General features: G+C 39.3%; 1 protein-coding gene across 2 annotated transcripts; it reads left to right on the top strand.

Annotated features, from left to right (window-relative positions):
• Positions 1-7485: 7485 nt before the first annotated feature.
• On the top strand, positions 7486-109892 carry CSNK1G1 (casein kinase 1 gamma 1; the record flags this gene model as incomplete). Of its 2 annotated transcripts, XM_079699564.1 has the most annotated exons (12): positions 7486-7815; positions 39947-39987; positions 45991-46060; positions 76461-76612; positions 78551-78785; positions 83707-83792; positions 85694-85778; positions 86048-86196; positions 86848-86952; positions 96339-96449; positions 103896-104002; positions 109838-109892. In XM_079699564.1, exons 1-12 carry the CDS (start codon positions 7635-7637, stop codon positions 109890-109892), a joined length of 1377 nt encoding a protein of 458 aa, XP_079555690.1. In that variant the 5' UTR covers positions 7486-7634. The 2 variants fall into 2 exon arrangements, with proteins under 2 accessions (XP_079555690.1, XP_079555691.1); XM_079699565.1 differs by lacking the exon at positions 96339-96449.
• Positions 109893-110190: the final 298 nt, after the last annotated feature.

Raw genomic sequence — 110190 nt, 5'->3', positions numbered from 1 at the left:
GTATATTTCAAAGTTGCTAAGAGAGTAGATCCTAAAAGTTCTGATTTAAAAGGAAAAAATTGAATCTCTCTGGTGATGGATGTTAACTTATTCTGGTGATCGTTTCATAATAAATACCTGTATCCAATCATTATGTTGTATTCCTTAAACATACAATATTACATATCAGTAGTATAGCAGTAAAATTGGAAAACATAATTATCAGATGGGAATAGATTGAGCAGTGAGGATTGGAATAGTAAGAATGGGAGAAATTAAGAATTAGAATTTGTGGGAAAAGGAAAGATTAATAACACCAGAACTGAGACACTTCTTTGGGAAAGACCTCCAGTGTTCTTTTTACCTGCTGCAAGTAATAAATCCTTCCTTCTCCCGAAAACACACACACACACAACCCCAAACCAGAATCTGTAAACATTTTTCTTCCCTTTAGTAATAGCACTCCCATAATGTATTTTGGCTAAGATAAATAGATTCTGATCATTTGTTAGGTTAATTAAAGTGAGGTTCTTATTGTGTCCTTTTTAAAAAAGTTAAAATGAGTATGAGCATTTTGTTTGTACTTAAATTGTATAAAAATTGTCCTGTAATTTTTTTTTTTTTTTTTTTTTGCGGTATGCGGGCCTCTCACTGTTGTGGCCTCTCCCGTTGCGGAGCACAGGCTCTGGATGCGCAGGCTCAGCGGCCATGGCTCACGGGCCCAGCCGCTCCGCGGTATGTGGGATCTTCCCGGACCGGGGCACGAACCCGTGTCCCCTGCATCGGCAGGCGGACTCTCAACCATTGCACCACCAGGGAAGCCGTGTCCTGTATTTTTTGTTAGTTTTTTTTAGCACACATGCAAGCACATTCACATGTGCAGATATCATTTTTGCTGAATGTTTACTGAATACTTTCTTTGGGTGTGATACTACCCTTGAAATTTATCCTATGTTCTAAATGTCAAATTAGGCTTTGATCTCATTCTTTGAGGAGCTCACAGTGGGAATTTCAGCTATTGTTGCAGACACTGTTTGTTGGCAACTCAACATGAGGGGAATTTTGCTGGGGGTTCTACAAAGAATTTTCTCCTTTACCAAAAAAGAGATGCATGATGAGAAGGTCTTGCTATTGCCCTTTCATTTCTGTTTTTCACTGGTATGGGAAGTGATACCTGAAGCTGAAACTTGTGACCAGGAGGCTGCAAGCATTAGGACCAAGGCCAGCATGTAGTAATGAAGGGATAGTAGAAGAGAGAGTCTGGTCACTGTGGAGACTCTTTTTTAAACATACCCTTACCATATGATCCAGCAGTCCTACATCCATAAAGAATTTCATTATAAGTTATATCAGAAGAGAGAGATTTATAAGCTTGACAGTCTCTTGTCGTGACTATCAACAAAGGCTGAGTGTGTTTTGACTTTAAAATTTAAATATTTATGTTCCTCATTTTGGACAATGCCAGTATATGAGAATCTGAAATTAAAAACTGTAAATCACTGATTTATTTTCACTTAGCAGACAGATTCACAGCTGTAATCATTTAACATTTTTTTTTTTTTTTGGGCTGCATTGGGTCTTCATTGCTGTACACAGGCTTCCTCTAGTTGCAGTGAGCGGGGGCTACTCTTCATTGCAGTGCACGGGCTTCTCATTGCAGTGTCTTCTCTTGTTGCGGAGCACGGGCTCTAGGTGCGCGGGCTTCAGTAGTTGTGGCTCGTTGGCTCTAAAGCGCGGGATCAGTAGTTGTGGCGCACGGGCTTAGTTGCTCCGCAGCATGTGGGATCCTCCTGGACCAGGGCTTGAACCCACATCCCTTGCATTGGCAGGCAGATTCTTAACCGCTGTGCCACCAGGGAAGTCTTAAATATTTTTTTGATGATTGTATAATATGACTTAATTTTTTTTAGTCTTCACGCAACTTCTCAAAATACTTTTACATAAAACAATAAATTCACTTTAGTAATTTCATTTATAATGGAAAACCACGCCTCTCTCTCCCACAAAGCAGCCATTGCTGCCTTACAGAGAGTGACTTTGGGCCAGAGGAACTCTTGGTTTTGACCTAATTTTTTTATGTGTTGGCTCAGGGTGGTAGATATTGGAAACGTAAATTTCTCCCGTTTTAGGGTGTTCCCTGATGGTCTAGTGGTTAGGATTTGGCACTCACTGCCGTGGCCCAGGTTCTAATCCCTGGTCAGGGAACTGAGATCCTGCAAGCCACGTGGCGTGGCAAAAATGAAAAAAAAGGGCTTCCCTGGTGGTGCAGTGGTTGAGAGTCCGCCTGCCAGTGCAGGGGACGCGGGTTTGTGCCCCGGTCCAGGAGGATCCCACATACCGCGGAGCGGCTGGGCCCGTGAGCCATGGCCGCTGAGCCTGCACGTCCGGAGCCTGTGCTTCGCAGCAGGAGAGGCCACAACAGTGGGAGGCCCGCGTACTGCAAAAAAAAAAAAAAAAAAAAAAGATATATATAAAATAAATTTCTCCTGTTTCTATGTGATGGAATGCTATGAGATATCTTCTAGGACGGTCTAGGCAGGAAAACTTTTCATTGACCACTGCTAAAGATAGCCATATTCTTCAACTCTAACAGTAAACCAGGCAGATTTGGCATCAGTTCCCCATCTACAATTTGATGAATTGGATTTCTTGATTTTACTATTAGCAGTAATTCTTTAATCTGCTAGAGAGCTCTTAAAATTTCCCAATTAGGAAAGCCATATGTATAAATCTGTTTTTATTCACTAAGTAGAACCTGATTGATAGACTGATGGCTGCTGGGAAGGGTAAAACTGGTTCCTAAAACTTTTGATTGCAAAGAATATGTGGAGTGCCATACTGTATTTATTTATTTATTTTTAATATTTATTTATTTTGGCTGCCCTGGGTCTTAGTTGTGGCATGTGGGATCTTCGTTGCGGTATGTGGGATCTTTAGTTCTGGCATGCAGACTTCTTAGTTGTGGCATGTGGACTCTTAGTTGCGGCATGCAGGATCTTCAGTTGTGACATGCGGACTTCTTAGTTGCAGCATGGAGCTCTTAATTGTGGCATGCATGCAGGATCTAGTTCTCCGACCAAGGACCGAACCTGGGCCCCCTGCATTAGGTGCGTGGAGTGTTACCCACTGGACCACCAGGGAAGCCCCTGTCATTTTTTTTTTTTTTTTTTTTTTTTTGCGGTATGCGGGCCTCTCACTGTTGTGGCCTCTCCCGCTGCGGAGCACAGGCTCCGGATGCACAGGCCCAGCGGCCATGGCTCACGGGCCCAGCCGCTCCGCGGCATGTGGGATCCTGGGAGCAGCATGTGGGATCCTCCCGGACTGGGGCACGAACCCGCGTCCCCTGCATCGGCAGGCAGACTCTCAACCACTGCGCCACCAGGGAAGCCCCCTGTCATATTTTAAAAATACCTTTTCTCTAATTCAGGCATGCCTAAAGTGGTAGAAACTACTAGAATTAGGCTTTTTAAGAAACTTGCTGGTATGACTCTAAAAATTCAAATGCATATGCATTGTAACATTAACATGTTTAATGAGATCCAAGTGATTGCTGAATAGTTTATTTGTCAGAAAAACAAACATCTACTTATTGCATTTATATAATTTCTCTCCTTTCTCCTTCTACTGTTAAAAAAAAGAGGAGAAACAATATAAACATATAGTTTATCTTTTACTGCTGTCCTTAGAAGCCATTTTTTAAAAATAAGGTTAAAGTATAACATAATTATTACCTTGGGTGTTCCATTTGACCTGGTTCTTGAGCTAACTTTTTCATATGTTATTTGCTAGTAACTGTAAATAAACCATTTAATATCCTTGTGAAATGGAAATTCTAACTAGCCTATGTCTTAACACTAATGAATTTAAATGAAATAATACCAGCTTCTTGCTAGATGAATTCTAGGAGTTCTTAGGGTTAATTAGGGTTCTCCTTACTTTTACATATTATTTTGTATAAATATTAGGTTATGTTGCTAGGAATCTGTCTTCTATTATTCAAGATCATAATTATTACTCAGTATTTATCAAGTACCAATTATATGCAAGAAACTAAAAGAGATGTGACAAGATCCCTAACTTCAAGGGCTTATAATCAAATTGAATATTAGAATACATATCAATATAATCTGATATATGGTAGGTTACAAATGGTGGTATAGACAGTGGTGCTCCAAGCATTAATGATGAATTGGTTATAAAAGGTTTCACAAAGGATGTAAGATATGAGTCAGGCCTTAAATAAGACAGAAGACTTAAGAGACCATTCTAGGTATAAGAGCTAAGGGTGGATGTTCCTTTGCTTTATGTAGTACTTTAATACATGAATTTAAATAGGGAGTTGATATTGAAGGGACTCAAGTGACAAGCTAAAGAGTTTGTAATTGGGAAGTAGGTAATAGTTTTGAGCAGCAAGTGGTGTTAAAGAAATAGGATTTTAAAAAATTTAATCATTCAATTTGATTTCTCTAATGAGAGGTGCCACATAAAGTAGTATTGAATATTTTTCATCTTTCATAGTTACAGGTTAAGTTGTGCTAATGTCTCATGAATAGATTATAACATTGATAAGTGTGTTTGCCATGTTAATGGGAGGTAAAATGATTGTTCTAATCTACAAGCAGATGTTTAAAAAAAAAAGAAACACCCTTTTCCCAGCTGAATACGGTTGTTGGCTTTCTGCAGTTTTCTAACCTGGCAAGTACTACTGTATGTTTTTTGAATACATACATGCAAGTATACATGGATATGAGGGCTGTGAGTGATTACTGAACCTAATGTTACATGAGTCTAAGTGCAATGGAGAAAGCTAATGACAAACATTTTAAAAATAATCTCCATTTGTTAGGAAAGAAGTGAACACAATGAAAAATGTGAAGAGCAATAGATGAAGTAGTACAGTTTTTCAAATCTTATAAATGAGACTATTGTACTAATGATAACTGATGAAACTTTAGGAGTTAGTTCAATGCTCAAAATTGTCTGGATAGGCTAAGACACCCTTTACCTGTTCTCAAAAAAATGTATGATATAAAGGAAGAAAGTGTAGCCTAACAGTTTATCATCTGTAGACACACGACCACCTGTTAAGGTGGACTATCTAAATAAAACATCTTAAATTTTATTTCTCTCTCTCTCTCTCTTTTTTTTTTGTGTGTGGGGGGGTGTGCACTGCATGTATTGTGGAATCTTAGTTCCCTGACCAGGAATTGAACCCGCACCCTTGGCAGTGAAAGTGTGGAGTCCCAACCACTGGACAGCCAGGGAATTCCCTATTTCTCTTTCTTTACTCATATTGTTTGAGGGACTTTGGGTAGACAACAAAGATAATTGAAGGATATTAGATGAAATTATAATAAGAGAAAGAGTGAGGAGAAATATACATTCATAATGTTATTCATGTAGGAAATCCAGTAATTACTGACCTATTCTTACCACCCTGATTTTTTACTTTAACAGAGTATACATTTTGAATGTAGATGTATAATTTCCTGAATTCAGGGAAATGTATTTTATTTTTTTTATTTATTTTTAAATAAATTTATTTATTTATTTTTGGCTGTGTTGGGTCTTCGTTTCTGTGTGAGGGCTTTCTCCAGTTGTAGCGAGCGGAGGCAACTCTTCATCGCGGTGCGCGGGCCTCTCACTGTCACAGCCTCTCCCGTCGTGGAGCACAGGCTCCAGACGCGCAGGCTCAGTAGTTGTGGCTCACGGGCTTAGTTGCTCCGCGGCCTGTGGGATCTTCCCAGACCAGGGCTCAAACCCATGTCCCCTGCATTGGCAGGCAGATTCTTAAACACTGCACCACTAGGGAAGCCCACAGGGAAATGTATTTTAATGATGATTAGCTTTACAGAAGCCTAAAGTCATTATGCAGTTTTAATAATGCAAAGAAAGCAGACAGAAAAGATGAAAATAAACAGTTAACTACTATAATGAAGTAAACAGAGTATGTTCTTGGATTATGTGCCCATTTGTACATTCAGCTCACACGTATGTGCCTGTTCCTGTACTAGGGAATTAAAGGTGTCTGTAAGAAGCTTACAATCTAGACATATTTGCTTTCTTGTATACATGCAATAATAACCAAGCAGTTCTAATTCTCTTCTTCCTTAAAATTTTAAGGGAAATCTTCAGTGAAAGTGAAACAAAAGTATGTGTTTAGTCTGTGATTGGTGGTAACAGAATATTTTTTTTTTTTTTTTTTTTTTTTTTTTTGCGGTATGCGGGCCTCTCTGTTGCGGCCTCTCCCGTTGCGGAGCACAGGCTCCGGACGCGCAGGCCCAGCGGCCATGGCTCACGGGCCCAGCCGCTCCGCGGCATGTGGGATCCTCCCAGACCGGGGCACGAACCCGTGTCCCCTGCATCGGCAGGCGGACTCTCAACCACTGCGCCACCAGGGAAGCCCCCAGAATATTTTTTTGTTAAGGATACTCACCTAGATTATCAAAACTAGCATCAAAATTATCTCATTGTAAACTTTGTCTTGGGCTTAGTCTTAAATTGAGAAACTGGGGAATTCTGGTAGGGATGAGTTTTTTTTTTTTTTTTTTTTTTTGCGGTACACGGGCCTCTCACTGTCGTGGCCTCTTCCGTTGCGGACCGGACGCGCAGGCTCAGCGGCCATGGCCCACGGGCCCAGCCGCTCCGCGGCATGTGGGATCCTCCCAGACCCGGGCACGAACCCGTGTCCCCTGCATCGGCAGGCGGACTCTCAACCACTGCGCCACCAGGGAAGCCCAGGGATGAGTTTTGATTAAGATTTTTTGTTCTTCAGATTTATTCTCACTTTGGGGTTGTGCAAAGGACCTGCTTCAGGCACTCTGTCATTGTGTATTCAGCCCACAGTGAAAACTAGACCAAAAGTTGAGCTTTCCAAACCTTTAGTCTAGGACTACTTTGTACCACTAGGGTTTTGGAAACGCCTTCATAAAAGTAGTCTTTGTCAATCCGTAACTTGTTTTGGATTTCGTGATTGCTGTCAGTGCTTGATAAATGGTGGGGATGGAGGAGGGGGACAGTGAGTAGTGAGTAGCTTATTTCTGATAGGTTCTGTCCAAATTAAGGGGAAGAGCTTTTAATTGCCCTCAGTTTATTTAACTTGGCTGAACCCCACCATATCTTTGTTAGCCAGTGATGAAAAAGCCAACAAATAGCTTTCTTTTGAGTCATATATACAACACTAGAAGAAAGCATTTTATGTTAAAGGGTTCTGTGTTCCGTTAGCTGCCCTGGTCTGTAGCCTACTGAGCCTATGTTACCAGATGAATTACTAGTCCAGATGGCTAAACTGTTGGAGGATGTAAAACCAAAAGCCATTTCAGGAAGCTGTCCACTTTGTTCAGTTTTGGATAGAGTCCATTCTAATTAGTGGTAACTCTCTTAATTTGTTTTAAAATATAATTTTTAACTGTATGCTTTCTTGATTTTTTACCTAGGTTACACAATATCCTCCTATGCTTGAGACCTACAGACTACGTGTCCTACCAGAACTAATCAATGGTTTTTCATCTCCTGGAGATAAATTAGAAACATAAACATGGTGCCAAAGGAACTCCTTACCTTACTCTAACTCCAGTTTATTCGGACGTACTTTTATATTGAAGAGAGGTATACAAATTAAGGATACCTGTGCAGAGACTCTGTCGTGTAGGATCATGGACCATCCTAGTAGGGAAAAGGATGAAAGACAACGGACAACTAAACCCATGGCACAAAGGAGTGGACACTGTTCCCGACCATCTGGCTCCTCAACATCCTCTGGGGTTCTTATGGTGGGACCCAACTTCAGGGTTGGCAAGAAGATAGGGTGTGGGAACTTCGGAGAGCTCAGATTAGGTAAGAACTTGGTTATATTATTGGTTTAGACTAACAGGAACAACAGCAGCTATAATAAGCTTTGGTGCATTTCAAGACCAGCAGTTTATAATCTTATGAGAAGTTCTTGTAGTGAGGACCTATTGTTAAAAGAACTGAAGAATTTGTGAAGGAGACTATAGTCATTATCAGGTGTAATTGTTATCCAAGGTTCATCCCTCTTTGTGTGTGATAGGATTTTAGATTTTCCACCAGTTTTGAGATTTTGTGATGTAGGGAGATCTGCATACAGATACCAGTAAAATGAAGATTCTGATTTGGTTGGTTGGAGAGTAGAGCCCTGTATACTGTCTTTTTAACAAACTCCCAGTTGATTAAGATGCTGTTGGTCCTTGAACCACACTTTGAGAAGGGATTAAGGCCTTGTTTTAATTCAGAATCTACCCTTAGTAAGGGAAGAGTCAGTACGTACTCAGTAATACCCATACTTAGTCTGCAAGGAGATACATCAGTATTTAGAGAGGTTTTCCAACTGATACCATGTTTTCATTCCTTCACGGAAATCCCAACATCAGGATTGAGCTAGAACTCCAGGGAGAAACTGCAATTTTTATTTCCCAACCAAGGAAAGGATTTTTTTATTTCAGGTATTAGTTTATGAGTGAGATGATGAATAATGATAACATCAACCAGTTTGAAGACGTGAAATTGGGAAGAAGGTACATTGGGTATTTAGAAACTTTTTATGGCCCTCCCTAGGTGAATGGGGAAGAGAAAATGAAGGATCTTGTGAATATGTGAAGTTGGTCATCAACTTGCACATTGTGACAAGGTCCTTTTTTAAGCTAAAGTGTTTTCTTATTTTTCATAGCTGTTGAGACTGTATAGTATTATGAAGACCCATTGTAAGAGGCTTTGCCCTTTGAGGAAATGGGAGCGTGGGAGCATAAGATGATTATTTTTGATTGCCTCTGCTACTTCTGATGATTTTTCCAAAGGAGATCGAAAAAATCTTACCTCTCATCCCCCCATAGAGAGATTCAGGGAAACATCACTGTACTAGCCAGAGATCACTGGGTGCAGAATTGAATCTAGGGATGCTGAGAATGAATTTATTTTTACCACTAGAAGGCTGGGAGCCTGGAATTTTAAGACCTGACTAGGATAATGAAAGGCTTTTATATTTAGTGATGTGTTCATGTTCAGGTTAGCAAAGCCAGCAGATGCTACTGAAAATAGGAGTAAGATGTGTAATTTCACACTGCTTGAGTTCCTACCAACTACTGAGTTGCTTTAGTAGCTAGTTTTGTGACTATACATTTATATAATGGATTGACTTTGCTCTAACGTCACAGTAGTACTTGAATTAAATAGATTATGACATAAACATCCACAAAATTACTGAGAGGCAGTTTATAATGCATATGAATTCATGCTTTCTCAAAACATCATAAAATTGTTTAATTTCTATAAAGATGAAGAAAAATCCTGGTCAATGAAAACTGCAAATGTATTTTATTTAATTACTTAAGTCTAGATTTGTATTATATGATCTTTACGTTTACACAGGAATGGAAAAATCTATTCAGGTAGAAGGATAGCTCATGTATATTTTCAGAGTGGTAAAGTGTTGTGTTTTATTTCCTCTAACGAATCTAGGGTGATTATGATGGGTCCCATTTTGACTTGCATTGTAGTCAATAGAAAGAACTTTTCTCTCTTTTCAAGTGGTTTTATTCTTGTGTGCTGATGAGGTTTTCATTAGCCCTGGGACTGTTATTGTTAGGACATTGTATCTAGGAGTACTTTTTATCAACAGAAACCAGAAAAGTAACTTTCAGAATCATTTGATGTCTCCTGACAATAGGGTGTGCTGTATACCCCATTCCATTGTCCTCTTGCTATGGTATTAGTAAGTAGAAGATTGTGCAGACAACAGAAGGTGAAAACTGGAAAATTCCAAACTCAAGGCAGGAGCAGATAGGCCTCCACCCAGGCTACCATTACAATGCTGTGCTTTCTTCTCCAAACTCATTTCTTTCCCTAGCTACCTGTCTCTTCTGTCCCTCAAATAGCCAAGTGCATTTGTGCCTCAGAGCTTTTACACCTACAATTCCTTTTGCTTGAAGAATTCTTTCTTCAAACTTTTGCTTCGCTGGTTGCTTCTCATCCCTTGGGCCTCAACTTTCATGTTACTGTCTCAGAGAAACCTTCTGTGACTTCTTTCCCACCTCCATTTAAAATAGCACATTACTCCCCTAACCACATTCTGTCTCATCAAACTGCTTTGTTTTATTCATCGCATTGATCACTGTCTGACATTATTTTATATATTTGTTTACCTGTTAATTGTCTCTCCTTACTCCAATATAAGCCCCTTGGAGGGCAGGGATTCTATCTGTATTATTTGCTGATGTTATTTGTGGGATGGATGGATAGATAGCCAGATGAGTAGGAAGGAAGGAAGGGGGGAGAAAAAAAATACATGGGCTCCTTTGGGTTCCTGGTATGTGGGGGTCGTGGTAGGTAGTGGCATTACTGCTTCGATAGACTCCTGAATTCCAGACAGAGAGCCAAAAAAAAAGGGATGATTAGTGTATCTTGGCTCTATGTAAATCTGTTTCCACCTCATCATCCATTTAACAAACACTTCTTGAATATTTACTGTCTTGCTAGACTTGGGAAGGATACAAAGAATAACAGGATGTCCTTAAGAATCTCACAGTATCAGGTGGTGGGGAGATAAATTAGGAGTATGGGGTTGACAGATACACACCACTATGTATAAAATAGATAACCAACAAGGACCTACTGTATAGCACAGGGAACTGTAGTCAATATCTTGTAATAACCTATAAAGGAAAAGAATCTGAAAAATATATATGTGTATGTATAACTGAATCAGTTCGCTGTATACCTGAAACAAACACAATATTATAAATCAACTACAATTTTAAAAAAAAGAATCTCACAGTCTAATGACAGAAAAAGAAAAACAAATTACAACATAAAGTGATAAGTATTATAATAGACTGTATAAAAACTACACTGGCAGAGAAGGTTAATGAAGGTTTCACAGAGGAGCGTGGTTTGATTGAGAGGAGTACAGGACTTCACTGGTGAGCACAAGGAAGGACTCTCCAACAGCAGGATGCACAAACAATATGTGTTGTAAAATTGTTTAGCGTATTGTCAGAGCAGCAACTAGTTATACACGGCTGGGTTATGGGGTGTGAAGTGAAAGAAGAGTAATAGATGAGGCTATTAGATACGTTGGGAGCAGATTGTGAAGTGTTTGCTTGGTATTAAAGCATTTGGACTTTATTCTGTAGGCGGTGGAGTAGAATCATCAAGGGTTTTACAACAGAACAGTGACATTATCTGGTTTGTATTCTAGAAAGATAATTCCCAGTATAAGATTAGATCAGATAGTAAAGAGGTTGACATTGTGTGGATTTTTGTTCTAATTGTACTTGTCACATTGTGTCATGTTCCTCCATCTCTCTACCTCAAGATATGCTTGATGGTAGTAATTTGCTTTATTAATACTCTCATATTTATTCGTATTCTTAATTCCTTTTACTGTGTATGGCATATAATGGGTACCTAAGTAGTCCAGGTCAGAAGTGGCCAGGCCTGCCTTAGCTCTGAAAATGTCAGTGAGATGCAGAGGAAGGGATGAATTAGGGAGAAATTTCAAAGTAGACTATAGGCAGGATTTGGTTACCAGTTATTTTGCCAGCTTGGGAAGACCAAGTGAATGAGGAAACCTTTAACAGAGCTAAGAAACATGGGACTAGAGTAGGCGATGGGGAAGGCAAGTAAGTTAGACTTTGAGAATATATTGACTTTGAGGATTGTGTAGCACATATGCAGAAATGTGACTCTGAGACTTAGAAAAATTAGACTAGAGATAGGGATTAAGAAATCATTACCATGTAGGTGTTAATGAGCATGCAATCATCGGTGATGATATGATGCTTGTAGAGCTTGTGTGAGTGAGGAGAGAAAGAGGGTGCATTTAAGGGATGCTGGAAGAGGAAGAGCCTCAAGAGTAGAGAAGTCGAAAAGTCAAGACAAGAGTTTCTAGAGGGGTGGGGTGTTAAGCACAGCCTGTGCCCTAAGGCTAAACAGGAGAAGCTGATTATTATAGCCTTTGGTCTTTTTTTTTTTTTTTTTTTGCGGTACGCGGGCCTCTCACTGTTGTGGCCTCTCCCGTTGCGGAGCACACGCTCCGGATGCGCAGCCTCAGCGGCCATGGCTCACGGGCCCAGCAGCTCCGCGGCATGTGGGATTTTCCTGGACCGGCAGGCGGACTCTCAACCACTGCGCCACCAGGGAAGCCCTAGCCTTTGGTCTTTTACTTCTGTTTATATATTTCTGAGATGATTCCTTTTTGTTCTTCATTTTTTTTTAATGAATACATGTATTTTGTAACCAGGGGAAAAATAGCAATAAACATATCCTTTAAAGGAATGCTTTTAAAAAGAAAACATGCTGTTGCCCAAAATGTTTAAAAAATTTTTCTTAAAAGTATCTCCAAAAATAATCACTAATTTTGTTTAATTAATTTAATTTTCCAGAATAAAAAATATGTATCAGGACATATTTTAGAAATGCAATCAAACTGTGCTGTAAACTTGCTTTTATCACTTAATACAGCATGAACTTCTATTGTTTCAGCTTAAATATAGATCATTTTTAATGTCTATATTTAGAAATTTATTAGCTAGTCTTAATACACATATAAATTATTTCTGTTTTTTAATTAAAAATAATACTATCTGAACATCCTTGTAGATACTTGTAATAAATACATCCTTGTAGTCCAAACTTGGTTGATTATTTTCTTAGGATAAATCCTGGAAGTGTACTTTCTGTTAAGTACAAAGATACATGTATACACAAAGATACATACATATTTGTGATTTTGTTACACATTGTCAATTTGCCCTCCAGAAAGATGGTTTTCCTTTACTTTCTGTGTGAGCCTGTGTGTGTGTGTGTGTGTGTGTGTGTTTCTCCTTCAAAAACCTTGAACATTATCGAGAATCTTTTCATCTATGCTAGTCTGATAAGGGGAAACTGGTATCTTGTTAAATGTGTATGTGTTCATGGGTGAAGTTAAACATCTTTACACATTTATTTATATTTCTTCTTTTAAGAGTTGCTTGTTTGTGGCCTTTGCATATTTTTCAATGGAAAGATTATTTCTGTGGAGTCTTACCTATGTATATTGCCTCAATAGAAAGGGGAATTTTGAAGATTTGAGAAAGGAAGATTGATGAAGGATGATCGTGGATAAAAGGTAGGAGGAGGGCTTCCCTGGTGGCGCAGTGGTTGAGAGTCCGCCTGCCGATGCAGGGGACACGGGTTTGTGCCCCGGTCCGGGAAGATCCCACATGCCGCGGAGCGGCTGGGCCCGTGAGCCATGGCCGCTGAGCCTGCACGTCCGGAGCCTGTGCTCCGCAACAGGAGAGGCCACAGCAGTGAGAGGCCCGCATACCGCAAAAAAAAAAAAAAGGTAGGAGGACACAATGGAGTGGAAACAGATCTGCAGGTTGTTTTTTATTAATTGTGAAGCATGGGGAATATTTTGAGGCCTTTTTTTTGTTTTGTTTTTAAGTTTTGAGTCTCCTGTTGAATCAGGCCTGGAAAGAATCATGTAAACATTAAGATAAAAATGATTCTATTCCTCCAGAATTTAGAAAATATGTATCCCTAGTCTACAAATAACAGCTTTTTTTCCTTCTTAGTTGCAAGAAAAGTAGATAGGTGATTTCATATCCTAATAGGTATGTGCCTATGTTTATGGGAGACCATTTAGACTAAACAGTCTTGCATATAAATTTTAATAATTTTTATACTGTCTTTGTGAAATAGTATCTTGTTAGAGAATGTTTTTACTTACACATAAGAAAATGGAGGCACAAAGAATTGACCTTTTTGTTCTATTCCATCTTTGGTATCTGGTGAAATATGTAAAAGTACATTAGAAGAGAAGGATGTTTCTGACAAAGGTAAATTGTCTAAGGGTATCAGCTTGTCCTGTGACACATTCCTCCCTTGCTTCTAAAATAAGACACTTATTTCTATGACTAAAGTAGAGTGTACATGACAACTTCTCTGCATATTGTTCTTTCAATATCTGAATTACTTAAGTATCACTAATGAACTTAAATTGGGACTTATAACTTCAGCTCTTACCAGCCAGTTCTGTTTCTGGCAGTTGTGATAATTAACAGTTTACAGTTGCATATTATATAAAGCAGTTGGTTTCATATTACATCCCACAAAGTCTTGGAGCCCTTGATTTCCTGCTTCAAGAGAATGGGAAAGGAAAAGTGAGCAGGCAGGACTCTCTCTTACCTTTATATTGAGTTTTCAGTAAGATTTTGTTTAAAAGGTGTGGGTCTGTTGTGTTAACATTTTTTGAAAAGCATTCATCTGAAAGAATATAGGCTTAAGATAAAATAAGATTTAAAAGTGTTTCTTCTCTAGTTGAAAGTGAAAGCATTGTAAAATCAAATGTTTACTTTTTTATTAATAATTTCATAGGAAATCTTAGCATTTTGAACAAATGAAACTCAATCTATATCAGCCAAAAATCAAGCCAGTCAGCAAAACAAAAAAACTGATACCAAGTTGGCCCTCCATATCCACAGGTTCTTCATCTCTGGGTTCAAGCAACCAGGGGTGGAAAATACTCTGGGGAAAAATAATCCCATAAAGTTCCAAAAAGCAAAACTTAAATTTGCCCTATTACAGGTGACTCTTCACATAGGATTTACATTGTATTTACAATTATTTACCTAGCATTTTACACTGTACTAGGTGTTATAAGTAATCTAGAGATCTAGATCTAGTATACAGAGGATGTTCCTAGGTTATATGCAAATAATACGCCATTTTGTAAAGGGACCTTGAGCATCCGCAGCCACAGACTTTGGTATCCATGGGGCTCCTGGAACCAGTCCTCCACAAAGAGTAAGAGGCTACTGTATTGTGCTTTTATAACGTTGTTAAAGTTTCCCTATAAATTTGCAAATGTTGGGGGTCTGTGGATGGAACAAACTAAAAACAAGTTTTAGAAGTCGTGTCATTACTTTCTGCCTCAAGTGGTTAAAAGTAAGAGCCCTGAGTCAGATTTCCTCCCCAAGTTTCATTTTTTTTTCTCCGTAAGGGTAATAATAATATCTATCTTACAGATTTGTTGTAGAGATAAAATTTAGATAATGCATATAATCACCTAAGACAGTGATTGACAGATAGTGAGCACTTGGTTTGTATACATAATACAAAACATTGTTTAAATTTTTGTTTTATTTTTTCCCAACTTGTATGAAGAAAAATTTCAAAATTGTACAAAAAACTAAAAAGGATAGGATGGTGAGGATCCATAATAACACCTAGATTTACCAGTTGTTAATATTTTGTCCCATGTACTTTACCTCTTTGGAGATATGTATGTGTGTACATTTGTTTATGTGTTGCAGTAAGTTGTAAGACTGATAAAACATATTTTTCTCCCCCTCAGAAGGGGATACTTAGGTTCCTGCTTCATAGATATGTAACGAATTATATCATTTGTTTTCTGCAGTATGTTGTGGAGGGATTCAATTTAAATTATGATCCCAGAAATAATGTATTTTAACTTTCTTGGAAAACTACAACTGAATATAAAGTTATTGTTCCTAATAGTATTGTAGTTTAAATTTCTTTTGGAATTGCATCCTGTTGGTTCTAACTCAAGCACAGTTTACTGAGGTTAAACAGCTTTAATAGATGTTAAGGAAGAATTCTTTTTGTCAGTAGCATAATCCACCAAAAAATGGTAGGCGCAAATAGCTTTAACCACATTCGCTGATGCACAGACTGTGTCATGTTAATACGGTAACTTTAGAAGTATCACAGATATGATAACTTGCAGGATTATGCATTGACATCTTGGCTAGTTAATTAGGAGAACTTAATAGTAAAGTTTTCAGGATTGCTAAACCAGCTTGGAATTGTTCAGCAGGAGTACAAAGCTAGGACGATTAAGGATTTAATTATGAAGAGAGTTCAGAATCAATATTTATGTGATGATCATGCATCCTAAGGAGAAAACTGTCTGAACTTATGGCCATACTTTTCCAGAAAATGGCAAAGCTCTTACCAAAGGACATGGAGCCCATCTTCCAAACTGTTGACATCTCTATTCTGCTTTTTTCCCACCTATTTTACTTGTTCTGTCTTCTTCCTTTTGTCGTTTCATTGGGCTTTTGGAAAGGAATAGAGTGAAATGCCTACATTTTCTCTGCCATGTTAAACCAGATGTCTCTATGTATCATATATTTTTATTCAGCAAGGCATTTATTTGACAGACTTTTGTGATAGTCTAGTAACACATTTAGAAATATGAGTTGGCTGAGAAGATAGTTGAGATTTGTAGTTGTTTTAACCACCTCACCAAAGAGAATTGGATCATTGTCATCACTGATGCTGAACAGTAGAGCTCTGTATTTTGATTCCGCTCAGTTCAACCGTGAGTTGGATGGAGATCTTTGAAGGACATAGTAATGAAATCCACACATAATACAATGCTTGAGGTGGGGCAGCTAATATAGTGACTGGTTAACAGAATCAAGATTCAACATTAAATTTTTTGAAAAAGCAGTGAGTCGAACAAAAGACCTGACCATGATTCAAGAATCCTACTCTACAATTTCAAGTCTGACAACTAGATTGGCAACACTTATATGAAAAAGATGGCTGTGAGTTTACTATGAGACAGGAGTGGGATTTACCCCCAAAAAGCTCATGGTAACTTAGACTGATTTAATAGATAAGACCTTTCTTAAGTTTTGGACCTCCAAGGAACTTCGGCATTGTCTAGTCCAAACTTCATCATTTTAAAAATGAAAGAAATTAGAAATTAAACAACTTAGTCAAGGTAAAATAAACTAGCTTGCCACAGATTTGGAACTAGAGCCCAGGTCTAGGACATCCCAGACAGATATTTCTATTATATATCATGTAGTTTCCCTACTTAGTGATTAAGTGTGCAGTTGAAATACTACATGCTGGGGGAAAAAAAGGTTTAAAAGGACATAAGAAGTAATTTTTAATTCCAAAGGTGATAATCATTTACATTCAGTGTAATTATACCTATTACCAAGAAAAGAAATATAAAGTATAAAATGATAGCCAATAATCATTTCTCTAAGTATCACTATCTAGTTTCTATGTTGAACCAACTTTAATCATCAGGGATTGTCTGGGAGGTAAGGAGGGAAAACGTTGGCTAATTGATTAATAATTAATTTTTTATTATTTTTAATTTTGCAAAGTATAGATTTTAAATTTAGAGGAAAATCAAAGTGGAGGAGATTATAAACACTGTTCTTTATTCTACCCTTAGCTTTTTATTTGACTAAGGTACAGTGGGAAATGAGGGTAGAGATGTGAGCAGTCTGTTCTTGACTAGCTGTGGGCCACGATACAGATTTGGACTTTGTCTTGTAGGCAGTTAAAAAAAAAAAAAAACACAAACAAAAAAAACCTTGGGGGCTTCCCTGGTGGCACAGTGGTTGAGAGTCCGCCTGCCGACGCAGGGGACGCGGGTTTGTGCCCTGGTCCGGGAGGATCCCACATGCCGCGGAGCGGCTGGGCCTGTGAGCCATGGCTGCTGAGCCTGTGCGTCCGGAGCCTGTGCTCCGTAAGGGGAGAGGCCACAACAGTGAGAGGCCTGTATACCGCAAAAAAAAAAAAAAAAAAAAACTTGGAAGGAATTGCATGTCATGTTTTCCACCCCCGTACCCCACCCCTCCGCAGAGATCATAAATTAATTAGAACTTCTGATCTCACTGCCCCTTCCCACAAAAGGTATCATTTTTTTGTATTGTTAAAAAACACAAAGCAGTCTTTTTTTATCTAGTGGTGCTGATATTAAAGGATAATAGGGGAGTTCTCCAGTTTGTCTGGATGATAGAAAGCTGAAACAGTAAATGCCTTGTGATTTAAGTAATTCTAAGTGTTTCTTTGATTAAAGGGCTCTTGTAGGTAGTGTAGGCTAATGTCTGTACTGTGAAACTAAAAGTTAAGATTTTTTTTTGAGATTGTCATGTTCCTTTTTCTACTTTATGTTATAAACTACTTCAGAGATAGATTAATCTAAATAATAATTAGATTGTTTGGTTTTGAGCACCCAGCGTATAGAGAAGTTAATGGTAATTCCAATTCATGAAGCTTGTTTTGTTTTTGTTTGTTTGGGTTTTGTTTTTGTAGACAGAATTGTAACATTACAGAAAATTAGAGCAGCTCTTTGTTTAGTTGTGTGTAAATGCATATATATCTATATATACATGCATATACATATATATGTACTTTGGTATAAACGAAGTTGGCTATGCTTTGAGATTTTGCCTTTTTTATTTACTAAATTCCTATATGTGACTTTTGTAATTATAAGTTTAATGGCTATTCTGTTTCTTCAAGTGGATTACCACAACCGTTACCATATAATTGGCCTTCGTTTTCTTCTAGCTTTTATTATTATTATAAGTAAATAACACAATAAACATGTTCATGAAGATAGGTTATTATTAGAACTATAACACATTATCCTTTCTAGCTTGCTAGATAAATTAGTTTTATATAGGGCAGAAAATTTACACATCAGTGATGAAAGTGTAATTATTTTTCTACAGTTTTATTATACTCTAAAATACTCATATTTCAGAATAGACAAGGCTAAATGTAGCATTTTTTCACAAAAATTTATGTAGAATATAACTCAACATTAATGTAAAGTAGAATTATAAATTACATTTGTTGAAATTTTTATCCATGTTATAGTAAAACTGTACATGGTATCATTTTTCTTAATAAGCTCCAGCTCTCTGCAACAAAGCTGAGGACTAGCAAACCAAAACAACAATAAAAATAAAAAATTTCTTAGCAGTCAAAATAGATATCTTAGGATCTGTGTACCCAGAAGTTCCTGTGCTTCAGACCTTCAGTCTTTTTCTTAAAGCCTTTGTGTTCTTATTTTATATGCATTTCTAACAAGCTTATTAGTTTTCTTAATCTTCCATAGAGTGCAAACACAGAAGGAAGAGGGAATTACATATATCAAGAAGTGATCACTGATAGACTGATAGCAAGGGAGGTAACAAAGTCACAGAGCAGAGCAGTCTGGGCAGAATAGCCTTATATACTGGATTAACCCCTAAGGGTGTTTGCTCAAGTGGGGTGATATAATTATTACTCAGCTTGAGTAGATTCATCAAGGAAAAAGAATCAGATATTCATGGAAACGCTTTTATTGAGGTGTAATTGACATATAACATTATATTAGTTTCAGGTGTACACTTAATGATTCATTATTTGTATATATTGCAAAATGATCACCACAGTAAGTCTAGTTAACATCCATCACCACACATATTTACAAAATTTGTTTTTCTTGTGATGAGAACTTATAAGATTTCCTCTCTTAGTAACTTTCAGATATGCAGTACAGTATTATTAACTTTAGTCATCATGCTGTACATAGCATCCCCTGTGACTTATTTATTTCGTAACTTCTAGTTTGTAAAAAAATGTAATGCTTCATGAATTTGCATGTCATCCTTGCACGGGGGTGGGGGGTATGCTAATTTCTATCAATTTTAGTAAATAGTATGCTGCCAGAGTGAACACCCGATATTCTCTTTATGAAACATGAAGCTTTACAAACATTTCCATTGTAAATGATTTTACTTTTTAACTTTAATTGAAAGAGTGTCACTTCACTTTTCTGAAAAATTTATTTATATAAGAGAGTTCCCTACTTGAGGTTTAAGAGATACTAATATTTTTCTAATTAAAAGACAGTATGGGGAATTCCCTGGCGGTCCAGTGGTTAGGAGTCCACACTTCCACTGCCAGGGGCCCAGGTTCGATCCCTAATCAGGGAACTAAGATCCCGCAACTGCACGGCTTGGCCAAAAAAAAAAAAGAAAAGAAAAGGCAGTATGCTTCTGAGAATGGATAATGAAAGAAGAAGTCTGAATAATTATTATACAAAAGTATCTGTGTTTAATCCAAAAATGAAATTAAGAAAGCAGTTCCATTTACAATAGTATCAAAAGAGAATAAATTTAACAAAATGACTGTAAAATTTATACCCTGAAAACTACAAAACATTTTGGAAAAGAATTAAAGAAGACCTAGATAAATAACAAGGTCCTACTGTATAGCACAGGGAACTATATTCAATATCCTGTGATAAACCATAATGGAAAAGAAAATTTTAAAAAGAATATATATATATATATATATATATATATATATATATATATATATATATATATATATAACTGAGTAACTTTGCTATACAGCAGAAATGAAACACAGCATTGTAAATTTAAAAAAAGGAAGAAGAAGAAGACCTAAATACCTGGGAAAACATTCACATTCAGGGATCAGACTTAATATTGTTAAGATGTAGTACTCCCCAAATTGATTTACAGATTCAACACAACCCCTGTTAGAATCCCAGCTGGCTTTTTTGCATAAATTGACAAGCTGATCCTGAAATTCATATGGAGTTGCAAGGGACCCAGAAGAACCAAAACAATATTGAAAAAGAAGAACAAAGTTGGATGACTCACACTTTTTTATTTTAAAACTTACTACAAAGCAACAGTAATCAAGACACTGTGGTACATTAGAATAGACATATAGGTCAATGGAATAGAATTGAGAATCCAGATATGAATCTATGGTCCATTGCTTTTCTACTAGTGTGCCAAGACTATTCAGTGGGGAGAGGATAATTTTTTCAACAGATGGTGCTAGGACAACTGGATGTTGACGTACAAAAGATTGAATTTGAACCTTTACCTCATACTATACAAAAGTTAACCCAAAATGTGTTGAAGAACTAAATGTAATAGCCCAAACTGTAAAACTCTTAGAAGAAAACATAAGGGTAAATCTTCAGGTCCTCAGATTTGGCAGTGGACTCTTAGATATGACACCAAAAGCACAAATAGCAAAAGAAAAAAATAGATAAATTGGATTTCATCATAATGAAATTTTTTGTGCTGCAAAGGACATCCTGAAAATAAGTAAAACAACAATCCATATAATGGGAGAAAATATTTACAAATCATATCTAATAAGGGACTAGTATTTCAAGTATATAAAAACTCTTAGAACTTAACAATAAAAAGACAAATAACCCGATTTTACTTTTATTCTTTTTTTTTTTTTTGACCACACCACGTGGTATGTGGGATCTTAGCTCCCCAACCAGGGATTGAACCTGTGCCCCCTGCAGTGGAAGCAAGGATTCTTAACCACTGAACCACCAAGGAAATCCCCAAATAACCCGATTTTAAAATGGGCAAAGGGTTTGAATAGACATTTCTCCAGAGATGACATAGGAATGGCCATTAAGCACATGAAATGATGCTCAACATCAGTAGTCATTGGGGAAATGCAAATCAAAATCACAGTGAGATCCCACATAATACCTACTAGGATGGCTGGAATCAAACAGATAATAAGTGTTGACTGGTGAGGATGTGCAGAAATTAGAGACCTCACATGCTGCTGAAGGGTATGTAAAATGGTACAGCCACTTTGGAAAACAGTTTTGCAGTTCCTCAGAAAGTTAAACATTAGAGTTACCATTTCTTCCTGCAATTCCACTCTTAGGCACATACCCAAGAGAAATGAAAACATTGTTCACACAAAAACCTATACGTGAATGTTCATAGCGGTATTGTTCATAGCTAAAAGGTGGAAATAAACCAAATGTCCACCACTTGATTAATAGATAAACAAAATGTGGTATTATTTGGCCATGAATGAACAAATGAATCCAGGAATAAAAATACATGCTATTGATGAACATTATGCTAAATGAGAGAAGCCAGTTAAAAAAGACCACATATTATGTGATTCCATTTGTACGAAACATCCATAATAGATGAATCTGTTGACTCACAGAAACTATTGAGACAGAAAGTAGATTCGTGGTTGCTTAAGGACTGGTGTTTGGAGGTGAGAGAGGGACAGGACGACTGGTGGGTGGGTAATAGCTAAAGAGTATGAGGTTTATTTTATTTTTTGGGGGGGTTTGAGGTGATAGAAATATTCTAAAATTGATTGATGTGACAGTTGCATGATTCTGAGAACATACTAAAACCCAGTGAACTGTACACTTTAAATGGGTAAATTGTATGCTATGTGAATTACATCTCAAAAGCCGTTACCAAAAAATGTACATAGGCTTAGTCAAAGTTAATATGCAGACTTACAAGTATGATTATGTAACTTCATGTTAGAATTGAGTAGTGTAATCACTTAGTATAGGTTGAAATGATTTTTCCCTCTTGTGAAACTATATTTAGAATTAAACTAGGGAAAGTTTCAAATCTCATCACATTTTGAACATTTTATTTTTCAATAAATTATTGATTAGAGATAAAACTGTTATTTCATTTGTGGTCAGTCTTAAGTTATACTTTGTAAATCATGACTTTGTATTATTATACATATCTGTTTCACTGCTTCATAATCACTTTAATAACCAAGAGAGATTTTTTCTTTCCTGCAAGGTTTTTAAGGTAATCTAAAGAAATGCAGTTTTCAATACAGATAGTGCTGCTTTGATGTTTATTCTTATTACCCACATGGAAAGATCTTTTGACTTTAAATGAGAATCTGATGGTTGTAAGTTAAGAACTTTTCAGTTCCAGCCCCTAAAGCAGCAAAAGATTTACTAAAAAATACTACATTGCCTAAATTCTACAAATTAGAGTTTAGCAAGTCCATTGAATTAAGCTTTCAGTTACTTATACTTTATTTGGAATTAAGTTAGTTTCTTCTCCTTCTTCTTAAGTACAAACCCATTTATGGTTATATCTTGATGTGGTCTCTCCAAAGACCATGTTCTCCCATTACAAATTGCGAGTGACCCTGCTCAAAATGACAATAGTTATTATTACTGACCAGGTAGGTCTTGCAATTTCTTATTTTCCTAGAAATGGCATTTGTGGGTCTGAAAGGGATGCCCAAATTCATTTTTTTAACAACATAAAATTTACCATCTTGACCATTTTTAAGTGTACAATTTAGTAGGGTTTAGTATATTCATATTGCTGTGAAACAGATCTCCAGAAATTTTTTTCATCTTCCCCAACTGAAACTCTATACACATTAAACAAAATCCCCTTTTCCCTCTCCCTACAGCCCCTGGTAACCACCATTCTACTTTCTGTTCTATGAATTTGACTACTTTAGATGCCTCATTAAAGTGGAATTATATAGTATTTGCCTTTTTGTGACTGGTTTATTTCTTTAGCATAATGTCTTCAGGGTTCAACAACATTGTAGCACATGACAGAATTTCTTTTTAAGGCTGAATAATATTCTGTTGTATGTATATGCCATCCATCCATTCTCCATTCATCCATTGATGAACATTTGGGTTGCTTCCACCTCTTGGCTATTGTGACTGAAATTAAGTTGGTAGCTTCTTAATGTTTAGCTTAAGATATTAAAGTTTTGTTGTGGAGGAAGAAACAGCAGTTCCAATGTAAGATTAAAAAATGAGGAAAGGTAATCCTGAATAGGGTGACTACCTTTTTGCCCTGGTTGTCCTTGGTGGCCAGTGAGAGTAGTTTATGATATCAGCTCAACTTATACTTCCCAAAGACTTCTTCCTGAGGAGGACTGTCTTTTATGTCCAAATATGCTACTAGATGGAATGCAAAGTGGATTTGACAATTTTGTTGTCCTTACTCAAAAAGAAAAGACTTGACCACACTGAGACCTTAATTTTTTTTTTTATTACTAACAACATGGTCCTCTTACATAGGAAGCCTTGTGCTTTCTTATTGTGGATCACTTCATTGGAGGCAGGTCACTTCTTCGTGCATTGTATGGATATACCACATTTTCTTTTATCTATTCATCAGATGATGGACATTTTAGTTACTTCTACATGTGAATACTCTATGACCCAGGGTATGTGCCCAGAAAAATGCATATCTACGTACACCAAAAAATTGTGTTCGAGGGCTTCCCTGGTGGCGCAGTGGTTGAGAGTCTGCCTGCCAATGCAGGGGACACGGGTTCGTGCCCCGGCCCGGGAGGATCCCACATGCCGTGGAGTGGCTAGGCCCGTGAGCCATGGCTGCTGAGCCTGCACGTCCGGAGCCTGTGTTCCGCAACGGGAGAGGCCACAACAGTGAGAGGCCCTCGTACCGCAAAAAAAAAAAAAAAAAAAAAAAAAAAAAAAAAAAAAAAAAAAAAAAACTGTTTGAGAATGTTCAAACCAAACATCTAAGTCATTACGCAGACTAATAAACATGAACTACCCCCCCCAATTTTTTTTTAAATGAAAAGAATGAGCTATTAATACATGCAACAAAATGGATAAACCTCAAACATAATGTTGGGCAAAAGAAGCCAGACACAAAAGAGTGGTTACTGTATATTTCCATTGATAGATGTTCAAAATAGGCAAAACTAATCTCTTGCAATTAAACAGAACAGGTAACTTTAGGTAGTGGTAAATGAGGATTACTGATTTGGAAGAGGCACAAGAAAGCCTATTGGAGAGCTGAAAATGTTCTCTCCCTGGATGGTTACATAGGTATATGTATGGATATGTAAAAATTCACTGAATTATACATTTTACATTTGTGCACTTTACTTCATGTTAATTATGCCCCAATTAAAAAGAAGAATAAAAAATTAAAAAAATTTTAAAAAGAAGAAATGTTAAAAAAAATTGAGGGGATATCATTTGTGCAAGAGGATTAAAATTTGGTTTTAGATGTTAACAGTATGTGTTAGTGACCCTCACACAGCTTTCCATTGTTCCTCAGGAGGAGCTACTTCACAATCACTGGCTCTAAACAAAGCTGAAAAATTATAGCCAGACTCCAGGAAATTGTCCAAATAATTAACAGTAAAGCAAGACTTAAAAAACAAACAAACAGTAAGTTAACATTGCTTTTAATGTAAGTACCTTCATTACAATGAGAAAGAAATGGACATAAGTGCATCACTGGGATTTGTGAAGTTTTCAGGTACTGTGGCTTCTCCAATTTGTACATTAGTTGAATGCCTAATTTTAAACGTGCATACTTTTCTACTCCTGCAACTTCATTAATATATTTCTTTCCTCTTAAAACTTGCATTATCATTTAGAATGGAGGTCATATTCTTCTTGGCAGGAAAATATTAATGAAATATTGGACCATTTTTGCCTGATGATCAGGTTCAAGTCATTGACAATCCATAGTTTTAGTTCTTCTAGAATCAATTGTTTTACCTTTAACTATGTTCATAATTATGCTTTTTCCACTTTCAACCCTTTTGCTTTTTCAAAGGACCATTTGGACTTTTCTTCCTGAATGGCTGAAATGTCGACTAGGTACTATAACTTTTTCAGTATCCGCAGATCTCCATTTGGTCTTTTAATTTTTCACATTTATGTGGCAGGTCTTCAAATAGCAAGTAATCCATCTGCTCTAAAGAATACTTCAAATCTATTAAAGATCTGTAATGAAATATTTACTGATGAAATAATATAACATCTGGGATTTGCTTCAAAATCATTTCGTTATTGAAATTGGGTGAGGTTACATCGGGGAATCATTGTATAAGTGAGATTTTGCATAATAAAATTTTTAAAAACTAAAGTACTTCGTTATTTTTCTGCTGTAGAGTATCATGCTTTCTGGAGTGATTCATTCCAGCTTTGTTTGTTTTTTTTCCCCCTCACCACTATAATGTAGAAAGTTTTACACACTTGCTTAAAGCATTGCCTCTGTAAGTACGTCATAGGTCACCCTCTTGAAATGGAGTACAGGTCCTTCTTTGGCCTCATTATCAATGACATCATCTACCCTCTTCTACCTCACTCTGCTCAGTCTCACTCCAGACTTCCAGCTGAAAATGAGGATTTTTCTAATAGATTCATCAGAATAGACTATTATGTTTAACAGTTTAGGAAAGTCATAGGAACTAGTTGTCACTGACCTAAGCTTTTCATCTCAAAATGAAATAATTGAAGTTGCTTTTCAGATGGTTTTGTATTAATGGCTTTTATTTTTTCACCATGACTCATACTAAAAACATACATATTATATTGTGATCTAGTGTATACAGAATTTAATATTTGTGTATGTCTGAAGCAGAAGTTTTATGAAGTAATACACCTTACTAAGTGTGATGTACTCTTAAATTTTATACTACTTTTCTTTAAAGAATGTGTTGGTCAGAACCCACTGAATTTATTTATTTCACACTCCACTAATCGATCGTGTTCTGCAGTTTAGAAAACATTTTAACGTTGTCGAAAACAGATATGTCTTATATATTAATAGTAAACATGCGCTATACCATTACCAGTGGTGTTAAGCAAGATTTAATAAGATTTTTTATAATAAACTACTTACTGGTTTTGATAAGTAATCCCTTCAAAAAACTTAGCACAAGAAGGAATTATCATTGCTGTTAACTACTAACCATTTGGGAAATCTTTCTGCATAGTGTACTAATAAACTAGTAGAATTAAGTTAGTAAAAATAAAAAAAGCCTCTGGCTTCTTTCTTTAAAGTTGTAGTGTTTATTATCTTCTTACCCTTGATCATGCTGCCTACTTAAGGAGTTGCTATCTGGATAGTGAAGGCCAGCCTCTTTGCCTTAAATAGACATGGTAAACAATCTGAGTTACATAGAAGTGGTTTCTTGGGTTTTGTTTGTGTTTTTTTTGAATTTTATTTTCTTTATTTTTTTATACAGCAGGTTCTTACTAGTTATCCATTTTATACATATTAGTGTATACATGTCAATCCCAATCTCCCAATTCATCCCACCACCACCACCACCACCCTTGCCTCCGCTTTCCCCCCTTGGTGTCCATACGTTTGTTCTCTTCATCTGTGTCTCAATTTCTGCCCTGCAAACTGATTCATCTGTACCATTTTTCTAGGTTCCACATATACACGTTAATATACGATATTTGTTTTTCTCTTTCTTTTTTTTTTTTTTTTTTGTGGTACGCGGGCCTCTCACTGTTGTGGCCTCTCCCGTTGCGGAGCACAGGCTCTGGATGCGCAGGCTCAGCGGCCATGGCTCACGGGCCCAGCCGCTCCGCGGCATATGGGATCCTCCCAGACCGGGGCATGAACCCGTATCTCCTGCATCAGCAGGCGGACTCTCAACCACTGCGCCACCAGGGAGGCCCTGTTTTTCTCTTTCTGACTTACTTCACTGTGTATGACAGTCTCTAGATTCATCCACGTCTCTACAAATGACCCAATTTCATTCCTCTTTATGGCTGAGTAATATTCCATTGTATATACGTACCACATCTTCTTTATCCATTCGTCTGTCAATGGGCATTTAGGTTGCTTCCATGACCTGGCTATTGTAAATAGTGCTACAATGAACATTGGGGTGCATGTGTCTTTTTGAATTATGGTTTTCTCTTGATATATGCCCAGTAGTGGGATTGCTGGGTCATATGGTAATTCTATTTTTAGTTTTTTAAGGAACCTCCATACTGTTCTCCATAGTGGCTGTATCAATTTACATTCCCACCAACAGTGCAAGAGGGTTCCCTTTTCTCCACACCCTCTCCAGCATTTGTTGTTTTTAGATTTTCTGATGATGCCCATTCTAACTGGTGTGAGGTGATACCTCATTGTAGTTTTGATTTGCATTTCTCTAATAATTAGTGATGTTAAGCGGATTTTCATGTACTTCTTGGCCATCTGTATGTCTTCTTTGGAGAAATGTCTATTTAGGTCTTCTGCCCATTTTTGGATTGGGTTGTTTGTTTTTTTAATATTGAGCTGCATGAGCTGTTTATATATTTTGGAGATTAATCCTTTGTCTGTTGATCCGTTTGCAAATATTTTCTCCCATTCTGAGGGTTGCCTCTCATCTTGTTTATGGTTTCCTTTGCTGTGCAAAATCTTTTAAGTTTCAGTAGGTCCCATTTGTTTATTTTTGTTTTTATTTCCATTACTCTAGGAGATGGATCAAAAAAGATCTTGCTGTGATTTGTGTCAAAGAGTGTTCTTCCTATGTTTTCCTCTAAGAGTTTTATAGTGTCTGGTCTTACATTTAGGTCTCTAATCCATTTTGAGTTTATTTTTGTGTATAGTATTAGGGGGTGTTCTAATTTCATTTTTTACATGTAGCTGTCCAATTTTCCCAGCACCACTTAGTGAAGAGCCTGTCTTTTCTCCATTGTATATCCTTGCCTCCTTTGTCATAGATTAGTTGACCATAGGTGTGTGGGTTTATCTCTGGGCTTTCTATCCTGTTCCATTGATCTGTATTTCTGTTTTTGTGCCAGTACCATATTGTCTTGATTACTGTAGCTTTGTAGTATAGTCTGAAGTCAGGGAGTCTGATTCCTCCAGCTCCGTTTTTTTCTCTCAAGACTGCTTTGGCTATTTGGGGTCTTTTGTTTCTCCATACAAATTTTAAGATTTTTTTGTTCTAGTTCTGTAAAAAAATGCCATTGGTAATTTGATAAGGATTGCATTGAAGCTGTAGATTGCTTTGGGTAGTATAGTCATTTTCACAATATTGATTCTTCCAATACAAGAACATGGTATATCTCTCCATCTGTTTGTATCATCTTTAATTTCTTTCATCAGTGTCTTACAGTTTTCTGCATATGGGTCTTTTGTCTCCCTAGGTAGGTTTATTCCTAGGTATTTTATTCTTTTTGTTGCAGTGGTAAATGGGAGTATTTCCTTAAGTTCTCTTTCAGATTTTTCATCATTAGTGTATAGGAATGCAGAGATTTCTGTGCATTAATGTTATATCCAGCAACTTTACCAAATTCATTGATTAGTTCTAGTAGTTTTCTGCTGGCATCTTTAGGATTCTCTATGTATAGTATCATGTCATCTGCAAACAGTGACAGTTTTACTTCTTTTCCAATTCGCATTCCTTTTTATTTCTATTTTCTTCTCTGATTGCTGTGGCTAGGACTTTCAAAACAATGTTGAATAATACTGGTGAGAGTGGCCATCCCTGTCTTGTTCCTGATCTTAGAGGAAATGCTTTCAGTTTTTACCATTGAGAATGATGTTTCCTGTGGGTTTGTCGTATATGGCCTTTATTATGTTGAGGTAGGTTCCCTCTATGCCCACTTTCTGGGGAGTTTTTATCATAAATGGGTGTTGAATTTTGTCAAAAGCTTTTTCTGCATCTATTGAGATGATCATATGGTTTTTATTCTTCAGCTTGTTAATATGGTGTATCACATTGATTGATTTGCATATATTGAAGAGTCCTTGCATCCCTGGGATAGATCCCACTTGATCATGGTGTATGATCCTTTTAATGTGTTGTTGGATTCTGTTTGCTAGTATTTTGTTGAGGGTTTTTGCATCTATATTCATCAGTGATATTGGTCTGTAATTTTCTTTTTTTGTGTATCTTTGTCTGGTTTTGGTATCAGGGTGATGGTGGCCTCATAGAATGAGTTTGGGAGTGTTCCTTCCTCTGCAATTTTTTGGAAGAGTTTGAGAAGGATGGGTGTTAGCTCTTCTCTAAATGTTTGATAGAATTCACCTGTGAAGCCATCTGGTCCTGGACTTTTGTTTGTTGGAAGATTTTTAATCACAGTATCAATTTCCTTACTTGTGATTGGTCTGTTCATATTTTCCATTTCTTCCTGGTTCAGTCTTGGAAGGTTATACCTTTCTATGAAGTTGTCCATTTCTTCCAGGTTGTCTGTTTTATTGGCATAGAGTTGCTTGTAATAGTCTCTTAGGATGCTTTGTATTTCTGTGGTGTCTGTTGTAACTTCTCCTTTTTCATTTCTAATTTTTTTCATTTGAGTCCTCTTCCTCTTTTTCTTGATGAGTCTGGCTAATGGTTTATCAATTTTGTCTATCTTCTCAAAGAACCAGCTTTTAGTTTTATTGATCTTTGCTATTATTTTCTTTGTTTCTATTTCATTTATTTCTGCTCTGATACTTATGATTTCTTTCCTTCTACTACCTTGGGTTTTGTTTATTCTTCTTTCTCTAGTTCCTTTAAGTGTAAGGTTAGATTGTTTATTTGAGATTTTTCTTATTTCTTGAGGTAGGCTTGTATTGCTATAAACTTCGCTCTTAGAATTGATTTTGCTGCATCCTATATGTTTTGGATTGTTGTGTTTTCGTTGTCATGTGTCTCTAGGTATTTTTTGATTTCTTCATTGATCTCTTGGTTATTTAGTAATGTATTGTTTAGTCTCCATGTGTTTGTGTTTTTTACGTTTTTTTCCCTGTAATTGATTTCTAATCTCATAGCGCTGTGGTCAGAAAAGATGCTTGATATGACTTCAATTTTCTTAAATTGACTGAGGCTTGATTTGTGACCCAAGGTGTGATCTATCCTGGAGAATGTTCTGTGCGCACTTGAGAAGAAAGTGTAATCTGCTGTTTTTGGATGGAATGTCCTATAAACATCAATTAAATCTATCTGGTCTATCATGTCATTTAAAGCTTGTGTTTCCTTACTAATATTCTGTTTGGATGATCTGTCCATTGGTGTAAGTGAGGTGTTAAAGTCCCCCACTATTATTGTGTTACTGTCGCTTTCCTCTTTTATAGCTGTTAGCAGTTGCCTTATATATTGAGGTGCTCCTGTGTTGGGTGCATATATATTTATAATTGTTATATCTTCTTGTTGGACTGATCCCTTGATCATTATGTAGTGTCCTTCCTTGTCTTTTGTAACATTCTTTATTTTATAGTATTTTATCTGATATGAGTATTGCTACTCCAGCTTTCTTTTGATTTCCATATGCATGGAATATCTTTTTCCATGCCCTCGCTTTCAGTCTGTATGTGTCCCTAGGTCTGAAGTGGGCCTCTTGTAGACAGTATATATATCGGTCTTGTTTTTGTATCGATTCAGCAAGCCTGTGTCTTTTGGTTGGAGAATTTAATCCATTCATGTTTAGGGTAATTATTGACATGGATGTTCCTAGTATCATTTTCTTAATTGTTTTGGGTTTGTTTTTGTAGGTCCTTTTCTTCTCTTGTGTTTCCCATTTAGAGAAGTTCCTTTAGCATTTGTTGTAGAACAGGTTTGGTGGTGCTGAATTCTCTTAGCTTTTGCTTGTCTGTAAAGCTTTTGATTTCTCCATCAAATCTGAATGAGATCCTTGCCGGGTAGAGTAATCTTGGTTGTAGGTTATTCCCTTTCATCACTTTAAATATATGTCATGCCACTCCCTTCTGGCTTGTAGGGTTTCTGATGAGAAATCAGCTGGTAACCTTATGGAAGTTCTCTTGTATGTTATTTGTCATTTTTCCCTTGTTGCTTTCAATAATTTTTCTTTGTCTTTAATTTTTGCCAATTTGATTACTATGTGTCTTGGTTTGTTTCTCCTTGGGTTTATCCTGTATGAGACTCTCTGTGTTTCCTGGACTTGGATGGCTATTTCCTTTCCCATGTTAGGGAAGTTTTCAATTATAATCTCTTCAAATATTTTCTTGGGTCCTTTCTCTCTTTCTTCTTCTGGGACCCGTATAATGCGAATGTTGTTGCGTTTAATGTTGTCCCAGAGGTCTCTTAGGCTGTCTTCATTTCTTTTCATTCTTTTTTCTTTATTCTGTTCTGCAGCAGTGAATTCCACCATTCTGTCTTCAGGTCACTTATCCGTTCTTCTGCCTCAGTTATTCTGCTATTGATTCCTTCTAGTGTATTTTTCGTTTCAGTTATTGTATTGTTCATCTCTGTTTGTTCTTTAATTCTTCTAGGTCTTTGTTAAACATTTCTTGCATCTTCTCGACCTTTGCCTCCATTCTTTTTCTGAGGTCCTGGATCATCTTCACTATCATTATTCTGAATTCTGTTTCTGGAAGGTTGCCTATCTCCATTTCATTTAGTTGTTTTTCTGGGGTTTTATCTTGTTCCTTCATCTGGTACATAGCCCTCTGCCTTTTCATCTTGTCTATCTTTCTGTGAATGTGGTTTTTGTTCCACAGGCTGGAGGATTGTAGTTCTTCTTGCTTCTGCTCTCTGCCCTCTGGTGGATGTGGCTATCTAAGAGGCTTGTGCAAGTTTCCTGATGGTAGGGACTGGTGGTGGGTAGAGCTGGCTGTTGCTCTGGTGGGCAGAGCTTAGTAAAACTTTTATCTGCTTGTCTGCTAATGGATGGGGCTGGTTTCCCTCCCTGTTGGTTGTTTGGCCTGAGGCGACCCAACACTGGAGACTACCCGGGCTCTTTGGCGGGGCTAATGGTGGACTCTGGGAGGGTTCACGCCAAGGAGTACTTCCCAGAACTTCTGCTGCCAATGTCCTTGTCCTTGTGGTGAGCCACAGCTGCCCCCTGCCTCTGCAGGAGACCCTCCAACACTAGCAGGTAGGTCTGGATCAGTCTCCTATGGGGTCACTGCTCCTTCCCCTGGGTCCCGATGCTCACACTGCTTTGTGTGTGCCCTCCAAGAGTGGAGTCTCTGTTTCCCCCAGTCCTCTCGAAGTCCTGCGATCAAATCCCGCTAGCCTTCAAAGTCTGATTCTCTAGGAATTCCTCCTCCTGTTGCCGGACCCCCAGGTTGGGAAGCCTGACGTGGGGCTCAGAACCTTTGCTCCAGTGGGTGGACTTCTGCAGTATAAGTGTTCTCCAGTTTGTGAGTCACCCACCCAGCAGTTATGGGATTTGATTTTATTGTGATTGCACCCTTCTACCGTCTCACTGTGGCTTCTCCTTTGTCTTTGGATGTAGGGTATCTTTTTTGGTGAGTTCCAGTATCTTCCTGTCAATGATTGTTCAGCAGTTAGTTATGATTCCAGTGATCTCACAAGAGGGAGTGAGAGCACGTCCTTCTGCTCCGCCATCTTGAACCATAGATCGGTTTCTTGTTTTAACTACTAATTGCCTCACATTCATTTGGCTGGATTTTTTTTTTTTTCTGACAAGTTCTAGGTAGTAATTTATAAATGTACTACTTTCACTTTACGGCAAGAAATCTGACAGCTGGAGATTAACTAAACTGGGAACCTGAGGCTTGTATGTTCCTTTATCAGTGTGACTCTGAGAACTGACACCTGCTGGTTCTTTGAAATAGTGCTTTGTCTGATGAAGCTTACCATAAATGTTGTCTCTGTAGGCGATTTACTGAAACAGGAAGTCTTCATGCAGTGAATTTTATGGGTAGCTTCACATCTAAGACTGCTGCTTCAGAAGGGCTGAGTTTGGATGTAAAGCTCCCAAAACTACTATGTAATGCAGTTTCTTTTACATTAACAATAAAAGAACCCATAGCCAGGAAGTGACCTTGGGAAGCATTGTGGATTTTGTACAGCAACTAAAAGCTTTGATTGCTTGGGATTATGCCACCTCATCAATGGTATTTTTCTGTTCAGTAAACTGCCTTTCTCACAATTATTGATATATCATTCATATATATATATATATAATTTTTTGTAAGATGAAGCAGTCATTCATTTTAAATGGGCAGGATTGTAACCTTCTATCTTTGTAATTAAATTCTTCCAGAGCAAAATTTCTGTGTATCACTGAGAATAGTGGCTTAGTGTTTGTCTAGCCTTCTACTTGGCTGTGTTTTGTATTGACCTCTTAGTCTTCTCTTTTTTTGGGCCACACTGCATGGCTTGTGGGATCTTAGTTCACTGACCAGGGATTGAACCCGGGCCACGACAGTGAAAGCGTGGAGTCCTAACCACTGGACCGCCAGGGAATTCCCCTGACCTCTTCAGTCTTAATGATGCCCCCTGGCAAAGGAATTCATTTGAATGATGCATAGCTCAGGAGAATTATCTAGTTACCTCCAGGGCCTCTTAGGAATAAGGATAATTGCTTTTTAAGAGGATGACATGTGTTCAGCTTGTTTTGAAATAAGCGGAGAAAGTAAGCAAACAAAAGCAAGCTAGCATTTTGTAATGTATTAACTATCATGTTTGGTGTTACATAAGCTGTGTCATTATGCTTCTGTGTTTATATTCTTTTATACAGGTACAAAATTGAAGCTGAGAGGCATTTCATAATTTCTCTGCTGCTTTTAGGTTTAGTGAGAACTTGGAGGAAGGCATCATGGTAGAGTGAAACGATCGTTGCCTACTCTCCTGGTTTTCTTTCTGTCCTCCTCTAATTAAGAGCATCAACTTTAACCCTTCTATTTTCCTTTTCCCTCATGTTTATATGTAATCCAAAGGTTGTTAGTTTTTTCTTCTAAATGCCTTGATTATAAATCCTATTTTTTAAAGTTATCTTCCAGGAATTATTGCATCATACCTGCCATGATAATAGAAGTCATAAAAATTAGATTTACCTAGGACATTGCAGTTTACAAAGTACTTTCACATATTCTAACTCATGTAATCCTCATAACCACACTGAAGTGGTAGATGTTATTCTTTAAATGTTCTACTATAAAAGCTTCCTGTTCATTTTCTTCATAGGTATTCTTGTCTCTTTTATTTTATACATTGAGACCAGATTAATTTATTTATTTATTTTTTTTTTTTTGCGGTACGCGGGCCTCTCACTGTTGTGGCCTCTCCCGTTGCAGAGCACAGGCTCCGAATGCACAGTCTCAGCAGCCATGGCTCACGGGCCCAGCCGCTCCGTGGCATGTGGGATCCTCCCGGACTGGGGCACGAACCTGTGTCCCCTGCATCGGCAGGCAGACTCTCTCTACCACTGCGCCACCAGGGAAGCCCCCAGATTAATATTTTTAAAATACAACTTTCACCACTATACATTTCCTCTTAGCACAAATATCTTTGGTGATTTCACAAGCTGAATAATGAAGTCAAAACTCCTGTATTCGCATTTAGGATTATCCATAATCTGATTCTAAACTAAATTTTTTTTTAATTGCCCTAAAACTTTCTCAGAAGAACCTTCTCTGTATATCAAGTCAATTTGGTTCACTTCAGCAAGCACCTGTTACCTACTATATATCAGATACTATGTTGGTTGTTAGGGATAAAAAGATGAGTGGAACATTCTTGTCCTTAGGAAATTCACTGCCTAGTGGAGGTAAAAAGATGCATGAATAACTAATTATAATATATGTGTAAGTTGATGAAACTGAGTGCTGCCTCAGTTTTATTTTATTTTTTTAAAGTAATTAATTTATTATTTTTGACTGTATTGGGTTTTCGTTTCTGCACGTGAGCTTTCTCTAGTTGCAGTGAGCGGGGGCAACTCTTCATTGTGGTGCGCGGGCTTCTCAGTAGTTGTGACACGTGGGCTCAGTAGTTGTGGCTTGTGGGCTCTAGAGCGCAGGCTCAGTAGTTGTGGTGCATGGGCTTAGTTGCTCCGTGGCATGTGGGATGTTCCTGGCCCAGGGCTCAAACCTGTGTCCCCTGCATTGGCAGGTGGATTCTTAACCACAGCACCACCAGGGGATGTCCACTGCCTCAGTTTTATAATGTATATTTAGAAAAGGGATTTTTTTTTTTTGTGGTATGCGGGCCTCTCACTGCTGTGGCCTCTCCCGTTGTGGAGCACAGGCTCCGGATGCACATGCCCAGCGGCCATGGCTCACGGGCCCAGCAGCTCCACAGCATGTGGGATCTTCCCGGACCGGGGCATGAACCCGTGTTCCCTGCATTGGCAGGCGGACTCTCAACCACTGCATCACCAGGGAAGCCCTAGAAAAGGGATTTTTTTTTAAAGGCATAAAAACCACCAGGAACCAAAAAAAGAGAGAGAGAGAGAGAGAAGATAAAAACAGGTGAGAAATTTTAACAAAATTCTGGAAGCTGGAAAGCAGTTAAATGGTAACTAATTTAGCAGTCCAGAGAAAGCGGAATGATTTAACGGGTAGGCCAGTTTGTAACGTAGAATACACCAGATATCAATAAGTTCAAGAATTGGAGACAGTAGGAGTTTCAAAAAGTTGGGATGCAGAAGGCGCTAAAAACAGGAAGATTAGTTGCAAGTATATACATATATATATATATGGAGCGATTGCATCGCTAAATTCCCTCCTTCCCTGGCATCGCCCGGCAGCTACTCTTTCCCACCTTCACAGGAGATGTAAAGGTCACACTGTTGAAGGTAAACTGAGCTGTGAAAACTGGGCTGCCCAGCTGAACACAGGGAAAATGAGGAACAGGTTCCCCTCTGATTGGTGAGGCCTCCTAGACTCTGGAGTAAGCAGATCCATAAGTGCCTGGGATTTCTTTGAACTCTTGTTTGGTTGGTTGTTTGGTTTTCCTCCAAAAGAAAACTATGCAGGATTTCTTTCTTTGTTTTTTGGCTGCGTTGGGTCCTTGTTGCTGTGTGTGGGCCTTCGCTGTGGTGCATGGGCCTCTCATTACAGTGGCGGTTGTGGAGCACAGGCTCTAGGTGCGCGGGCTTCAGCAGTTGTGGCACGTGGGCTCAGTAGTTGTGGCTTACAGGCCCAGTTGCTCCGTGGCACGTGGAATCCTCCCAGACCAGGGCTCGAACCCGTGCCCCCTGCATTGGCAGGCGCATTCTTAACCACTGAGCCACCAGGGAAGTCCCTGCACAATTTCTATAATAGAACAAGTTTTACTATAAAAAAAAAAAAGGATTCCCCCAAATCTTCCAAAAAAGTGAGGATTTAGGAAAAGTATTTACTTTGGAGTAAGAAGCTGGCTTTCAACGTTATTCATACTCTGTTCGTATGGATTTTTCTGGCTTTGTTTCACACCATTCTCCCCCATATGCTTTGTGCTCCTTTCATATTGGTCCACTCATACTTTATCACATTCTCTGCATTTTCTATCATTTCTCCACCTCAATGTTCAAATTAGTATTTTTATAAGAAATGCTCTTTATCCTTTCCTGTTCGTCCTCAGAGGCTCACCTCAAGTGCCATTTGTGCCCAAATGCTTTACCCTCCCTCATCTAAGTCATCTACTGACTTTTTCATATTTCTTTTTTTTTTTAACACTTATCACTTTATGTGATTTATTTATCAAACTTTGAGGCACCATGTTCAGGGTCTTGTGTGAGGATCTAGAATGCAGTCTCTGAAGGGTGAGAAGTGAGTGTTGCTCATCTTAGGTGTCTGATATTTGCATATGAGGGGTATTAAATACTCAAATACTTTCCCTTACCTCTGGTGTCTTATTTTTCTGGTTAATCTTTTATACCTCTTTACAAAGGAGGTATAGTTATTCTAAATCAGAGATCTGATCATGTCACTACCCTACTCAGAAACCTTTCATTTTAAGTTTTAAGATGGCATTAAAGACTTTCCTAATGTGGACTCACCCTTACTTTTCTAGTTTCTTTTGCTCCCCTAACCACTCCTTGCCCATCCCTACCCCTTCCTGATCTTCATGGTGCAACTTATGGTCTGTCTACCCCAAGACCATTGCCCATTCTCTTCCTAAACCGTCTGTTTTCTCATTTTTATTGTTTTGCTCATACAGTTTCTTCTCCCTGAGATGTCTTTTTCTCCCTTCTTCAACTGTTAAAATTCTACTCATTTTTTCACACCCTGTGGGGAGGTGGTGGGAGAAAGAAAGAAAAGTACATCCTTTCTGAGACTCCTGTGATTGCCTTCTCTCTTTTCTTGCTCACAGATCAGAATCCAGATTGATTACTAGGCTTACACTGATACCACCATCTCAATTCACTTTAAAAGTTGTAATCTATTTGAATTAAAGATCTGTTACTTTAAGCATATACTTCAAAAATTAATTTAATTCTTTAACAGTGAAGTCATATTGTAGTCTAAATGAGTAAGGGGTGAATTTCGGTGCCCCTACTTCCCTACCCCCCAGTAATTCTTACTGCTAAAACTCGGGGGGGTGTCGAATTCGGAAAGACATCCCCCTCCCCAAACACATTTACAGTTTTAAACTTGACCGTTTTCCTCTAAGCAGTAATACGTTTTTAGGGTCAGCCCTTTGCTAAAAGAAGTTTTAGATCACAATAACAGTGCTTATACAGTGCCCGGAAGGGCTTTCCTGAAAAATCTTTATGCAGCATCCTGTTTCACGTGGAAGAAGTCTGTGGCCAAGCTGGAGTTTTAATCTGCCTGGGAGCTGGCTGTTACTACCTCATCTTGTCCTCTCTCGGTTGTTGGTATCCTTTTCACAATTTCATCAAACATATTTTTTAAAATGATTTTGGTGGGAACATTAATCAGAAACACAAATTAACTTTTAGAACTTAATGCAATTAATATAGAGAGGGAAAAAATGGCTATTTTCTACTTTTGCTCCTTTAAAAAAGAAGTTATTCATCTTATAATGTCTTAGGGGTTTGTCTGGCAACCTGTGAATCCTCTCTATTAATGTTGTTTGCAGACAAAAGTTATTCCTAAATTAGTGTACTCTTCTTCACATAAAAGTACTGGGAAAACTGATAACAGTATTAAAAGTATAATGGTGTAATTTTAACTGTATTAAAAGTATAATGGCCATCTATTGTCTAGAGCTTGTTAAAAATAACCAATATTACAAGCAGCCTTTTGTTCCCAAAATGCAGGGTTTGTTTTTTTTTCATTATCAAAACAACCTATATTATATGAAAATTAGAAACAGTCATTTTTTTTTTTGCGGTACGTGGGCCTCTCACTGTTGTGGCCTCTCCCGTTGCGGAGCACAGGCTCCGCACGCGCAGGCCCAGTGGCCATGGCTCATGGGCCCAGCCGCTCCGCGGCATGTGGGATCCTCCTGGACCGGGGCACGAACCCACGTCCCCTGCATCGGCAGGCGGACGCCCAACCACTGCACCACCAGGGAAGCCCAGAAACAGTCATTTAATACCTTAATGTACCTCTTTCTGTATACTTTTCCATGCATATATATTCAGCTATGTACATATGTATATGTACGTTTATGTGTATATATAACCTTTACCTCCATGTATTATTTTAAAAGTAGTCATACTATACGTACTTATAATTTTTAATCAGTCAAGGTTTTGAGTGCCTGAGATGTGCAGAACATGGTCTTAAGCACCATAGGGCATTGATAGATCCATTAAATAAAATCGCTACTCTCAAGATATTTATAGTCCAGCTGAATAAGATAGGACAAATATATAAGAAGCAATGTGAAGTCCAGTGCAGTGGCTGAGCTATATGGTCTATACTAAGCACTCACAAGGAATTAAAATTAGCCTTCAAGGACCAATGGAGTTGAAGAGGTAAAGGTAGCTAAGTACCCAGCATGTAGTGTGGGCTCACTAACTGATGGTTGTTGCTCTTATACTCACCCCAAGTTCTGACTCTAGATGTCTAGTACAGAGGAATATTGATTCCATTTCTATAAGTAGAGAAGTTCAGAGGAAAAAGGTTACAACTGCAGGAAGAACTTTGAGTTAAGTGTTGTCTGGGTGGAGAGCTATTTCTGCATATAGGTGAAGATGTAGAGCTTGAGTTCTGGTGAAGAGTCAAAACAGCTTTGAGAATCATCTACTTAGAGACAGTAGATGAGTTTTCCAGAAGGAGCAGGCCAATAACTGGTTTTATTTCACACTGTCCTTTATGCCAACTAAAGTTGATACTAAATACCATGACAAAAAATAAAAAAACCTTACTTGTCAGTGAGTTAGAAAAATGAGGGTTTGTGTTTTTTGTGCCAAGAGTTAAAATCTCTCTATCTTTGTAATTCTGGCATTTCTTCTTCTTGGGTTGCCTCATAGCTCAATAGTTGGGAAATATTAAATAACAAAATGTGTGTGTGACAGACAAAGAGATTTGTTTTCTTTCTTTTTTAAAAAAATATTTATTTATTTATTTATTTGGCTGCACCAGGTCTTAGTTGTGGCATGTGGGATCTTTGTTGCCACAAGTGGGCTCTTAGTTGTGGCATGCAGACTTCCTAGTTGAGGTATGCATGCAGGATCAAATTCTCTGACCAGGGATGGAACCCTGGCTCCCTGCATTGGGAGCTTGGAGTCTTAACTACTGGACCACCAGGGAAGTCCCCGAGATTTGTTTTCCTTAAAATAAAAGATTCTCATGTCTAACTTAAAATTTCAAATTCTCAAGCTGTTTTTGTTCTTGTCTTGCTGGGTCTCATTATCTCTGTTTGGCTTTTCACTTACAAATCTTGTTTCATATATGTGAACAGCGTTGGGAATGTGACCTTTCTCATGACCCTGTAAGCTAAGATTTTGCTTTGCATTTCCCAGAATAAATGTCACTAAAACATATACATTCTGCTTTTCCCCTAGGTAAAAATCTCTACACCAATGAATATGTAGCTATCAAACTGGTGAGTAGAATCTATATTTGTGGTAATTATGTTTTAGTGCTCTCACCCTTCACATATCTTTTTACAGGAAATAATTTTAAGCATTCACAAAAATACTAATGTTATTTTCCCTTGCATATGATCCCACATAGTCATTTCCTTCAAACATATATAGTGTTACAGTCATGAATCACTGTATACTGTAAAGCACTATATAGTTAGAGGATGCTAACTATAGTGTTAGCAATGATAAATCAAAAAAAGTTAATAAAACATAGCTGGAAGGAAAAAAAAACCCTATTAACTGCTGTAAACTTTGTACCTTTCACAGTGCTATTTTTTTAATTATATTCTTATTCTTGAATATGACTGATCCATTTTTTAAATGTAAGGTATTTATTAATATACTTCTGAATGTGATCATCTAATCATTGCCTTAAAAAGCTGTCAAACTTGAAAAACACATTATGTGGTCAGATTTGAAGCAAAGAGTTCAATTAGTTTTGTCAGTGCTAATCTTATGAATAACTAACCTGGTCATTGAAAGTAACATCCTGTTAAAAAAGAATAATTCTATTATTTTTAAGGATTAATAGTTTTAGAAGAAACAATTCTTTATCTTATATTTAAGGTTGATGAAAAACCATTTCTAGCCATATTAAATGCTTCATATAACTAGTTTCTATAAAACTGTATAAATATTGTCCTCCTAATAAATCCTAGTACATTTCCCAGGATCTGAAGGTAGTTTGGGGCTTTATTAGTTGGAAGGCAGAGGCGTTAATAGTTGAAGGAAGTATCTTGTGGTAATTGCTGTTCTTTTCTAATGAATTGCCCCTACCACATCCACACCTGCTCTGTGGTCGGTCCTTTCCTCTCATTAAGCTTGTCTGTGGAGGAGTTAGAGTTGTCCTGTGAAGAACTGACAGACATCAGATTAGTTTCTCTACAAAGAGGTAGACAGGGAGCAGGTCTTAGAGCAGGTAGCTAGCTCCTTGGGAACCAAGTGTTTTGTTTGTTGACTTGGAAGTTTTGTTGGAGAAATGGGAGCAGGAAGAGAGGCAATGCATGTAACAATGCAGACCAAATATTTTTCTCAGCTTGAATGTCAAAGAATTAACTGTATATTTTTATTTATGGGAATTTGATTATTCTGTGAAAGTGTTATCTAGTTCATCTCTTTTTTACTTTTTCTGTTTTATTGTTTTGGTAAGTTGGAATAATTTTGATTCTTTGGGACTAGTAATAGGGAGAAGCAGCCCCTAAAACACTTTAAAATGTTGCCTCAATACTGTATATTTGTAATTGTCCCCTTATTTATCAAGACTTCTTCTGAGGCTTTCTGTTAGGGGCAACTCATTCTATCTAGATTTCTCTTTCCAGGTTCATACTAGTCGACCTGTTTAGATAAGGTTGCATAACATTATTGACATGACTGACCATTGCATTTCACTTACATTTTATTAAAGTTTTATTCTTTGTATGGCCAAGAGTTAAAGGTAGATAGACTTCATGTCATCTAGTATGGTGTGCCTCAGCACCTCATTTCTCTTTCAAATAAACCTTAAATAAAGGCTTTTTAGAGGATGACAATCTTGTCTATGGGCCTCCTCTCTTGCTGTGGGGCTGTATTCTCTGTGGGAGATATGATGGCAGTAATTGAGCTCTTTTCACTGTAACAGCAAAATTTGCCTTAAGCATTACAGTCCTACAAGGTAGCCGTCTGCTGTCAGTTTAGGATTTCAGGCAGGTATGTGTGTTCCAGAATAACCATGATTCTGGCAAATAGCCAGCCCTCTATGAAAATGTAATCAGCACCTGGCACAGAAATATAAGGAAGCCCTTGCTGGTAGTGTTTCAGTTCTACTTTGTTTGGATCTTCATTGTGGGCTCTTGTTTCTTGGATTTCTAGGAACATTTTTTTAAAAATCAGATACAGTGTAAACAAACTAGTGTGATGAACCCCTCCTTTACCCCTATCACCGAGGTTTCTGGGGTTCTTTTTTTTTTTTTTTTTTTTACAGTACGCAGGCCTCTCACTGTTGTGGCCTCTCCCATTGTGGGGCACAGGCTCCGGACGCACACGCTCAGCGGCCATGGCTCACCGGCCCAGCCGCTCCACAGCATGTGGGATCCTCCCGGACCGGGGCACGAACCCGTGTCCCGTGCATCGGCAGGCGGATTCTCAACCACTGCGCCACCAGGGAAGCCCCTGGGGTTCTTTTTTTTTTTTTTTTGCAGTACGCGGGGCCTCTCACTGTTGTGGCCTCTCCCGTTGCGGAGCGCAGGCTCCGGACGCGCAGGCTCAGCAGCCATGGCTCACGGGCCCAGCCGCTCCGCGGCATGTGGGATCCTCCCAGACCGGGGCACGAACCCGTGTCCCCTGCATCGGCAGGCGGACTCTCAACCACTGCGCCACCAGGGAAGCTGGGGTTCTTTTTAACAGAGGTTTTCTAACAGTTGTTTAAAAAGTTTTCTCTCCATGCTGCTAATCCTACTGCCTTTTACAATCTTATAGATTGTTTGCAGTGTCCTTTATTCATAGTGCTTTCAGAAGAGCACTTGAAGCTCCAGTTGGTTGAGCAGGCTACGACTACGTGCTGAAGGGGTTGGCTGAAGGATGTAAGTCCTTCCATCTGTGATAAAAAGCCTCTCATGTCTGAATATATGTGATGTGTACACCCACTTTTAGCCCTATAACTCTAAAGAGATATTGCTTTTTTTAATGTTAACTTATTTACCCAAGATCAGATTGAATATTTCCTATTAATGTTTCCAGTATGAAGTTTGAAGGTATTAGTTTGAAGAAGGATCTGTGTTTTTTAAAATTCATTGACTCTTGTGGTTTGTCAGAATTCAAGACTGTTTCTCCGGAAAGAACACTCCTCTTTCTAGTGTTTAGATCAACCTCTGGTTCCATATCAATTTGTCATCACTGTCTCTCTTGGTTTCTTGTGAATTATTAATGATTTTGCTAAAAGACAAATTCTGAAATTGGCTGCTTTGATGGTGATATATTAGAAGATCTAAAACCTGAATGGAGACTCTGTAGCTGAAGAGATAAATGAATAAGGAAGTGACTCTACAGTATAGTCTTAAATAAATTTTTTTGGAATACAAGAATCTTGAGAAACTTGAAGGCCAACTCTGATGCTTGCTGATTTTGCAATCAGAGAAGGGTATGGGTTCTTTCATAGAGCTCCTTAGGGCTTTGAAGTATTCTAGCCTACCTGAATTGATTTAGATAAAACCTTCCTAGGAGCAAAGGTGTAGACTAGATAACTTCAAGGAAAGTTCTGATTCTGTGATTTGTGGATTCTATATTTTAAGAAAAATGCAGAAAACTTCAAGTGGGTTCAGGAAGAGCCTTCAGGGGTGATCAAATAACTAAAAAATGGGACCAGTAAGAAAAGGTTAAAAAAATTGAAATTACTTTGCCTGAATAAAGGAAGTTTAAGAAATGACTGAATAGCTTTGTTATTTGAAGATAGCTGTTATAGTATTCACAGGTTATTCGGGAGCTGTTTTGTCTTTGTTATTGAGAATATAAGAGAAATAGGCTAAACTTTCAGTAAGGGAGATTGCAGTTACATATAAAGACCTTCTAAACCATGAAACTTGTTAAACACCAGCATGAATTAATAAGGGAAGCTGTGGAGCTCTCCTTCCTTTGAGCCTATATTAAAAATAGGACAAGTAACCATTCAATGGGGAGAGGACAGTTTTTTTCAACAAATGGTGTTGGGAAAACTGGAGATCCACATGCAGTGAAGTGAGACCTTTTACATCATACACAAAAATTAACTCAAAATGGGTCAAAGGCCTAAACATAAGAGCCAAAACTATAAATATCTTAGAAGAAAACTTAGGGGAAAATCTTCATAACGTTAGATTTGGCAGTGATTTCTTGGATATAACACAAAAACGCACAGTAAGAAAAGATAGATAGGTTGGACTTTATCAAAAACTTTTGTGCATCAGAGGACTCTGAACAGAGTGAAAAGATAACCCATGGAATGGGAGAAAATATTTGAAAATCATATATCTGATAAGGAATTGATTCTCAAATTTACCATTTTAACCATTTTTAGTTGTACAGTTCAGTGGCATTAAGTACATTCACATTGGTGTGCACCCATCACTATCATCCATCTCTAGAACTTTTTTTTCACCTCCCTCAACTAAAATTCTGTACTCATTAAACACCAACAGCATTCCCCTCTCCCCCCAGCTCCTGGCAACCACCATTCAACTTTCTGTCTATGAATTTGACTATTCTAGGTACCTAATATAAGTAGAATCATGCAGTGTTTGTCCTTTTGGGTCTGGCTTATTTCACTTAACATACCATCCCCGAGGTTCATACATTTTGTAGCATGTGTCAGAATGTCCTTCCTTTTTATGGCTAAATAATATGCCATCACACATATGGAACAAAATGTAACCACATTTTATTTATCCATCCATTTGTTGATAGATACTTGGGTCGCTTCCACCTTTTGACTATTGCGAATTATAGTGCAACAAACATGGGTCTACATATATCATTTTGAGTCTGAGTTTTCAGTTCTTTTTTTTTTTTTTTTTTTTGAGGTAGGCGGGCCTCTCACTGTTGGGGCCTCTCCCTTTGCGGAGTACAGGCTCCAGACGCGCAGGCTCAGTGGCCATGGCTCACGGGCCTAGCCGCTCCGCAGCATGTGGGATCTTCCCGGACCGGGGCATGAACCCGTGTCCCCTGCATCTGCATGCGGACTCTCAACCACTGCGCCACCAGGGAAGCCTGAGTTTTCAGTTCTTTTAGGTGTATATCCAGAAGTGGAATTGCTGGATCATATGGTACTTTTATATTTAATTTTTTGAGAAATTGCTGTACTGTCTTCCACAGTAGCTGCACCATTTTACATTCCCACCAGCAGTGCACAAGGGTTCCAATTTTTCCACATCCTTACCAACACTTGCTATTTTCTGTGTTTTTTGATATTAACCATCCTAATGGATATACAGATGTACCTTTCAGGGTAATGTTTGATTTTCTTGTTAACTAGTTGCCTGATATACTGTCAATTCAGAATGATTAGCCAGCCAATTCTTGAAGTTTGGTAGAGAGCAAAGTGTGCTTGTATGGCTGCTTTATCTTTGGGATCTTTAGAAAACTCTATTTTTAAAAACTTGAACACTGTATTAATTAAAGTTACAAGTTACATATCTTAGTTGCATTTACAGTCTTTAATTCTCTAAAGTGTAAAAATAAATATACATAACACTGTTCCTACAGCTTTATTCGTAATATTGAAAACTGAAAGCAGTTCACATGTCCAAAAGTTAAGGTTTGTGTGTATGTACACACACACACGCACACACACACACATAATAATATATAGTTTTACTTACTGTTATGGAATGATGTCATCATCACATGTTGAATTTAAAGACATAGAACACCAAATATAGTATGCTCTCATTTATTTAAAATACATTTTTGAGTCTATATTATATATAAATATATGTATAAATCAATATTTGGAAGAACATTCACCAAAATGTTAATAGTGCTTTTCTTTTAAATGATAGGATCTCAGATTATTTTTACTTTCTTTCTAATTTTTGTGTATATGAAATTTTTTTCCTGAGCATATATCATTTTTCTATAAATAATAAAACCATTTACTACCCGAAATTCATAATAAAACAAGAAGGAAATACTTGCTGGTATTTAATTAAAAGATTTGGCACCTGGTTTCCTAGGAGAATATATTTCAGAAAAATACTTCATGGTGAGAGAGCTATCCTTGAGTGATGTCTCATACAGAGTATTTTTTTTAAATATCCATGGCAGGGATTGTATATAATTCAGCTTCATCTTCCCCTAGATGTGCTTTCAAAGAGAAATTGTGGTAAGAAAATGCTATTATATCTGAATATCATCTCTAAAATATTAAGTGGTCTTAGCCCTGGTTTACTCTGAAAACCTAGGAATGAAAAATCTGTCTAAATCTGATCACAATTTCTCTTCTTGGGTTTCAGGAACCAATAAAATCACGTGCTCCACAACTTCATTTAGAGTACAGGTTTTATAAACAGCTCGGCAGTGCAGGTAAGTCAATGTTTCCTCCATTTATTCAGCATATAGCTTAGCTGGAAGCCCTAACATATGTAAATTTTCTTGTCTACCCTTTTTGCCAGGCCACGTATCTCCCCTACTTGCTGGATAGGTAAATACACATAGTCAGCTAAAAAGCTACTTACTCTCTGGCATCTAGAAGGGCAGTTGAGTTGATTGGGGGTCTATGCTACCATGCCTGTCCACAAACCAACCTGTGAATGCTTTCATCCACCTGAAATACACATGGTATGGTTTTTGCTTTTTAGTAGTTTATTCATTCTCTTTTCATTCCTTTGTGTGTACAGAAAGAAAGGAGGAGGTGTTGGTAATTTTCAAGATGTTTTTACCACATTGAGACTTTATATCCATTTTAAAGGCATACTACTAAAATATATCTTCTGAAATACCTTAACACTGTCACTTTGTTGTTCTCATTAATTTGGAAGACCTATCTATATGATTGTAATAACCTATGACCTCTGAGGATTTTTTTAAAATTAAGTTTATAATTTTTAAAAACATTCCTGTTTTTTTACCAAAAAGGTCAAATTTCTGAAATATCTTACTGGCTTGCAGAAAAATATATTGACTGAACAAATGTTACCAACCCTAAGGAGGTTGAACCCATAGGATTCCTATTGCAGAAGATGAAATCCTTCAGTGCTAGTTTAATTATTTGACATTAATAGACATTCCTCTGCTTTATGCTTCTTCAATATGACAGTTTTTTGTGAATGACTGAAACATAGTTTCTATTTCAAGTACCATTATTGAAGGTACTGTTGAAGGAATTTGAGTTTCACTTCCTAAAATATATACAATTATATAAGAGCCACTGGGTGTTATTCAAGTCATCTTATACCCTGACCATGGCAATAATCAGCCATAGTCATAACCTAGGGAGGCCAGGATGAGCATTTGTCTTTCATTGAACCTGACATGAGTTCTTGCAGACAGCTCAAATGCATTCATCTCAGCTGTTATATGCTGCCCCTCCACTGCTCACCTGCAAGTCTTCTTTTAAGATACGTGTCTTCAATTCCTTCAGTTTTTTGCATTATGTGATTAACAGATACTTCACTGTCATTGCTCCACGAGGAAGCATGAATGTACACACTCACACACTCCTGGTTTTGTGATGTTCCTCTTAAATGAGCCTCATAAAACAGCACCAGTAACTGGATTGGAGGCAGTGGGATTATTATCTTCCTTGATCTGGACACAATAGTTCTATTAATTTAGGTTAGCTATTTTAACAGCCATTTTACATAGTTGACTTTTATGCATCTATGGAGTTCTACTCAGTTGAAACCTTTATGTCTTTTTTACATAAGCTGCCATCAACTAAGGCTTTCTGAATTTTTCTGGTTATATAATTGATTTTGATCACCAGAACCTCCTAAGTGTCATCTTATTTTATCCCATTATTACTAAGTATTCGGATGCTTTTCAGTCCTAATTCTGTTACTGATGATTACATATTGACTTTTTAAATTATAACTGCATATCCCCCCTGCCCCTTCCATAAGACTACTATAAGCTCCTTAAGAACAGGCTTGTGCCTTCTTCACCCTGGTGTCTCAAATGTATCTCAGGGCCCTACATAGTTCTTTCACATAATAGGAAGCTGGGAAGAATTCTGGTGACAGAAGGAACTTAGGAAGATTTGGTAAGCATGAGTTTTAGATTTTTGCCAAGTTATTAAGAAAAATATTCCCTGGGGATGGCTAAAAAAGGGAAATTATTTATTTATTTATTTATTTATTTATGATAGGTAAGAAGTGGATTTATTTAGAGATACACATTTTGTAGACAGAATGTGGTCCATCTCAAAAGGTGAGAATGGCCCTGGGAGAAACACACTCCACAGAGTGTGGGCCATCTCAGAAGGCGAGAGGCCAGGAAATTTATTTTGAAAGTAGATCAGTTGACAAAGTAGACAAGATTTCACCACGTCTCCCTATAAGTGTGAGCATGAACACTCGAGCTTCTTCCTAAGTTACAGGCAGAAGCATTTCTCTTTCTATTTTTCTAGAGTGAAGTTCCCAGCTGCAAATGTTACTCATCAGTAGTTAATGTATGAGCAGCTAGAGCACATATGCCCTTCTCTCTTCAGAACCAAGGTGATGTTGTGGCACTGTAAATAAACAACCTTTCACGCTGAAAGCACACAAACCAAAATTATGCAATCATTGTTTTTACTCACTGGTGCTTTGTCTGTCATTATTCAGCACAGGCCGAAGATTTGCAAGATATTTGGGTATCATGACAAGGAATACTTAAAAAGAAAAAAAAGCCCATTGTGACTTAGGTTTGTTCAAGGAATTAATCAGTACTTACGAAATAAATGGATGAAATTTGGGGGGAGAAATGAGTGATTATGAATTTAAAGGACACTGGTATAGCTATTGTGACCAGAGCTTGAGACTTTAAGTTCCTAAAATAAGAACTTCTTTGTTGGCTTGAGAATATGACCATTTTTTCCTTAAGTACAAAAGTCTTATTCATTACCTTGCTTTTTGACCCCTACATTGCCCTGACTGTATGATCTGGAAATTCATACCAGTTCTCTACTCATGTGTAGATAGAACAAAACTGGTAGTACTGGATGATTGTGAACATGGTTTAAGGTGGAGCTCTTCCTGATTGTCCCTCCTTTTCCTTGTTTGATCTCTAACTTCTTCCCTTCTATACCATCATGTTCTCTAGTGAACAGTCACACTTCAAGGTTTCTTTGCTGATTGTGACTTTGCCATCAAGAATTTCAAGACCTGGTTATTTACTATGAAGGTTATCTCTAAGATAATCAGGGAAGAAAGAGGGCCTTGAGAGTCTTGAAACTGAGAATGAGGATTTTGGTCTTCCTAAAAGCTTTCATTTTTTTTCCTTTTTTCATTTATTGTAGAAACCAAATTATGAAATATTAAAGGATATTTTGAAAGGAGATGGTGGTCCATGTTCTTATCACCCTAACTCAGCCACATTTTATTTGAATATTTCTCTTTTTCATATGCAGACATATTTCATAGTTAATCTCAGTTTACGTGCAATTGCATGTCTTCATTCACTGAACATTGTAACATTTGTCTTGATGCTGCATTAGATACATGTTTCTAATCATTGTATAATATCCTGTCAGCTTCGTAGACCATAATTTAGGCATGCATTTTGTGCTGTCAGACTTTTAGCTTGTTTTTATTTGAAGAAAGCATTTCTCCTATTGATTTCTGATACCTGAGTGTATAACTCAAAACTTTTCTTTCATATGTTCTGCCATTTACTCCGCATATGATACAATGGTGATTTTCAAATGTTTAAAGATCTATTAAATGATAGATTAAGTTTATTCCAAAGGATTCCAGAACAAAAATTATAGAAAGAAATTTCAGTAAGATAAGTTTAACTTTGTATAACAATTAAAACAGTGTGAAAGTAATCTAAATGTCATCAATATGGGTCTGGGTAAATAAATGGTGATATATTTATACCACGGAATTAGCTATTAAAAAGAAAGCAGAGCCCTGTGTACTAACATGGAAAGATACCCCAATATATTTTTTAAGTAAAAAGTTTTGCAAAACAGTATAGCATGATTATATTTCTGTAATACAAGAAAAACATATATAATACAGATATGTCCGCATGAGCACAGAAAATATCTGAATGGATATATTAAAAAGTTAATGATTATCTTTGAAGAGAATGATTAGAAATGATTTTTCACAGTACAAAGCGCTTTGGCACTGAGCGCAGTTATACTTTTCTTTTCAGAGGTAACTTTGTATAGGTTGTTCTGAGTACACAAGATTAGAAATAAGGGACTTAAAGATTGACTCTGGGTTCCCTGGGGCTGGCTTGCCCTCCTGGTAGCTTCAGTATTTGTTTAGTACAATGGGCCAGCTTCACAAGAAAGAACAGTATTTAATCATGGTAATTAAAGACTGTAAGCCTAGCATTCAGCAGATGAAAGCACCCAGTGAGTTTTAACCATCTTTCTTATTTTCTTATCATTTTCTTCAATGATCAGTGTTGGGTTAATTGTATTATAGTCACCATGGGTAAGTCTCAAACTTATTTTCCTGTTATGGGAATGTTTTTAGGTTTCCCTGTGCTCTGAGTGTCCTTTTACTTAGGAGAGTATATACATTGTCAGTTTTTAAATTTCCCAGCCAACAAATCTTTTATCCAGCACACCTCCCACTTTTGCTTATGTCCTAACACACAGGAACAGGACATGTGGATGACAGGTTTGGGGCAGAGATAGGCAAAACCAGTGGCCTCAACAGAGAGGAGCCCTAAATATAAGAGAGGGACAGTATAAGCGTGAAGGTTCATAGCTAGATAGGGACTGGTCACATAATAGGGGTCAGTATATGTTTGGTAGTTAACTAAAAGATGAATAAACCAGAACCAGGCATGCAGCTGAAGTGGCAGGAGAGAGAGGGAGGAAGGGAGAGGGAATGAGTCAGCAAGAGCAGGAGCAAATGAAGGAAGATGGGGGGAGGGGTGAATAGGCAAATGGCAAGAAAATAGGATTCTAGAGACAGAAATCAGAGTGCAGGTGATACAATCTGGTGGAGGCCTCTGACTTGGCCAGAAGGAGCAATAAAGTTGCCTTCTGTTACTGTTCTCAGAGTTAGCTGTTTCTTAGGAACAGTGGTTTTGAACAATAGCTTTGACATTTTTAGTAAAAGTAGTAGGGTAGGTTATGGTAAATTCCCATCACTTCACTTGGTATTTGGAAAGGCCTAATTTATAATATAAACAGATAGTACAATAATCTCTTTGCTTCTGGAGGCTTCTTAATTGTATTGAGAGATCCTAAAGGTAGTAGAGGAACTCATCGTGCTCTGGTTAAACATTTAATTCTACTTCCACCCAGCAACCTGGGAAAAATTCTCAGGGGCTCTGGGAATAAATATCATATCATAGACAATCTAAGCCTGATCTGCCATGTCCTGGCTTTCCAGCAGCTATTCTAATCTGCTAATGACTATTCTGCTTTGGCTTTCTTGTAAAGGAGATGGTAATCCTCAAATTAAAGACAGCAAAAGGGAATTCCCTGGCGGTCCAGTGGTTAGGACTCCGCACTTCCACTACAGGGAGTACGGGTTCTATCCCTGGTCAGGGAACTCCCGCAAGCCTCACAGCGAGGTCAATAAATAAATAAATAAAATCTTTAAAATTAAAAAGACAATAAGATACTTACTGAAATTTCACAGTGTAACAAAGCCCAGGCAAAAATCTCATTGGAAAGAGAAAGCAAGTGAACTTAAGTGTCCACTAGGTACTTCATATGGTTATTTCATTTTTCCCATTTTGAGCACAGGGAAGTTTAGTAACTTACTTACCCAGGGTCATACAATAGGAAAACCTGAGCTAGGAATGTGTTTGTCCCGTGTTTTCGTACAGATTTCTGTCTTGTGTGTATACCGAGCAGAGGCCAGATGCCTGGCACCTTCTACCCATTATCCCTTGCCTAATTGTAATAGAATAGTGGAACATAGTTGTTAAAGTGTTAATTGATGCAAAGCCCCAGAACTTTCCCCCAGTGGAACACTAGGATTTCCCGTTTCATATGGTGCCCCCAAATTTCATGCCTTTGTTACCTCCAAAATCTTTTATAGCCTTGGGTGATCTAGGTTTTGAAACATTTCTTTCCAAAGTAAATTAATCATTTGTGTTGAATACTTGTGCCATGTGTGCAACTGAGGAGCTCAGAGCTACCCCACCCAAGCCATTTTCACCCACTGAAACCTTTATGCTATGAATAAAGTATTCATATTCCGTAATACCTTTATGGGAAAATAATCTGAAAAAGAAAGAATATATGTATATGTATAACTGAATCACTCTGCTGTACACCTGAAACTAACACAACATTGTAAATCAACTATACACCAATAAAATTTTTAAAAGAAGTATTCATACTCTGCAATTTTGAAGTTTCTGGGAAGGAGTGGTTTTATATGTCATCAAAAAAGATAGGAGGTGGGGGCTTCCCTGGTGGCGCAGTGGTTGAGAGTCCGCCTGCCAATGCAGGGGACACGGGTTCGTGCCCCGGTCCGGGAGGATCCCACATGCCGCGGAGCAGCTGGGCCCGTGAGCCATGGCCTCTGGGCCTGCACATCTGGAGCCTGTGCTCCGCAACGGGAGAGGCCACAACAGTGAGAGGCCCGCATATCGCAAAAAAAAAAAAAAAAAAAAAGATAGGAGGTATAGGCTGGTACCAGAAAAAGAGCTTTGAATCTAGGCAACTGTTAAATTAACAGGAACATGGTTCTACTTCAACAGAGAAATAAAGCATAAATCTGAAGAAAATCACGAGAAAGTGTGAGATTGGCAAAACTGTCCTATAATGTTGTGGACTTCCTTAGGAGTAAGTTATAAATAGGCTGGGCAAACACAGGAAGCATAAAAAATAAGAACATCTGAAGAGATGCTGGAAAGATGGGGATTTTACTGAAAATAGAAGTGAATCATACAACAAGAGTAGTTTCGAGCAAGTAACATGGGTCAGCTTAGATGTTCAATAGTTAGGAGTGCTTTAAGGAATTGAGAAGAAACGTTTTCGTCTCCAGTTGGGCAGAAAGTTTTCATAACAATAGAAGAAAGAATGAAATAGTGAACTTGGTAAAAGAAAGTGAAATCTGGATTCTTTCTTGCCACATATAAGTTTTTCAGAAGTCTCTCTGCCAGAGGTATTACAGAGAGAGGAGACATATACCACTAAATTCAGGGAAAACCAATCTTAATTAGTATAAATGGGCAGTCTTGAAATTACATTTTGAGAACTGGAAATTTAGACACTTGCCATCTCTAATTATAGGCAGTGTGCATAAGTGGAGACAGCCAAGAATGGGAGCAAGGAGAAAAGTTTAGCCCAAGTTTTCCCACTGTTTTTCTGTGACTTACTATTAACCTTGTGCCCCTGCTATGCCTCAGTTTCCTTATTCATGTAACGGGAAACCTCCTCTTTTGTAGCGGGAAACCTCCTCTTTCTTATTGAGTTTGCAGACCTTCTAGGAATGAATGAGGTTATGTCTGTAAAGACCTTGAATCCTTAAGGAAGAAGTGCTATATAAACACAAGGCAGCATTGTTTTACATTGAAACCAAAGATGTAACTTTCCTGTAGAAATGGAAATATCCTATTTACATTTCTTATAGCTTTGAAAAATATCAGAATGAAGAGATAACAGTTTCATTTTTGAAGAATTTTTGATGGATTCTCAAACAATAGTGACTTAATATTTCCCAGTCCATTCTCTGACTTAATAGAGCAGAATTCTGCTCTGGTGAACCCATCACATCTGTGATCTTGAGGGAGATGTTTGTTTTTTTCAGAGGAGCTGAATGTGGTCGTGTTGAAATACAGTTATGAGCCTGCTTGGTGAGAATGGCCACTTTTGCTTCTACAACTCCACAGCCTTTCGTGCCAGTTTGGAGGGGACACTTGGCCACAGCCATCTTGTACTACCTGGAAAAGAACCCCAGAAAAAAAAAATCCAATTGCCATACTTATTTTTGTTTTGTAAAATGGAATTGAAACCACTATGCAAGGACCAGGCCAAAAGATTCATTAATATTTGGTCCTTACCATAACTGGATTCATCTCTGAATTCTCAAAGGAAGTGGTCTTACTAGTGATGAACTACTGAAACATCACAAGTAAGGTTTATTACAGTAGTCTGTGGGAATGTTAGTGAATGCCATTGCCCCCCAAGATGAAAGATACAAATGGTTGGGCTGCCTTCTGCTCCAGTGTAGAAGATGAGATTTCTTAGGAAGCCAGACAGTGTAAAGGAACAGATAGTAAATATTTTAGGCTTGGTGGGCCACTTGTCTTTGTTGTAACTATTCAACTCGTGTTATCTATATTCAGCTCTTGTTGTCCTTGTAGCACAAACATAGCTATAAACAGTTTGTAAACAAATGAGCTATATTCCAATAAAGGTTTATTCATGGACACTGAAATTTGAATTTTATGTAATTTTCACTTATGAAATATTCTTTAAATTTTTTTCAAATATTTAAAAATGTAGAAACCATTCTTAGTTCTCTAATCATGCAAAAGCAGGTGGGCCAGATTTGACCTAAAGGCTATAGTTTGCTGATCTCTGCTCTAGCGTGGCAGCGACCAAAACTCCTTATTCTTTTTTATCACTTAGTTCAGTTTGCATAACATAAGAATTACCTCGAGACTTCCCTGGTGGTCCAGGGGTTAAGACTCCGTGCTTCCAATGCAAGGGACACGGGTTCAATCCCTGGTGGGGGAACTATCCTGCATGCCGAGTGGTGCAGCCAAAAAAAAAAAAAAAGGAATTACCGCAAGGAATACTTCCTTATTCCTTATATATATTCCACCCTTTTCTAAAAAATAAATTTATTTATTTATTTATGGCTGCGTTGGGTCTTCGTTGCTGCGCATGGGCTTTCTCTAGTTGTGGCGAGCAGGGGCTACTCTCATTGTGGTGCGGGGCTTCTCTTGTTGTGGAGCACGGGCTCTAGGTACGCGGGCTCAGTAATTGTGGCTCGTGGGCTCTAGAGCGCAGGCTCAGTAGTTGTGGTGCACGGGCTTAGTTGCTCTGCAGCATGTGGGATCTTCCCGGACCAGGACACCAACCCATGCCCCTGCATTGGCCGGAGGATTCTTAACCACTGAGCCACCAGGGAAGTCCACATTCTACCCTTGAGGCACTGTAATGAGAGAACTTACAGAGAGAGAGCCATATCCCTCATTCTGTGGACTTTTCACAGTGTAATATGCTGCTGGATTGTGAACTTTTTTTTTCCATTTATTTTATTGAAGTATAGTTGATTTACAATGTGTGTTAATTTCTGCTCTACAGCAAAGTGATTCAGTTATACATTCTTTTTCATATTCTTTTCTATTATGGTTTATTACAAGATATTGAATATAGTTCCTTGTGCTATATAGTAGGACCTTGTTGTTTATTCTGTATATTATAGTTTACATCTGCTAATCCCAAACTCCCAATCCATCCCTCTCTTACCCTCCTCCCCCTAGGCAACCACAAGTATGTTCTCTGTGTGAGTCTATTTCTGTTCATAGATAAATTAATTTGTGTCATATTTTAGCTTCCACATATAATTGATATCATATGGTGTTTGTCTTTCTCTTTCTGACTTACTTTACATAGTATGATAATCTCTAGGTCCATTCATGTTGCCGCAAATGGCATTATTTCATTCTTTTTTATGGCAGAGTAATATTCCATTGTATATATGCACCACGTCTTCTTTATCCATTCATCTGTTGATGGACATTTAGGTTGTTTCCATGTCTTGGCTATTGTAAATAGTGCTTCATTGAACATTAGGGTGCATATATCTTTTCGAATTATAGATTTCTACAGATATATGCCCAGGAGTGGGATTGCTGTATCATATGGCAACTCTATTTTTAGTTTTTTTGAGGAACCTCCATACTGTCTTCCATAGTGGCTGCACCAGTTTACATTCCCACCAACAATGTAGGAGGGTTCCCTGGGTGTGAGCTTTTTTAAGGGTGAGAAGCATCTTTTATTCATTATAGTATTATTTGCATATCACTTAATCCAAAGAAGAGACTCAACAAATGTCAAATTGATGAAATCTCAGTATATAAACTCTTCCAGCAGGATTTCACTGGCAGTGAGATCACCAAGTTAAGTGGCAGCTTCTTTCTTTTATGTGTACACTCTCCTCTTCAAGATCTCAGCCTCTTCTTTATTTGCTTATGCTAGCAATTCTTGATTAACTGTATTAAGGAAGCAGAATAGAGATATGAATGAATAATTCAAGATATTAGAACGAAGTCCTCCAAATTTTTTCTACAGGGATTTGGTGTACAGTCAGAGACATGTATATTCACTATTACCTACAAACTTAGAGCATCCAAGAACTGCCTGGCAAAAGTTCTGGAATTTAAGCCTTTTGAAGGTAGGAATTATGTGTGGTTCTCATAAATATAATGGCTGTAGTAGTACACATCTTCATACATAAATGGCCCGTCAGCAGGTAGAAAATTATTTGGACACAATCACATTGAAACAGTTGTCATAATTTGTCCACTTATTGCTTGGCTCCACTCTCAACAGTTATAGTTCAGAAAAGATAGGACTCTAGATCTCTCACTATGCTACCTAAAAAAGAGAGTAACTTTTTTTAAAAAATATATTTATTTATTTATTTGGCTGTGCTGGGTCTTAGTTGTGGCATGTGGAATCTTCATTGCAGCATGCGTGTGGGATCTAGTTCCCTGACCAGGATTGAACCCAGGCCCCCTGCATTGGGAGCACAGAGTCTTAACCACTGGACCACCAGAGAAGTCCCAAAAGAGAGTAACTTTAAAGAAGGAATTTACAACTATCTGTGTGCAGCTTGCCCAAAGGAAAAATTTTTTTTCACTTAAAAAATTATTTTGTTAAGTTATGGAGAAAACTAATATCATTGAAGGTTTAGAAAAATACATAAAAGAAAGATTTAATCTCTCTACTCACAACTACTATTCTCATGTATACTTCCTTAGTCTTTTTTTTTTTTTTTTTTGGCTGCGTTGGGTCTTCATTGCTGTGCGTGGGCTTTCTCTAGTTGTGGCGAGTGGGGGCTACTCTTCGTTGTGGTGCAGGGGCTCCTCATTGTGGTGGCTTCTCTTGTTGCAGAGCACGGGCTCTAGGCACGCGGGCTTCAGTAGTCATGGCATGTGGGCTTAGTAGTTGTGGCTCGCGGGCTCAAGAGCGCAGGCTCGGTAGTTGTGGCGCACGGGCTTAGTTGCTCCATGGCATATGGGATCTTCCGGGACCAGGGCTCAAACCCATGTCCCCTGCATTGGCAGGCAGATTCTTAACCACTGCACCACCAGGGAAGTCCCCCTTAGTCTTTTTTTTTTTTAATATTTATTTATTTTTGGCTGTGTTGGGTCTTCGTTGCTGTGCGCGGCCTTTCTCTAGTTGCAGCGAGTGGGGGCTACTCTTTTTTTTTTTTTTTTTTTTTTTTTTTTTTTTGCGGTACGCGGGCCTCTCACCGCTGTGGCCTCTCCCGTTGCGGAGCACAGGCTCCGGACACGCAGGCTCAACGGCCATGGCTCACGGACCCAGCCACTTTGCGGCATGTGGGATCCCCCCGGACCGGGGCACGAACCTGCGACCCCTGCATCAGCAGGCGGACTCTCAACCACTGCGCCACCAGGGAAGCCCGGGGCTACTCTTTGTTGAGGTGCACAGGCTTCTCATTGCGGTGGCTTCTCTTGTTGCAGAGAACAGGCTCTAGGCGCACAGGCTTCAGTAGCTGTGGCACGTGGGTTCAGTAGTTGTGGGTTGTGGGCTCTAGAGCACAGGCTCAGTAGTTGTGGCGCATAGGCTTAGTTGCTCTGCGGCATATGGGATCTTCCTGGACCAGGGCTTGAACCCGTGTCCCCTGCATTGGCAGGCGGATTCTTAACCACTGCGCCACCAGGGAAGCCCCCCCTTAGTCTTTTTATGTATATATTTTCATTAAAAATTTTTCTGATTTAAATATAAGATGATAGAAGGGATAGAATGAGTTAAACGTCAAGTTGAATATTATGATTGGAAAACAGTTGAAATATTGAAGATATTGAAAACAGTTCTAGGCAGATAATAAAAAATGTTAGAGAATAAGTTGCTGGGGCCCATCTATGTTTGTCATGTCTCCTGTATTGAGGCACCATCAACTATAGGAGCTTCGTAGCCCAATTTGAGTATAGAGGCTTTGTTCAAAATCCTAAGATAATTCTCAGAACACCATATTTCAGTTCAGTTAGCTGCTGGGATAACCTAATAATCAGTCAATAACTAGACCACCACCAGCTGTCACAGATCATACCTCACACCTATATACTAGTTTACAGGTATCTTATTTAAAATTCTAGGATTTCGGGACTTCCCTGGGGCACAGTGGTTAAGAATCCACCTGCCAATGCAGGGGACACAGGTTCAATCCCTGGTCCGGGAAGATCCCACATGCCGTGGAGCAACTAAGCCCGTGCTCCACATCTACTGAGCCTGCACTCTAGAGCCCACAAGCCACAAATACTGAGCCCGTGAGCCACAACTGCTGAATACCGCGAGCCTAGAGCCCGTGCTTCGCAACAAGAGAAGCCACTGCAATGAGAAGGTCACATGCCGCAATGAAGAGTAGCCCCCGCTCGCTGCAACTAGAGAAAGCCCGCACGCAGCAATGAAGATCCAATGCAGCCAAAAAATATATAAATAAATAAAATGCTAAGATTTCAAGGGTGACAGTTTTTCTAAGGCAACCAACTGTTAAATACAGTGTATTCACATTTGAGGTTAGGAACTAAAGTTAGCACACAGGTGAAAATCACACATAATCAGAGTCAGCCTTGAAAAATCCCTCAAATTGCCCATGGCATATAGAGCGTAGTCTAACTGGATTTGTGTATATGATCATACTCAGTAAATATGCATGGTATGGATGTTTAGTATATACAGTGCTGCAGAATTTATGTAATAAAGTATGCGTCTTCAAAATATGGTAGTTTTTTTTATTTCTTAAACTTTTTTTTGGCCAAGCATATATCATTAAATTTAAGTAAGTGGATTTGATGCTTATGCCATTCCATGTCTCACTCTTCCTTCTTTTTGCTAATTTTTATGAAAGACTTGACCTAGTACTATGTTACCTGTTTGTCTCTCTGTTTTCTATCTGTAAGCTCCCTAAGGAGAGAGTCTGTGTCGTACTTATCTTTTTTTTTCTTCTCTCCCTAAAGCATCTAGTGTAGTGTCTTGCACATAGTGTTTAGGAAGTGATGGTTAAAGAAGAGCAAGAGGGACAGTTATGTGTGTGTATTGGTAAACACCATTTGATTACAAATAACAGAATCTATTCCAATTAGCTACGATTCTAAAGGAGAATTTACTGAAAGATCATAGGGACATATCATGGAACCAAGGAAGGAAATATACAGGTCTCACTAGGGATTGGAACAAAGCACTTAGAAAGCCTCTAGGAACCAAAACAACTGCTCTTTGTCCCTGGCTTTCTGTCTAACTCTTCTGGACTCTGACACTGTATTTGACCCTCCTTCTGCTTAGGGTCATAAAATCTTTATGCCTTGGCTTCTGTTGCCCCTCTTCATTTGCTATGTGTTACCAGCCTTCTCTGCTTCTCCTTACATTTAGTGGAAAAAAGCCTTTTATGCAGCCCTTCTCCATTTAAGCACCAGCAGAGATTGACTGGAGTCCTGTATCTCAGTTGCAAGCTCCGGGACTTCCCTGGTCGTCCAGTGGTTAAGACTCCACGCTTCCAATGCAGAGAGCACAGATTTGATCCCTGGTCAAGGAACTAAGATCCCGCATGCCGCACGGCATGGCCAAAAAAAATGCAAGTTCCTAGGAAAGAGACCGGCTGACTTAGCTTGGAACAGCCTTCCAGTTCTGGTCCCAGTGTTGTGCTAAGGGTGTGCAGGATCACATGGACTCCTCCACCACTCAGCACAGAGCACGTTCTCTAAGAATGTGGCTTAAGAACTGGGAGAATACAGCTGACAGTGTGACTAGAAAATTGCTAGAAAGCAGAACATTGCTAGAGAGCAAGACATTTTGCCTTAAGACAGTTCAGCATCTTGAGATTCTCAAAGTGGGGAGTAGAGCCTGAAAACAGCAGCCGTGTGATGTCCTGGCAAAGGGCAGTGAGCACTCCCAGAAAAAGAACTCCCTCTTTCACTGCTGATTGTGCCTGTGTTTATTGTACTTATCATACACTTGTTGGAAAAGAAGAATCTTAAGAGAAAAAACTGCTTTGGGCCCGTGTTAAGAGAGACAGAGCTCCTCATACTTAGAAGGGTCTGGAATGATGAATTTGAAGCCATTTCTGCCAAACTTTCACCCTTTGGGGCTTCCCTGATGGCGCAGTGGTTGAGAGTCCGCCTGCCGATGCAGGGGACACGGGTTCGAGCCCTGCTCCAGGAAGATCCCACATGCCGCGGAGCAACTAAGCCCGTGCGCCACAGCTACTGAAGCCCACGCGCCTAGAGCCCGTGCTCCACAACAAGAGAAGCCACCGCAACGAGAAGCCTATGCACTGCAACGAAGAGTAAACGCCGCTCACCACAACTAGAGAAAGCTCGCGCACAGCAACGAAGACCCAATGCAGCCAAATAAATTTAAAAAAACAACAACTCTGTCTTACAGTATATGGAACAAACTTCAGACAAGGGAAAGTGTGTTGTGCTTTTCATCTTTTCCTCTTAAAGAGTGTGTGTGCATGTGTGTACATTTCCAAATCTACCTACCTTGTCCAGAAAACATTTTAAAAGGACATTTAAATGCTTCTATTGACGTTACAGCGTAAATCCAATCCATAGCAAAAATTTTGTGAAGCAAAAATAGAAAGGATTGTTTCATTTACTGGGCTTGGAAAGGCATAATTGTCATACTCCGTACTAGTTTGCTGGTCTTTGATGGAGCTAATTTAGTTGTGATAGCACTATGAATTCCTTTCCGTTCTTCCAGGGACAAAACATCATGACTTTTAACCTTTATTAGCTGGCTACAGTAGTTAGCCATAAATAGGAATAGATATTTCTGAAGCTCAACACTCAGTACACTTCTGGACTAGGATAAATTCTATGGTTGTGTGTCCTTTGTGTTATTTTCCATAGTTTCGAGCATTGGGACATTTCTCATGTTACGGCTAACAATGTACTCTATAGTATCGTGAAATATAAGCATAAAAGTTCATATGTAATGCTGTGAGAGACTTGCTTATCTGTTAGAGCCAAACCCTTGTGGCCCTTCTCTGCTGCTTAAAACCCTCAAATAGCTCTAAGTCACATGAGGCATAGAGAGTAATTATCTTTAATTATGTACATAAAATTTATTCCTCTCTCCTGCAAAAAAAAAAAAAAAAGCACCACTTTTATTTTAGATACTTGGCTGGTGAAGACTTGTTGGGCCAGTAATTTCTTTAATTGCAAATAGGGAGTTGTGAGTTTATTATAGAAATTGTGTGGCCTGCATGTACCTCACAGTTACACAAAGTACTGACACCTTTTCAGTGCATTGTTTTGCAAAGTACAGAACTGCTAGAGATATTTGCTCAGTGTGAAGGCAGAATTTGTTATTTGGATTTTGACTTCTTTTAAGGATCTTCATGAAAAATAGAAGGCAGAGTTCCAAAAATAGACCCAAGTAACTTATATGTATGTGGCCTGGGCTGGAGTGTGGTGATTAGTTCCAGAAAACTATTATAGTGTTTATGCAGCCAAAGGTTTAGAAAAGGTCAAGCACCAAAGCCTGTCAGAGGAAGCTTGCTTATAAGTTTGCACAGACCCTAAAGTTTCTGATGTCATTTTCTCCCTTTAATTCTTTCTTTCTTTTTTATTTTTGCGGAACGCGGGCCTCTCACTGTTGCGGCCCCTCCCGTTGCGGAGCACAGGCTCCGGATGCGCAGGCTCAGCATCCATGGCTCACGGGCCCAGCCGCTCCGCGGCATGTGGGATCTTCCTGGACCGGGGCACGAACCTGTGTCCCCTGCATCGGCAGGCGGACTCTCAACCACTGCGCCACCGGGGAAGCCCTCCCTTTAATTCTTGATCATACTTTACTTTTTTGTCTTTACTCACATCTCTCTTACTATGTACCTACATGTTTCTCTTCCTTCTATATCTTCAAAGCCATTCTTCAGACATTAAGAATAGCTTAGTGGCTGCCCTTAGAGAATGCTTTTTGAAGGAGGGCAGAGGCAGAAGTCTCAGTGACCATCATAGGACTGACCACAGCCCTCAGTCACTCCCCCTCCTTAACTCATAGTTTGTCGAGGTTAATCATTAAGAGAGAAGGTAGCATTTAGCATCCCCAAAGCTATGGAGTACTATGGAATGAAAGAGATGAGTCGTTGAAGTGAATTATTCCTATGGGTTATGAGAAGGTGAAAGCCTGTATCTACTGTCTTGTATTAAAACTCAGTGAATTCCTTTCCAGTGTCTCTGTGTCATTGTGAGAGAGAATATTTTCCTTAAGTTCCAGTAACAGACTACATGAAGATAGATAATGCCTCACATCTGTTATCAAAATGATAATCCAGTTGCTAGCTAAGCCCTTTTGTATTTGTAGAATATAATGTATCTATATGCATACTTAAGACAAAAACCAACAAAAAGATCAAGTTTTAACATTTGTGACCAATATTTTCATCTTTCAGTGACTTCTAAGTAAGTGCTTTATACTCCACCCACTTAAAAGAAGAGTTTGTCAGCTCTGTACACCTCTGCACTCTTTTGTGCTTTCAACAGTCTAACACACTTTTAACTTTTCTCTCCATTTTCCTCTTTCTTTATGCTTCATATTGCTTTAATTCATCTTTTCTTACCAACCTGTAGAGTCTCTTACTAATAATTACTTTAGTCATAGTGCAAGGAGGTGAAGTTTTCACTAGCAAGAACTCAGCATCAGCTGTGTCCATAGCACTAGGATGAGTAATTTGAGGGCCACAGAGTTATAAATAACATGGTCACTGCCCATTGGAAGGAAAATGTAATGTTTATTGAGCTTTCAGAATGTTTTTTGTAAGACATTGTTGTACTGCTCTCAAGGAGCTCACTAAGATATGTAAGTAACTATAATGCACACAGAATGTGTGGAATGTTATTTTTTTAAGTTACATATAAAATTATATGGAAGTTCTGAAGGGAAAAATGGTTTCTAATTATGGGAAACAGGGAAGGCTTTTTAAAGAGGATGGTAGCTATGGGGCTGAACTTTCAAAAAGAGGTATGATTTACTCGAACATGTTCAAATAGAAGGGTAAAGAAAGCTTTCCAAGAATAAAATAAGCTAAGGCCCAGAGGCAAAGTGAACTTACTTATCTTGCCCAGTTAACCTCTACTTTCCCATTCAGAAAATGAGGGTGACACTTGTGTCTGTTCATAAATTTATTAAAGAGGTGTTCTCTGAGCATCCCACTTGGGTTAAGTACTGGTCTAAGCTAAAGCCCTGGGGATACAGTGGTGAATAAGAGTAGGCATTGCCCCTAACTTATATTCTAAATTTATTTATTTACTTTTTATTTTCGACTGTGTTGGGTCTTCGTTGCTGTGCGCAGGCTTTCTCTAGTCGCAGCGAGCGGGGGCTACTCTTTGTTGCGGTGCGCGGGCTTCTCATTGCAGTGGCTTCTCTTGTTGTGGAGCACGGGCTCTAGGCACGCAGGCTTCAGTAGTTGTGGCACGCAGTCTCAGTAGTTGTGGTTCACGGGCTCTAGAGCTCAGGCTCAGTAGTTGTGGTGCACGGGCTCAGTTGCTCTGCAGCAATGTGGGATCTTCCCGGACCAGGGCTCAAACCCATGTCCCTTGCATTGGCAGGTGGATTCTTAAACACTGTGCCACCAGGGAAGCCCCCACTAACTTACATTCTAAAAGGGAGACAACCTGTGATTGGCTCCAGGTAAGCAGAATCAGCAGTTCTAGAGAGTTTCAGAGGAAGGAGAGGGTTATGGGCTGGAGAAAGCTTCTTGTTCGGGATCATACAGATTGCTAAGTACAGAACCTCTTGTCTGCTCCATTATTGTATGTAAGTCAGCCTCACTTATATCTTTCATAACTCCTTACAGAGCTGAACCACTAGCTGCATGTGACTACTGAGCACGTGAAATGTGGCTAATCCGAATGTGCTCTAAGTATAAAGTACACACTGGGGGTTTCCCTGGTAGCACAGTGGTTAAGAATCCGCCTGCCATTGCAGGGGCACGGGTTCGAGCCCTGGTCCAGGAAGATCCCACATGCCGCGGAGCAACTAATCCCGTGTGCCACAACTACTGAGCTTGTGCTCTAGAGCCTGCGAGCCACAACTACTGAAGCCCGCGTGCATAGAGCCTGTGAAGCCACCACAATGAGAAGCCCGCGCACCGCAACAAAGAGTAGCCCTCGCTCACCGCACCTAGAAAAAGCCCGCGTGCAGCAACAAAGACCCAATGCATCCAAAAATAAATAAAATAAAAATAAATTTAAAATACACACTGAATTTCAAAGATTTAGTATTCCAAAAAGTGATGTAAAATATCTCAATAATTTCTTTTAAATTCTTATTGAAGTATAGTTGCTTTACAATGTTGTGTTAATTTCTGCTGTACAGCAAAGTAAATCAGTTATACATATACACATATCCACTCTTTTTTAGATATTTAGGTCACCCATTTAGGTCACCACAGAGCATTGAGTAGAGTTCCTTGTGCTATACAGTAGTTTTTCATTAGTTATCTATTATATATATAGTAGTGTATATATGTCAATCCCAATCTCCCAATTCATCCCCCCTTTCCTTGTCGGTAACCATAAGTTTGTTTCCTGCATCTGTGACTCTATTTCTGTTTTGCAATCTCAATAATTTTTAAATTGATTACATGTTGAAGTGATGATATTTTAGATATGAGTTAAATAAAATTTGTTATTAAACTTAATTTTACCTGTTTCTTTTTACTTTTAAAATGTGACTTCTAGAAAATTTTAGATTAAATCTATGGTTCTCATTCATGGCTTGCATTATATTTCTATTAGTGCTGTTATAAGGCAATGCTAGGGTCCTAGTGTATACTTAGTTCTGTTATTAAAGAGGTACTAAGGCAATATGGGTGTATAATACTCAGATAACATCCTTATTTTTCCTTTTCTTCATTCTTTTGATCTTCTTTTTATTTACTCAGATATCTCTGCCTTTTCAACTTTGTTAATGGCCTTTGCCATAATTTTTAGAGACATTTGCTTAACTAGTAGGTGGTTCAGAATTTAAAGAAACTCCAGGTGAGAGTAAAATAGTCTTAGTTTTTCTAATTTAGGAGAGCTGTTACCCTGCTTTTTCTGCTGTGCTTTGAGCTACCTATATGCTTGCTGGTTCCTCAGCCTGCAAGATTATTCCCTCTCCCCACACTCCAGCCTAATCGGCTCCTAACCATCCTTCAAGATTCAGCCTATAACCCCCGCTCTCTGCGAAGCCGTCCCTAATCCCTTCAGTCAAGGCTATATGCTTCTCTTTATTGTTCCCTTGGCACTCTATTCTCACTTGTGATGTTTGATGAATGGACAAACTGACCACCAGACATTTTAAACTTAAATGAATTTGAAACTGGAAGCAGGGACATTGCAACACTTATTCCTTAGATTAAGTGAAAATCAGCAAGATAAGTAAGTTCACTTTGCCCCCTTGGAAGTCTTCATGCCTCCTCAGTGACCAGAATTATAAGGTCATCTCAAATTTTCCACCAGGTCACATCTGTTCTGACTGGAGAGGTGTTTGGGTGAAGGCTCAAATGAGGAAAGAATGGCAGGCTGTAGCATCTGTTCCATTGACCAGTTCTGTGGCAAGCCAGTTAACCTCTACTTTCCCATTCAGAAAATGAGGATGACACTTGGTACTTTACTCTTCCATGGCTATTTTGACGCTTAAGGAAGGGTATTAAGTATTAAGAGAGTTCAATAATAGGGGACACTCTTGCTTCTGTGCTATGATTAGACTGTATGCTTTAGTGGGTTTGTTTTTTCAATCAGGAGACTTCTGGGAAAAATTTGTTAAATGGGTCCAAAGTTAATGAAAACATATGCTTATCTGCTTTTTATACTTTATTAATCAAAACATATGCCAAGTTGCTCTCTGAATTCCTAATGATATGTTTAATTTATTAGGTTTAATTTAAAGATTGGTAGTTGTATTAGAAAAATACTACTAATGCACTCCTGATGGACTCTTACCTGTGCTTTTTGTAAGGAAAAAATTACTCTTTCTTTATTACTTGAGTTCATAACCTATTAACATCATCAGTATCTTGTGATTGTCCCTTAGGTTCATACACAGACTACGTTTTACTGAATCTTTATTAAATTGGTTAATCTCCTTTGAAAGTAATGTGACCCAGTAGTCCTCACTGACACTCTAGATGTCTGTGGACTTCAGTGTGCAGATAGGTATATGTGGTATAGTAAAAGAGCCTGGGGGACTTCCCTGGCCGTCCAATGGTTAAGACTCTGTGCTTCCAACGCAGGGGGCACAGGGTTCAATCCCTAGTCGGGGAACTAAGATCCCACATGCTGCACAGCACGGGCAAAAAGAAAAGAGCCTGAAACCTGGAGGCGGAAGTGGGGTTTTAGGTCTTGGCTGTACCACTCAGTGTATGACCTGAGCAAGTCACTTCAAATGAATTTCCTTACCCATAAAATGAGAATAGTAATTCCTATATGTACTTGTTAGGATTAAATGGGAAGACCTATATAAAAACACTTCATAAACTGTAAAGCAGTTTATGGCCAATAGACTTTTGTGATGCAAGTATGCTTTGAGTGGAAATTTCTTATTGTATTGTTGAACAAATAATGGGGGAGGAAGGATTCTCCTGACTTTGAAATATCAATGATAATTTTGACAAAAACCTAGGAGACTCCTCCAAACATGCTGCTGCTGGCTACATGTAAGAGAGGAGATAACCTAGTGCTGGGGCTTTGAGAAGAATGAGTCAAGGCAGCTTCTGAAAACATTTTTAAATACTCTATGGGCCTGGATACTTAAGTAATAGGACGGTAGTACTAAATGTGAAAAGAGGCCCAGCACTGGAAACAGACCAGGGACCAAAGAGGATTTAGAACTGGCAATGTGGCAACATACACTAAAATGTTAAATGTGCATGACCCTTGACTCAGCATTTCCTCTTCAAGGAATCTACCCTCAAGATACATTTGTATTCATGCCCCAAAATGTAGGCATAAGGATTTTTTTGCAGTGTTGTATGCACATCTGTCTAGACACGTTCCATTTTCAAATGATAGAGTTCAAGCTCACTTAATTGAGGGAGTGGGGCTTGGGGAGAGAATTTCTTGGCTCACAGGACTGAGAAGTCCAGGATTCTCACCTCAGGCCAGCCAGATCCAGGACCCGCATTGTCCTTGGTCCTCAGGTTTGTGGTATACTTGTCTGTCTTCTCTCAGCTCTGCTTTCTCTGTGTTGGTTTCATTCTCAGATAAGTAGTCTACCTGTTCTCATGTGGTTGTCTCTGGTAGCTTCAGGCTAAGCTCCTTCCAGTTTAGTGATCAAGGGGGATGAAAATCGCTCCTCCTTCTCTATAGTTTCAAAAAGGCCCAGAGTTGACTCTCATTGTACCGACATAGTTCAAGCTCCTATCCTTGACCCAGTTCCCCAGGGCAGGAGGATAGAATCCTCTAATTAATCTGGCTTGAGTCATATTCTTGGGGTGGCAGTGGGAAATGGCTTGACCCCACTTTAACCACATGTAGTAACAATGAAGGAATGGTGCTTTCCTGCTGGAAGAGTAAGATGTTATTAGAAGAAGGAAGAAAGGATGCGTGTCAGGCGAAAGCAATAGCTGTTCACTATAATGTCTACTTCTAATAACAAATATATGGATACAACCTAAATGTCCATCAGTACAGGAAAACTTAAATGTGATATATCATAGGGGGAGATATGATGTAACTTTTAAAGTGAATGATGTGCATACATGTGTTGACAAGGAAAAATGTCCATTATATAATATTAAATTACAAATGAAGTTGCAGAAAAGTATTTTTAATTATGTGTATGTGTATCATCTATTATGGATATGAATACTTTTTATTCATGTGTTTCTGTACTGCTTTTGGTTTGCTATTGTATTTATTTAAAATTAGTATATATCACATTTATAATTTAAAAAAACTAATGTCCCAGGTGGCCCCCATTCCAGATAAGGAACTAGAATTGACAAATGAAGAACTATAGAGATGGACTTCCCTGGTGGCACAGTGGTTAAGAATCTGCCTGCCAATGCAGGGGACATGGGTTCGAGCCCTGGTCCGGGAAGATCCCACATGCCGCGGAGCAATGAAGCCTGTGCGCCACAACTACTGAGCCTGTGCTCTAGAGCCTGTGAGCCACAACTGCTGAGCCCGTGCACCACAACTACTGAAGCCTGCAGCACCTAGAGCCCGTGTTCCGCAACAAGAGAAGCTACCGCCATGAGAAGCCTGCACACTGGAACAAAGAGTAGCCCCCACTCGCTGCAACTAGAGAAAACCCGCGCACAGCAATGAAGACCCAACGCAGCCAAAAATAAAATAAAATAAAAAAATAATTAATTAAAAAACTATAGAGAGATGGACAGATGATGCAAAAACTGTAAAATAGTATTCAGGTAACTGATTTAAAAATATTGGGACTTCCCTGGTGGCGCAGTGGTTAAGAATCTACCTGCCAATGCAGGGGACACAGGTTCGAGCTCTGGTCCAGGAAGATCCCACATGCCGCGGAACAGTTAAGCCCGAATGCCACAACTACTGAGCCTGCTCTCTAGAGCCCGTGAGCCACAACTAGCAGCCCATGTGCCACAACTACTGAAGCTCTCGGGCCTAGAGCCCATGCTCTGCAACAAGAGAAGCCTCCGCTGTAAGAAGCCCGCGCACCGCAATGAAGAGTAGCCCCTGCTCACCACAGCTAGAGAAAGCCCGTGGGCAGCAACGAAGACCCATCGCAGCCAAAAATAAATATTGGGAACCAAGGAGGTGGGTAGGACAGATTAACCAGATTAATCTGCCTGTGTAGTAGGGTGGCGGATTTATATCCTGGAAGGATAATGGTAACCAAAAAGGCATGTGGTTTGGAAGAAGTGGGGTAGGGAGCACAGAGAATAACTTTGGCAACCACATGAATGAAAGGGAAGAAGAACGAAGGCGGAGAATGTTGGCAGCTTAGTATAGCGACATGAGCAGTGAATCTGGAGTTGAGAGGTCTGGTTGTGTTACTTGGGCACCCTGTCAGCTAGGAAAGGTCACACGATGTCTCTCAGGGTCTCTACCTCATATGTAAAATGGAGTCATTACTATTTTCCCTGTTTTGTTCATAGGATGACTGTGAGATTGAAGTGAGATGGAAAAGGGCTATGTATGTAAAGAAAAGACCATATAATTCCAAGTTAGACAGGACCAAAATAAAGAATGTGTCTGAAAATGGAGTGGGAGAAGAAAAGGATAGGAAGATGTCATCAGACTTCCTTTGCACATTAGACAGCTTAGATGGCTAATTTCGTTGGTCATTTAATCTATTTGGATGGGCAGGTGCTTTATTGAGAGATAGGAAGATGTTTACATTTGTTTGTGTGTATGTTTTTCAATACTGTTCACTAAAATGAATAATTCTACATAGTTCACCTGAAAGTGAGAACAGCAAAGACATAACTGCACATACCATATACAACGATTATGGAAGAAAATACACAGAAGAAAGTCCATGTAGAAATACTACAACTCTGAATTACTTGGAATCTTCATATTGGTGGCTTGCCCAACAGAACTTCTTAAATATCATTCACATGAAATCCAAATAAGAACTACTCAGAAATATCAATTATGTTAGCAATTCCCACACATTTAAAATCTGATTAATTTGTTTTGCTCTGTGTATTTTAGCATTTTGAGGTTTAAATATTGTGTGTTCCAAATAGAAAACTCAAGTCAATTTCACTGAATTGTATTTATTTATTTACTTAGTACTTATTCTGCCCTTATCTACCATGTGCTTGGACTGGTGCTAGGCACCGATACACAAACATAATTAACACATAGTAGTCACTGCCTTCAAACAACCTTCTCTTAGTTCATAGGGAAGGCAGATACATGGACAAACAAAGTGTAATGGGAGTGGGGCAGGATTGTCAGGAAGAGGTTCACTGTACTTCGAATAATCTCATTTTTTTTCTTATTCCTTCTAAATGCCTGCTAAAACTTTCTTTTTAGTTGTTATTGTTCAGGTGCGTGTTAAGAAGAATTGATCATCTCTCAGCTTTTGAAGCTCAGTAGATAGTCTGTCTATATAAATTTTTTTTTTCTTGGCTGTGTTGGGTCTTTGTTGCTTTGCGCAGGCTTTCTCTAGTTTTGGTGAGCGGGGGCTACTCTTCGTTCCGGTGTGCAGGCTTCTCATTGTCGTGGCTTCTCTTGTTGTGGAGCACGGGCTCTAGGCGCGCAGGCTTCGGTAGTTGTGGCACATGGGCTCAGTAGTTGTGGCTCACAGGCTCTAGAGCTCAGGCTCAGTAGTTGTGGCGCATGGGCTTAGTTGCTCCACGGCATGTGGGATCTTCCCGGGCCAGGGGTCAAACCCGTGTCCCCTGCATTGGCAGGTGAATTCTTAACCACTGTGCCACCAGGGAGACCCTGTCTATATAACTTAATCACAGAGACAAAGTGGTAACATTTCAGAGATTGGGTTTTTTTTTTAATCCTATAAATTTACCAGTTCTGAGCTGAGTTAGTCTTTTGGGGAAGAGAAAGGATCCCCTACCCTTCAATCCCACCCCCAATACACAACACACTTTTAAAACATTTTTTATCTTTGATGCTATCTGCTGCAGAAGAAATCTGTCCTATCTTGGACTTTCTTTCCTGACTCCTTTGGATAAACAAAACTTTGAACCTGCTTTTGAACCTGCTTTGAGGCTAAAGGCCTTTGTAATTATGTGTGTATGTAGTAGAGAAACTGTAAAAGCTCAGTTTCTCTGGCTCAGAAATGTGAGATTATTCCTCTGCTCTGCCTTTCCTCACCTTCTCTTCTCCCACCATACAAATTTGAGCTCATGTTAGGAGCATATGTCTGGTGATATTCCAGTTCCCAAGAGGCCAATGAACAAGACAGTTGTAAAACATTTTTCATTATAGGTAAGGCAAAGTAATCCTGATTCTTTTAATTTTGGGTCTAGCTGTTTCTGTTATTAAATCAGCAGTTTAAGTAGATTCATATGTTGAACTGGTTCATATTGTAAAAAGGCATTTTTTTCAGAGTCAGAGAAATGAGAGGGATTCTGTTCTTTTTTTAAAAGAGAAACAAACACATGTATTGTCTCATTTTTGTAATAATGCATTGTTTTTATAGAGTTATTTTCTGAGTTTTAAAGCCTGTGCTTTCATTTTCCCCTTTCACTTCTTCCTATGGAATATTATCATGTTTGTCTGCCTATTCTTTCTGCTTTCTTGTTAAGTGGACTTATTTAATATTATTATTATTACCCCTGGTGATAATTCCCTGTGTGTCAGTAATTCCCTGACCTCTCATAAACACTAAGGAACATTCAGTAGCTGTGCTAAAAGCTACTACCATTGATGGGACCAAGGACAGCTTAACTTTGGAGAAAAACTCTCCTCTTTTCTTTAAAAATTAAAAAGCAAACTGTATAAATAAAAGAAGGGAATTGCCGAGGTCATTATGTCTTCAAAGGCTTTTTCCTAGAGCCCTGACTTTAGAAGACAGTCATCAGCAGCATATACTTATTTTTTCATAGAAATATTTATATGATGTTAATTTTTTATATCCAGGTATTAATGTAGGTATGGGACTTATTTGAGTTTGCTTCACATCTAGGTAATTTAGTTTTTCAAAAAGAATGAAAGGCAAATTATTAGGCAATAATGTGATCAAATTAACAAAAGCTTCAAGGTGGTTCTATTTCAGTTCTCAGCCTGATGTGTATTTAAAAATATCTCTACTTAGAGTAGTTACCGTTCATAATACATTATGGAATCTTTTTAGGTAACAGCTTGGATGATAAAGAAGCCGTTACCCTTGATTTGGTGTGTTTAACCCAAGTTAAATTTATGACAGACTGAAAATTAGCTGTAGTGTTATACATCTCACTTCCTGCAACTTGATATATGTGTGGGCCATATGTCCAGCAGGAGTTATAAGAATATGTTATTGATGGATGGAAAAGCTGTTTCATAGTTCCCTGTGAAAATATACACTGTAACTTGTACAGTGTGTATATAACCTTGCAGTTTTGGTTTATGAGAGATTTAACCTCTGGCTAAAGGTAATATAATGAAATCTGTTGGAAATCCTTCAGAAGAGGAGAATTTGGAATCTACTTCTTTAATTTTCAAGCTTTTGTGCAGTTGACCAATTTAGGAGGGAGACCTTAACTAAGTGCTTTTATTTTCAGAGCAGATGAGAGATTATAACAGTACCTTAGTTTCTGAAATACCATGGATCAAAGAATTCAGTGCATATCTACATTGCCTACTTCCCCCACTTCATTCCCTTTACCTCAAAATTATTTGCAGGAAGTACCTTGTTTTCCACACGTTTATTGCATTTAAGGCTTTGCCCTCATCCCCAGTCTTATTAAAGGAGTTCCACCATAATGTTGATTAATTTAAAATTTCCTAAACAATGGATTAGCGATGGCTCTGCAAAAGTAGTCTGAAACATAATATACAGGATTTCTCATTTAAACACAGCCCAGGTGATAAATCATTACTGTACAGTAATCTCTAACCAAAGAGGCAGACTTTCCTAGTGGGCCTGTGTCTGTGTCATTCACCACCAGCACTGGCCAGTTTTGAGGCAATCATGTGTGAAACCAGACACAGATTGGAACTTTTGTGGGCATCTTTATCTGTACAGACAGTTCTAATAAATTAAGGCCACATCTCCCAAAGAGACTTCTATACTCAGCAGCACATTTTCTGTAATACCTAAGAAACTCTAAACAGGTCTTTCAAATAGCCTTAAAATGATTCCTTTCAATAGGTGTTGAGTCCAGTTGTTCTGATGTGAGAGAACTTCTGAAAGAGATTAGTCTGTCAGTGTTTTCTGAGTCTTCATAATATATTAGCCATAAAGCAAAGCAATGCCCTTTATTTCTACCCTCTAGGCTGCACTTCTGAATCACCTGTGGATCTATGCTTACATCCACTACCAGAAATTCTGGTTTGGTAGGTTTGAAGTAAAGTCACTGTATCTGTTTTCTAAAGCTTTAGAGATATTTCTAATAGACACACTTTCAGTTGAGTACCACTACAAGCTACATTTGAATTTGTACCACGCATATTCTATATAACATAGAGACAAGTTTCATTCATACTGGTGCTATGGCTTTACAAAGAGGAACCTAGAAGGTAGCTAGAAGGAAATCCTAGCTATAATCAGAATTTTGGATTTAAAAGAGAACCAGTCTAGGGGCTTCCCTGGCAATCCAGTGGTTAAGACTCCACACTTCCACTGTAGGGGGTGAGGGTTCGATCCCTGGTCAGGGAACTAAGGTCCCACATGCCACGTGGCGTGGCCAAAAAATAAAAAATAAAAAAAATAAAAGAACCAGTCTAAACCCCTCCTCTTTACAGATGAAATAGAGCAAAGAGGTGAAAGAATTTTCAGAGTTGGTAGCAGAACCAAATCCATGACTCTGACTTGAGCTCTTTCTACACTAGCATCTTGGACCTAGTCCATCTTTGAGAAAAGCTTCAAGGCCACTCAGTAATCTAGAAGTTGTCTTGAGCATCCCAAAGCCCAACAGGGTATTGTGAGGTTCAGAGTATTTAATAAAAGGAGCAGTAATGCAGCCAGCAGGAACTCCTCGCATCTTTGAAGTTACTAGGCAGGAGTTACGAGTGACATTACTCACAGTTAGAAATTATAGACATCACCCAGAAAGCTTTTGTGACTTCTTTGTAAACATGGAAATTTCTGACAAGAGATGCCTAGATTTGGTACTGAAGATTGTCAAGAACAAGATGATCATCTGTCTTATTTTTAAACTGATCCTTAAGTATTGGCAGCAGGTCTAGAAAACTATGCCAATATTATATTTCTACACAGGTCTGACTTTTATTTTAGCTTGTACTTCAGAAGGACGATATTGTGCCTAGATTTGCAATTTAACCAAGTAAAGGAATAGCATGTTTATTAATTAGGCTTAGATTTGGTTGTTAAAAAGAAAAATCCAAATAACAGTAGTTCAGTCAGGTAGAGATTGATTTTTCTTTTTTTTTTTAAAGCTACATGAGATGTATATATTTTTCAGATTTATTTATTATTTATTTTGGCTGCACTGGGTCTTAGTTGTGGCACATGGGATCTTTAGTTGTGGCACGCATGCAGGATCTAGTTCCCCGACCAGGGATCGAACCCAGGCCCCCTGCATTGGGAGCCCGGAGTCTTACCCACTGGACCACCAGGGAAGTCCCAGATTGATTTTTCTTTTGGATTAAAATAGTCCAGAGGGAAGGGAAGCCCAACATTAGTGTGGTTGCTTCATAGCTGTCAGGGATGGGTTCTTCTAATTTTGCTGCATCCATCTTGGTACTATGTTAAATCTTCAAGGTATCTGATGGTTCTAGATGGCTTCTGGAGCTTCGGTCATCTCAAAGGGGCATACCTCCAACTTGAGTCAGCTCCCTTTTTTTTTTTTTTTTTTTTTTGAGTCAGCTCCCTTGAAAGAACTTTCTAGAACCACCCTATCCAACAATTTCTGCTTCCGTATCACTGGTCATTCCTATTATCAAGGGAGACTGGAAAGTTATAACTGGGCGAGTTGCTATTCACAATAATTAGAAATTTTGTTGTTAAGAAAGAAGGAGGGAATGGATATTGAGCAGGTAACCGACAGATCTGCCACACCTGTTTTGAAGAGTATAATTTTTTATATTAGGAAAATCAAATTTTAGTCACATGAAAAACTATTATATAGGATATAAAATTTTAAAGATCTCCAAACTACAATCTACCATGTGTCTGCTTAATAAAAGCAATAAATCTCTATGGTACTGTTCTGCTTTGGATTTCTCAGTAGAACTCATTGGGAACAGCTGTTAGGTTTTATATATTTTAAATGAACTGAAGAAGGAGTTCTTCAGAACAACAGGGGAAAAGAGATAAATTAAACTCTGTTTCCTTTTGGAGATAGGGAGAATCAAAACAACCACAAGGACAATTCAGAGTATACTATATGAAATGGTATGAGACAGGAATGAGCCTATTAAACACTAAGAAAGAAGTTGTTTAGTATTTAGATGGAATATGATAGACTATTGCAGCACATGAAATAAACACATATCATAGCAATGAATCATACCGATTCCAGATATACAAGACCTATGCTGGAGAGAAGGATGGGCACATTGGGTTAAAGTTCTAAGTATTAGACATTGTCTTAATCCAGTTGGGCTGCTGTAACAAAATACTACAGACTGAGTGGCTTATAAACACAGAAATTTATTTCTCACAGTTCCAGAGGCTGGAAGTCCAAGATCATGATACCAGCATGGTCAGGTTCTGGTGGATCAGGGACCATTCTCTGTCTTACATAGCAGTGGAAATGCCTTTGGCACTCTGGTATTAAGTAACTGCTTATTTGAACATATTGTGCCCTCTTCTGGGTTGCAAACTGCTGACTTCCTACTGTGTCCTCACATGGCTGAAGGGGCTAGGGAGCTCTGTGTGGTCTCTTTTTTAAGGGCATTAATCCCATTCATGAGGGTCCTTCCCTCATGATCTCACCTCCCAAAGGCCCACACCTCTTAAAACCATCACACTGGGCATTAGGTTTTCAACATGCGAATTTTGGAGGGACACAAACATTCAGATTACAGTAGATATAATTACCTCTGCCTGTACCATATCTGTACAAATAAAATGCAAAGATGGAGAGAATTTTGTTGTCTTAAAAACTTACAGGCAGGAGCAAGCAGTAATCTGCAGCGTGTACAACTGTAGACTGTGGTGTACATAAGCGTATTAAGATGGAAGTGTTCTCACTCTATAAGACCAGAGTTTTAAAAGTTCTGTAGTCTCATTCATACCCACAGTTCACATGGTGCCATTTAGCACATATTTATTGAGTGCCTCATATTTACAATACACTTTAAGGAGGAAATTCATTCACAAGTTGCCACGTAGGTGAGAAAGTCTAGATTTTGGCTTCTTATAACTATGAATTTCAAATCTGGGGAAAACCCAGCCTTGTATTTTTATTCCTTTTCCTTTCATAATTACTTATCAGTAACCAAACCCAGTCTGTTGACTTTGCTCCAACTGATAGAAAACAGGAAACTAGAGAGACTCCCTATGAGAAAAGGACCAGGCTGCATCCTCTGTGACCTCAGCCCTCTGGTCTGAGCTCTCCTCAGAGCAACAGTTGGAAACAGTTCCATCTCCTTGTGGCTTTGGTAGTAAGCATAGGGAATGCAAATGAAACCAGCTAATGGCAACAAGGTGTGTTAGCCTGGCCTTTGAGCTCATGAACCATCTTTTGAACCTTTTATGCTAGTGCGCTTTTGGGCATCCTTGGGGGAGAAGAGTTTACGCTCTGATCCAGCAGTGGATCAGGGACCATTCTCTGTCTTACATAGCAGTGGAAATGCCTTTGGCACTCTGGTATTAAGTAACTGCTTATTTGAACATATTGTGCAATGGCTTAGCCTTTCCCACACATTACTAGTTCCCTTTGAAGCTGTTGTGCTCAGTTTGAGTTCTCCAGTAGGGACTATGAAAGAAAACAAAAATCTCACAAATTATATTTCCTTTTTATCTACTTAGTGCTGTTGCAGCTATCTCATATTTTGGTTTTTGTGTCCCTCACTCTGCACCCTATTTTCCCTCTGCTTTCAGGTGAAGGTCTCCCACAGGTGTATTACTTTGGACCATGTGGGAAATACAATGCCATGGTGCTGGAGCTTCTTGGCCCTAGCTTGGAGGACTTGTTTGACCTCTGTGACCGAACTTTTACTTTGAAGACTGTGTTAATGATAGCCATTCAGTTGGTAAGTTGGCATTGCCATTCTGCAGAAGGATAGGCGGGGCGGGTCTCCCAGCCACATCCTTGTGTCCTGTTGGTGATTTACCAGCTGTAGTGACACCTAGTGAATGCACACTTACTGGCTTGGTGGCATTCTAGGAAGCTGGCTGGGGCAAAAAGGGTTAATCCAGAGAAGTTGCACTGCATTTGCCGTTTGCTCTATTTTAAGAATTTGCACCTTGGAGCAATACTCTGACCTTGACTGAAGTGGAAATTTATTTAGGGAGAAAGAGGATGATTAGGAAAAATTGTACAAATGCAAGTAACTTCTTTGTTATTTTATTTATAGGTTTTAAACACATGACTGTAAAGTTTTGTCATGTCCTCCCTCTCTCCTTACCATAGCATCCAAGAAAAGATTGGAGATGTAACCCACTGCCCTAAAATCAGATTCCAAAGTTGTGTGACCAAGAACCTGCCTTAGTTCTCTTGCCTCTAGTTCTCACAGAGACTGAGACAGCTGAAGAGGCAGCTTTCTCAGCTCCTACCAAATTACACACCAGTACCAGTTTAAGGAACAGTTAAGACAGTTCCTTTGAGAACTTTGTCATCCCCTAAGCAGAAGGATGTCTTTATTGGTCTGAAATGGTGATGGTCTCACCCATTTTAAAGACTTGGAAATGTTAGAAAATTGATCTTGGGTACGCGGGCCTCTCACTGTTGTGGCCTCTCCCGTTGCGGAGCACAGGCTCCAGACGCGCAGGCTCAGCGGCCATGGCTCACGGACCCAGCCGCTCCACGGCATGTGGGATCTTCCCGGACCGGGGCATGAACCCGTGTCCCCTGCATCGGCAGGCGAACTCTCAACCACTGCGCCACCAGGAAGCCCTGATCTTGACTTTTGAGTCAAAAATTCAAATGCTCAAGCTTCCCTTTCTATACTAAGTAGAAAAGCTTTAAAGATAGAAATGAACTTAATGAAATTTGAATAATTTTATGATTATTATCTTGGGCTATGTTTACTTTCTCATAAAACCTATACTCCTACCTCTGCTCTTAGTTAGCTCTGTGATATCAGTCCAGTATCAACTTCTCTGGGCCTCACTTCCCTTATTTCTGCAACAAAGAGACAGAGTATAGGAAGGTGTGGGCAGGAGGTGAATGTGGCAGTGGCACCTGTCTTCAAAGGCCACCAACGTATTCTGATTTCCTGCCTGGGAGTAATTCTTGCCTCTCAAATGCTTACTTTCTGAAGTAACATAAAAACACTAACTCTCGGGCTTCCCTGGTGGCGCGGTGGTTGAGGGTCCGCCTGCCGATGCAGGTGACGCGGGTTCGTGCCCCGGTCCAGGAGGATCCCACATGCCGCGGAGCGGCTGGGCCCGTGAGCCATGGCCACTGGGCCTGCGCGTCCGGAGCCTGTGCTCCGCAACGGGAGAGGCCACAGCAGTGAGAGGACCGTGTACCACCAAAAAAAAAAAAAAAAAACCACTAACTCTATTCATCATTTGCAAGTAAAACTGTGTATTATCATTTTAGATGAACTGTACTATCCTTCTCTTTTTTTTTTTAATTTTTATTTATTTGGCTGCGCAGGGTCTTAGTTGTGGCAGTTGGGCTCCTTAGTTGTGGCATGCGAACTCTTAGTTGAGGCATGCATGTGGGATCTAGTTCCCTGACCAGGGATTGAACCCAGGCCCCCTGCATTGGGAGCATGGAGTCTTAACCGCTGCGCCACCAGGGAAGTCCCTATCCTTCTCTCTTTTATCTTGATATTTGTCATATATGTATTTGTATCAGAAAATATATTCTGGTTTACAAGAGTAAAGTGGCTCTGGGTGGTGAAGAAATGAGTTTTATTTTAATTTCAAAGCTTTGAGCTGATAAAAGAAAACGTTTTGATGTATTTTTACAGTAAACTTCTTTAGAGTAGTATTTCTATCATTGTTTTTCTCTCTTTTAGCTTTCCCGAATGGAATACGTGCACTCAAAGAATCTCATTTACCGAGATGTCAAGCCAGAGAACTTCCTGATTGGCCGACAAGGCAATAAGAAAGAGCATGTTATACACATTATAGACTTTGGACTGGCCAAGGAATACATTGACTCTGAAACCAAAAAACATATACCTTATAGGGAGCACAAAAGTTTAACTGGAACTGCAAGATACATGTCTATCAACACGCATCTTGGCAAAGGTGTGTTTATTTTCAGCTCCATGAAAGGGGCAGGTTGTTAAAACACCTTTTTATCCCCAAAACACTTTTGTACCCATTGTGCATTACAACTTGTGATTCTTATTGCTTCACAGAGTAAGTGATTTTTGTACTTGAGAAATTAAGATGGTAAGTTAGTGACTTTCCTAAGTATCCTGTTGACAACTTAAGGATTTTTCATTCTTTGTTTCCAAATGCTTAGTTTCTCAGAGTGTGGTACTTGAATTATTGAATTAAGGTGATAACATTTTAGTAAGTTTATTGATGAGTTTGATATTTACATACAAATGGCCCCATATATAACCTGAAAAGGACATCAGGCTGATATCTGCTTTGAGGAAGAGTGCTTCACTAAAACATGGACTAGCCTTCTGTTCTCTGTGCATAGTTTCGTGACTCATTTTTCAGGGAAAAGCCTATGTCTTATTCAGTGAAAATATATTTGCTTTTCCATATGAGTCTTGAATTTTACTCAGGATAGACAATTTGCATAAATATTGCTAAAAGCTGTAGTCTCACTTGTTAGAGGGACTAGTCCAGGGGAGAGTATTTGCGAGGGAAGCCTAAGGAACAGTGAGAAGGCCCAGTCGGTAGGGCCCTGGGCCCTTGCCAGCTTCTCCAGGAAAGCTTCCCTTTTTATCTGTTTTATATATTGGGCTTTCATTGGAATATTCTATTTGAAGAAAAGGTTCTAAGGTGATTGAAAATATATGTTCGAAAATCACCACCCTAGAGAGTAGACATATAAACAGAATATTAGACTCCTAGATGTAGCTAATTATGTAAGGTATTTAAATATTAACAAACAGTTTACACAATAAATATTTTACACAATAGTACATTAAAGCTAATGTAAATAGCTATAAAGTTGCCTCATCAAGTAAACTGCTCAGATATCCAGATGAGGATTCTAGTATTAGTGAAGAGTAAAAATGACATTACAAAGTGGTGTGATACAACCCAAGTTGAAATGAATGCTGTCAGGATTTTTCCAGTAACCACATGGATATTCTCACTTAACTAAACATAATAGTTTAAAGTTAGGCTGGAAGGTTCTCTGGCACTTATTACTGGTGTCACTTTGGACAAGTTACTTAATCTCCCTGAAACTTACCTGTAAAAATAGAGTAATATAGGGCTTCCCTGGTGGCGCAGTGGTTGAGAGTCTGCCTGCAGAGTCCGATGCAGGGGACGCGGGTTCATGCCCCGTCCGGGAGGATCCCACGTGCCGCAGAGCGGCTGGGCCCGTGGGCCATGGCCGCTGGGCCTGCGCGTCCAGAGCCTGTGCTCTGCAGCGGGAGAGGCCGTGGCAGTGAGAGGCCCGCATACGGCAAAAAAAAAGTAATATTTCACAAGGATGTTTTGCAGGTTGAATGGGTGATAATATATGTAACATGGATCTCTTGCATAGTGCTCAGAATTCCCTTCTTCCTTCCTTTTTACAAGGAGATAGAGTGTGTGGTACATAGTAAAGTCATGATTGTTTGGTTTAACTGACAGAGTCTAGAAGTTGTTCTAATGCCTGCCTCCTGGGCTCAGCATTTGTGATCTGATTTTATTATTCTTGTCAGGAAAGGCAAGAACAGACAAAAGATGCATATCCATGTTGTTTGTATAAGGTACAGTGTAATAGTTAAGAAAAAGGGATATAAATTCTGGCTTTTTCCCTTAAACCTATGTGGTGCAGTAACCTTCCTTCATCAGCGTCAGTTATCTCATCTACCCTGAAAGTTGTATGGCAATAGTACCTTATACCATAGGGTTCTGTGAGATAATGCATATAAACTGTTTAGTATAGTGCTTGATGGTAGTAAAGACTCTATAATGGTAGTTATCATTTATTCAACAAAATATGTTTTAAGCGTCTACTGTCATCAGACTGGGTTCCTTTATCTCTTGATGTAGCCATTTCTGCTGGAACTTTTGAGTGTATCTCCACGTGTGGACTTCCTGAGTTCCAGAGTTTTTTTCAGGTCAGATCCAACCTGTCACTGTATTTGTCTATAATGTCCCTATTACAGAGAATACATATAGGTGGTTGTCACATGCCCTTTAAACTCTGGCCATGGTCTCAAACCCAGAGAGGTTTCTGTAGGAACCCTAATCCTATTGGTTTTCAAATGTGTTGCATCCTTTATGTTGTAATGAAGAAAAAGGGAAGTGCATCTTCAAATGACCTGGAAAGAATTGCCTATTAATTTTGTGAGGGCAGAAAACAAGGGAAGCAGCCCCCTAAACCTGATATTTACTACATTAGATTAGCCACCTTCCCACTGATTAATTCTGCCCATTTTGTATTCCTTAATGTTTGAAGTTAGGGTGAGGACACTGGGTCACCTGGCCCCTTTCCTTCAACAAAATATATTTGACCTAAAATCAGGGATGTGATGCAAGTAAACCAAGCACATCTTTCTGATTGGTTGAAAAGCAAGCCTCTATGGTATGGAAGAATTTTGTGTCCTCCTGGTCTCAGGAGGACACAAAACCTTTCTTCTTTGAAAATGAAATATCCTGCATGAAGAAAACAAGGGAAATACTGAATTGAAATCCTGAATTGAATGAATGTGGAGTGTTCAAAGAAATGTGGAAATAAAGCATGGCTCTGATTTTCACTCTCATTTGTTTTGAAAGGCCTTTATGATTTAAATTGTTGTAGATTATTTTAGAATTTTAGAAATGGAAAATGACTTTTCAGAGTATCTAAATCAACCACTTTTTTTTTCAGGTGAGGAAATCGAAGCCCAAAAGGTGACTTGGCCATGCTTAATTTTGCGTGGATTGATAAATTAATAGAAAGGACAGGCCAAGACCTAGATAACCTGACTCAGGAACCATTATTTTTCCTGTTATCCCATATTCCACAGCTTTTTTTCGTGGTTTTAAGTATTTGAAAAGTTACTTTATTACTTATTCCAGTGAGTTTAAATGTATTTATTATATTTTTTGGTTTTTGATTTTTTAAAAAATCTCATTTTATAATGGCTTTTCTGTGAAGAGAAGCTGGGCTTATTTCTGTAGGGCTGATCAGTCATTGAAAATGTGGAGAGTTTCGCCCTCTAGTGCTCAACTATCTAAAGTACAACCATGTGTCCCCTGAATTATTTATTACCAAGGGGCCTCCTTACAGGAAGTGGATATAAAAATGGAGAGGCGATGATGAGTAGGTGTGATATAGTGTGAGAACCTGCAGGGTGTGGTTTCTCTATCTGCCCTGCTTTGTGGGAGGCCTCAATTCACTCTGCTTGTTCTTTGTTTTTTGGTGTATCTTTAGGTTCTGTTAACAAAATCTGTTTTTGTCTGTTAACAAAATCTGTTTCTTTAAGTTCTGTTAACAAAATCTCTTTTTGCTTTCAATTACATATGAAATTTATTGCAAACTTCAGGAAGCCTTGTAGTCAAAAGCTTCTGATGGCCTTACTGTTTTTTTTGTTTGTTTGTTTTTGCGGTACGCGGGCCTCTCACCGCTGTGGCCTCTCCCATTGCGGAGCACAGGCTCTCGACACACAGGCTCAGCGGCCATGGCTCACGGGCCCAGCCGCTCTGCGGCATGTGGGATCTTCCCAGACCGGGGCACGAACCCGCGTCCCCTGCATCGGCAGGCGGACTCCCAACCACTGCGCCACTAGGGAAGCCCTGCCTTACTGTTGTGCTTCATTCTTTTTAAGATTATTTCAGTTGCTCTGTATCGGCTCAACTTTATGTTATTTATGTCTCTTGTCAGGGTGCCGCCTCTTCCCATTAGTGACCTCATTTCCAAAAACCTCCTTCAAAGTACAATTTAGAAAGTTGCCTTTTCTTTCTTCATCTGCCCTGTAGAGTACTATGCACTCTTTTTCATGCAAATTTCCTGTAATTGGAGGCGGCAGTTAAACGTTTTGTGCTTTTGTATTTTGGGTTACCTGAGTAGCTTTCCCTGCCTCCCTGACTCTGTTAGGTTTTACTTTCTGCACAAAGAAGACAAAATCAAGTTTAAGATAGCCCCTTATTCTTGCATCTGTCATTTCTTTTGATAAAGCCCAGAACTCGATTCTGAAAAATAAACACATGAAATGTCTGAGATAAATTGTAATGGACAATTAAAAATGGAAGAATGTACTACTTCTGTTGTCTGACAGCCAAAGAATGTATAAGATGTTTTCTGAGATGTAGTTACAATTTTTTATTAACTATTCTGCAGTTCTTTACCATCCTTATCTTCCCAATTTAAAGAAAAGAAAGAAAAATCCAGCAACTTGTTTTACATGATAAGCTCTCTGAATGCAGGGATACTGTTTTATGTGCCCACAAAGGGTACCTTAGTAATAAACTTTAAATTTTTCTTAAGGTGGCTATGGGACATGGTACAAATGGGATGGAGCTGAGGATTGTGCCCTGATGTTTGCTTACATTAAACTAAATTTTAAGTGTTAATTTTTATGATGAATAAAAAGCACTAGGCATGTATGCTAGGCATTCTGCAGCTTGTGTCTTTGCGGGCCTAGCCATAATGGACTCTCTTAACAGCCTCAGCTACTCAATCTGCTGCTCAGTTTTCGCGATGGTAACCAAAGAGTAATTGTAGCCCATGTACTAGAAATAACATTTTGTTTAAATTATCTTACTTTCAGGAAGGTGACGGCATAGAGTGAGGGGTGGTTACTCACCATTTAGTGATTTGGACTTGCTTTTAGTTCAGGATTTGCTCTTTTCACTTGATATTTACTTGCCAGTAGCAGATCTAGGCAAAGGAAGTACACGTTGTTTTTGGTTTTGATCTAAAATACTATCCCTGATTTAGATATACAAAGAATTAGTAAGCAGAGCCTTTCCAGAGCAGACGGGTTTCTGAAGGGATTACTTGGTTTTGAACCCCTTTCTGCTTTAATAACTGCAAACATAATGTGTCATCTGTCTTCCCTTTTAGAGCAAAGCCGGCGGGATGATTTGGAAGCCTTAGGCCATATGTTCATGTATTTCCTTCGAGGCAGCCTACCCTGGCAAGGACTCAAGGTATCCTTGGAAGTGCTCAGTGGAGGGCTTTGTTTAAATACTCAGTTGATAATGAAGGGGTTGCTGACTTGATGTCTGTAGGAAGCACAAAGGGGAAGATTGGCTACAGGGATGACAAGCAGGAACGACATTAGTCTATAATGTAAATGCTCACCTGGGCTTTGGAAGCTCTGTTTTGCCCACGTTTGTCTTCTTCCCCTTCTGATCCTTTTTCCTTATTTTCGAGTTTTCCATAATCTCTTCCCTCATCCCCTCCCAGCCTTGGCAGTGCTGCTTTTCTCTCTGTGTCAGTATTCCTCCTTCACTAACATTATGTAGCAGGCATATTGTTCCCAGTATGTTGGGGAATTTCTGGAACAAATTGATGATAGCAGCTGCTACACATTTTACCAGCAAGGCCAGCAGGACTAGGTGTGCCCCTAAGGGGAACTGGGAAATACTTGTTCTTCCTATATAGGCTAAGGACCCATCTGAACTAAAACGAAAATTCAGGTTTAACATTGCTGTTCAAATGTTTAATTGAATAAATGCCTATGCATAAAATAGCTGTTCCTTGTAAAATGTGTAGTTTAAATAGCCTTCCTTAGGTAGGTGTCAATACAGTGCATTTGTGTCGAAGTTAACTATTAATTATAGTTACAACCATTGTAATGATTACTCTGTGCTTCTGGCGGTTAGACTAGGAAATGGTGAGCTTCTAACCCATTCTAAGTCCCATTAGATAGTTAAATGCAAGACATTTTTGAGTTGTGATTTATTTCAACATGTTAGTATGGAAGGAAACTTAATCGGTAGCTTTGGGTACTACTACACCCTTTCCCTCCCGAAGAGCAGAATGATTCGTTTTGCTGTGCTTTCTTGGACATTGTCCTGAAAAGTGAGGCTTTTATCCCTTCCCTTTGGGAAGGTTTTATTTCTTTCCCGTTAAATTCCTCTCCTAACATCTCCATGGTCTTCTCCTAGTCATATATACCTTCTCATTGATATTGACAGCTGTCAAATAGAGTTTCACATCCTGTTTGCTCACCATACAGCCAAATAATGCATTTGTATATTATTAATTGCTTGAAACTTTCTCATGATCCATGAATCATTTTAGTGGTAGTTGTAGATTTAAAACTCCTCCAGTATACTTCAAAACATAATTGCTTAAAGCCTGGTGCAGCAGGCTAGGCAGAGCCTCATGAGAATCCCTTGAGACCACATTATTGGTCCAAGCTCCAGGAGCCCTCTGTCTACAGTCTTGAGCAAACCAGACTTGGCTACTTTGGGCCACTGACATATAGCACACCTGTCTGTTAGCCATGCCTGTATCATAGTTAACATTTTTCGCTCTGGAAGCACATTGTGGAAAGGCAGTTGTTTTTTGTTTTTGTTTTTGTTTTAATTTAATTTTATTTATTTTTTATACAGCAGGTTCTTAGAAAGGCAGTTTTTTTACATCTTGTTCTTTTTCTATTCAACTTCACAATACATGTGTTGTGGAGCCATCTGTCTGTTTGCCCCCATTTGGATTAGCAGTGTTTTTAATCTTATCTAGAGCTGATCTAAGAATGAGAAGGTTGAATAACTTTTGAACCCTAGTGGCCATGGGTCATTACTAAGCTGTTATAATTTTGAATTTATTTTCTTATCTTAGCCTCTCATCTCATTACATTTGGTGGTGTTTATCTGAGACTACTAAATGTATTTGCAAGTAAAACTATCCAGAATAGATGTTTTATACATATCTAAATATATCATCTCTACTACATTTCTTATTTGTTAGTATTAGAAAAAAATTGAGACTATCTAACAAATCCTGCCAGTTTGAGTGAAACAGTCATTATGTCCTGAAATATATTGGACCTCCCATACTTAACACCTCTTTCCAACTAACTTTCTCTCTTTCTTCTCTACAGGCTGATACATTAAAAGAAAGATATCAAAAGATTGGTGACACCAAAAGGAATACTCCCATTGAAGCTCTCTGTGAAAACTTTCCAGGTAGGATGCTGAAAGGACACTCCAGCCAGTGTGACTGAAGCTTTGAAGGAGGTGGAGACCATATCTTAGTATTTCTAGATACTCTCCAGAAAATTTACATTTCCTTTTATTGTTATTTAAATCAAGATAGGTTTTATCACTCTGATTTGGTCCATAAAGAAAACATCAGTGTCAAATAGTCTGTACAGATATTCCTTGCCTGGCCCAAAGCTTCTCCCCATGAGAAGCATTCAGCTAATGAGCATGGCCTTTAACCTCTTTCCTAACAGAGGAGATGGCAACCTACCTGCGATATGTCAGGCGATTAGACTTCTTTGAAAAACCTGACTATGAGTATTTACGGACACTCTTCACAGACCTCTTTGAAAGGAAAGGCTACACCTTTGACTACGCCTATGATTGGGTCGGGAGGCCTATTGTAAGTATCTTCTTTTTAACCTCCTCACCTCAGACCAGCAGTGTCTCACCCCTTGCCAGACTTTCTGCTTAAATCTATGGGGGGAAAAAAAAAACAACATTCCTTTGACTGTAGACGTTCCATTTGCCAGTCTTTTCAGGGTGATGCCAGGGGTCACTCTCACTAGAGTAATAAAGGAGTTACTAACTGTGTTTTTAAGATTATGACCACTGTGTCCTAAGATATCAGAATTTAAGTCAGTTTTTAAGAAGTTTTCTTTGAATGATCCAGGAGCTGGTGCTACATAAGCTGTTAAGGTACTTGATTTCCGTCGGGTGGAGCCCAGCACCAGAGGAAACTTCTGAATTTTTTCTTCTGGCCTTGGGTTCACAGGGCCTTAGAGCATACTAACAGTCATCACTGTAGGATGTTATTTTTCTTTTCGAAGGCAAGCTACTCTTGAATGAACTATTGAGGACCAAACTGTCTCCCTTTTGCAGATAAGCAAACTGAAAAGACAAGAAGACTTGAAACTGGCCTTGGTGTAATAATAACAGTAATAATAATTACTACTGTTCTGTTAGAATTAGAATTAGAATGATGCTGTCCTTTGTGGAGGCATTAAGTTGGACCTGTTTTCCCCATTTGACTTTTTGTTATATATTTTTCCAGCCTACTCCAGTAGGGTCAGTTCATGTAGATTCTGGTGCATCAGCAATAACTCGAGAAAGCCACACACACAGGGATCGGCCATCACAACAGCCTCTACGAAATCAGGTATGTGTTGGACCGTCATTGTTTCAGAAATCCCCCTTCCTCATGGCTAATATTAAAATCCAAATTCTTCAGCTTCTCCACTTAAGCGTATATACTGAAATTAAAGACAAAGGGCTTAGCATTACCCACTGTTGTGGTATGGCATTCCAGCATTCCTCAGGGTTGTGTAATAGCACTGAGATGTGGCCAGGTGTCTTACATGAAGCATCCACTCTAGAGAAGCTGGGCCTGTCAAAATCTGTTGGCTGAAAGGGACAGTCTGCCACAGGCCCAAAGACACACTGGATGGACAGGGTAGCCCACTTTGGGTCTCATCTGCAGTCCAGAGTAGAGCTCTCACCCATGCTGGTTTTTCCTTGCTGATTAAGAAGGGTGGGTAATTTGGACTTCCAGCTGACATAGGCATGAACTGGCATCTCCACCCCACCTCTGTCCCTATATCCAGGTTAACTTTATAGCTGGCCAGGATCTGGACCTGTAGTGAAGATACAGCTTTGCTTTAGGCCATTCCAGAGAAGGCCGTGTCATCCATCCTTCAATGAGAGGCTTCTCTCAGCCTAAAGACAGAGGAGGCAAACACCACCCCCGCCCCTGCCAAAAAAAAAAAAAATCAACAAATTTGACAACGTTTAACGTTTAAAGAAAGGGGTAACTGATTGGGAAGTAAATATGACAGTTTTAATCCTTATTACCCTATATATTGCTAAGAGGAAAATGAGTACCTCAATAGATAAAGAAGCAAAGAATAATAAACAGATAACACACACACACATAATCATATCAAGCTAGCTTGTTCCCCCCTCTCTGTATAAAACCTCTCTGTTTTATATTCACAGACATTTTTACAATAAAATATAAAAAACACTTATCTCACAGATGTACATGTGAAAGTACATAGGTTAAAAATAGAATATAGAATCCAGGTGCCCCCTCTAAAACAAAAACAAACAAAAAGGTAGTATCCTTAGGTATACACACACACATACATACAGTAAAGTATGTACACAAATATAGATAGACTCACCAGTGAGTACATACTTTTGGCATGTATGTGTGGCATGTTGGGTAAGAAAAAAATGTGTGAAGGAAGGAAATCTACGTATTAGTAGATAAAAGAGAGAGTAGGTAGGCAAAAAGATGGGGTTTAGCAAACTCTGACCCCTAATTGGGTCCAGAGTTACATACTTTAATCAGAGTACTTGGCTAATGATTCTATTTTGACTGACTTGTGATTTGACAGCAGAGTACTGTTGACTTCTGCAGTCGTTCTCCCCTAACCCCCTTTTAAAAAGTGTCGAGTGCACAGTTCAAATGACATTCTCATGCATTGCTCTTGACTTTGCAAATTGTTACAAATTCTCTAGAAAGTAATTTGATAAAGTTACAATCCTCTCTGATAGAATAATTTTACTTCTTGGAATCATAATAAAACAATCACAATAAAACAATCCAAGATACAGATTTACTTATGTGCATTAAACTGTCACAGTGCTATTTCTAGCAAAGTTTTAGAAATGATCCACCTATCCAATTATAAGGGAATGGTTATGGATCTGCTCAAATCTTTTATCAAATAAACTGGGTTATAATAAAATGAATTGTAATGCATTTATTCAGTGGAATATTATCTAGCCACTTAAAATAATATTTAGGAAAACTTGTAGCAACCTGAAAATGTTTATGGTTGTAGAGTAAAGAAATCACAATACAAAATTAGAAATACCTCATGATTTTCCTGAAGGGGAAGGGAGAATGAGAAAGTCAATGGGAGGAGATAATGCCAAAATATTAACAGAAGTAGTGTTGGAAGTTGTAGTATTGTGGGTAATATTTTTCCAAACTATTCTATAATGGAGTTATGTTACCTTATAATGAAATGTACATTTAAATAGTAAAGGTATGAAAGAAATTTAAAAATAATTTAAGTAGTCAGTGAAATCATAACATACCTGCCCATCATAAATATTGAATACTTATTCAAATAATTCAATATTTATTTGAATAAATATTCAAATCTTTTTAGAATATTTGAAAACTAAAATATGTGTTTCCTTTAGTTTCCCTTGTCTTTTCTGCTTCAGTGAATTCATAATCAATGTTGCTGTTTTGAATGAATTTTAAAGGTATGGGGAAAAGAGATGGTTGAAAACCTAGATTTCCAGGGTGGAAAATGAGGTCATGCCTAGTATCTGAGTAAAAGTACAGTGAATTTCAGTGTACTTTCAAGTGAAAAGTCATTAAACCCGGGTATGTAATTAGGAAATCTCATCTACACGGCAGTAAGCTTCTTTTTGAAGAGTTGAATCTTGAAAGCGTGTTTGATTTTTTTTTTTTTTTTCTATTAGGGTTTTTAGTATCCCATGGCTGCTAAGGGATTGAAATTCCCCACATCAGTGTAAATTTTATACCTCCTTTCCAGCAGGATTCTGAATTCTAACTGGGTAGAATTCTTTCTGCACTGTGCACTGTGGGTAAATGGATTTCTAGTGTCTTTTCAGCCTTTACATTGTGTCTTAGTCTGTGGTCTCATTGCTTTGGTTCCATCTTCAGGGTTTTTTCCTTATGCTTTTTTTTTTTTTTTTTTTAAGATTAATTCTTTGCAAGTTTTGAAATCAGCCAAAGAAGAAACTAAAATTTCTCCTTGAGAGAGATTGAAAGGTGTTAAGTTTAGGGACAGCTAACCTTTCTTCAGCAATTTTGACTCGGTAAATCTAGCTAAGGACTTGCTATGTGAAAGTATGTCCTGGAGATACCAAGATAAGTAGGGAGTCCTTGTCCTCAAAGAACTGACAAGCAGATAAGCCAGGTAGCCAGGTAACTTATAACACAAGGCAGAACAGATAAGCATCCCAAATCACAATCTTTAGGGATTGGAAGGAGACTTTGCATCTAATCTGAGCATGACAAAGAATTTCATGAAAGAAGCTGCATTTGAAATGCTCTTGGAAGAACTGGGTGGAAATGAAAGAGGCATTCCAAGCAAAAAGGAAATATGAGCAACAACAAATTATCTAGTTCCATTTTGCTAAAATATATTCTGTGAATAAAGGAGATAAGGCTAGGAAAATAGGTTGGAGCCATTCGATAAAGCTCCTGAAACGCTGGGCTACTGGAGAGTTAATACTTAATTTCAGTAGGGAATAGGTACTAAAGGTATTTGAACAGAGGGGTGATAAGATCAAAACTTTGCTTTAGAAATCTTTCAGCATAGAAGGTGGTAATAGCCTGGCAGCCAGCATGGAGACCAATAAGACAGTGAGTTCCCTTGAGAGGTAAAAGGGGTGCATATGGACTGTAGTGGTGAGAATGAAATAAAATTGAAAAATGATACAGGGATATAGCTTATCAGAATTGGGAGCTCACATGTATGGCAGAGTTGAGGGAGAAGGATGGGTCAAAGCTGTTGCTGTGCGCTTCAGCTGAAGATGGCTGTCAGGCAGAGGATGGCTCTCAATACCTGAGAGATCTTTGGAGATGATATTGATGATAATGCTTGAAGAGCCTACTTATTCTGAATAAATTTGCCCATCAGTTGTGTGATCGAGGAGAAGGATGAGGAGCTCAGAACTTGGTTTTAGCTTATCCCAAGCCTTAGGCTGTAGGACACTTAAGCTTTTGGGGGCCTCAGCATCCATAAATGTAAGCCTTGTAAGGGCAGAGATTTTTGTTGTTTTGTTCACTGCTGTATCCCTAACCCCTGAAAGAATGTCTGGAATAGTAGGCACTCAGTAAATAATTGTTTGAATGATGAATGAATGAATCTGTCAAATGAGGAGTTTAAATGAAATCAGATATTTGTTTAAAATATGGATTTTGGGGCTTCCCTGGTGGCACAGTGGTTGAGAGTCTGCCTGCTAATGCAGGGGACACGGGTTCGAGCCCTGGTCTGGGAGGATCCCACATGCCATGGAGCAACTAGGCCCGTGAGCCACAACTACTGAGCCTGCGCGCCCGGAGCCTGTGCTCCGCAACAAGAGAGGCCGCGATAGTGAGAGGCCCACGCAACCAGGGGGTTAATTAAATTCTACCATGGCTCAGCGGCCATGGCTCACAGGCCCAGCCACTCCGCGGCACGTGGGATCTTCACGGACCGGGGCACGAACCCAAGTCCCCTGCATCGGCAGGCGGACTCTCAACCACTGCGCCACCAGGGAAGCCCAGTTCTTCCTGTTTCTACCCAGCAAAGCTTCTCTTGCATTCGCTGATCAAATTCGGTCAGGAAGTAAGTCCTGCCACTATCCAGATAGCTCATATTAAAGTGCAGTACCGTTGAAGGTCTTATGCAGTGTGTTTGTTTGACACGCACAAAATATATATAAATTTATATATATATATAAATATAGCATATTGCATTGATTAGCATGTGCTTGCAGCAACACACTTCCTTTCAGAACCTCTGGCTTGTGACAATCCTTACTCAGGTAGATGCTACACAAATATTATTACTGTGGTTCAGCAGTTTTGTTAGTTTCTCTTTTCTCCCATAGACCCCTTTTATTTGGTAGATTTTCTGTGGGCATTTGAAGAAGGGGTACTTGGCCTAAAAGGTTAGGGAGAACAGATCTGTTTTGAGGTTGGAAAGAGTCATATTGGCCATCGAGAATGATTAAATTCTACCACACATGGTATCCTGCCCCCGATATTATTGAATCCTCAAATATTACTTATTCATTTTTATAGGACCAGCATATGTTTAAGGGAAAGAATGTCATATTGAGCTCTGAAGAAGCTATGCCCCAATAAAAGAGTAGTTCAGATTTATTCTGTTTGTGTCTAGACTCCAAAGGATTCAATTTAAGTCCAGTAGCCTTAAAAAAAAAAAAAAAAAAGGCAAGCTGATGAATTCTCCATTCCCTTCCTTTTACAGAGTACTTCTTTGTTTTCAGCGAGGTTCAGAATTTGCTAGTTTAAGGAGCAGATGTTTGCTCAGTGATCACTTGCCTACTTCTGACCCGTGTGTGATTTCCTGACTTGCTGCCTGCTGTCTAGCAGGAGCTCAGGTGTGGAGATTGCACTCACCCTGCCCTGCTCCAGCACAGAGCTCAGTGCAGAATGAGCTGGCCCTCCTCATTTCTGGGACCTTAATTCCAAGGGGGATATTGCAACAAGCAAGTGCAAAACTGAAGTGCAATCCTTTTCTTAGCTTCTCCCACTCTGTGACCTAGTCTTTGCTGCTCAGCCCTGCTCCTAATGCTCTATTCCATATTAAAAGTTTTCCTCTGTCCGCATGCATTGTTCAGTATTTTGTATATCAGCATATACCCTGTGTTCTGAGGTACCTCCTTGTAGGAGGGTGATTCCAGAGTAATCTTACCTAGATAAATCATCATTCCGTAGGGGAGGTGTCTTATGCCATTTTGAGTAAGAATAGGGCAAGATTTGAGTAGAGAGTTTCAAACCTCTAGGATGGTTCCTGTGATTTTTTTTCAGAGCTTCACAGAATTGATGCTGCTGTCTCTGTGGGCCTATATAGTATTGGGCTTGGAAATAATCCTTCCAGATTCTTATCAGTGATTTTCAAATATCGCTGATATTTGATCCAGTTTGTAGAAAACAGGAACTCACTATTGGTACACCTGACAGATTGCATGTAACAATCCCTGTCTGGCAGAGGAAAATTGGTTCTATTTCATGAGCTTAATGGAGAAGTTTTTGATTTTGTTAAAGTATACACTTTAATAACTTTACCAACTTTTTAAATTTCATACCTGAGGTCTAACACATAATATAGTATACTTAATATACTATATTAAAATTTTGTTTAATCTTGGAAGTGTGATAAGACAGAATGTAATCAAGTGTATTTATTACTAACCTTCTGGTACTATTCAGTCTCTATTCTTGTTAATTACAGTTGAAGACTGTAGTTATATAAGGAGGCCTAGAAGACTGACATGAGAGGCCAAAATGTTCTGTATAGATGGCAACTTTTAAAATATTTTAAGAGCCATGAAGTAAAATGGATAAAATCCATTTTATAGATGCAATCAAAATTAATTTTTCAAAATAACTTTACATAAAGAGTAGGATTTGGTGATTTGTTTGTTACAACAGGAGGAAGATATTTGCCTGCCTTCTGCTTCAGAAAAGTAGCTTTATCTCCAATAAAAATTTGAGATAATTTTCAAGCCATAGATGGAAGTGGTTATCTGAGGTGTTTTCAGACTGTATTTTCTTGCCCTCCTGTTAGTGTCGTTCTCCCCACTGTCTGTCTGTGAATCGCTGCCAAATGATTGCTGGGAGAGACTTGCTTCCTCTGCCCTAGGCACATGTGGTGGTTTTGACTTCTTACACTAGGCTTCTATGTTTTCCCTTAACTATTTTTTGTAGCTTTGCCTTTGATGTATGTTCTGCTAGGTTGCTGCTTTTTTTATTTCCACATTCACCTACTAGATAGTAAACTAAGCATTTCCACGCAGGTGATGCAATCACAACTGAAGATTTTAAAGCATTATCCCAAGGAATTCCCACTACATGAGATTCCTGCTCCTGCCTTTGGGGATTTACACACTCCATTTGGACCTTTGCCTTTCAAGTAATGCAGAGAGATTGGTTTTGTTGAATGACTCTTCTACCCTTGGACGCTCCTGATTGCTTTTTAGATAGACATGTTGCATGAATGATTTTTAAGAATGAAGGGTTTACATGCCGATCTCCTCTGCTGGTTTACTTGGTATAACTGGCTCCTGTGCTGATTATGCCTAATCATAACCTCTGTGTATACAGCATTGCCTAGAGTACCTTTCAGGAACAGGTAGACTAGCAGAATTCTGTAGTTGTGAACATTCCTTGGTTTCATTTAGTTTCTAGGCACTCAGTTGCTTTCTAAAACTGGCAGATGAACACTTCTACTACATCAATCTCTAGATACCAGTCCAGGCCCTTAAATTCCAGAAAAGAATAGCCATAGAGTTTAGTATTACGGTGAAGGTAGTTCCCAAAGTAATAAACCAACAACCCCAGGTTCAGGTCTGTCCCTTGGTTTTGTTGCTTTCAGTGGATACAGAAGGCGTTGGAGAGCAGTAGAATGGTGCCATGTGTTCTTCACTTGTCACAGTGCAAGCATCTATGAGGCAATCTGGAATGCTAGCATTGTTTTTCTCTCCTCAAAAGATAAATAGAACATTGCTTTGAGGATGGAGATGGAGTGTAACTTCTGGGCCTTTGAAAAAATGTCTTGCTATTTTCATTTAGACAAAAATGTTAATTATTCCAACAAATTACCTATTTAGCTAGAATTAATATAAACAAGTACACAGCCCAGGGATTCAGACAGTACCATCAAATCAGACTTCTGAGATGTATTTCAGTAAAAATAGAAATAATAGCTGATCCAGCTGTCCAGGGTTTTGTTAAGCTTAAAAGCATATGAGTGTTTTATATACGTTTCATCTGCCCTAAAAACAAATGCAAAACAGAGAGTGTTCATGAGAGAAGTAATTGCACTGAACATGTATCATGGAACTCAAAATGGCACCAAATGACTTATAAATGTCTGGATATTTTTTAAGCATTTAAATTTTTTGAGAACAGACAATTCTATGTAGTAGTTTAGGAGCTTAAACAGTCTACTTAAATATTACAAAAAACTCATAAAGTCCTAGAGAGAACTGAAGAGGCTATCACTAATAGATATTAGTTATAGATATTACTTATAATATTAGAAGAACAGATATATTCTCAAATCTCCAGTAGTGAGAATAAATGAGATTAAGTGCTCTGAGATATGGATATTGGTTTACAAAATAGTTATGGTTATGTTATAAACCACAGTCTTATTTTGGAAAAATGAAATTTTTTGAACTTCTAAACTGAACTTCTGAACTTCTCGGCAGAATTAATTGGGGTAGGGAGATATTTTGAGTAGCTCTGATTCTCTCAAATGTGACTAGCAGTATAAAACTAAACTCCTCTTTTGTAAGAGTATATATAGCAAGCAAGTTAATACAGTTGCCTTCTTACAGAATATGCTCATCCCCTGAGGAATATCAGAAAACATGGCCAGGATCTTTTATAGTGCTGTTACCCGTGTCACCTCATATTCCATTACTTAAAGAAGATGAGTAAGTTGTAGCTGGTGTACGATGCTTTTTTAAAATGGGAAAAGCCTTTTTGATGATTTATAGATGAGCTTTAAACAACTCTTGTCAATGAGTTACAGAAGGGGGTGAGTGAAATGGAGCCTCAAATTACTACTACTTCGGTCTTCCTTTTCTTTTTTATAGAATATAACATTTATAGCTGTGAACATTTCTAATATTTATAGCATCCTTACTGGTTTTCATGCAGAGCAGCAATATCACGTCCCAACCCCTGCTGCTGTTTATATCAGCAGCAGTTAAAATTTGACTTACTAATCCCTCATTGCTGCCTCTCCAACACCTCATTTTTCATTTTTGTAGAGCCTTAGGACTGTTACAGCTGAGCATCATGATGTTAACACCTCCTCAGCCATCTGGCACAGGGGAAGAGGCACCTAAACAGATTCTTCAGAACAAATATCACATAGGAGCAAGATCAGAATAGTGTGAGATCTATAAAACAGGTAAAGAAGGAAAGAAGAGAGCCTGAATGACAGCAAAGGTGAAAGCAGAACCCAATGAGGTTTTGAATTGCAAGCCCTCCTTTTGCTGGGAAAAGATCTGCCTTTTGCTTTCTAGAAGAAAATAGTTCGTAGTAGTCTTATCTAAACTTTTTCTAATTCCAGACTAGAGGCTGTTAGCTAGAGGAATCTGAAAAACATTGTAGCCTTATTTCCCCCCATCTTTTCATATTCTTGACCTGTGAACCTGCTTTTGAAGAGATACTTTGTTCATCCTTTTAGATAAGAAAGCATATTCCAGCTACTGCTCATTTTATCTTAGTTGGAAGTCTTCTGGAAGTTTATGTTGAGGGTAGTGGGCCCCCTATTCAAGGAAAAGACTTGTTACCTTGATTCCTAATGCTGGGAATTTTCTATATTGACTACTGTCTATTTAGATAGATAGTTAATTAGTGAAATGACTTGTAAGTATGATTATTCCTTTGTCCAACAATCCTAACTTTCTGAATTTGGTCTGCTTAGTGGCTACTGAAATTTTACTAATATGGAAGCTGAATGATTCCAGCTTTTGATAGTTTTTTTTTTTTTAACCTCCTCTTTTGGTGATTATTATTTTTCTGTGTCTAGGCAAGGATGGTATGCTAGAGACAATTATGTGTTGGCTCATTAGGCTGAAATGAATGTAGCCAAGCTATCCTTTTCTCAGTGCTTTGCAGCAGTTGTTCAAAATCCAAAACAAAAACAAAACCCTTAGGGACACTAATGTACTTGATTTTGATATTGCTTGCTGTTGCTTCACCTTTCCTTCCGTATCTTGCTCTCATGCTTCCTAATGCCTGAGCAGACTGCATCGTCAGAGCGCCGAGGAGAGTGGGAAATCCAGCCCAGCCGGCAGACCAATACCTCGTACCTGACGTCTCACTTGGCTGCAGACCGCCATGGGGGATCAGTGCAGGTACTTACAGCCTTTATTGCCTTTTCCTGGCCCTCCCAGCTTGGCTGGTAGAATGTTGGCTTGCTTCTGAAACCCAAGTTCCTTTAGAATGGAAACTTACAGCGAGGTTGAGCTGCTTTTATAGTGAACTGAATATCTCTGTGCTGATTTTCTACCTAGGTGGACTTGTAAGACTCACTTGTTGAGGTGATTCTGGGTTGTTGTCATTGACTAAGAAATATCTATATGACTTCTGATACTGATTCCTGGTTAAACTAATCCTACAACCTTGATCCACTCATGATAGACCATAAAATAATGTCAAGGTAGAAGTCTGTTAGTGTCAAGTCTGGGAACTGCAAAGAAATATTTAAAATAGGTATTTTTGGGATAGAGGACTGCATATGTAGCTCATTCCACGATGATATATGCCCTAGTACATAAGGTGAGATTGTTCATTGGTCCAACTCAACCGTTTATGAGTGGGAACCCAAGAAGTTGGGCTACTTCTTTTTTTCTCCCTAGAATAAGTGTGGTCTTAGAGAATTACTTCTGATTTCATTTGGACTATTTTGAATCTCTATTCTCTCTTGTACTTAAGAACACCTTGCATCTCTTAACTTTTCATATATGTCACTATTTTAATAATCTTAACCTGAATATTTTTCTCAGACTGGTAAGTGACACCACCAGTTGGGGCACACAGGTGAACCCAGAGCTACCAAATGTAAATTCTTATAAAGGGATAGGCAAGCCTTTTTCACATAGAAACGCATCTTGATAGGCTGATTGTTTAGGATATGCCTTTACGTGGAGTGACTCACTGAAGATTGTGTTATTCACAGGAAGTTAGGAGACAGCTTTGTCCTCTAAACCAAAAATGATCTCATAGGAACATCTCATAGGTAAAAATGATGGATTGAACACACCCACTCCAGAAACAACACTAAAAAAATGATAAGGAGATTTTTTTAAGGTATAAATCCATATAAGAATGGAGAAAACAGAAGAGGAGGCAACAGCAATTGGCTGTTAGAAGCTGGATAGCAGATGGGCAATTATTAAATGACTTAGGAGTCCCGAGAAAACCAGATTCTGAGCCAACACAGGGGAAAGCTTGAGAGCCTATTTATACTGGGGGATCCCCAAAAGCCTCAGAAATTGGCCTTCTATAAGGGGGAGGTGGGTGTGGAGGGGCATGTGCTAAAATAAAGATTGGTTTAAAGTCTGTTTGGGAAACCAGAGATCCCTAGATGTTCTCCTCCTTTCCAGCAAAGACCAAAGAGTTATTCTTTGGAGAGGGCAAAAAAGAGGGTCTCTGGATTAGGAGATACAAGGCACATTTGGGGGCAGAATACCATACTGGAAAAGGGGAGGTTAAATGAATGTGTGCATACTGACTGCCTGCTTTCCCCATTTAGTACTTCAGAATGCTGATAGTCAGGTATGTACCTTGCAGGCAGGAGATTGAGTCGGCTCTGGGGAGTCTAACCAGCCCCAAAGAAAACATCTGAGCCTACCGACAACAGGGTTTCCCTAATGAAATGGCCCAGCCAGATCATTCTGCAGTGAGATACTTAAAAGTCCCACCCCGGTACTCACAGTGCCAGTTAACTTTACATTCTTCCGCTTTTAAATATGAGCAAACACTCAGGGATTATCAGACTTCTGAGGAAAGCCTTTAGTAAGATAGAGACCAAAACAAGCAATAACAGCAACAAAAAATACCTTGTTATTAAAAACCTCAGAGATAGAAGACATTGCAACTGTGAAGCAAGGACAGCATGCTACCTTTAAAAGGAACATTCTAAAAGCACACACACAAAAAAAGAGCTCTCCAAAATTAAAAACATAATAAACAAATATTTAAAATTCAATAGTTTGAGTGTTTTATTTTTCTTTTCATAAGAAATATTCGTGTTCTCAGGTTTACATATATTGACGTGTGCTCTGATGAATACAGCCTAAACAAACTGATAATAAATTCAGTAATTTTCTTATGTTATCTGAGCAAAAAATAATGATACTGGTTATATTCTTCCTGTTGATGCTTGAAACAGTTGCTGCTTATAGAGCAATTTAAGACCAGGAATAATTACTAGTGCATCAGTTGAATGCTACATACATTCCTCAGATTAGAAATCCACAGCTACAATGATCAAGTCATAAACAATGTATTTCATCACAACTTTATTAATAATTTACATGTGGCATGGAAGAAATGTTATTTCAAATTCATTTCTAAATAAAAATTTTGACAATTAAAAAAAAAATAATAAAACTCAGTAGTTTGGAAGATAAAGTTGTAAGGAAATCTCCCAGAAAGTAGAGCAAAGAGAGATAAAAATAGTAGAAAACAGGGACTTCCCTGGTGGTCCAGTGTTAAAGAATCCGTCCTACAATGCAGGGGACGTGGGTTCGATCCCTGTTCAGGAAACTAAGATCCCAAGTGCCAGGGCAACTAAGCCTGTATGCCACAATTACTGAGCTCGCACACCTCACCTAGAGAACCTGTGTGCCGCAAACTACAGAGCCCACACGCTCTGGAATCTGCGGGCCACAGCCAGCCCACACACCCTGGAGCCTGCGCACCACAACTAGAGAAAGAAAAACCCGCATGCCACAACTAGAGAGAAGCCTGCATGCCGCAACGGAAGATCCCACATGCCTCAATGAAGATCCCACATGCCACAGCTAAGACCCAATGCGGTCAAAAATAAAAAATAAATAAGTAAGTAAATAATTTTTTTTAATTAAAAAAAATAGTAGAAAACAACATAAGATTTAAGGAGAGTCCGGAAGGCCCAATTTCTAAATAATGGGAGTTCCAGAGAGAGAACAGAGAAAGTGGAGGGGAGGAACTCGTTAACGAAATAATTTCCCGGAACTCATAAAGACTTGTTTCCAGATCAACAGGGCCCACTAAGTGCCCAGCTTAATAGATGGTGGAACCACGCCAAAGTATATCATTGTGAAATTCCAAAACACTGAAGACAAAGAGAAGATCCTTCAAGCTTCCAGAAAGAGAAAACAGTCACATGCAAATAAAGGATCAGGACTTAGTATAGCTTCAGATTTCTGAATGGCAATGCTGGAAGCTAGAAGGCAATGAACAATACCTTCAAAATTTCTGAGGGAAAATTATTTCCAACCTAGAATTCTGTACTCATCCAAACTGTCAATCTGGTTGGAATATAGAATAAAGACGTTTTCAGAAGTCTGTGGTCTCAGGAATTTTATATCTCATGCACCCTTATGAAGCTGTAGGAGGATGTGTGCTATGAAAATGATTGAATAAACCAAGAAAAGAGTAAATATGGGATCCAGGAAACGAGATCCAGCGCAGGAAAGAAGCAATATTGATACAATGGTAAAGATAGAAGGTCCCAGGATGAGAGTTGTACTCCAGTAGAAGAGGACAGCCTGTCCCAAACAGAGCTGGTCAGGAGGCCTTGAGAGCAATTTTACCAAAATGATGAAATGACTAGGATACTGATATGTCAGAATATCTTGAAAGTAGGTAAATGATAGAGTTTGGTTAGAATTAGTGATTAGCAACAAATTTACAAAAAGCTAAGTAAAAATAAATTTTAAAAGATCATTAACTCCATGGAAAACAAGAAATTACACAAAGAAGGAAAGATAACCATGGTATACTCCATGACACAGCCGTAAATAGCTTTTAATAGTCATAATATAAACACTAAGGATTGATCTAATCTGAATTACAGTATAAACTTTAATGGGAGAATAGAAAGATGGAAAAGGTGAATATACTGCCTAAAAGTGACAAATCAAGATGCACGTTATTCAGAGATACGAAAGCAAAAGACAAAGGAAGGGGAAATGGTGGAGTGGAGGAAAGAAATTATTGTTTTTCCTAAGAATCCTTGTAGAAATATTTGATTCTTTACACAATGTGCTTATAGAACTGATAAAAATAAAACCTAACAATTAAAAAAATATATATAAACATATATATACACACATATCAGTTTCTAATTATCTCATTTGCAAAAATTTGTAAGTTTTAATAATAGCCAATCCTTAGGCTTCCCTGGTGGCGCAGTGCTTGAGAGTCCGCCTGCCGATGCAGGGGACACGGGTTCGTGCCCCAGTCGGGGAAGATCCCACATGCCGCGGAGCGGCTGGGCCCGTGAGCCATGGCCGCTGAGCCTGCGTGTCCGGAGCCTGTGCTCTGCAACGAGAGAGGCCACAACAGTGAGAGGCCCGCATACCGCAAAAAAAAAAAAAAAAAAAAAAAAATTAATAGTGATTGCAGCAAAATAAATTGTCAGTATTCCAGACATACAAATAACGCTTACTTTTTAATTAAGTTATTCTAAAATAATAAATGGAAAAGTATAAAAATGATAGTTTCAAATGCTAATAATTTGTTACATTCGTTAGGTTCTTTACAGTTTTTCAAATTGCTTTCCTAAAATAAACATCATTCTATTTAAGTACTATAGTAATTATAAGGTAAATAGGACCAAGGTGGTTATCGGCCTAATCTTACAGAATTAGAAACCAGGGCTCAAAGAGAATGTTGATGGTAGAGCTAGGCCTGGAATCCAGCTCTTGGGTCACCTACACTAGGTTTTTGTTCCACTGCTCATCTAGGCAACTGTTCAGTGGTTTGACGAACTGTACCTTCAACCTGAAATAATTAAGTAGATGTGCTAGAGACCCAGATTAGTTGCCATTGATTCTCAAGTATATTCTAGGTTAGACAACTGGTGGTAAGGTTACCATTTGTGCCTGATTTGTTTGAGACCAGATACTCATGGATACAGACAAGATGTCTAGTCTGTAAAATGGGGATAACCTCTTCTTCCTCAGATTGCTCAAGGACATTGCTTGTGGGTCAAGCGGCAACATAGTAAGGAGAAATTAGAGAGTGTGAGACATGCAAAACACTGTAAGCAAGTGCTGTGACCCAAAGTCACCAAGTAATTCACAGTGGTGATGCTTACTATCACTTTGTTCACGTCAGTAGAGGCCAGGACATTTTATTTAACATCTTGTCTAGTTCCTGAATTGTTTACTAAAAAACTTACTGTGATTTCTCCTTTAACCCTTGTGCTCACAGAATGAATTTACCAGCATTATCACTAGTGTGCAGCCAGAATGTGCCCACAAGAAGCATATATAGGCTGAGAAAATTAACAGGACAACATTAGCATGACAGGCTGTGGTTTCTCCAGTCTGTAAACATTCTCTCCTCAACTTTCCATTTTGAAATTTTAAAATCTACAGCAAAGGGCTGGGGTGGGGGGTGTGCAGTGAGCCTGTGTGCATCCTTAACCTAGATTAACAAATGATTGATTTTTGCCATATTTGCCTTAACTCGGGAGGGGGATGTTTTCTAAACTATTTGTAAGTACATTTTATCCCAAAATACTTCAGACTGCATCTCCTAAGAATGAAGCCATTCTCTCATGTAACCAACAACACCATTGTCATATCTAAGAAAATTAATAATTCCATAATAGCTAATGTACAGTCATATCACATTTCCCCCAGTTGTCTCCAAAATTAATTTTATAGTGTTCAGGATCTAATCAGGGTTCTTGCATTGTATTCGGTTGTTATGCCTCTTGTCTTTTTCAATCTCTTAGTCTCTTAATCTCTTAATCTATAACAGTCACCTCTGTGTTTAAAAAAAAAAAAAGATTTTTGAGGCATGTCTTTTTTGAAGAATCCAGGCTTGTTGTCCTATAGAATGTCCTGCATTTTGGATTTGTCTGTTTTTTTCCATCATACTTAGATTCAGATAAAACTTTTTTTTTTGGCAAGAATACTATATAGATAATGTTATGTAGTATTCATCGTATCATGTCAGGAGATAAATAAGGTTAGGTTGTTCCATTGATCAGAGATGCTAAATTTGATCACTAGCAGAAACTTAGGTCTCCCATGGGTTAAGTCCAAGTTTAATATTGTATGTTTCCTTGACTAACTGTACAGCATTGTTTTAATTTTTTTAAAGCTTGTATAATTAATAAGAGTAATAAATAGTTCTGGTTTAGAAATAATGGTGGGCATAGACTTCTGGTAAGTAGTATTCACCTTGTCTACCCTTTCCTCAAAGACTCCTTATATTAAACATTTCCTTCCACCTTCCTCTTTATAAGTGTGCAGGAAATTTTTGCAAATTAACTGCTAATGAGGACCCCAGATCTAGAGGGAGATAAGAGTAAACATTTATGGAGGGAGAATAACAGTACTATGAACGTTTATTGAGCCATTACCATGGACCATGGCACTGGGCTAAGCACTTTCTGTGGATGGTCTGCACAGTAACCCAATTAGGTAAGCAGCATTGTTTGCCCGTTTTACAGATTAGGAAGCTCAGGCACAGAAAGAGTGAGACCTTGCCCAAGGACCCACAGCAAGTAAGTGGTGGAGCTAGGGCTCAGAGCCAGGGCTGAGTAAATCCAGAGCCCATGTCTCATCTACTGTGCTGTGCTGCCTCCATTACTGTGTACCAGCTGTTGTACCACACACTGTCTCATGCATTTTCTTGTATAATTCTCACATCAGTCTGTAAGCAGCAGTCTCATATAGATGAAAAGTTACTTACCCGAGGGCGTATGGTATCTGAACCATTTATCCTATTTTGTGGTTCTCTCCCATGTTTCAGCCAAGGTCTTTAACAGCAGAGTAGTTCGTCCAGCGGGGTCCCTTTTCCCACTTCCCAGCACCCACATAAACAGGAATCATGTGCTGGAAATGAAACCAGGTGACAGAAGCAGCTGCACAAGCTAGAGAAGCCTGATCGGTTCCACCTAACCAGATGACAGGAGTGAGAGCCTTCAGTTACAATTCAGGGACCGTCAGTGAGAAATGGGATGACACTGAACCTGAAATAAAGGTTGTTGAAATAAGACTGGTCTTCCAAGGGAAAGTGTTTCCTTACTGTCTGCCGTCTCACCACAGAGGATGTGGCAGTCTTAGTTGAGTAACTTCAAACTGATGGTCCAAAGCCATGAAGAAATTTCTGAAGGAAAGTGTGATTGCTTATAGTTTTTGATGCTCACTATTGATTTCCTTTTTAGAATTTTTTTAAACATCATCACTGAGTCTGTATATAATTATAGCATAATAAACTGAGAGGAATAGAATTAAAGACAGTAATATGACCAAAAATTTTATACGATTTTTGTAAGGATTAAATTGCTATACACACACACACAACACAATGTAGCAGAGTTCCTAACACAGAGTAGGCATTCAGTATGAAAGTTATCATCATTATATAATTAAATCATTGAGTTTTGTGTTCTCACATGATATGGGTCTGGGAACATTCCCTAAGTTAGGACATTTAGCCCCCCAACCCAGGAAAACACTGCCTGGCTGTTACCTAAGCTAGAGACCAGATCTCCCTTAGTGACCCTCTGTGGCGCTGGCAGGAGGCTCCGATTGCCGTGGTGTCAGTCACACTCTGTCCTTCTGTTTCAGGTGGTTAGCTCAACCAATGGAGAGCTGAATGTCGATGACCCCACGGGAACCCACTCCAATGCACCAATCACAGCTCACGCCGAGGTGGAGGTAGTGGAGGAAGCTAAGTACGTTCATCTTTCAAGGGGGCTCTTGAGTTGAAAAACGTTTTCTCTGTCTCCTCCTCTCATGTGCTGCTCATTTCAGACTGGATACCTCATGCTTGTGCCCACAGCTTTCTTCCTCTGACCGTTTTATGTTTTGCATGGTACCCTAAGGCTGCTGCTGCCCTTCTGTAGCTGTGATTTCTGAGAAGACAGTCACATTTTTAGTCCACATGGATGAAAAGACATAGTGAACTAAAAGAATCATGGTATGAGAGCTACAGCAGATAGCAGTCCTGAGCCTCTTGGGGCCCTGGAGCCTCTTGCTCCCTAAGGGACACAGAGAGAAATCTGCTTGTCTAAACCATGGGCCATGCTGAACAGCATTTGATTTCTGGCTCTTGGCTAACCACTTTGCATCTATAGTCCTAGACAAGGGTCTCAGAGCCCTTTTGTTCTCACTTAAATGATTCTGAATTCAGAGAGACTCAGATAAGTCAGTCAAGAAAAATAATCTCTGCACTTGTTGAATGAAAGAGTCTTGGGATGGAGAGGAAATCACACTAATCCCAAGAGGGTGAGGAGGTTACCCCACTCCCTTTTCTGCTTCTCTTGCATGTTAATGTCTTGCCCTGCCCATACCACCAGCCCCTTGGTGCTCTCTGCATGGTCTGTGTTTAAACTCTTAGAAAATGGGGTAAAAGGTGAAATAACTGCTGATTCTGCTGCAAAAGCAGCATTTCTATCACTTCTTTCCCTTTTGGCCCCATCCCAAATTCAGGTCCAGATTTAAACTCCAAGGCAACATGAGGTAGGGAGAGAGAAGTCCTTCACAAATCAGTAACTGCTGCCACACCTGATATGGATGACTTTTCTTATAAACCCTTTGAGAACATCCAGGCTGTCCCAGTATCTTGTTTTCAGAAGCAGGCAACATATTTTTAGTGATATTGTGCCTTAAGTGATCTCTTGAGCCTCCAACTAGCCTAAGTACAAACCAGAACATGCTTATGCCTCAGTAAAAGGTAGAGGCTAGTCAAGATCTGTGTTCTTCCAGATACAACTTTTCATGGTTGTCCCCCTGCCCACTCCTCTGCTCTGCTGCCCATCTATTTGGTGAGCTCACTTTTCTTTCGAGAGGTCGTTTCCTTTAAAAGCCAGGACTTGAGGATTCCTACCCAGTAGATAAAAAGCAACCGAGAGTGACTTGGACTCTCTCTTGTTGAGTCTCTACTGTCTGTAGGCAGCTTCAGATGCTCCTCTCCTGGTTAATGTAAGGCACTAATACGTAAGGAGGACAAGGGAGTGGGGGTCAATGCCAGGAGGAGACCATTTTTAGTAAAAGGAAACATGCTCCCTATTCTCACGGGCTTTGGAAGTTTTAATGGTACTCATGGTTTTTCAGTTTCCATGACAAAACTTCATTCTCCCAAATAAACAGTGTGGTACTCCTACCCTCTGAGTTCTCAACCTTGGCTGCACTTTGGAGTCTCCTGGGGCATGTTAGAAAATACAAATGCCTGAATCCTGGTTCCAGAGATTCTGGTTTAACTTATCACGGATGTGGCCTGAGCATCAGGAGTTTTTAAAGTTCCGGTGATTCAAATATGTCGCTGAGGTTGGGAACCACTGGACTGGGTCTGATGGTAATGCTTGTGGTCTGATCCAAACATTGTCTGGGCTTGAAAGATGGCTGCGCCCTTTCCCATCCCCACCTCACTCCCAATTCACAGTTGCAGCTATTACTTTGAAGGCCAAAAGTTGAGCTCTGGATTTCATACTATACTTGGAATACCAGGATTGAATGGGCTTTAGTCTTATGCCCTATACAGAATTATCTTTGAACCCATTTATCTCATTTCATTTTGGTAAATGTGTACACTAATTGTGTATGTGAGTGTGGTGTTTGTGTTCTGTGTATAAGATAGGGGGACCAGTCACACACAGATTTCAATCTGGTGTGTTCTGTTCTGGTATAATCTAAATTCTAGATGTAAAGAGAATTTAAAGTCTCCCCATGTAGCAAAGACCACTGTGCCAGGTGTGAGCCTTCTGAAAGATGTGGAAACCAGAGGGGAGCAATCGTATTTGACCAAATGTCATCCAAAAACTCATGGCTTAGGACATTTTGTGTGGCATTTCCCCCAGTGATTTCATGAGCTACCAATCCATCTTGTCCAGGGAATTGTCAGGGCACAGCCATGTGTTTTTCTTCTTGGCCTTCTATGTATTGGTTGGGGGCGGGGGAGCCATGTGTCCATCTGCTTGATCACTTTCATGGGAAGAAGTCACAGCTAAGAGAAGCACAGGGCATCCCACACAACTCCTCATTGCACACAGCTGTGATGCCATTTGTCCATGCAGCCTGCTTGTGGAAAAAAGGGGGCTGTTGCCTACATTAAGATTCAGCTAGAGTACTGGGGAAACAGTGTGGAAACCTTCACTTCCCAGCTTTTGATTTTGGGTTCCTCAGCCAGCTTGTTTCTTGTAAAGGAGGAGAGAAATAGCAGGGTCTCATTTTTTGTTCTGTAAACAAAATAAACATCTAACTTACCCTTTTCTCTAGATATAGGACACATGTCCTTGTTTAAGGGTGATTGGAAGGGTAGTGAGGCAAGGCAAAGCTTTTTGGCTGATTTTTGTTATGGTAAGAACACAGGAATTTTTGGTTATCCACTGACTTTAGCTACAGCTTAGCAAGTGTGGACCTCATTTTCTCTGAGAATTAACAAGAATGGGATTTAGGCCCTTTTCTGGCAGTTATACCTTAATCCGAGCAGTGACCCTCCTCGCTTGTCACCTCCTAATAAGATAAAGTGTCTCTTAAGCTTGTTTTCCCCTCTAGAGAAAGAGCTAACTGCTGGCTGCTTTGGTCAGGCATGTTGGTCTTACAGAAAGGCTAGGGACTTCTCTTTCCCTCAGAATATTTGGGAGGTTAGCTTAACAAATTGCACGGTAAGACTTCATGTGGGAACCAAAATGGTTTGGCCTTGGTTCCTGATTGAATTCTTACAGGCAGGATCATATGCTCTTTCTCCTGCTACCTTCCTGGAAGTTGCCCAGGAAAGCCCACTCTTGGGGCTCCCACCAACGCTTTCTGTTTTGCCTTAGCCCTCACTGAGATCCAGCTCCCACCTCGATGCTTCTATCAGGCACCTGCCCCCTCCACTTTAGTGTGGGGCCCAAGTGGCCTGGGCCTACTCACCCTGCCTTGACAGAGGAAGAAACTAAACACAGACACATACTGCATGTTTGCATGGCTCACAGGGAGTCGCTTCCATCTCACCTCTGTGGACTAATATCTCTCTTTCTCTCTCTTCCTTTCTGTGTTTTTCTCTTTACACACTCTGTAGCTGCCTGAAAATGCTCAACCTGTGGTGAGTCCCTCTCTCCAGTCCACATGCTAGGGGAGTGGACCAGGCTAGGTTGGGATTGGCAAAGCCAAACAAAATGCCTTAGGAACACTCAAAGGCTCCCGTATGCCACCTTGTGCCATACCCACCCAGACTGGGGAACTAGATCCACAAGGTGGGGATGGGCAGGCCTGTACCCAGCAATTAATCTGATCCTTTTTTCCTTCCAAACCCACCACATTGCAGCCTCCTCCTGTCAGAACAGTATCCCACAGTATCCAAAATTGTCTCTTCATTTTTAGCTGAGTGAATTTTTTCTCAAATTAATACAGCTAGATATTATCAGGCAGAGAGGGACAGAGGTAAGAAGACCAGATTACTGTACCAGTTGTATAATCAGAATCTAATTATTCCTCACAATTCCAAGGACAGTTGTTGCCAGATAATCTCACATTCTGTGGCTCGGTCTCTAACCTTAAAATTAGCAGCTTTGGAAAAATCTGTGACTTTTCTTTTTGGTTCAGCTGGTTCTTCCATCAGTAGAATATGAGTATCTCCAAATAAGAGAGCTGCTTCTTGGGGGAGAGATGGACATTTTGTGGTTGTTGTTGTTTTTTTGAGTTTTTTGTTTGTTTTTCATTTATTGTCTTTTTTTTTTTTTTCCTTTTCTTTTCTTTTCCCTTCTTACAAGAGCATATAGTGGGCCAAGGGCCGACTTGGCTAGTGAGACATTGGAGTCTCTCTCCCACTCCTGGAGAAGGTCCCTTGAACGCATTTTTGGGGCAGCATGCGGGTCTTGAAGGGGAAGCCCTGGCGGCTCCACGTTTGGTGGGGCACGTTCTCACTGTAAGGCAGTGCCCTCCCTGCCTTGCTTCCTGGGCATTGCCTGTGAGCTCCAGGTGCTCGTGAGCTGATTGGTCTGCTGTGGTCTGGAGCCAGAATCTCCTACACTGCACGTGTGGGATAATACTCCGTGTGGTGATAACAGTCTGCTGGCCTCTGTGACTACCTTGTTTCTATTGGTCTTCAGTAACTGAGTTGGGCACCAGTTTCTGTACCCTAACTCTCTAAGCCCAGTTGCCTACAGGGTTTCCCAAGGGACAGAGATGTATTGAAGATAACAATTGGGTTTTATGGAGATAGAATTTATAGTATTACAGTATCAAGGAGTACATTTGGGGCTTCCCTGGTGGCGCAGTGGTTGAGAGTCTGCCTGCCGATGCAGGGGACACGGGTTCGTGCCCCGGTCCGGGAGGATCCCACATGCCGCAGAGCAGCTGGGCCAGTGAGCCATGGCCGCTGAGCCTGTGCGTCCGGAGCCTGTGCTCCACAACGGGAGAGGCCACAGCAGTGAGAGGCCCGCGTACCAAAACAAAAAACAAACAAAAAAAAAACCCAGAAGGATTAGGCAAAAGACCCAAAGATAGTTTCTGAGAAAAGCTTTCATTTCAAGGATCCAGCAAGTCTGAGTGACACTTCCAGTTTACTCCCCTCCATCACATGGCATCTTTGACTCATCCACCACTTTCTGCCCCTCACGTTCTCATTTCCCATGTGTCAGCTTCCTGGCAAGAACATATCTTTTGCACCAGCCATGCCATAGCCCTCATCACCCCCTTCTGGAATAGTCGCTGCCTGAGCAAGAGGGGCTTCCTGTTCCAAAGACAGCAGTACAGAGCAGGTACCCGAGCTAAAGGGTGTGTCAGAGCTGTGGCTGTTGAAGGCATCAGGCCCCAGCCCCACCCTAAGCAGGGTCAGTCCTTGAACCCAGTCTGGCACAGCAGCAGCCTCGGAAAGCTTAAGTTGAGGAGGACCCTGCAACCCGATGCTTCCTGGTGATCAACTGTGGCATTGATCCTCTCCAAATGAAGAGTAGGCTGTGCTGATTTCAGTTAAAAGATCTGGGCTCACACAGTTATTAGGGTCAGGGCTTCTCCTGCCTACGCCAGGTAGCTAGCTGGCTGGGGGCGGGGATGAGATTAGAAAGAATCCTTAATCCTTCATTGGTAGCATCATGAGAGCCTCCTAGAGTTCCAGACATCATACTTTTCTTGGTGTTTGTTTGCCTTAATTTAGCCTCCATACCCACTGACCTCCAAAGTTACATTAAATAATTTTGCCCTCTGTATCAAGCGGCAGACGGTGCAGGCTCTTCTCATGCAGCCCTGAGGACCCTTGGTTCGGTATAAAGGAGGATGAGACTTTCAGGTTGGGGTGTTAGACTGGGAAATAAGCCTTCTTCATCCTTCTTCCAAAAATGCCTGCTTCCGCCCTGCTGCCTAGCCTGCAGCACTTTGATGATGAGGTTTGGAATAAAGCAGCTCTCTCCTTTGGCTTTCCTGGCAGACACTGCCCACTGCCTCCAGTATGTGCACTGTAGATGGCGGGCGACCCTGTGGGCGGGTGCCAGGGGGGAGTTCCACCCCTGCAATAAGCAGAGGCAGGCAGAAATCTGTTGGCAGCTGCGGGCCTCCCGCACTGACTTGTGGTCTTCCTTGTGCTCCAGGTGCTGCTGCTTCTTTAAGAGGAAAAGGAAGAAGACTGCTCAGCGCCACAAGTGACCCGTGCCTCCCAGGAGTCCTCAGGCCCTGGGGACTCTGACTTGATTGCACCCGCAGCTCCTGCCATTTCTCATTGGAAGGGACTCCTCTGTGGGGGAGGGTGGAGATCCAAACCAAAAAGAAGAAAAACAGACGCCCCCAGAAGGAGCCAGTGTGGGCAGCCAGGGCCCAGTGGGTCAGTGGCCGCCCCTACCTGCCTGAGGCTCTGAGCAGGTCCCAGAGCCACTGGTCCTCCACTGCTTACCCTTGGGGCCGCCTGGTTGACTCTCCTTCCTATTGTTTACAGTGAAGGTGTCAT

Source organism: Hyperoodon ampullatus (genome assembly GCF_949752795.1).
Source record: "Hyperoodon ampullatus genome assembly, chromosome: 3".
NCBI lineage: Eukaryota > Metazoa > Chordata > Mammalia > Artiodactyla > Ziphiidae > Hyperoodon > Hyperoodon ampullatus.
The sequence above is the reverse complement of the archived record's forward strand: the minus strand, read 5'-3'. Positions and strand labels throughout refer to the sequence as shown.